This window comes from Schistosoma haematobium, chromosome 1 (genome assembly GCF_000699445.3).
Source record: "Schistosoma haematobium chromosome 1, whole genome shotgun sequence".
Taxonomy (NCBI): Eukaryota; Metazoa; Platyhelminthes; class Trematoda; order Strigeidida; family Schistosomatidae; genus Schistosoma; species Schistosoma haematobium.
In genome coordinates this window covers 10,290,524-10,412,865 of record NC_067196.1, presented here as the reverse complement: position 1 = coordinate 10,412,865, position 122,342 = coordinate 10,290,524, and the positions used below count along the sequence as shown (strand labels likewise).

Below are 122,342 nucleotides of genomic sequence, written 5' to 3'. Positions count from 1 at the left end.
AGTAGGAAAGACGCACGTCGGTTGGCAAGTAATCAGTCCTAGGCTCGCGAACTTGTTCAGGGAGACAAAGAAAAAAAGTTTCTCCGAGAATGGAATTATTAATAAACAATTCAAAGGTAGTTATTGAGTCACCTCTAATTTTTCTATATTAGAATAAGAATAGATTTAGTTTAGTTAGTGTCTCGTCATACGGCTGCACAGAGATTCTAGGAATTAAGCAAGTTGTTAAACCCCAAACCCTTTTCAACAGCTCACCGTCTTTTCGAAGGCAATACTCAAGGTTCACTCGGACGAATTCTTTATAAAAAGTCAACAGTGTCCTAACATATGTGTGGCGAAATGTTTTAAGTAACGGTCAGACGAAACTAAAATTCTCAACAGCATTCACACAACGTACTCTCAAGTCCTGACTAACACTGTGAGCAAAAACGACAATTGTCTATACACTGCTTACTTCAACACTATTCCCGTGTATTTACTCATGCCATGATTGGCAATTTAGATCATAATGCACTTGGAAGGATTAATAGGCAGTTGTCAACTTCGGAACCGCTTGTATAACTTCTATAAATTTTTCATATTCTCTAACCAAATGCCCTCACATTTTTTTACTCTTCATAACTTCGTATTGTTGCCAAATACCTATACACTTTGATAGAAAACGTCAGAGAGGTAGTTTTCTAATGAATTACGCGTCTTGGTCGTAGCAAACCCCTTTGGATAAGGAGGGATATTATTCACGTTCAGTTCCCTCTGACATTGGAAATCAGAAACAAACCAATTAACAGTGGTAGAGGTGGTAAAGAAGTATAATCAAGAATAAACTTCCACACTAATGACGAAGTTAATGTAAAAGTCAAGTCATCTGAAATATTCTGCTGATTATGTTGTAGCTACAGCTCTAGGTTGGGAATTTCACATATTACTGACTCTGGCCACTGAACTAAACTTAAAAACTTTAAAAATTAAGTTATTGTACTGTAATTCCATCATGTTATTAAGATTTACTCCATCAGCTTTGACCAGTACATTTGATCCACTTTCAATAGTTTTCTTTCACAGGTATTATATTGACTACTGGATATCCAACGTCAATCTCCAATCAATTACAACCAGACACGGTAGTTGACATCCATACAAGCTGTGAGTTTGTAAAGTGTCTTGACCAAAAACACCGGGTAGTAATATTTGATATTTTTATTTAGGTATTCCACGAATATTCTAGATCCAGGTGAAATTGTCATTATTCACTGTACTCACTATTTTGGCTTTCTTGAAGTATTATCTCCAGGGGCTCTCTGTGAACTTGATTGATTTTAGTTTAATCATACTTTAGAATGGGTCCGCTTCCATAGTGACTTTGTGAATTTGAATTTTCACTGCTTGAATCGAATCAACTGAACTATTGTATAATGGGGAATAATATTCCCTAATCTTTGGTGTTCCATTAGTCAGCAGGTAGCCAACTTGCGTGAGTATAAAAAACGCTCCGTTGAAATTCACTCACTCATTACAACTATTTTATTTCATTGTTTAGTGACGTGAATTCTGTCGATAATTATTTACACTGGGGTAGACGGCACCTATATTTTATTTACATCGTCACGCAACTAAATCGAATTCAGATCAACGAGTCACAAAAGCGTGATACATTCGCGTAATTTTCATGCTCCTATTTATTACATCCCGACAAGAATAATGAAAAGTGACTGTTCGGATCTATTTATGGACTAATATTATACGAATATTCTTACTGTATGACTATTATGTGACTATATTATATGCGTATTCATATTTCCTTCATTATAAGCTGTTATTTGGCCTGTTAGTTGTTACCACACGATTCAATATTCTTGAGCTATTCCTAATCTATTAGTAACAGTCCCTCACAATTACAGCCACTTTCTGCTTGATCTTGTACAAAAGTTATTTTCTATTTTATGATGTAAGTTGGCCTGATTTGCTTGTATATAAACTCAGTACGTTTGAAATGTATGATTCATATCGCGGGAGCTGGGGCTGCAGTTCTGGACTTAACAAACAGGGCTAGGTGTAAAAAGGACCAATAGGAACCCTAAGCCGCTCGTGGTGCTGTATGCGTCATAAACTTGGCCGTATAGGTCAGAATATCTAAATTGGTAATCGTATTTCGCGATAATCACATATCTAACGACATCACGAGATTTATATTGTTTGTGGTCATAACTGAACCCAATCCGACCATTATATTTGGGATTTATTTGTGCTAAAGGATTAATGTTTAATGCCTAGCTAGTGGTCATGGAGGATCCAAATTACATTAGTTTGAACGTAACACCCCTTCTCTACTCTTGCAATCTCTGATGCACTATGACTTATGAGGTGGTTCTGTTGTGTAACTGATCTGAATGCTGGGGTACAAAATAATCCTGGAAAGACTACTGATAATGTATCGGATTTAATTGGTCTTATTTATACGTAAATTGCCAAAAGGCACAAAATTCCACGTTATGTGAGCGAGGCAATGCTAAACTCTCTCAGTCCATATGATGCTATAAGGAGAAAATTATTGAGGTGACCTTACTGTTTGATCAGTAGATCATCAGTAAACTTCCGAAATTCGATCACATAAGCGATCAGACACTTATTACTAAAGAGTCACGCGAGACGTCTGACGGGAGACCAGAGTGTTATCATTTTTGGTTTAGCAGGTTGCCGTGAACAATCTGTAAACAACTTTCGTTTGACGAGGAATAATATATCTTGGGAGGATTATAGCCGGAACCGCCTACCATGTGTAAAACTTTACAGCCTATGGTAATAGGCACAGTCTTTTAGGAGGTTACAATGTGGGTTTCGTAGTGTTAAATGAAAACCTGTTAACAAACAAGCAAAATCAGTCAAAAACTATGATTGTTGATAACGTCAAACCAAATGGTCACAGCGTGCTCACTACTTTTGTGGCACGGGATCTGACTCCAGTTAGATTGAATGAATATTTGTTGTCCAAATATATATAACTTGTGTGTCAAATGTCACAATTTGTACTTTGCTTCAACAATATGTCAGCGGTTAGTGGTAATGTGACATTTATATGTATTGACGACTTTTTTTGTATATTATTCTGCGTTTATCAAAAATGCAAAATGCGATAGGTTCAGCTGTGCTCATCAAATTCTGTCCGAAACTGGACTCTTATGAGAATCACCAGTTAGTGTATCAATTTGAGTACTTCTAATTATCATAAACAGCTTTGTGTATTGCTATGTATTGCAGCACATACGCGATAAAACAAGTTCCGCCGAAAATAACTTGTGGCATATTTATGTCACATACTGTGCATATGTAATAAAAGATTTTGACGTCTACCGACAATAATCTGCTTACAAAGATGCTAGTAAAGAACCACGATAATTACAATCTGTTAGGCATCTGTCCCACTACCCTAAAGATATAATCCGAAGGCAAAAAACAACCACCTGCCATCATTTAAAGGCTAAGATGCGACTTAAGCCGTGTGACATGAAAATGTCACAGATACGCACTGTTCGACTCCTGTTCTTACTCAATGATACAAAAGATAATAGAACCAGACGTCGATAAGAATAGTCTATAAACGGGTATTTCGACTGAAGACAGATATATAACCTAAGCTGACGAGTCATCGTATGATATGGGTAGCACAGGGTGACAAAACGTGATGAGGGTGATTTACTAATGCCTTCAGCCAGAAGTGTGTAGAGCCATTGAAATGTCACCGAGCCCTAGCCAAACCATTCGGCATTCGAGTCACTGAATATCGGAAAGATAATCGATCCCTATCAAAATCGAGGACAGTCAACGTGAACGCGTTATCCGTTCGTCAAGCACTGGCCCGTACGGTGGTGGTCACACTTTTGCTTATACATACCTTAGCCAATATATTTCCGTAATAATGTCTTTTGGGTTATATTATCATCAAAGTATCCATAGTACCTTGGTAGGCCGAAAGGGTAATCCACATTAGGTGCTGGCTGCGAGGTTTGACTTCGACGTTAGCTGTTGGTCACAACATTCCCATAAAACACGAGTAGACCTACAATCATTCGACAGATATCATAAACTTTGATAATCTACAAGTGTATTCACAAAAACAAATAGGCTTAGCAATAACATCAAAGGCCTACAATGCTATTTGTCTCCGGGACGTATTCAACAGTACAACCACTGTAATAACCGTTAACAAACACTACTGACCTAGGTTATCAGATTAAAGGTTGGTTGATTTAGCTTCTGACAAGCCGTCACTAAGGATCAAAAAATTAAACAAACATAAATATATTTAACCATAGAATTAAGTGACCTAAACACATACAACTTTAAAGTCTATTGATGGTTCAGCTGTAGCAAGTTGTAGATAATAGTTTATCTAGTGAGTTAACGTCGTTTGATTTTGATAGTCTTTAGTGGCATTGGGCCCTAACTACACAATCCTCAAAGCTGGACACGAGACAATTGTGGAAGTAGATATTCAACATTTAACGCGGAGAAAAACCCAACTATGGAGAGGGTGGGAACAATGAACCGCATTAATGTAACGGTATTAAAAATCATTACATATGACGTTACTAATGTGAGTTTGTTTTCCTTATTGTAGAGCAACAAAGAGTGGGCGTACTAAAAAAGAGGATTAAGCCTTACGCAAGCTGAACCTGCAGAACAATTATTAAACTCATTTCCTAATAAGCTTCCCTTTTTTTACCCGAACCGCGTCTTTCAATTTTTAAATATATCTCTGTTGTGCCAGTACGCCGCGTTCTCACTTCAGAGGCAGTTACCGGTTCTGACTGTTGTGTTGTTGTTTCAGATCGTTCCTGCTTCCGAATAAACACTAATACAACGTGCTGCAGGTGGTGATGGAGGTGCCCATGGCAAAACGTGACGAAAATTACGATGAACCGCCGGCCATCCCAGTAAGATTAGCAGCCAGCACAATGCATCGTCAACCGCCACTGCTAGGAGTCTCATCAGATTATGATATCTGGAAATTCAGAGTAATGATATATCTACGTAGTGTCCCAACAACGGAACACTTTGACTACCTCTTGTCTTACTTAGATGATGAATCAGCGAAAAGAGCGACAGCCAACGGTTTTACCGCACCCAATTCATCCTCCCAAAATTGGAAAATTTTAGATGAATGTTTTTCTTGGACAGTAAACACTCAGCAGATGGCCATCCAGTTTTTGTCGCGTCACCAGAAGCCGAATAAAGGCCCCTTTGATTACCTCCACTCTTCGCAGCAGATAGCAACCCAAGCATTCCCTAGTCTGGACATCTTAGGACGAGAAGAAATTATGCGCCCTCGTTTTATCGAAGGACTGCTACCTGGCGCACTGAGAGAACACCTTCTACGAGTGCCACCGGCGGATGCAGCCGATTTGAAACGAACAGCTCTTCGGTTTTTGACTGCAGAAAAACTGTCACTTCCATCAGGGACCTATCGACCAACAGTGATGGCTGTTGAGGAAGCCACTGAATCTAACTGACAAGACAGTTTTCAAAGTGCTGCGGCGATTGCAGAGTACTCTGGCCGGAATAGCAGACGAGGGCAGACGACTACCACGTGGAACGGACGGTCATCAGGGAATAACTATCGGGGTCGTCAAGTAGAATGCTTCTACTGCAGACGTTTCTGCAAAAATGCCAAGATATGCGGGCATAATCGCGTACAGAACAGAGGTAAGCGGTGTCGTTATCACATATCTTCTTGTTATGTTAAACATGTATGCCCCGTTACTATTAGGGGTAGAGTGCAAAATACTGAGACTGATATACTATTAGATACGGGAGCTTCAGTATGCCTGATCAAGGAAGACCTCTTGCAGAAACTCAACTACAAGACGCAGCAGGAACAATGCTCCTCTGCATTAATCACAGAAAGCGAAGACCCCTTGAGAGCGTGTTCTAAGATAGGGTTAGAGTTAACGATAGACAAGAATACTTTTAACATGAATTCTTTGTTTGCCCCACACTGACTTGGGACATGATACTCGGGGTTGACTTCATGTTAAAATACCAGGTCTCCATACACATGGATAAGTCGGAAGCGAAAATTGGTGGGGTTGTCATGCACCTACAACACAATGAAATGCCAACTGAACCCGTAGCCCATGTGGGAATTTCGGAAATTGTACGTCAAGTACAGGATAATCAAATAATGAGCGAAAAGGACCGTCAAGCAACCATTGATGTACTCCAACAATTTAGTTCTGTTTTCTTCGAGAATATCCCTGGAAATCGGACGACCACTTTACAGCACTCCACCCTCACAGGTGACCACATGCCATTACGCCAACCACCTCGCAGTGTAACAGTACACTATCAGCCTCAGTTAGAATCAATGATAAAAGAGATGCTAGAGAAAAAGATTCTTGTACCATCTTCGTCACCATGGGCTTCACTCATTGTTCCAGCGAAGAAGAAAGACTCCTCTCTCCGATTGTGTATAGATTATCGTCGCCCTAATGCTATAACAAAGCGTGACTCCTTTCCACTTCCGCGGATTGATGCAACGTTAGACGCCATGGAATGTGCGTGTTGGTTCTCGATTTAGACATAGCATCCGGGTACCGGCAAGTGGAAGTATGACCCCAGGACAGAAAGAAGACTGAATTCGTCGTACCAAACGAACTTTATGGATTTCAAGTGATGCCTTTCGGGCTAACTAATTCCCCAGCCACTTTCTAGCGATAGGCGCAAACCGTCCTACATGGCCTCGTACCGCACAGGTGCTTAATTTACCTTGATGACATTATTGTGTATGGCGGCATGCCAGAACATGATGATGCCAATTTGAGGGCAGTCCTACAACGTATTAAGCAGCACAACTTAAAAGTGAAACTATCTAAATGTCGACTCTTGCAAAAAGAAGTGCTCTTTTTGGGACATCGCTTTACGGAAGATGGATTAGCAACAGATAAGGAAGAAAGGAGAGCCATTATTAACTAACCACAACCGAAATCTGCCGAAGATGTTCGCAGCTTCCTGGAACTGGCTTCTTACTACAGACGTTTCGTACGCCAGTTCGCATCCCTGGTAGCACCTTTATATCGTCTGATGCATAAAGGACGAAGATTTGTGTGGACCACAGAATGTCAACAGGCATTTAGCCCTTTGAAGTCACATCTTGCTGCCCCACCCATACCGGCGTTTCCGGACACTTCGGCTAAAGCGGGTGAGTTTGTACTTGATACATATGCTAGCTCATCGGATAATGGAGCAGTCCCGTCTCAAATAGCACAAGATGGACAGGAGCGGACCATAGCGTACGCTAGTCGGCGGTTAGATAAGCGAAAGACAAAGTATTCTATGAATCGCCGAGAGATGCTGGCTTTGGTAAAATTTTCGCAACATTTTCGCCACTACCTCCTAGGAAGACCCTTTCGTGTACGCACAGACCACCGTGCATTACAGTGGCTTCGTTTTTTCCGTGAACCAGAACGTCAGGTAGCGCACTGACCAGAGAAGTTGCAGGAGTTTGATTTTACTTGCGAACACCGACCCGGAAGCCGACACACAAACGCCGATTCTCCGTCTCGTATACCCTATTCCCCTAATACCATTAGCGCTGTCCTTAGCACAGCCCCCGAGATCGACTGGCTGTCTCTTCAAGCAGCAGACCCTGATCTGCGAATCATTTATCTAAGGCGACTACATGGAAATAATAAATCATCTCTAGCAGGGTTGAAGGATCATTCCTTGGCGATGCGCCGTCTCTGTGCCAAGTGGAGCAGTCTGAGATTGTATGAAGACATGTTATTTATAATCAGTGAGTCAAAACAGCCATTGTTGATAGTACCACATGTACAAGTTCAGAATATTATGAAGTAGGTGCATCGAGAACTTGGGCACTCAGGAAAACGGAAGACCGAACATGCGATCTGCCAAAGGTTTTGATGGCCATCCATCCATGAAGACGTAGCAGAATTCTGCAAATATTGTAGCACATGCTATGCCATTAAGTTACCATGACAAATACCCCGTGCACCCTTAGTTCCAATGAATGCAGATCCACATCAGCGAGTTTGTATCGATATTATGAGGCCACTCACAACGTCAAAGAACGGCAACCGCGATATACTGGAGTTAGTAGATTATTTTGTCAAATGGTGTGAAGCCGTTCCTATACCACAACAAGATGCCCTCACAGTCGCTCGGGCTTTTGTTGATCATTGGGTATCCCGGTACTGCGCCCTATTCTCCCTCCATTCTTACCAAAGTGCGGTTTTGAAAGTCATCTCATCGCCCAGGTATGTCGATTATTGGGAATCCGAAAAACACACACTACCGCACATCATCCAGAAGGTAACGGCTTAGTGGAAAGAAAAAAACAGGACTATCAAAATTCTCCTATAGTAGTTTATAAGTAAGTCGTCAACGGGATGTTGGGATGATGTGATACTCCGATGCCTTTCAACGTACCGCGCATCAGTGCACGGATCCACGGGATTTTCACCTGCGACCTTACTCTTTGGACATGAATTGTGCCTACCTATTGAGCTACAGATACCGTTGTTACCATGCTAGGCTCAAGATCATGTGTTATACATCCGTAAACTTCGCAGCCATCTAGCCGACGCATTATCGCCTAATCAAGATCAACCTACAAAATGCCAGCAAACACCAAGAGGACGTGTACGAACGCAAGGCGAATGGGCTTGTGTGTAAACCTGGAGATAGTGTTTGGCGGCACCGTCCTTTGGCCCTACCAGGGACATGCAGCAAGTTCCACCAACCTTGACAAGGACCTTATGAAGTTGTGTTCACTCGGTCTCCTACTACATTCGTCCTACCTAACCTCCAATGGCCCCAAGACGATGATATAACGGCACACTACAACCAATTGAAGTCAGACAGAACAACGGTGCACTCAGATGCCCCAGTTGTCGATCCACCGACTGCCGCCAGCCACCATGAAGTGCCACCAGAAGGAGGGGTAGTATACCCATGTCCAGCACCAGGCACTTGGGACAGTGCCTCATGGAGAGATGGGGTAGTGTAACGGTATTTAAAATCATTACATATGACGTTACTAATGTGAGTTTGTTTTCTTCATTGTAGGGCAACAAAGAGTGAGCATACTAGAAAAAGAGGATTAAGCCTTACGCAAGCTGAACCTGCAGAACAATTAATAAACTCATTTCCTAATAAGCTTCCTTTTTTTTACCCGAACCGCGTCTTTCAATTTTTAAATATATCTCTGTTGCGCCAGTGCACCGCGTTTTCACTTCAGAGGCAGTTACCAGGCCATTAATTGCTGAATGGTGGGCCGTCACTTTTGCATGGTGTGTTCCCAACGTTATAGTGAATCCTTAGAACAAAATTGACTAAGATTGGAGGTCACGCACAGTAGCGATAGTAAGTTGGGTGAAGAAATAGGAAATCCAACGATCAAGTAATACTAAAGCTATTTGTTTGGCTGAATTATTGTTTATTTGGCAAACTGTGGCCCATCGAGTGAATCTGCACAGGGCGTTAAATATATAAGTAAAACAATCGAATTGTGAGTGGCGACCGACGATTTCAAAGTGCACGCGTTGAAATAGCCTTTCTGATTTTGCAAACTTCGTAAGTCGACAGACGGTGTTGTTGGGATTTGCTGCATTGGCACTAAATGTACGTCATTTCCGCCTTCAGACACCTGGATTCATAAAGGGTACAACAAAGATTCCCTCTATATGTCTAGTGGTTACTAGAATTAGAGAAAGGGGGTGTTGACATACCAGTTTCAGATACGAAAGGGCGACTGGCACATGAGGTAACATCACAAACGATAGTAGAATCCGATAAACTAATTAGGATCGGTCTAATTAGTACCGTAGATTTTTCTTTGGGAACTTCTAAATAGGTATTATCTACCTTCGAATGCACCCTCACATAGATGGTGAGTCTGTTGACTTAATGAAGTCACAATGACTACTGATAAAGTAAAACTAACATTTTTATCGACGACAAAATTTTCTACAATTGTACCACTACAACCTTTGGTCTACATTTATCTTCACAATGGGCGACACACACCACATCGACAGCAAATAACTAATATACAGAACATTAGTACATTAACTGCTATCATCTCTACAGTCATATTCCTCTGATCTATTTTATTCTGCCCCATCTATCAAACATTCGTACACTTCCCTGTCACTCTGTACATGACATCATGCTAATGAATTGCCGACATCAGAAATGACGTGGTATTTCCCGGTCGACCTACAGTTTTAATTCAAGTGACTGATGTATATAGTTACACCGTATTTTATGAGTACAAGATGCTGTTTGTAATTTTGTCTTCCTTTTCGAACAGAGACATTACATATAATATTTATGTCCTGAGGTGAGTCCAAAGTATTAAACCATAGTGCTAGCCTTACCTTGTGTACACCTCGACATTAAACTTAACTCAGATCAAGCCGCTAGATCTCCTGACCAAGTAGAAAGCTGTGGAAACGCACCACCCCATTCAAAGCCAAGTCAGATACTGAATCGATGTTATTAACAAAATATCGATTACACTGTGAATTTGAAATAATATAATGTGAGAAGTCCAATCCCAATAAGTCCAGAACTTCAACAAGACACAACAAAGAACTCAAATTTGAAGCACGCAGTACGACATTACATTGTAATATTGTTATACGTTTAAACAAAACATGGAATGTTCAACTCCACAGTAAATGTATTGATTGCTCATAACACCCGACACGCGTTGTCCGTCCGTGTGTGTATAATGTCATCTGAATATCTTTTCAGTTCCGTTAGATCCCAATTGTTCAGTTATCTAATTTTTACTTTCTACCATGCCGTTGCGTGGTAGTTGCAATAAGTGAGGTTGACTTGAAAATATATACTATAACCATAGTTCATGAACAAAATACACTACACATTAAAGAAGCTAATGTTTGCCGACCTTACTTTAATGAACCATGTAAAATTCTGAGCACGTCTAACCTGACTGAATACGCACTAAAATAGTACATAGAATTTCTAAGGAAAAATGACCTCGATTGCTACTCATTATTGACCGAGTTATTATTTATCACGAAACTAAAGATGCCATAGGTATTTGGATTTTAACAACGACTTCACATGTAATACCTTTAAAATCGAAGTATAACAACCCAGCCAACTCAGGAGTCAGAAATGAAGAGGTTCGGAAATATGTTTGAAAGACTATCGATATATCGGGAGGCGTTTACTCTAAGCTGGTTGAAGGTTGTAAGAGATGTGTGGCACGACGTACCCACTCGTGATCTGGTGCGAATGAATAACCGAGCACTTTCAACCAGTGAAAATGATGAGGTCAGTATAAATGCCGTGGATTCACAGAACTACTCATTTTGGAGATTTATATACTGCTACAGAACACTAGGCAGTTGTAAGGCGGTGGTTAGACGTAGTCGACAGGAAACACTGAATATAACTTTTGTGCTATTAGGTACTCGCCAGTAAGGTGAACCTGCAACCTTGGGAGAACTGTGTTCCCTGGCAGAAGGACCTGACACATTATATGGGTCACTACCAACTGACCAAGCAATTTTAAGTATTAGACAGTTCTTTGCAGACACCGGTTACGTACAGTAAGGTGCCACAGTCACTTGTTCGTGAATAAATACGCCGACTAATTCTGCAAGTCATGGCTGTTAATATACATTCAACGCAAGGATGTATTCACTATGCTGATCCAAAAACATATTATTAATTTTACAATTTAAGTGAAATACAACAAACTTTGAAGACTAGAATTCAAAAGACTTGAGAACTAATTTTTTTCTTAATAAATCAATGTATATAAAAATTTTCCTTCTAAAAAATAAACCAAATGTTTTCAGAGAAAGCATTAGTGTTACAGAAAATAAAACAACCTGTCAACGGAGTAACTATGGTCACATATTTACAATATTCAGAATTTTAACGGAACTGTCTTGTGAAGAATGTCTAACTCGAAGTGAACTCTTTGAACATAAATTGGTTTGTTTGTTACAAAACTTCGTTAATCTTTTGCGTCACCTATACCATCGGCAAGAATAGCGTACATAGCTTCAGCTTCTGGTAAACAAGGACTGTCATAAATTTTACAGATTCTAGTTTCTCCACGACCTTTTCTGAGGTATAATCTGAAAGGAGGTTGGATTTTTTCGAAAGAAATAATGACACATAAATGTATAGGTATCAATGACAAGGTGGAAGTTGATAGTTTCAAATAAATTGAACATTGGGTAGAAAGTTAATAATAAATATATTTTTGTTATGTCTCGATCAGTAGGAAATTTATATTTCAGATGTTTCGTGAATTAATGTAAGCCACTTCATTTATTTACTCTGAAAAGTGACTTACATTAAGCCACGAAACGTCGGAAATACAATTTTTCTATTCATTGGTCTGTAAAAAAACTTTATTCATTACTTATACAACAGTAAAAAACTTTTAAACCGATTGGCGTTAAGACATCATAAATGACTGAGATAGATCAATGATAATTTACAAAACGGACGGACAACTGAACAACGCGGTTACTGAAAAAAAGGGAAATTAATGACTGAATATTATGTGGAGGTAAACACGATATTTATGTATAAAAATATAACAGTCGAGTTGTTTATCAGATGACAGACTACTGAGCAAAAGTGCAAATGACGATCATGCAATTAATCAATGAATCTACAACTTCATTCTGAATCATCAACAAACGACGTACCATACACAGATATTCATCAATTGAAGCATGTCATATTCAACGACAAAGCTCATTTATAAATCTTGTTGTTACGTAGCATGTGAGTCCATAAGTAAGCGACTAATGTTAGCCAGGTATATTAAATAAATCGATGCTAGAAAACCTGATAACAGGTTGTTTCGTCGATACTCATTAACATCACTTCTAAATGATTCGGTAAGAAAAATAGTATAATACAGATTTTAAGAAGACCACAAATTAAAAGAGACCAAAAGTAAAAACAGACTTATGAATAAGTTAAATAAGAAACCTTAGAGCACCTTCTGAAGTCGTCGATCCGCATTGATCGATCGGAAACAGTCCTATCAACACGTTCGAACTATTCTTGTACTGAACCTATATGTTAACGTGTACAAAAGCGATCCCCTTAAAACTAGTTATGAACTCTAACTAAGTAGTGTATTAAAGAAAACTTGTGTTCCGATACTCCCATACATATTTGAGCCTAATGTGATGATATGGAAAAGACATAATCTGAAGAGGTAACACCAGAGACAAACACTTGTTATTGATTTCCTTTAATGAAGCAGTTAGCATTAGAGTTCTAAAGATAACGAAGATATGGTGAAAACTCACTAGATTTATGGTCTGAATTTATTCAGATAAAAGTAAACTTCATAATTAAAATGATCGTAACTGGGGTGATCATTAAGAAATAGTCAGTCAGTATGACGAAACTGGATTGTGTTTGTTTTTACATGACAATTATACAACTGTGAAACTCTACACACTTCAATTACCGTACTGAAATAAGTACTAGGTTCGTGGCCCCTCTAAATGAAAGAATGATTTAAAAAAAACTGTTTATAAACTTTATCTTACGTATATGTAGCAAAGTTTTAAAGTATTATGTTATAAATGTCAAAATAATAGCCAAGCAATCTGAAATAAGTCAATCACTAGTAACTGTTTAGCAGAGTAGCTAACCATTTTAATCATTATAACATATATTTTAAAAAAAGTTTTCAGGAATTTCAATGACTAACCGGGTAGTTGAAGCATGACCCATTATATTTCCACCAATAGGTTTCTTAGGGTCAGCAGAGAACATAGCAGCACCGTCAACTTGAGCGACTACCTGATTAGTAATAACTACAGCCACACCAAATTCATCAGCCAGTCGTAATAATGTACGTAAAAACCTAGCCAAATGCATTTGTCGTGCTGATAATTCCCCACGACCAGAATAATCAGTACGATAAAGAGCTGTGGCGCTATCAACAATTAGTAATGCATATCTAAAATAGTTGAAAATAAAACGTACTGGAATGAAACAATGTTTGACACTTTTGACAGATTATTAAACATTAAGAAATCTTTCCAACTAAAAAACAAATTATCCGTCATGAGTACAACACAATAGGGAACTGATCACTGTGGTTTGTTAAAAAGTTACAAATATAAATTTACGGAGAAACAAGTGAATTTACATTTCGCTTTAGTCAAATTGATAATATGACCAATATGGGCACATACTGTGATTTCATAGATTGGTAAGAAAAAAAAATCGATTTGATTATCTACATAATCCAACTCATCTGTTCTCATGTATACACAGAAAATATTAATAAGTGTAAAGTTCCTGTTAAATGTTCACCACCAGTATTCATAACGACCCAGATACACAGATTTCTCGACCACTACTAACGGAATAACACAAAGAGTGAGTGTAAGCACAAACTTCTCCCAGTCTTGTAGGAGTAATGTGCATTCAAAAGGTAAAAAGTACATCCCATAATTACAGACACTAATTTCTAACTGGTTTAATGCAATTTAAATAGATTATGTATTACTGCATAGTAAGACAATGCCATTCGTGTAAAGTTGGAGGATGGTGAGACTAGACAACCCAAACCCTAACCAAACTGCTACAGGATAATTAGTGTAACTATTCCAAATCTCTGTAAGATATATGAGCTAAAACATATGCCCAGATAGAAGTAAGCAATACATAATAAAAACAATATGAAATCTAAGTACTGAAAGTTTTGGAACGAGTCAATATGTGTAACATGCAAATAAAGGAGAACGTAAACGATAAATATTCGTGAAAAGACAAATGAGATGCTACTTGGCTGTCCAAGCTGTTATATCTGAACGAAGAATAAACGAATGGTAACTGCTAGGAATTATTTATGGACCATTATTTAATATATATATTATATATTCATATTCCTCCTATAATAAGATTTCACCTAACTTATCGGCCATTTTTATACAATTTACCATTCTTAACTTATTCCCAATTTATCAGTTACATTATCCCACACTCAGCCACTTTTGGCTTGATTTTGTATAATTATTATTTCTCATTTTATTGTGTGATGCGGCCTGATCTACTTGCATATAAACTACGTCTGTTTGAAATATATTATTTCGTACAATAGGGGCGGATATTGTGTTCTGAACTGAAACGGGCTGGATTAGGCGAGAAGATACTATGCGAAGGGCTGACAAGGACTCAGAGTTGATTCAAGGTTGGTCGTGTTGGTTAACGAGTCACTGGCATAAGGTCAGATAAGTCGGTATTCTAGTTGTGATTTTGCCACGTGATATTTGACAGGACATAGGACACAACACAAGCCAAACTAGATGAACACTTATTCACTAATTCAAATTGGAGACATTTAAGATTCTAGTCTAGACTTGTTAGGTTTGTCTAACGACTCAAAAATGCAAAGCATGTAGAAATTTTTCGTAAGATGGATAATATGGTTCTCAGGAAGCAATATGAAAACCCGTTAAATTTAAAAGGAACACCAGTATCGAAAAGATGAAAATTGTCATTTTTAGAAACCTTTTTGATTTCAACTAATTTTCCTATAAACCCGTTAACATGAAGAAAAAAATACATGGAACGTGGGGGTAGGATATTATCATTGTACAAAATAACAATGTTTTGAATAACGAGAATAATAAGCAGAGATAGATGGTGCCTTGCAGTGGAATCCAAGACGCGCGTCTCGTCCTATCTGGGACTTGTCAGACGGATGTATCTACATCCAAGAGTTGTTCACTCCGACTCAAACCCAGTACCGTCCACTTCAAACGCTATCGCGAGTCCAGATAGCCACTAGCTTGTGTAATCGGGTAGTTTAATTTATTTTTGTATTGGCTGTTTGAATCTTCCTATTGACGTTTAGGACTGCAACTGATCGATCTTTTTTCAACATATGTTCATCCTGTGAGGATTGCCTTAATACTAATACTGCATTATAACCAAAGATGGATAGTGAATAATATCAACTCTGGGATCCAGGTACATCCAGCTGCCGAGTCCTGGATCCCACTGTTAGCTACCAACCATCTCTGTTTATAATGCTTGTATCTTGAGACAATATAAAGGCAATCCGCACATGATGCTCATATTATAGTAAGAGATTGATCTATTGCAGTCCTAAAAGTCAATGGGAAGATTAAAAAATACAAAAATAGTGAGAATAGTTTATATGCACCTGTAATATGATCCTGACTATCTTACGCAGAAAAGTTCAAGCTGCACGCTAGTAAAAACATTAAACAGTTAGGTAATAAAGAGACATTAAACTGAACTTTATTATGGTCATCATGTTGCTAGTTATCATCTTTACTCACTATACCATAAATGATGACTTTATCAACACTTTAAGCAAGAAAACATCTTACCTTGACTCACTCATCATAGCCGCTGCGTTAATAAGTAATTCCATTTGATGATCAGTATTATAGGCTCTGGCATAAGCCACATTGTCTAGGACATCGCTACCAGATAAACCATATCTTTCTGCAACTGCTAGCAAACGTTCAGGACGAAAAGTGCCTTCCGTATCAATATACAAACATTTCCCCTCACCACCACCCATATCAATGGGTAACTAGTAACAGAAATAGAAAAACACACCTGACTGAATACAAGTGCTATACAACCACTCCTCATCTCGAAGCAAGACATATACTGGAGTAGAAGCAAGTTAAAAGAAAGCTAGGGGCATTGATTCATAAGGTCTCTGATCATTAGTCTGAGCTATGTTGCATATATGTGCCTGGTCCTACGTTGTAGCTGACTGATGTTGCAGACTATTAGGTTGGGGTTCTGGTGATTTTGCAACTAATGGTTGCAGATGTTTGGTAGCGCGGTTCACAATTGGTTGCAATGCCTTAGATACATTTAAGCTGTCTCCTCTCAGATCCAGAGTTTAGAAATCTTTCCAGACCTTTTATTGTGCTAGTTATCGACTCTTATCCGCCATATCTAACCATTCTTAATAACACTGATACTACAACTATTTTTACCACTTCAGTACTTCCGTTGATAACTTGGTATCAATGTCCCAGTGTGGTATGTGGCAACTTGGGCCGATGCACATGTCGCAGACTCTATACTGTTTGTGAATGACTCACCGCATGGTATACTAGTTTCGATACGACGTAAGTGACAAGCAACTGGCAACTATGAGATCAATTCTGAGGTTTGTCGAGTGTTTTCTTAATACAAACTTCCTATTCGTAAATAATAATCCAACCACATTACATCTCATCATACAACTCAGAGGATCAGGCAGTCGTGGATCAATATCTGAGTTTTAGAACACTGATAATTCTAATTTTGTAAGTGGACTCTCTAATTATTTGTTTATTTGAGAACATGAGATGCTATACTAATGGAAACGATCAAATCCATAAATATTTTAGTTATGTAGCAAAAGATGCTATGTTATAGTACATCTCACAATAACTAATGAGAGGATGTACTTTGTACATAAGTTGATGAATGCTTATAAAACTTTGTGTTCCTGCTCAAATGTTATCTAGCATCACACTAGTGAAGTCAATCATACAAACCGATCATCTTAAATTGTCAAAATGAACACAGAGAAGTTGAGAAATAGTAGTTTGTATCCGAACAGAAAAAATATTTCCTTAACATCCTGAAATTCACAATATCCACGGTATTCGGAGCACACAATGTGTTTATTTTACTGCTATATAACTCATTTACCAAGCAAAGTCAGTGTTAGGTCTGTAAACAGATGGTTGAGACCTGAGGGTTTATCATTACTTTAGCTAAACACATAAGCGTCTCCGTCCGACTTTCATTTTTATAGTAGGTATTTGAACCGGACTTCCACATGAGTTTCCGGAAATCAATGTTCCACCGAAATAACAAGGCAATGAGCTTTTTAACAAGTAATGTATACGGCCGTGAGTTTGAATGGTAGCTTACTTGACGACACTGATTTCCACCTTGCTAACTTCAATTTAGCAGTCGATACTGTTGGCTCTGAAACTGTATAAATTTGAATGTGGAGAAAATACCGAATAAATTTATTATGTTATCAAGGGTATTATTCGACGAGAAGCAGCTTAGAGCTTACTCGGTAGTGATATTTGGAGGGATGACATTTGTTGTTCTCAAAGAATGAATGTTCTGAAACGAATATCCCTACAAATCTACTGCAATAACTGACCAGGTTTTCAGTTTGATCTCAGAGAATTGGTTCACGTTGAGAATCTCTGAGTAGAGTAACACATACGAAAAACAAAGCCTTGTTAGTTGAAGATAACTGAAAACATCTGTAATGAGTGTATCAACTATTTCAAAGACTATAGCTTAGGTCTAAATACTACATCGTATCTAACAATGTTAACAGAACTCTGAATCTATAATGCTAGCTTAGTTTAGCTTTGGTCAATCCAAAAACAAACAATCAAAATGGTAAAATATTTCTTAAACGGTTTCACTGAGGCTTATTCAGGGAACAACCAATGTATTACAACACAAAAATTTAGTGAAATCTGCCTTACCTGACAAGTTACGGCTAAAGTATGACATATCTGTGTTTTTCCAGTTCGAAACTCCCCAAACAACTCCGTAATTGATCCAGTTTCAATACCACCTACAGTGATAAGCAACTAATGGATCACCGGTACCTTGTAACAGTTTGTCTAACTCTTTTGAGCCAGTGGTTAACTGGATAATTTCTGACCGTTTTTGATGAAATTCAGTAGCAGTTGTAAATCCAAACGGGACTAACTTTTGAGCAGCTTCCTGCAATGTAGTAAACGCCTAAATTATTTTTACTATAATTTTGTCCGCTTTAGCTTCGCTAATCCCTTTTACTGCCAACAGAGTTTTCTTTGGAACAAACTGGATACTTTCAACAGTGTGAAAGCCTGCCTCTCGAAGCTTTTTAACGTCAGCAGCAGCAATCCCAGCGGACTGAAAAAATATGAAGTTCAAGAGAAAATAACTTGTTAAACAAAATAATCGTCAGTCAACTGCGTGTTAATCTTTCTAAGGAATTTGTGATAATCTCAATTGTCTGGACAATACATCTAGCCGACTGAAGGATGTCTAGACAAATCCTAATATTAAGGTCTCTTCACTGACTAAGCGTTTTGTAAAGACCCACGTACGGTCAAGTGGAACGGCAACCAATTTGGATGTGTGACACCTACAGTAATTTTTTCTGACGTTTATGTTGTAGAGCTGAATACTTGAATTTGCAACTTATGAACTTAGCTCTGAAATCTGCATTGGAATAAAAAATATACAAATGCGGGAATTCCTCAAATATTATATTGGTTAGTTCTTATGATAGGTATAAATATATAACCAGTCCTTTAATAACATATGTAAAGGAGCTACTGTGTTCAAAACATTTTGAGTTAACTGACTGCTTGCCACCAAGCACCCTTGAGAACTACAGCTTGCATATTTTAAAAGCAGGTGGATATTAGTATGATAGCATTTTACGCTTAGTATTACAGCTGTTTTGTTCTGTTTTCTTTTTCGTTAGAAAATCTTACTTCCAACTTTTGTATGAGCAGTGGACCACAATTTTCGTCATCTACTCGGTCATCTACGGCACAACTAGACTCCTGAACAGCCATAGAAATTATCGTTTGACCTTTGCTTGGTCAGTGTTTGACTTGAAGATGAATTGAGCCAAGAGTGTGATGTGCAGTGTACAGGAGAATCTAGAATAGAGAACAAAAGAAAATGAGTGAACGACTCTGTAAGCACAGATGACACACTAACATTTAGCAAAAAAGAAATGGATAACAGTTAGCAATAAAAAGTGGGGAGATTAAAGCAATCAGATAACCAAAACTAGTTTCCCTAAGCAACATTTTGACAGGACCTCGTATCAGGCGGTCAAACTAGAATCAATTGAAATCTGCTGCAATTTAACAACTTCAGTCCAGAATTAAATGGTTTCAAATAGGTTTGGACGCAACAGAAGAAGCTTTCGCTTAACAAGCTTCTATATCCAGTAGCATTGGATCATCAAAGCCTCCTGGTAAGAACCTAGGTATATTTGACGACAAAAGAGGAAAAATATTAGTAGATTATAGAGAGATACTGTCCTTAATCCTTACGAATGTTTCAAGTCCCTTTTTAAAAGATACCTGGGAAGCCTCTCAGACTAGCTCAGCCAGCAGCGAATTACAGCATTTGGCTACTCTTAAGGAATAGAAAAGATGCCCATAGTCCCTTCTGTTTTATTGTAGGGACATCATCGATCTACGTAAATTTCAAGAACAACAAATGCACATCAGCTAATTGTACGCCATAGACTGGCCCATGAGGTGGCGGTTTCGCTATCTTCTCTGTTCTCATTCTTACTAATATAGTTCCGTACTAACGTCCTTTGTGTTATACGGTCATCGAAGCATCAATAGTACCTTGATACGTCGAAGGGGCAATCCACGTTAGGTGCTGACCACGAGGTGTGACTTAGATGTTAGCTTTTTTTACACGATTCCCGTTTAACTCGAGTAGGCTCCCAATCATTCGACATAAATGATCTACGTTAGCGATATATATTGTGTCTCCGGGTTCTGGGTGTTGCCCCTGAGGTTTGACTTGTAACCTGTCTTAAGTAGGTATTTAAGGAGATGCTCAGATGTGTTTAGGATGTTTTAATTCGTTGGAAGGTCACATCTAAGACGCTTATACTATAGCGGGGAAAGGTTCACCGGTTTGAGGTGCTCTTCATAAAGATTGAATTTGAGTCCCCGGTAGAGGCAAGTAAATTCTCAGAATAAGTAGTTCTGTGAATCCTCGGCATTTATACTGACCTCATCATTTTCACTGGTTGAAAGTGCTCGGTTATTCATTCGCACCAGATCACGAGTGGGTACGTCGTGCCACACATCTCTTACAACCTTCAACCAGCTTAGAGTAAACGCCTCCCGATATATCGATAGTCTTTCAAACATATTTCCGAACCTCTTCATTTCTGACTCCTGAGTTGGCTGGGTTGTTATACTTCGATTTTAAAGGTATTACATGTGAAGGCGTTGTCAAACTCCAAATACCTGTGGCACCCTGAACCGAGCTGATTTCGTGGCTCGCCGTTGGATACGTTCCAATGTATCCTTCAGATCATAGGGTGCCAACGCTCCAACTTGGAATATCTTCAGAGAGGGACTACCCACTTAGTGTTCGTAGTCTACGACATATTCCAGATGAACTACTTTACATTTTGAGGTGTTAAGTGCAAGTCCGTTGTTGTCCGCCTGACTTCGAAGTCGAGTGAGATCCTTCCGAAATGTCAGCGTATCATATTGTTTGCAAACGTCGCTCCAGAGTTTCATATTATCAGTGAAAAGTAATAGATCGGATGATGCATGCTGAAGAAATCGTTTACATAAATTACTAGAAGAGGTTCTAATACTGAACCCTGTAGGACCACACTAAGATATTCCTTAGCCCGAGGAAAAGTGAAGTTTAACCTGGCCCTAAATAGCCGATTATTTATAATACGTAATGAGTCAATCAGTTAACAGTGTTTTGATATCTAACCGTCTAAACTTATTGATATGATTGACCTTACCAAAAACTTTTGAGAAGTCAAGATATATGAGGGCAACCTTCTCCTTGCAATCGAGGATGGTTGACCATCTGTCTACTACATTCACCAGGTTGGTTATACAAGGATGACCCTTCCTGAAACCGTGCTGTTAGGGTAAAATAATTTTATGAATAGCAGGTAGTCAAGCAGACCATCGCATATCAGGGATGGATTATTAATCAGCCTTCTGTATGATGGTAGGAATATTTTCGTTACAGTTAATCTGTAATAGTTGTATTACAATTTAATGAACTCGACTTTGGGTTTCGTATAATTGTACAGTACTTGGTTAGAATTATGGTCTAGTTCGTTATTAGTGCTACGATAACAATAGACCTAATCCTAAAAGCATAGACTTGTCATAATGTGATTTCTTAATCTACTGGATCTTACGTGGAATTCACATCATTGTTTACATTGACTCATCGTATCGTAACAATTAATACGATTCTTAGTACTTCTGAAGAACATATTTAGGCCGAAGATAGGACAGTATATTTAATATGAAGATAAGCTATACAGAATGACCGCGTCTATGAAGCTGAGCCATGCCTTCCGATTGAATGCATGAATATTTCTGCGATCACCACTGTTGTTCTTCTCTAAGTGTCAAAATTTGAATATCTATTTTCTCTTTTATCTCAGGTTCAGCTTTGGGAACTGTGTGGTTAGGACTAATATCACTACAAGTTCATTCGAAGAAGTCAGATACTGTAGTTAACTACTCTCAATAAATGTCTCGTGGTTTGAATACTTAGAGGCCTCAGTATTAAGGGTAGATACTGTTCTTCGAATTCTTCTGGCAGACCAGTCTACAGACGCGATGAGATATCACTGAACCCTAGACAAATCGTCAGGTAGTCAGGTCACTGCATGTCGAGCAGTTTATCGATTCCCATCAAGGTCAAGGGCAAACTCTGCGCATCAGTTAATTGCGCGCCATGGACTGGCTCACGCAACAGTGATCGCACTTTGTTCCCTATACCTGCATTTAACAACATATTCCTGTAACAACTTTTTTTGTTTTGTACGGTCATCAAAGCAGCCGAAGTACTTGAACATGCGAAACGTTAATCCACGTTAGGTACCAACCGTGAGGTGTGACTTCTACGATAGATGATTTTTGGAACCATTCCCGTTTAACCCGAGCACATCCTCAATCGTCTGACACAGATAATCTACGTCGATGACCTACAAATCTTTTCTAGACAGCAGTTGACCGCTGATGCAAAGCGATACAGTCTTTGTCAAAAGAATTCGACCTAGAATTTTGTGAATATGTTAAAATCTATGTAGCTAAAGAGGTTCGAAGTTATTTGACACAATGCATAGAAATGCCCAAATGTTAATAATCCCTCAATCATCTTGTACCTCAACAACTGGGATCCAAACGTTATTTATCAGGCATCCGTCTATACCTTGGTGTCCAATGTGTATCTTAATGCAACTGAAGCCATTATTATGCGATTCCTGAAGAAAAAGTCATTCCGTTAACTTCGGCGGACATTTTTGAACCATGAATGTTTTTCCCTTCGGTTTGTGTAATTATTTAAAGACTGTCAGCCAACACCGAGCCTGCTGAACTCAGATTTCAAACTGTCAAAGTTCAAGGGCCTTAAATGTTATAGAGAAGTGAGAGTGGGCAAAGATGTGTACTATTCCTGGAGAAAGACGAAATTAAGGTATGATAATGTGAATTAATAATAAATATTGTTGAGAGGCAGAATTGAATACGTCTTTAAGTACATTGTAGTGGTCAGTGTATGTCCATAATCAGTAGCTCAATAGACAATCAGCAGCAATGCTGTCCTAGTCTTCGAGCATTAGTGATCCACTTGTTTTCATGAGGCACATTTATAACCAAAATACGTGTTCCAGTTATCCCAAGCAGTCGGGCTGTGTCAACTCACTTATGCTGCTATTTGGACGACCTTTCTATCACTTGTATCGCAATGAGTCATCGTAGCTCTTCTATACGCATTTCTAATTTCCCTGAGCGAGTTAAATAGGTCATTTTGTTAGCTCTGGCTAATGTGTGTTAGCAAGGATTTTGGAGATTGTGTCGCTATCCTACTGCCCACCCGTCCTCTTTTATACAGCAGAAACCCAAAACGACTACGGGTGGAGATTCAAATATAGATAGCTTCAAATGATCAATTTTGAAAATTACACTATTATATGCAGCCCTTACATATTAAGTTTATGGAAAAATGCTAGATATCATACACCTATTGGGCACTGAGAAATGATTGTTCAAACACTTTATGCTGTCTGGTAGCTAAAATACAGGCTAACCTAAAATATATCAACAGATTCATGATTAAACAGGAATCGATAAATCAAGGAGTTTTGTCCTTCCAGACTTCTCATAACACTAGACAGCTGGACGACTTTCTGAGACCGAACGGCCTATGTAGAACTCGTTGACTTCGCTAAGGCTTTTGACAAAGAGTCGTACTCAGTTATAACAAGGGTTTTAAAGATGGATTCCACTGACATGGTCTTAGAGAAACTTACCAAACCGACCCTCATGCATACTGTGATGTCGAGGTCCTTTTACGACCGTCAAGGACCTTACAGCGACGATGGAATGTTTGAAAACATAACCCCTCAAAATTTCATGTCATTAACATTACGCTTCACTGTCAACAGACAACTTACGTCCTTCATGTGATTCTGCTCCTAACTGTCTCCCCAGCAGGTGATTTCGGGCTGCTAACAAGAGAGCTTAAATACTGGCCTAAAACACATTGGACATAGAGCTGAAACAAATATAACCCTTCATTTTGTAAGAAGACAAAATATTGCAACCACCCCAAAGCTGTTTTTGACACCGTCTAAGACGTACTCACGGTCTTACCACGAAGTCCACAACGTTACACACTCCCATCTTCTAAAGAGACATAAGTCTCTTAGGTCGAATATAGAGAAGGGCAGCAAAGTGGGTGGTAGAGGATACACTTTAACACAGGATTATTATCGCCGAACTATATGAGAATAAGAGATTTGTTAATGGCATACAACATATCATGTAAGTCTGTTCACCACAACACAAACATCATACCAGAGCTTCAACATTACTCTCCACGAATAAAACCTCAGAAATTTCACATCAAAAAGCGAAAGCTCATGTACCCTTTACCTTTTTAACTCGCTTAATTGATGGCTTCAACATTTACTCACTCACTCATGGGTTACCCTCTCTTGATTACAACAGTTGTGTCTGATACATGTCCCTTAACCTACACACTATTATTATTATCATCACACATCATCAGCTAGTTCCTACCCCGCTGATTATCATCTTTGCTGGTCTTCATATTCTTACACTTCAGTCTACTCACACTGTCTGCATTACCAGTTAATTAACTTATTAGTGAATTAATTAATTTTCTGAAAAAGTCGCCTTATCTTAGCATTTAAATTTTCCCCACATTATTTTTCATGACGTAACCAATCAGCAGCTTGTTAGTTAATGTGAAAGCTGACGGTTCCAGAAACTTAGTTGTTCTTAGACTAAGACATTAACTCTGATTACAAGATGCACATACCTGCAAGTAGTCCATTCAAGTGGCTAGAATACTACTCGTAAGACACCATCAAAGATCCGGAACCATACAGAAATGAAAGAAGACGAGCTCAATGAAATCAACCTATGTACATGAGCTTGTCACAAGGATATTGGATTCAAGTACACATTGCCCGCCGTCTTCTAGTCACTCAAGGTCGTGCCGACGAGAGGTAATACCAACCTGTGGCTGTTTGATTTACCTACCCTAGTTGGTGCCCATCAGGCTGCACTCGACGAGACTATAATTTGTGGACGAACCAATCAAATTTACGATAACAGGTCTCGAATTTCGGCTCTAAATTTACTCATCCATTTGGTTAAATATAGTTTTGACATTGTAGCTTATGCCAGTTCGTGATGAAAACCATATATCGGATTCCTAATACTAACCATAAACTGTAAATATTAATCCTTATTCCTCACGCTGGTTTATAATCCTCATTTAGCCGTAGTATGTAGGTGGACTCCATAGCGTCACTCAAAGGTCGTCTATAAACCAAGCTCCAAATTTCGGGGAAAATTTGACCCATTTTTGGGGAGCCGCTATAGTGAACTTTGGGGAAATGGCACAAAAACCCCGAAATTTACCCAAACCTAGGGAATTTCCTCAATATTTCCCCAAAGTTCCCCGTTAACCTTGGTCAAAGTCATTTGACTTTGGAGATTTCCCCAGAATCCCCCAAACATTGGTGAAGGTCATTTGACTTCGGGAGTTTTCCCAAAATTTATAAATCATTGTCATCGTGAATGCACCGACAATTCTCGATCTTCTAAATGAATTGAGTGTCGGCGTAAGTTTGTTGGGGGTATGTTTCAATGTAGAAACATATTTATAAATGTGTTTTCTGTAGAGCATTTTGCATGTGCAATGTTATTTAAGAGCTTATTTAGGTCAGTGCCTAGTTTGAGTATATGTAATCGACAAAGCCACCAGACCTGAGATGTCTTTCACTACATATGTACCTTTAAGTATGTTATCCGTCTACTCTTCTTTTGCTTTAGGTCGGATGGCTCCTGTAAGAAAAACTATCTCTTCTCGACATCCTTCTGATCGCTTTTCCAAGAAGCATATTCGTAACGAGGATGGGTCAGTATTGGTTGTAAGTAAGAAAATGAAGAACATAATAAAACAAGACCTTAAAGCACAATCCATAACTAATATGCTAACTGACGATCCTAATTCCGAAGTGAGTAATTTTGGTTTCACTCCACAAATATAAAGAGACTGAACGGCCATTATAACTTTAATATTTCAACATAAAATTTTGACTTACCTTATGCTCTTCAGTAACGTTCTCAGGTTGAGATCGCCACTAGCCTAATTTCCTTCTCAGGGCCTTCAGTGTTATTAATTGGTAAATATCAACCTCTCACATACCTCTAACCACAATCTAGTTCACCTGAACCCAATTACCTTAAGAATCTGGTTCCCCTGCTCTGAGTGTGAATCCTGTATTGTACAAATTATTACTATTCGTACAGTAAATGTAGTTCGTAATTAAAATGTTCGACGTTTCACCGACCGATCACGCATGTTTTATTTGCAGTATAGTCAAAATATCGCTTTAATCGTCCGACTATTTTAGCATTTGATGGTAGAAGAACTAGAGGTCAAATATGTATTTTTTTTGTGTCTCATTATTATTGACGACAAATAATATGTGCTGATTGTAAATATCCACTTCCAGCTTCTTTGTTATTTATTATCCTTTTTAAATAGGATCATTCGAACCCTTCTCACTCGTCTTTTAAACACGCCTTAGATCCATATATTGAATGTAGTGATAACAACAGTTTGAGTAAACCTTGCACTCGTTTATCACCTAATAATACTAATATGCATCGAATTGTCAAAAAAGTTCCTCGTAAAAAGCGTCTCAAATCTAAATTGCATTCTCATTTTAATCGCAATCAAAATTTAAAATCAACCTTATTTTCTATGGAAAAAGATATAAAAGGAGAATCTCGTGAAAATCAACAATCGATAGTGCACTTTTCTACCGATCAGTCAGCTTTCGTAAAGTCAAATGGAATGCGTATTCAAAAGTCAAAATTGAAATCCCCACAAAACCAACAATCAAACGTTGGCGATAATTATATTGAAGAAAAAAGGCCATCATCGTAAGTTATACAACTTGTTATTGAGTTCAAAATACCAAACACATTTCTTGCAAACGAATTGTTTAATGTTTAGAATTGATTGATCACAGATTAGTGACCAATATCGTACTTGTCTAGTCTCAGTACTGAGTAAGTTTTACTGAACGAGTCATAATGTGGCCACTAGTTTGTGTGACTGGACATCGCATGATCTACGTTGAAATGCAGGCCAGTAATTACCGGGTAAATAGTGGTATATATATGTATTTCTTTATCTATGCCACTGTATTTATTTTTCAGTATGTTATGAAGTTCAGATAGTAATTTTATTCGTAAACGTTTTGTTATTAACCTGTTGTCAATAAATAATAAACTTTAAACAATTTTAGTTGGGAATATGTACATTACAGGAAGAAATACATTTTTTGTAACAAAATTTTGAAAATGAACTCGTTAAAATGGTCAGTCTGTAACAACGTAGAACTTCGTACGTAAGTACATCAGTTCGAGTTGCCATACCACATTAGCATAGAGATGCAGTTGTCGATTCAAATCCCGTAGCGTTAAAATGGATTTCTATTAATAAATACATGGATATATCCAAATTAACTATTCACAAATTAGTTATGCCTAGTATTATCTTTCTATTCACCTCAAAGTGTTTAAAGCCGATAATAAATTTAATATCTATTAAGTTATTTATATGTCATATACATCATAACTATTTCTTCATTTGAGAATAGATTCTTATTTATCTTTTTTTATCCTATTTTTTTTGTAGAATAGATATTGTCAATTCCTTTCGCAGCTTACTACAACAATTTTAATGGATATCTCTTTTTGTTGTTGTTGATTGTTTTACGAAGTAGTTCTCGAAATAGATCAGATCGTTTGTAGATTATAACAGTAACTGTAAATTTGATGATTGATAGTGTCTTGGCATTGTTTTTGTAAATAAATAAGTTACATGAATAAAACTGTATATACTAATTGTATTTCAAGTTTTGTATTTTACAAGGGTAAACAATCTATCCTGTGAATTTTTCAAAAATTGAAATGTCAGATTTCTGACTTAATCAGTGTAGACATTTGATTTTCTGTTTGTTTAAAGATTCGTAAATCATTCTCCACTTTGATTTAAATGATATTGCTAGTTTGTATATAATACATGGTTCATGATTTTTGAGTTCTACTTCCAGTTAGTCATAAAAAACGTAGAACCTGACAATATTTACATCGGTCAAAGTTGCCATATCATATCCCCTCAGCGACATAAATGTCACAGTACTAGGAGTATTAACAGTGTCATTATTAATAGTAGGGTTTACACATAAACGATATGATTAGGGAAGAAAGGATGAATTCATGGAGTAAAAACATATGAGATAATTTTCAAATTCAGCATTTAAGAGAAAACAAAGAATGAGTGCCAGTCTATTCCACTGTGACCGATTGCGCTCAATGTTACCCATAAGTGAAAATATAATCAAAATAATATAATTTTGAAATGGTAAGATTATACAGATATTTGTGATAGGAAGGCGTTCATATGACATAGCTCCCTCCCAGTATTCGATGTTTCAAGAGTTGATAAAAATTGTCAATGAGTACATGCTTTATTCACATTACGATACTGGTTTTCGAACATTTTGGGTATCATTATACACAGCTCAGTCTCGTTCTCCTTATTTCAAGAGCCCACTTAAATGTGTTTCATGGGACTTATTAGCTCATATGTGTTAAAATTGAGAAGTAACTTCTCTATATTATTCATTCTTATAGTCTACTTATTTACGTTTCCTATATAGTGTTTCGTTTGTGTGTTATAATAACTCTTCACCTGATCACTATTCGTACAGTTATTCTGTTACGAAATGTGGTCCATTTCAGCCTAAATACATGCCCCCAACGCTTGAACGGCCTAACTCAATGGAGGAGAAATACGTGACTGTCCAAAACCAAATACTGAATGAATAATCCCGGTATTTACAGGTAAGTAAAGTGGCACTTAAATAAGTGGTGAGCATGCCTGAGAGATCAGTAGTCCCATTACGGTCTGAGATGATTACACTATTCGAAAACCTAACGAGTCATATTTTATGATGATTGAATTGCGAATTTGTGGTTTAAGTAAGCTCTGTTTTCCTCAATGCTTGATTTATTATCATTTGCGTATGTTGTCAGGACGATGGCATCAATGTTACATTAAAAGACCTGTTTTAGAATTTATTCACAAGCCACCTTTTGGAAATTTTTTGTGAGTAATAGTCAACCTAACTACATAAGTACAGTTCTAAAGTTTCCGTGTATCGTTCTTTTGTTGACGAAGGAACATAACATTTTTAAGAAGCTTAACCTTGTCACACTTTGATGAAACTAGTAATGTAACTTTACCGCTAGATATTGCATCAGAATATGAGTTGTAACAATATGACAGTACATTTTTGTCTTAATTGTTCCTCAGTCGATTCATACGACGGACTGCAATGCAAAGTTGTGTATGGAGGAAAGCTGACAGATGTATTCCATGTAAAGACAAGCCCGATTATTCTCGCCCCTTTACTTCTTTCTGATATTCAATCGGATTATGAAGGTCTTCACACATCAGAGAAGCATGGAAGACAATAGACAGCTTTGATACTGCTAGACGATTCGGACATTGCAGATGACCTAGCTTTTCTATCCCATACACACCAACAAATGCAGGTGAAGGTAGCCAGTATAGCACCAGCCTCTGCCGAAATACTCTTCAACATATACAAGGGAATGAGCAAGATCCTCAAATACAAAATAGAGAACGCCAACACAATCACATTTGATCGAGAAACTGGAACGAGTTGAAACGTTTACATACCTGGTTAGCATCATCGATGAACAAGGAGGATCTAATGCAGACGTAAAGGCGAGAAGTTGCAAAGCAAGTACAGCATTCCTACAGTTGAAGAACATATAAAACTCAGAACAACTGTCGGCCAACATCGAAACCAGAATCTTCTATGCGATAATTATGAAAGTCTTACTATACGGAGCTTAAACATGGAGAACTACTACAATCATCATCAAAACAGTACAAATATTTATAGACAATTATCTACGGAAAATACCCAATATCCGTTGATCGGATACCATCAACAGCAGCCTTCTATGGAAGAGAACAAACCAGCTTCCAGTTGAAGAGAAAACTAGGAAAAGACGCTGGTGGTTGATAGGACATATATTGAGGAAGTAATCAAACGGCATCACGAGGTAAGCGCTAACTTGGAATCCTGTATGGAAACGGAAAAGAGGAAGGCCAAAGAACACACTGGATTGGGAATCGGAAGTAGACATGGAAAGGATAAATTGCAACTGGAAAAGATTACCTAGGACAGGGTTGGATGGATAGAGCTGATGAGTGACCTATGCTCCTCGACGATGGGTAACAAGCGTAAGTAAGTAATCTATGGATGAAATAGTGCTTTTCCACAGCTTTCTACTTGGTCAGGAGATCTAGTGGCTTGATCTGAGTTAAGTTTAATGTCGAGGTGTACACAAGGTAAGGCTAACCCTATGGTTTAATACTTTGGACTCACCTCAGGACATAAATATTATATGTAATGTCTCTGTTCGAAAAGGAAGACAAAATTACAAGCAGCATCTTGTACTCATAAAATACGGTGTAACTATATAAATCAGTCACTTGAATTAAAACTGTAGGTCGATCGGGAAATACCGTTAGCATAATGTCATGTACAGAGTGACAGGGAAGTGTACGAATGTTTGATAGATGGGGCAGAATAAAATAGATCAGAGGAATATGACTGTAGAGATGATAGCAGTTAATGTACTAATGTTCTGTATATTAGTTATTTGCTGTCGATGTGGTGTGTGTCGCCCATTGTGAAGATAAATGTAGACCAAAGGTTGTAGTGGTACAATTGTAGAAAATTTTGTCGTTGATAAAAATGTTAGTGTTACTGTATCAATAATTATCGTTTCTTGTTATTTGTCTACATTGAATGTGACTCATTAACACAGTTTGTTAACTAATTCTTGTTGAAATCAGTATTGACATATCTTATAACATATACATGTTTGTTTGAACTATTGAGAAACTTAAAACTAATAAATATCATATTAGAACAACACATATAAGCGAACAATTGTTTTCAATTAGATCGTCATCAGGCTTTACTCTAATATACATGAATATTTATACGGAGTCCGTTCCCGTCTCCTACATATAGCTGAAGCCATTGGAATTCGTACATATAACCCCAATTTATGTGTACAGAAGAAATACGTGACCCCCCTATCCCTTCCATGGCCGGTTATAACTTAACTAACAATTATTTATTTATTTATTTTTTTAAATTTTATTATTATCATTATTTACTTTATTCTCTTTGTGTTATCGTTAACCTTATTTCCACATCCATTATTTGTTTGTAATTTTCCGCCTCTTCGTATTCTTCACTATCTAATTAATTACACACATCTTATTACGTAATGATTTTAATGTTTTGTGATTACTATTCCTAGTCTATTTACCCATGTTTGTTTGACCTTCTATTTCCAACGATTAACTATTGATAAGACTTTTGTTATCGTATTTTATTATTCTTACCACTATCAGTACACCTGTCTTCCTACTATCAACATGAATTATGTGTGGTGACTTATTCTATTTCATTGTGATTATTGACTCATAGTGCCTTGATTGGTTTAACAATTTCGTATAAATATTCATGTATATTAGAGTAAAGCCTGATGACGATCTAATTGAAAACAATTGTTCGCTTATATGTGTTGTTCTAATTTTCACAATGGGAATCTTTAATATTCTAAAATATCATATTCTCAAAAATCCCTTATCTTCAATGATAACCTCATATCAAAAATGTGAAGAATAATTTGGAATATTACTGAATTCCTGAAGACTTTAAAAAAAATATATTCCTTAGTAAATTGAGTAATAACCGAAAATAAAAATTCCCCCCCAGTAATTTTCTATCTAAATTTATCTTTATTAATAGAATAATAATGGTAATAATAAATTACATAGAAATGATTTAGACAACATCAATTAAATTAGATTCAAATATGGAAACAATAAAAGTTATTTAGTTCTTTTTCAAAACAATTAAGATAAATTATTCTAAATAGATACAAATCTAATGTTTCTGTATCGAGTTTTTTAACTACAAAATATAAGAGCAAATTTTTATTTAACTTTCATAATGTATTTCTATTGTTCGATTGAACCGAAAATTAACTTCCCAAAAACAAAAAGTTTCATGTTAACAATATTCTATAGTCATTAAGTATAAGTAGTTATATAGTTATAGAAATGGACAATCCTAATCACCTCCCATGATCATGTTTTTAAGTTGTTAGTCATTTAGCTACTGAACAACATTTAAGTAGTTTAACATTGAAGAATCAATGGTTGGTTCCGACACCAAATGGATTGGTTAAAACAAGATTAAATTGAAGAATTGATGATAAAATACACTGAAAGTCGAACTGAGGAGGCTTTTCAGTGTATTTTATTATCAATTCTTCAATTTAATCTTGTTTTAACCAATGCATTTGGTGTCGGAACCAACCATTGATTCTTCAATGTTAAACTACTTAAATGTTGTTCAGTAGCTAAATGACTAACAACTTAAGAACAGGATCATGGGATGTGATTAGGGTTGTCCATTTCTGTAACTATATAGAGACTAATTATTGATATCATTGTCAGTGACAGTTTCTAATCAACCATTATTTCAAAATTCAGTTCATCTTTATTGGCATTTTGAACATTGGAAATTGCACATTTAACCAAAATAGCGACGCTTTTTTTAGGTGCTTTAAATTCCACAGCAACTAATGGGCCAAGATAACCCGCTTGCCCAAGATATGGATAATAAGCACTACTGAATACCCCACTAAAGAACAGAGAAAAAAGACAACGAAAAAAATAAAAACAAAAATAATTTGGAGAAGTTATTTTTCGGTCAAAACATTTAATATACAAACTATAAACAGGCTAATATCACGATAATATAAGAGTATAGGAGTGAGAAGGTTAGAAAAAATTTTTCTAAAATTGATTATTCGATAATTTACTAGTGAATACTACTCCTAGTTTGTTTGTAAACACCATGGTGATTGTAAACCTATTGATTGGTTAAAGTTATTAAATCATTTGTGGACTTTTCTGACGGTTGTTTTTTTCCGCCTGTTGTATTTTTCATTATAACGAAAGTAAGAGGATTTTATTTTACTTTTTTATATTAAGAAAAGTAGAGTAGATGAATTGTAACCTGAAAATAAATAGTATAATGAAATGAGTGGTTTGAACCTTTAAAGACGAATATATTGAGTGATTGTGACCCATTTAATTTACTCGACTGTTGTCAAAAGTAAGTTACATAAAAACTGAATTGTTTGTAATGAAAATTATGGATATTTGGGTTTTCTAAAAAAAAGAAAAGATATGTATTGACTTATGGTGGGTCAAACGATATATTTTACTTTGGTGGCTAGTTTTTTTTCCTAAATTTCAATGACCAACTGGGATATTGAATAAAGTTGAAATAAACTGTTAAGTCAAGAATGAAACTGAAAATATTAACTTCCAGAAGAAATTCATAATCACATTACGATGTTCATAATAATAATACGTTACTATTGTGTATGCCCCGAAATGCCCTGGCACGGCCGAGAGTGCGGAGAGTCAGCTCTCCCTCTCGAAACGCTCTCACATGGCCACGCGTATATAGCCTCTGCCAGGGCAGTCCTACTCACTGCCTTCTCTTGGCTGGGGTGTTGTTTACGAAATTGAGAGGATGAAAAAAGAATGTCCGGTGGGGACATGAACCGTGTTGGTGGACATGGAGAGTCCACCTGGCGGAGTTGGAAAACCCTGATTCCAAACGAATGGTGCACATGGGCTCCAGTATCCTGAAGGAACAAATGGTGTATGAACCAATCGTTGGTCACTGGCTACCATGGAAATGCATCTCCTTATGATGCTCCACTGCCTTGTGGATCAGACCATCAGGCCGAAGGCTCCGGATGTGGCCCCCTAAGGTAACCACCTGCTTCGGTTTGGGCACCCGGGCAGTATCACAGCCCCGACACATATCAAACGAGATCTGTGTGGCACCTATATATTTGGTGCCTCCTTGTACCAATATCTGTGTCTTAAAATAAATAAATGCGGATATTATAAGAAGAAAGTATATTAGTTAACATTTCATTCATTATTTAATTAGTAACTGACGGAATCAAACAAAAAATCAGTGATAATTAAGTTTATTCTTTAAAATTCAGTTAATCAATTATTCACATTAGATATTATGTGACAACAATTGGGATATTGTCCAAGATATATTTTTAGTATAATTTACTAAATTCCCATACACTGATGATAGAAATTGATAGTAGTTATCAGGACTCAGTAGCTAAGTGGGTAACGCGGTGGTGTTTGAAGTGAACGGTACTGGGTTCGAGTCCCAGAGAGAACGTTACCTCTGAGATACAGGTACATCCAGCTGACGAGGACCAGATAGGACGAAACGCTCGTCCTAGATTCCACTGCTAACCACTATTCATCTTTGTTTAGAAATTGATATAATTCAGTATAAATTTTTCTTTAAATTATTGCTCAATGAGATACAATTTTCTATATTTAAAAATTTAATTCATGTTGCTTCTATATGAACAATTTATTTTTACTAGATTGATCTCTAAGAAGTATTTAATGTCATGTTCTACTAGTCCTTTGCTGTTAGTTTAATTCAATTGATTGAATCATGTTGTAGACACCAGTTTAAGGTGACTCAATATTAAGTGTACAATGTTTTAGTATTAAGTAGTTGAAAGTAGTCGGGAATTAACTTTAAATTTGGGTTTCATGTTGGAACGCGCAGGTACAGTTTATTGATACGTATCAACTAGCACAAAATCTAGGTTCAAATGTTCCTACTGACTTAATACTTCCAACTACTGAATATCCAAATTAATCTAAATTATGAATTGATTCTTTTATGGATTTGCAATGAAGATATTTATGCTAGTTTGATTACAATGAATTGGCATTATATAAAAATGGATCTTTATTCTCAAATAATATCTTATGTTTTTCTTTAACATTTAATTGGATTGAAATTGAATGATAACAGTAGTATATAAATATTGTGAAAGTATATCAGTGCATAAATTTTTTATTAGACCACATGTTCAAATTGTTCCAAGTTGAGTTAAAAAGGAACATAATACGACTATTTCATTATTTATTAATTCTTGTTAATAACTAATGTTAATCTACAACAAACAAAATGCTAAAATTCGAATTAATTATTGGTAAAATAAATCAAGAAATTACTTAGATTCAATGTGCCAAAACTTAAGGAAAGTATGCATTTCTTATTTATATGATTTCATGAAATGAATAATATATATATACACCCACACAACTACAAATATAGACAAATATATCCAGTCCTGCATTACATTCATCATTGAAATGAAAATCATATGAAAAATTTCAAAAAAAATAAAAACTGGTACTCTGAATACATACAGTATGTTAGAATGAACTAATGTCGGGTAGAAATACCATGGAAAACCAGAAGGCATAAGATAGTTGTCTCATTCTAGTAACAGCCTCTATATCAGTGCATAAATAAGATCTTATCAGGTATAAAATCGAGAAACTTCAAGTCTTATGGCGAGTACGCCTTCATTACTGAACCAGGATTCATTGATCCGTATTTTTGATTACAGTCACTTTGAGATATACAACGCAAACATCATTTACTATCTTGTAAGCAATGATGGATAGTGGTTAGCAGTGGAATCTAGGACGAGCGTTTTATCCTATTTGGGACTCGTCAGTTGGATGTACCTGCATCTCAGAGTTGATGTTCATTCTGGAACTCGAACCCAGTACCGTTCGCTTCAAACGCCATCGCGTTATCCACTCAGCTACTGAGTCCTGATAGCCACTTGCTTGTGCAATGGGGTGAATTTAAATTCTCTTGGTACTGCTTACAAAAAGGTTGTGAATTAAGGCAATATCGAGGCATACGCAAAGTATGCACATATGCCAATAACAGACTGATCAATTGCGGTCTTAAACCTCAATAGGAAGATACAAGCCAAAAAATACCAAGTGAATCATTTACTATCATATCTATTTCTGAGAGAAATGAACTACATCGATCACTGCATCTTACTTCGCAAAATCAGATATCAGCGAATGAGTTCATGATTGGGATAAAGATAGAAGCTTCATGAAAACCGTTTAATTTAAAGACAGTTCCTCATCACTGATTATTAATCAATTTCTAGAAAATATATAATATTTAACATTGTTTTTTATATAGAAGAAATGAAAATACTTCTTCAGGTACATCAACGTTTTAAATAGTCTGCTATGCAGTGCAACGCAAGCAAATTGTATAGTTCGATACTCCTTAAATTTCTACCTGTCTAATAAACTTGTAAAACAAATATATCTGTTTATATCGTATAAATTTTACATACCACATTGTGTGCTTAAACTCCGTTTAATCGATCTAAAAAATTTGACCTCGGAACAAATCGCAGGACCAAATACTACAACGGAAATTAGACTTCCGTAGTCTCTAGTTTTCAAATGTTCCTCGACTAATATAAAGCACTCGAAATTGATCCTAACTTTCTTAGTTTTAACAGACACTAGTGGATAAATGCTCTCAGTTATACATCATTATCAGATCTTTGCACAAACTGATGTAAACACCTATCTTATTCTATGTAACCAGTTCAAAATTTTTATGTTCCTCTACTACTGCATACGATAAAATATGCTTCTCCACTAAACCATCACTTCTGTTCGTCTTTAAGTTAGATCATTTTGTCTTCAGAGTGACTTGACAACTTCCACATACTAATGAATATACTTTTTGTTATATCACAATGAGTAGAAAAATTGTATTTCTGACGTTTCATGACTTAGTGTAGGCGACTTCTTCAGAGTAAATAAATAACTAAATTAAATTAACACAAGTTTAAATAATACAAAGAAATTTTGTGTTTTAATTCGTCTATTCATTTATTCCAAAGAAGTGGCTTAATTTAAGTCACGAAACATCAGAAATTACAATTTTTCTATTCCTTAAGATATAACAAAAAGTATATTTATTATTAATTTTGTATCCAATGCTCAATTTATTTGAAACTATCAAATCTAATCTTAACATTGATACCTACCTATAAATTTCTACATACCTTTGAAATTAATAAATGAATCAACAACTATGTCATCTAATCTTTACTTCAGTAAATATTCAATACAAGAAATGATAGTTTAACTCTGAAAAGAGAATTACGTAGAAATCATCGACTTCTTCATGTGAAAAGAAAGAAAAACTGTATAAATTATTTTCTGATAACATTCCAAGTCAATACATTTTGTCGTTATTTACATTATTAATATTGATGATATACAATTCAGTCTATATGATGAAAAAATCAGTTTATTATATTTTAACATTAATCATCTAGTTACAGGTATAATTAGAATGAAATGCCTAAATTTTACATGGTTTCATTTTCAACAAAATTAATTGATCTATTGTTCAGTAAAGGAAAATGTAACGAAATTACTGTTATATCCTGATGAGAATAATGAATGGTAACTTTTGGTACCCATTTATGGACCAATATTATACTTATATTTTTATCGTTTAGTTGTTAAGTCACTAAACTATTCATATTTTCGTTTCTCTTATTATAATCTTTATTTTAACTATGAACTATTATTATATGATTTGCCATTCTTGAATTATACTCACCCTATCAATTACTATCTCCCACATTCACAGCCACATTTGGTTAAGTCTTGTACAAATGTTGTTTCCTATTTTATGGTACGATGTGGTCTGTTTGGTTAGTATATAAATCCAGTAGGTTTGAAATAAATGATTCATATTGTAGGGGCTGAGACTGGTGTTCTGGACTAGGCGGGAAGCAGGACTGGTAAAGACTCTAAACTGTTAGTACGGGTTTTATGCGTCATTGGTCCAGTCGATAAATCACTGTTTACTAACTAGTGACATGATCACGTTATAAGGGTACAAAACCACAATAATACATTGAAAATTAGAACAAAACCGATTAGAGTGAAATGTTTCGTACGATCTTAATAATCATTATAAAGACTAAATACTGTTTGGATAAAAAAAATTGTTAACCGAAAGAAGAAAATTCTAAGTGTACACAAATGATCTGTTGGACATTTAAGAGAGTTGATAAAACCAGTTGATAATATATTATTGGTTCACTTGTATTCAGTAATAAATTTTTAACGAAAGTCATGATTCATTTGGATGCGTTGATGTTATTTGTGCTGAATGCTTACGAATACCCTTACTTATCTTTGTGTTATTATATAATAATGTGAAGTGTTGCTTTTTATGAATTTTTAAGAAAAACGGTAGGGAGATCTGACTTCTGGAGTTGAGCGATAATTAAGAATGAGATAGATAGCACAAATAACAACTGGATGGTAATCTTACTCTATAAAAACTAACTAAATACGTGAATATAAACCCATTTGATAACAGCTCAGTATTTTATAATGAAAATGCATCTGCCAAGGTACATGAATGTGCTGCGGTTTGACTGCTGATGGGATTGTCAGTGCATTCAGACATGGATTCACGTGTAAGGATGAAACAACTGTCTAGTAATCTCTGCTTTTCAAGCGTACTCCGGTTAAAGTCAATTGATGAGAAAATCTTTCTTTTAAATGAGCAATTTTCACAAACTTTTTATCTTTTTTAAACAAAAACTTTGTTTGATTTTCCACTGTATAGTCTTTTGATAATAATTTGTTTTCAGGGCAACGGGTGAGCTTGCTTAAATGATTCGACCTCGTATGGCATTATCATTTATCATGCTTTATCGATTAGTGTTTTATTTAATCGTTGTGAAACCAGTTGAATATTCCTTTTATAGAAAATTTAACCAAATATCTTACTGTACAACACATAAAATGAAGCGAAAACTGCCCATCAATAGACCGAGCTCGATCATTAAAAAAAGCAGTTTGAAACCGAAATGAAAGAATCAACACAATACAAAAACAAAAAAAAACTATAAAATTTACACTTACTATCGTTTTCCACCAACAGATTTAGAAGGATAATAAGTCAATGGACCAATATTTTCCTCGTCTGCAGAATTCTACAAAAAAAAAATCAAAAACACGTAAATGAAATTTCTGTCATTACAACAGTGGTAAGAATATATCATAGCGACGATTTCCAACAGCTGTCAGTAAACCAGAAACCAGTGTTTTGTCCTGAAGCGATTTATAATAAATAGTGATAAAACTATGATGCATAAATGGTTCTTAACACGAATGATAAATCGACAAAGGGTCGAATTAAGAGTGCAGGTAATGTCAGGAGTTAGAATTAGGCGCTAGAGTAAGGAGTATCATGAATAAAAGTAAGATTTATTATAATTATATAGAGTGGGCTAATACTTTTTATTTATTAAAACACCCTTGATTATGCCCTGAATTACATTAAGTATGCTCAGATGTAATCTTTATTCGAAAGCACGTATCTCAGGTGATTTGATATTCACAGCATGTCACATCCTCTCCATGGTTGTACAAAGATATTTTTTATAATCACTGAAAAATATTATCGTTGATATAGAGTTGTGAAGATAGCTGGATTCTATTGATATCAATAACCTATCTTGGTTAGACAATCAGTGAGAACCTGGAGGTACTTAACAACTATTTCGTTCTAATATGGGGCTCCCCAGGAGTGAGTATCCATGACACAACAATCGGTAGTCGGACCCAGGACCTTCGATCTCGCGCTCTAGCACTTAACTTCTAGACCATTGAACCAGCATTAGATGGTATGGATGTCTAACTTTAATCAATCCACGATATTAGGTGATCATTTTCTATTATCTTTGGCGGGTAACTTCATCAAACGCGACACGGTTGAACTTCGCTAGTTACGGCTTCTCACTAGAACTTCGGTGATTCTCTCTATAAACCAGTCATTGGTAAGTACATGATAGTTATCAGTATGGGTTTACTGGCATCACAAACTGATGCGGTTTCGAAGTGGTAGATGAACATTTCTGAGGAGTCTTGTACTAGGATGAAACGGCCGTTCAGTGTTTCCAGATCTTCGATGGTTATCTCAATTAGGTCGTTTCATTATCTCAATAAAACTATAATAGTTTACTCGCACCAGCAACTTGTTTCAAGGTTTATTTACACAGTCCCGCTTGAACATTGTAGTTGGTGAAAATTGAGTCATGTTGGAAATGAGACTGTTATCCTGAAAAGAATTCAATCATCGACGTGTTGTATTGTAAATTATTTATAACTGAAAGGTTCTAGCTGTACACTGTTGATGAGACGTTTAAATATTCCTGCCGTAATTTCCATCTAATTTTACTATTAAATCCCACACTAATCTACACTCCCACACAAATACACACAGAAGGACAATTGCACAGCTTACGCTCATTCGTATACTACAGTTTGTACTAAAAAAAGTTGAATAAATATTGGCGATTGGGTGGGGTTACATAATATTATGTTGTTTTAATTACGGTAACAAGATCAGAATGACTCAACCTAGTTTTTGGGAAAAATTTGAGAAGGCATTTTTCTTAAGAGGAAGAAAGTGTCATATATACCATGGATTCAGTTAGTTATGTACAATCAACACACACACACACACGTACTGAACGTTAGATGGATAGATAGACAAACATACAGTAAGAATTCTATTTAGGTTTAAAATTTTTTTATATAGGAAATTGCGGAAACAGAATAAACAGTGGAAAAATCAATAAACAATGTACATTTCAAAAAGATGATTGGTTCAAAATAATTTAGATGAGGAAATTGTAAATATCCTAGTGATGATGACTTTTAATTCATTTATTTGTGTAAATTTTTGTATAGTGAAATAGTTATTGTCATTAATGCTTTGTATTAAAATGTGTCTCAGAAGCAATGATTTCTGAGTATAAACTAATTGCTAAGCTCCTAAAACTAAGTTAATTTTTTGGTGTCTTAGATACACTTCCATCGTACCAAGTGAGTAATTTTAAAAAATAGGCTTATTGTACCAAATGAAGATGGAAGTCGATGAGCCTTATAGATATATGCTACGTATGCCTAACCAATGCCTACTTTGTTATGAAGTTCTGGTTAATGTGAGAATAGGTTGAAAAAATCTAAGTGTAGCATCAGTCTATAACACTACAGATCGTTCGCGAGTCGTGTTGATAGATACAAACTAAGTGGTTGGCGTCTGTGCAATTATCACGATCAGTAAATAGATACATTGAATGGTATGACTAGAAATAAGTTGCGATGGGCCAGAAGTAATCATTCTTTATTTTCTTCTAAATAATCAGTTTCAGCATTATCTCAATGGTTTTTAGTTAGTGAATTCATCTCGCCTTTTTTAACAATATTCTTCAATATAACGTTGGCAGAATCGGTTGTAAAATGATAGACTAGATTAACAGCTAAATTTCTACTTCACTTCGCTCTGAACAGCTGAGTTATATTGCCAGTATAGTGTTGTGCAGATTGTTGGTTTTCATTGAAATCATGAACTGATTAATGTGTTGGACTATAGGTTAAGGGTTTGTGAGAGAAAGCGATGGCACTGGGTCGTGGATGCTCACTGCTGAGGAGTTCTATAGCGGGATGAAACTGCCGCCTGCTGCTTCCAGGTTTTCAATGGGGGTCTAACACTGATCGGTTTATGACTTTAAAAAAATACACTACATGTACATTGAAAGGCAAAGTCTATTATTTAAGTGAGAAGAATTGATATTTAGGAAAAAAACACCCATTATACACATTTTGACTGAATATCAAATTAAAATCACAATGTGTTAAAGTCATTTATGCTGATTGATTTAGTAACAGAATAGATGGTCTGATAAGTTTGTTACGATCATGTAACAGCATAAATCCACTTACTAACCAATAATCTAAAATACTGATTTATACTTTATCCGCTTGCTATCAGTATATATTTGTATTTGTTTACTGAGTTGCGCGACAATAACATTGTTTGTTACTAAGTGAATAATGGCTTATACTCCAGCACATCCAACTTGTCTTACTTCGATGGCTTTCACAACATTATCAGCGACAATTCATCTCGTACTAAAACTATGTAGTGAATATATATACCAAGTGCAAATTGTTAGGAGATAGAAGATAATGAAGTTATCAACTTGCTATACATAAACTTACTTGTCCAGAACAACTAACCAAGATATCATTTGATTGAGATGGTTTTTCAATAGACGGCATCCATCCAAACACCTAGAATAATTTAGAAACTATATAATTAAATCCATTCAATGAAATATAATTACATTCATGCAGATGACTAATAATTATATATAGTAAATGTATTCTATAAGACTACATGTGATTATCAACTATTTTTACATGCACTGAGAAAAAATAACGCATATATATCAATTATCATTTGGAAATTGTACTGTTCATTACAGTAGTATTGACAGTAGTTGAAATCAAGCATAAAATGACAAGGTGTACGATTCGTTTATTATCATTAAAAGAAAACAGTGAGAAAGTATATTCAAGTGTCAATTCATACAGAGATATTGATGATGATTATTGTTGGTGTTTTTTCATTAATGAATCAACTATTCTAGCCAAAATGAAAAATCTATTTTATATTCTATATCAGACAAGTATTTAATCAATTTTTTAATCTCTTAAGAGTTCCGAAAATAATCCAGTTTATTATATATACAAGCAACTGAGCGGATTCTGTGACGTAAGTTAGTCAATTAATGACCATTTAGAACGTGGTACATAGGTACTTCGTTTCAAGTTGCCACACTTCCTTAGGACAGAAAGATGAAATTGTCATGTCAAATCCCAGAATAATAGAATTAGTGACAGTATTGATGGTAAAAGAAAAGATTAAGCATTGAAGATACAACTTAATGAAATATAAATATATACATCAGACAATCTCTAATGTAGATAAATCGATATTATTCTCAAATGTTCCCCTATTAACTCGCTCAAAAAGTATTAATAATTATAAGGAAAAAAACTGTTCAGTTGTAATTTCCATTAAACATGTGTAAATTACATAAAGTAAGTAAAAAAAGAACATTATTTGAAGTCAGTCTATCTAATCATCAGTAATTTAGGTCCTAGTATATATATGTAAATCAGTTTAAGTTACCCTACCATATTAACACAAATTGAATTATCATGAAAAATACCAGAAAACTAGAATTAGCAACATTGTCACTTCTCAATTCTTCAGACTTAATAAATGAAATGGTTTACATTAAGTTATGAAACGCCAGAAATACGATTTTTCTACTCATATAAGTATATTTAATATTAAATTTGTATCCAATGCTCAATCTATTTGAAACTATCAAGTCTAACCTTGATATTGATACTTAAAAATAATCAGTACTAGTAGAAAAGATTATATAGAAATAATATAATTCATAAAGAAAGAATGAATTTACAATATAGTAAAGTTGAATATGATTCTAAAATTTATAATCTTAAAGAAGTCAAAGCATGAATACATCTGAGCCGTTGTGACATTAGATGAAAAGATTATTTGAAATCAGCAGAAAAAAATAATTTTTTTTCTAGAACCACTTATTATAACAACAAAAATAATTTCACCGACTAAATTGAACAATGTGATCCACTTTGTCGGGTATACGCACATACACACACACACACAAACACATAAAAACACAACATACAAATTAAGCACATTTTTAATAATATTGTGACGTTATTCCAGTTGTCAAGAGAAAAATTTTAAATCAACCAATAATTAATGGTAGCAATTGAAATGAAATCTTTATACTAAAAAGAATTCTAAGTTGGTGATTTGTCTTTTCTTGCCAAATTTACATAATTACACGTACATGTATAGATAAACTGTGTTGATTTCATTCAATGAAAAAATAATCATTACTAATAATAGTAACAATAACAATCTATACATTTAAAAATAACCCGGAGAATTAACATATTTTCAACGATTTTGTTTCTCAGAAAAAAGGTAGGGTAACGAAGTGAAATCATCTAATTTCATAAATTTAATCGCCTGTTTTTTTCCTTCTTAATTCTGGGATATAAGATCATTAAATTTAAAAGAAATGGTAACATTTGAACTTGAATTTGAAAAAAAAATGTATAGGATTGGTTACTGTGATTATGAATCATGGTCTTAACTATTGAAATTCCTACAATCTCCACAAAACCCCTTCTGATATTTTTTTTATAATATTTAAAAGATTTTTCATTTGAAGTAATCCATGATCCATTACTGAATTATAAAATATTAATTTTAATGGTTGAGATCATGAGTCAATTGAAGCTAGACCACCATGGAAAAGCTGGAAGCACTGGACAGCCATTTCGTCCTATTGTGGGTCTCCTCAACAGTGTGCATTCACGAACCCGCCCCGCTAGATTCGAACCCAGGACTTATCAGTCTCACGCACGAGCACCTAACCCCTAGACCACTGAGTTGGTGTGGTTGTGGTAGCGCACTGCTAAGGAGTCCCACAATAAGACGAAATGGCTGTCCAGTGCTTCCAGGTTTTCCATGGTGGTCTAGCTTCAATTGACTCATGATCTCAACCATTGAAATGATTATAATATCCACAAAACCTTTCTGATATTTTTTATAATATTTAAGAGATTTTTCATTTGAAGTAATCCATGATTCATTACTGAATTATAAAAGATTAGTTAAGTAGATCTAGACAAATGGAATTGATTTCAATTCAAATGATCGTTGCCATAGTTGTTTTTTGGAGGGTTAAATTAAATCTGTTTGAATCATCAATTTTTGTCTTCTTTATTGTTTTATGTGAATTTCAGTGTTTCTTATAGTGAATATCAGTTTTGTCTTTGTAGTACCTAAAGGATGAGTATACTACTCGGCAGTTCGTTATGTTCTACAATGTAGCTGTAAACCGTGGCCTCCAAAAATTTAAGATACCCATAGATTACTAGTATTTGTCCATAGATTACTTCGGACGACTGCTTTCATTGGTGAGTGAGCAATCTTGTGGTTACGTACGAAACACTAGGTAAAGGTAGCAAATTGCTTGATAAGATTGTTGATTTTATCGACTGAGGTGGTTGATGCATATATCACGTTAACCCAGCTACCGCCTATCTCAGACTAGGGTGTTTTCAGAGAGAAAAGTAGGCTGCATGAATGCTAGGAACAGTTTAACCAAGACGTAGGACCTGTCTGTGAAGTTAATAACTGTTGAACTGAGTCACTTCGACAGGTGCAGACTACCTGGTAGAAGTCTGCCGGATTATCAAGACCAATGGTTGAAAACATTAAGTGGGTTGAATCAAAAATCGTCACAATGGCGCAGTTGCAATCACTATTCATTTTTCCTCAGATTTTAAATTTTAGAATTATCATACACATTCATTTTGTCTCCTTGAATCATATTGCTTGTTTCTGATATCTTTTACTAATATTGATAATATCACTACTTCTATTACTCTGTAATTTTTTTTACGATAATATAGTCTCGTTATGTTGATGTAAGGTGACAGCTTTGACTGATTCTTATACTTGCCAGGTCCTACGTATTTTACAACTAACTGGATTCAGTAAATATAAATACTTTTCAATGTTCTCAAAAATTACATAACATATAGTCTTTTTTTAAATCGATTTATAGTAAACTCTTTGCCAGCTAGATATTTAAAAGGAGTTGTTCGATATTTATTTTATTGGTAAAGAAAACAAGGGAGAGAGAGAAAAAAAATCATTACGGATTAAATGGCGAAAAGCAAGTCCATGTGAAGATTTTAGTTTTAGTCTTGAGGGGAAAATTTTTATTTCACTTGGCCAATGATTAGTTGTTTTTTTCTATCACTTTGATTAACTAACTTACAAAATAATACTGTTGTTGAATTAATCATTTATATCAGAGGATTCCTTGAGAAACCTGTTTTTTGCGTAAAATCTAAACATTTTACGTTCCATATAAGTTTAATTATAATTTTCCGACTAAAAATAATTTTAATATATAGTTTTACTATTTTCTACGTATTAAGTTGTATATCAATGGTTTTTCTTATTTTGAGTAAACTTTAGGTGTAATTTATAATCTATACAGTTAATACACAAACTTGACTACTCAATTGTTGCGGTAAAACTTTGAAAAATATCTCAGTAAAATCCTGAAATATTGAAGGTTATCTATGGAAATAACCTACTGAATAAAATATGTCATTTTGTGTAGATCAAGCATTTCAGTGAGTATCGCGAGGATTGTAAAGATATTTTAAGACCAAGGCAACTGTTGATCATCTGTGTTAATAAAAATGTTGAACCTATGGGATCTATTGTGTTCCCTGATATTCAACATCTTTTTCAGGTTATTACTAAGGAATCGAATTCAGGAAAATCATCTGAGCAGATGATCCTATCATTCAGAGGATGTGAAAGTTATAATAAGTGAGATGAAAAGACAGCTGGAGAGCCTATCTACTGAGGACCTTTACGTATGTTGTGTACATCAATCCTCAACCGTAAATTAGTGTGAAAATTTTGATAAAGAACGACATTCATAAAGAACATGTATAGGCTTCGAAAAAATGTCAAAATGAGAAGTAAACTATCACTAGCGCTTTTTAAATTAATTTGGATATGAATAAAAATCAGTTCCATAAAAATAATCATTTAAAATTAATCGCAGTCTGTCGTACAGTTCCAGTACTCTAAACAAAGTCTTAATCAGGTGGGGTAAAACCAGGTCACAAAGTAAAAATATTTTAGATAAACTACTTTATTTTACATAATATAGGAACGAATTGACTGATGACGTAGTAAATCTTTATCAACTGGGGTGGTTGTGACATGTGTTACATATGCCTAACCACCGCCTTCTTCGACAGGTGACGTTTTCTGGTGTAGTATTAGGCTGGAAAAAAGATAGGAGTAGTCTAGTCAAGACACGACATCGGTTCATGAATGGATAATTAGAACACAGATATATGAACGGAGAATATTCTTCTTAATAAGGTCTCTTCATTACCTTACGCCTGTTAACCCTCATGGAGAAGCATAGGTCACACATAAGCATTTTCCATGGTATTTTTTCCTAGACAATCCTCCCCAGTTCTTTCCAACTTCTATTCATCCTTTTCATGTCTGCTCCCAATTCCCGACCCAGTGTATTCTTTGGCCCTCCTCTTTTCCGTTTCCATTCAGGAGTTGAAGTTAGGAACTGCCTCGTGATGCCGTTCCATTACTTCCTCAAGATATGTCCTATCAACCACCAGCGTCTTTTCCTAGTTTTCTCTTCAACTGGAAGCTGGTTTGTTCTCTTCCATAGAAGGCTGCTGTTGATGGTATCCGATCAACGGATATTGGGTATTTTCCGTAGATAATTGTCTATAAATATTTGTACTGTTTTGATGATGATTGTAGTAGTTCTCCATGTTTAAGCTCCGTATAGTAAGACTTTCATAATTATCGCATAGAAGATTCTGGTTTCGATGTTGGCCGACAGTTGTTCTGAGTTTAATATGTTCTTCAACTGTAGGAATGCTGTACTTGCTTTGCAACTTCTCGCCTTTACGTCTGCATTAGATCCTCTCTGTTCATTGCTAATACTGCCTAGATACATGGATGTATCCACCTGTCCCAGAGCTTCCCCATCAAGTGTGACTGGGTTGTTGTTCTCTGTGTTGTACTTGAGTATGTTGCTTTTTTCCTTGAATAGTTTGAGGCCTATTAATGTAGAGGCTGCTGCTACACTTTTTATTTTGAACTGCATTTTTTAATATGTATGGTATAGAAGGGTCAAGTCATCTGCGAACTACAAATTGTCTAGTTGCATCCAACCTGTCCATTTTATTCCGTGCTTCTCATCAGATATTGAGGTCTTCATAATCCAGTCAACTACTAGAAGCAAGAGAGACGGTGAAAATAAGCAGCCTTGCTTGACTGTGGTCCTTAATTGGAACGCGTCTGTCAGCTGTTCTTTATGCACGACTTTGCACTGTAGTCGGTCGTATGAATTCCGTATGATGTTTGACGATTTTCTCAGGTAGTGTCGAAGAGGTTTCCATAATGTTATATAATATTGTATATATTATAAATTTAACTAGAAATTTATATAAGATTAGAGCTAAAAGGTTACCACACAGTTATTATCACACAAAAAATAAAAATAAGATCAAATTACTAGGATCTTTCAAGACAGTTAAACAACAACGCGACTAATGTTACGATCCCTGAAACAAATCCGCGTAATAAGAGCTTCATGAGTCTGGAAGAATTTAAAAACTTCCATGGTCGTAAAAACTTATCAAGTGTAACAGATGGATAATTCGATAAGCAACAGAACTTAATATAGTTCATTTACACTAAACAAGGGAAAATGCAAACAGCAATGCTGTCCAAAAATTAACAACAGCAATGAACAATAATAAGTTCATTGAAAAAATATTTTTTCAGTTGTTCATCAAACAAAATAACGGAGCACTACAACATTTATTCTTTACTTAAGTAAATAATTACAACTTATCAACTAGATCAAAACCGTTCGTACTTAAACTTATCTATCAAATTAACATTCCTCTAAACAGCCGAAACTTCTGAATCTATTTAGCTCGGACGAGCTTTTGACAAAGTTAGTCACAATTTGTGAACGCTTCACTTTAATTCATCGATAGAAACATTTTATCCATGACGTAAGTATTTTCATTAATTTAAGGTAAACCGACAAAGGAATCTGACATAACAAGTATTCGGATGTTAGTTAGCAGAAACATTGTTTAGTTAATAAACACTCAAATTGCACTTGTTACTTAATGACAAAAAACAAAGTATTAGGTGTACTATCGAAGTTTCAACTTTAATGTCACCGAAACCAGAATCAAAATAGATTTTTATAAGACAAGAGATTAAGTTAGTTTCCATCAGCTCTCATATTTGTTAACTGTGCAGGAATACTGTTGAAGACTGACGTGGAATATGGTGTTTACGACAAATTGGCCCCAAGTTCTAACTATTTAAAAAAGAGTTTAATGACTTGGAAACCATACTGAAGTTGGCCAATTAGGTAACACTAAAATCCAGTGATGACTGGATATCGAATGAGAAGATAAGCATGAACCTATAAAAAACAAATAGTGAATGTCATGAAATTTATTTCTCTCCAATTCACCCAGGCTTCCCTGAAAGGATTATTTCTTTTATGTAGGACACAGTAAAAGGATGAAATATACATGCTATCGTAAGTGAAAAGTTTTTAAGAATAATTTGATTGTGTTTTCTATTGTTTTAGCCACAATATGACATAGTGACAAATTGTAGGTTGGTGAACTTGTGATGCCCAATAATTCGGTTTGTTATCACATCACGATATTTAGTCTACCAAATTATACATGACAATTAAAAAACTAAGCAATTATGCAAACGATAACTGCAATATTACTGCCTTACACTTAATCATAATTAGACATTTTCCTATATGCAGAAAAATGAAACAAGTTGAACATCATTAAATACTTGACATAAAACCACTCGACGTTAAATAATACTGTAAGACTATCTAGAAGTGAAGTTAATTTAAGAATATATATATCAACTAGATTCCTATCTTATAAAACATTCTGTGGACAGACATTCAAATAAAGTTTTACTATAGTGTTGCACTCGTAGAATCAAGAAGCCAGGACAATGAGCTACGATAAGCAAACAATTTATTTAAACTAATAATTTAAACCAAATTAAGAAAATACATAGTAATAGCACCAAATCAGCAGGTGGTCATTATTACTTACCTTATTTACTTTAAGAAGAACGCAAGGTGTTCCACTATCGTAACCATAATTATTTGAAGTGTTACAAGGTCCCAAACTCTCAAGAGGGAATTTGCAAACTTTATCCACATCTTTTGTTTCTCCTTCCTTGCCTTTACAACTGGCAAATTGACTATCGGGCTTCGCGTTAACCTGGTTATACGTATCTAAATACGCGTCTATGTTCTGAGTGTATGGTAGATAGGTTTGGGAATCGCCAGAAGAATAATGGATGAGAGATTTTTGAACATTTAATAGTGGACGGAAACCAAGGCCTTTTAAGAAAAGATCAAAATTACATACTAACAAATACCTGGCTTGAAATCTAGTAAACTTTGAGCTCCAGTTCTAGCCGGCTGGTTCTCTGGGGCGTTGCAATACAATACCAACCACAATAAACAGGTGAAGAATGTTGCCAGGCAAGCATAATATATCAAGTAGAACAAAATACAGAGAGCTAAGGACGCTAGATACTGATATGTCAAACTCACTCCAGCTGCAGCATGTGCGGCCGAAAAGAGTTCTGTTCTTAGGATCATATACCCACGTTGGAATGCGACGTCGAGACATGTACGACAAAGTGGATAAATTATCCGAGAATTCCTGCATTGACATTTCCAAAACCTTTTATTTGATGCGCTACTGTGAAGACCTTGAAATGGCGTTCATTGAAGATGCTAGGAGAAACAATAAACATAACTTCGAATAAATCCGTAAACTCCACAGAGATTATTGAGTTTGTGTGAAAAAAGTTGTGATTGATCAACATGATAGAGGCAGTTGAAAATTTTTAGCCAGGTAAATGAGTTGTTATTCTTTTATTTTCTCTAATTAATATAAGCAAACCACTGAGTGACTTATATTGTTGTGTTGTATCTGAAACACTGCACCTGTTTGGTAATAGTTCGTCACCGCCTTCAAATAATGGTAGAGACAAACTGGGATCGTCATCTGGCCTTCAGTCAAACTAGGTTCATCAACTGGAGTTACATCTTCCCTATGGAGTACGTATTTTTGTAAACATAGTGGGGGCACATGCATCGTTTCCGATATCTCCGCAGGCTGCGATGGACACGGTTTGGTTTTGTGTTCCGTTCCATCCATCTTATGGTTTTGTTAGTGCTCCAATGCCCAGATATTTTATTAGATGTGTAAAATATGTATTGCTAGTATATGATTTTTGTCATTGGGGCTATTTGTTTTATGACTTCGATGTTAAGGTTAGTTTCCAATGGTAAAAATTAAAATTAAAACTTTTGTCAAAGGTTGTTCTTCACATTGATGCAAGAGTCTTCAGTGCTAATCATATTTTTTTTATTTGGGAACCTTAGTGTGTTTAGTTTGTATCCTGATTTAGAAACACACTCGTCCTCCTTTCCGGAATGACACATATAAATGGGCAAAACTGTTTCTATATTATTTCGGTCCACTTGAAAAGACATTTTAACTTATAATACTCCATCTTTCTGATTGTGACTGCATAAAAATAAGATGTAAGATTTAGGAAGTGTTTAGAATGGGGAATCCTTACGTTAACTTTATCGTCTTATCGATTTTAATTTGTTTGCTTAAGCAAACCTCAGAAGGTAGTATCAAAAAGTTAGTAGTATCCAAATATTAGTTTTCGCCAGGAGTTAATAGCAAAAAAGTGATCTCTTACTGTAAGATCCATTTTGAATGTTCTGTGTGTTGGTGAAAATCCCTCCATATATATACTTGTACTTTGTTCCTATTGATCCCCTTAGTTGTACACTGTTGTCCTTTGATAACATTTGAATTGTTAATACTTGTATTTTTTATCATAGTTTTTGTTTTTCTTACGCATTCACTAAGTTTGTGTTTCTTCCCGAACTGCATCTGTGTTGTTTTACTTGACACTTGTTCTTGGCGGTAGCCATATTGATTTGCTCCTCCTTTTGTGGGTGTTCCATCCAGTCAGGATAGAATAACGTTCATTTGTTGTGACTGGTAATTTTCCCTCATCTTCTATCAACTTCTTTATTTATTGTAATTTAGATTCGATTGATTGAACAATTATTGGTTGAATAGCCGGTTGGTAATATTTGTTTAGGTAACGATTTACATTTAAATTTATGATGAATTATAGAACCGCTATTTACCCGATTATTTGTTTTGATTTCGACGGGAAAGGGCGCGTGTCTAACGTACCCGGACGTCTATTCTTCTATCCAAACAGTAGTTTGGATTCTACACTTACAATGATAACTTAGAAAATTGAACTTTGGTTTAGTTTAACGCCCAAATTTTTGCAATAATTCTTGAGACATCCCTTCAATATGTATAACAAAATTACTCAAACAGCCAATATTTTTTATTTTGTCTGGTAAAATTGTATTTGAAACTTTACCAGTTTTCTTGCAAGTTTAAAACTTTGGAGTTTTGGAGTTTTCAGTTAAATTTTGAGTGCATCGAACTAGAGACTGGTGAAAGTTATCATCATTCATCACAACAGCATGGAGAAACATAATAGAAAAGATAGATGTTACTTGTAATTTACTATTATTAACTAATCTTCCAAATCGACTGGTGACCAGTATCCGTTGTTCCACTCTACTAGCAATTCGACTGAAGTCTTTTACCTTGCAAGAATATTTCACTCGAATTTTAACCATCAGTTGATTCATTCTTTGTGCGGGTTCGGAAATATATTTATTGATGAGTTTGTTGTGGCACTTGTTTCTAACCACACGATCATTGGGCTTGAACATATAATAGCTAAGAAGGCTTACGTTGAACGTTGAACACTTGTGTGAAGACAGTAAGGGTCTACGTTGGACAATAATCAGAGATGGAGTTTCCCAGCCCTGCAGGCGTGATCACTGTGTGTAACGTCTTGCTTTTTTATTGAATATACCACCCAATCTCCGGCACAATTGTGTTCCCTAAAGGTTAATGAAAACACTACCGGCCGTCGTGATAGTTTAATTCAGTTTATACAGTGATGTTACTTGGACGTATGATCTTATAGTAACATCATAACAAGTCCATAAAATTAGATAAGTTCTCTTGGTGGGATAAATGGTTGCAGATATATTGAGCTACACTGAAACCACAAAATGTTCACTAACAGTTCTTTCAAAATGTTTCACAAATATTTGTGTTCTTCAGCGTTTACAGTATATGATCCACTAAAAAGTCAATTATCTGATGGAGACAACGAAGACTTGGCACCCGTACAATAGCATAAGCCCCCTTCAAATAGTATGGTCGAATATATTAGAGGATACGATTAACAAAGAAGTCACCTTTAGTAACGTAAACAATGTGAAGCACAAAAACGCTAACAATTAATCTATAAGGAGATATTATTAGACTATTTGCTTTCATTATGATGTACTTAATTCATTGAGCCAGAATATACTGTAATTTTAATAATATAAGTTTCGGTCAGTTTGTAAAGGCTTAAGTTGAGTGGTTGAATATTATTCGGGAATCCCCTGCTAATGTCAAAAATTATAGCTCAAGTATTTGTTTACTTCCTTATTTTACGTAAGCATTATGTTTCCAACTAACCTAAACCGAATGTTAAAAGTTTTGTATGTTTAAATGAACATCGCACGCCATAACTGCTTTGGTACCGTCATCTGAATGAGGACTTGTGGTGGCATTGGGCACTAACTACACAAACCTCAAAGCTCAACATGGGACAGTTGGGGAAACAGATATTCAACACTTAACGCGGTGTAAAACCCAACGATGAAGAAGGCGGGAACAATAAGTTGAATTAATTCGAAATGGTCAAACGGCATGGCTCGGCCTTGTAAGCGTGGTCCCTGTTGAATGTTATCTTGTGTCTTTTGCTTGTATTCGTGATTTTACGATACGATGAGTCAGTGAAGACAATGATTAGGCAGTGACATCACGATAAATTTACAATTTTAGGATTAGGTCTATTATTAGAGCAGTACTAATATCATAGTAGACCATAAGTCCAGAGACCTACTGAAGCCACATTGCAGTTTTTTTCATTTTATAAAACGATGTATAAGTATAAGCACTAAACATTCTTTGTGTACCAAACTCTGAGGCACACTAGTAATGAGCAACCATAAAGGAAATCATCATGGTACAAAAGACAAAATCACAATGCGACGAAACAACGGCCCAGTATCGACACACTAACTTCTTCGATAAGTGGTGTAATATGCCAAGCTCCCACACAAGTCTGTACCACAATGGTTTCAAATGTAAAGCTTCCAAGAGAGCCGAGTAAGGTCATTTTTAAAAACCGATTAATGCTTGGAATACCCACTAGGTACGCTGACCAATAGTCCAATATTCCTCCTAAGGTGTGGGCTACAATGACTGGTTATTTCCGGATGAATTCTTAGTACCAAAGCTAGTTGAAATAATTCTGCAGTCAGAATGCCTAAAGGCCCAATAAATATCCAAAAACTTAGCGTGCAGTATCGGCTGCATGATTATAGTGAGAAAAAACACCTCAAGTATTTAGTAGGATGATACCCTAGTTTTTGTGATGAGGAGCGTGTCGTTTGAATTCCTCAAAATGAGACGGTGAATAGTACAGACAACATTTCTTCCTTGTTAGTCTGATGGTTCTTTGATTCCACGGATATTGTCTTGATTCCGTCTCGTCAACTGAAATGACGGTCGATTCTTTTCAATCCAATGGTAACTCACGGTCGTGAGGTGATATCGTGAATATGAATAAGTTAACTTATATTTTAAGTCTTATCGCGATTTCAATGTGTACCCCATAAAACCTCGTTAATTTTTCTCGCCTTAACTTATTTTTGATTTCTGTGCATCATCTTAGTTGACGTTCATAATGAGTAGCTAGCTTAGAGATATTAATTCTGGAGATAGTCTTGTATCAAGTGTTCGCTCCGATGGTAAACTTTGGTTGCTGGTATTTTGTTCCAGTCTTCATCCATCATTTGAGATGTGCTTCTTCCTGTAGTTGAAACATAAATTCATGAGTGCATTTTACTCTGTGACTAGTGAGTGAGAATATTTGCTGCAAGTACTTTACTGAAGTTTGTCCATGCAGATTTATTTATTTTCGCCAAGTGATGTAGATGTAGATGAAAATTATCTTGAACCAAACTGTTGGATCTCACTGTTTCCCTTGTAATAATACAGATGGGGATATTCCAAAATTTTGCCTTTCGTGACAGTTTGAAATGTATCCCACGATTCTCTAAAAGATAGCATTGGTTTCACTTTTTTGGAACTGTCCAGAGTATGGGCGACTAAGTGGCTTCATCATATTGCTTCTGGAGTGCCCCAGTGCCTTTTCAACTAGTGTTACTCAGTGGAGTTCCACTGAAGGACTTGAAGTTGTCTGCCCTCGTTTTTACTTTCTGAAAATTTGATCTGATGGGGGCGCCTCCTCGATAGGCCACAGGATCATTGAAACTCTTGATCGTTTATCCCTGCAGAAAGAAAGCAAGTGATTTCACAGACTCCATAACCGCTGGCGAGAACCAAGTTCGGGGTGGAAAAGTAATGAAGTACGTTATTTCTAGTAAGATCTATAATGATATAAAGAAATGTTAATGAGGTTTTGGCACCAAACCGTCATCTGCTAAATGGTTTCCGAACAGTCTTCAAGGTAGCCTAGTGTATTAGGTTTCCCTGGAGCCACTTACCAAAAGATTTTCGCGCCTGATTGTCCAGGACTACAAACTATCCGGCGAAAAATTATCGACCGCATATTCTAACCAAAAGCACAATATAACTAGTTTGATCTTTCACCCTGAATATTTCAGCCGGCACCATATTATTTCATGTATTCCTGAGTTGCGCGTTAATGTCTGTACACTTCATAACGTTGTTATAATTTTTGAGAGAAGCTTTACCTCCACCACTCATAAGGCGTATCATTATCATCGTGATTATTATTACCATTATTATTTACAACCAATTTATTAGAACGTAAGTGTATTGAAGAAGCCATCTGGAGTTTCTTCAGTAATACAGTTATATACATGTTCCAAAGATGTTGAAAAAGCATTTACCAAGAAGGTGTACATGAGAGGATCAAAGCATGTCCAACGTGTAGACAGGCTTACGAGGTTTTCGATAGTCACACCGATAACTGAAGTCGTGACGAAAACAGTAGCGAGAGCTTCCACTAATTATAAGGTAGTCATTTCCCGCAAGACAGTCACAACACTAGCTCGTAGGCGAGACTAACTTCAGTCGGAGAAACTCATAAGCATGTCGAGATTTCTTGGGGTTGACAGGATATGTTCTACGGTACATCACATTCTGGCTAATGGGTTCATAAGATGCTTCCATAATTACTAAAAACTTGCCGTAATTTCAAACTGAAACCTTACTCAGTAAACAATGTTTTAGCTACTGATATCTCTAGGAATAAGAACAGCTCTCAAATACGATTTACTGTCCTGCGACCAGACTTGTTCAGCTTTATTTTTGTCATTGTTCTCCCAACGCATTTAATCATGACATCTTTTTTTCTCTCACGCCTTTAGCTTTACTAATGTAGACAGCTGTGATGATTTGTGGCACACATATGGCACTATTTACTCTCTTAACTTGAAATATTAGTTGTAAAGAACCTTCATATCTGCTTTTTGACTTAATATCCTTGTGAATGTAAGAGCACTACCGATACGTTATGAATGTTATATAAATATTAATGAAAATGTAATTTATGATAACAGATGTGAGGAAACTCGAAATGTTATCTTTATAAAGCTTAGGCAAGAATAAGATATGTGAGTAGCATCGATATCAAATCTTTCATGAGAGTCTATCAATCTTTGAACTAACTGTAAGAGATCGACTTAATGAGTTAGGTTGATGAACTACGAAACCAAACCCTCATTTTCTCGCCCTGGGAAATAAGTTCAAGATATAAACTTGAGTGTTGCTATAGAGTGAAATAAAAGATATGATAGATCTATCGTGTTATGCAAATCTTGTCTCTCTTGCCTTGCTTAAACTTAGGAAGGAAATCAATTACCTGAGAAATACATATGTTTTAGAACTACACCTTGCGTTATCGATGCGATAGAAACCAACGGAAATAAGAAACCGTTAAATTGATCCATTTTCGTAGGTAATGTGGTGTGTGCTACTTATATTGATATAACTAGTATATGACGCGAGTCAGGAATGTTATGTCTGACAGCAGAAGATTGGGGAAGATCAAGAAAGCAAGATTGGGAATAAAATGCAATTTGTGTGGAAATATAAGGACAATGAAGTCTGGGGCATTTCGAGACAATTGGTGGACATTTTGCAAATTAACGATTTAATATATGGTTCTCAGATTTTATTGGGATGCTCTGTAATGTTGTGTTAAATACATTCGATTGTCTCCACCCGTGTTCTCTTCACTACACTAAGAGCCAAGGAACGACTACAAAATAGTGGGATTCATAATTTTTCTTTAAACTTTTACCGCTTTCAAACTAACGAAAATGATATTTAATATGAGAAAACTAAGCCTAGTTGATTATTGGTGTTGTACTCGTTTTTTAAGTATAATGCTTTTGGACGTGCTACGTCCTTGTTCGAAAAAAACTGTGATTGTAATAACGCAGTGGGGAAAAAGATGGTTAAAGTTGCCTCGAAACAAACACTTTTTGTCTAAGTAAAGCGTCCTAATTCTTTTGATAAATGCAGATATATAATATCTGCTACTAGCACTTTAAAAGTGTTGATTAAAAAACAGTGCTTAAGCTCATCTTATGAACTAATTTTACTAATCTTGATGATATTATGAAGTGCGTTCTATACCACAAAGCTGGAAACAGTAGAGCACTGCCGGATATCTTCAAATCGTCACATATTCCCCATTTTGGATGGTGTAATTGTGTTTAGGTATCCGGGAGAGTGAACTGAAAGAAATGTCAGTATTATAAGTAATCTAAAAAGCCTTTTCTTATATATTGATTTCGATCGACAACTTTGAATTTGGTCATTATGTAAAAACGTTTATCTGGCTCTACACATTTTCTGCAACACAGTGTTTTAACATACCATTTGGTTCAATTCGACTAAACGAGCAAACACAGTGATCGTATCTGATGTAACGAAATGACACTTCATAGTGGTTGCATATCCAACCTGACTCGAAATAGTTTTATTATTGCGTTTGGCATTTTGACTAAGTATGGAAGGAAAATATGTTTTCCCAGTAGTTTCGTAAATCAGAGTGTTTTAAAGCACTTGAAATTAATAAATCGGTTCAGGTTAGGCTTTAAAATGCATGAACTCAACAGTTGAGTAATAAATGTTCGAATAATTTTTGAAAATTACCATTGTTGAAAACTGCTCTTGCTGTTATGTAGATAAAATTGCTATAAACATCCCCGTTTCCGTTGCTACTATTTTAATTTTGAGGATCATTAATCAGTTTGCTTTTATTGTAAAATCACAAGACAAGACGTCAGCCTTATGAGCTTGGATATCATTGACCTCTTTTGAAATAAAAATGCCACAGGTATTCAGGATTTGACAGCACTTTTTTCCATAACCCCTTTATAATCGAATGATACCAACGCAGGCGAATCCGAAGTGGTGAATAAATGAGTTCAGAGATGTATTTGAGAGACTGACGATACGATAAGACGCATGTGATCTAATACGGCTAGTGGTTGTAAGGGGTGCTTAGCATCAGGTACCCGATTATGATCTTGTGTGGATGAATGATCGAAGGCCTTCAGCCGGGATGTATCCACTAAAACAAATGAGTTCAGCGCGAAACTTATAGAACTATATATTTTATGGGTTGATTTACCGCTGCAGTTCAATCCTCTCCGCTAGTGAAGACTACTTATGACTTTGTAATGATGACCTTGAGACACACAGACACAAGTTACACAGTACCGAGCTCGTTGTTTGGAAACACTCTTCTAATGGCTTGCTGTGTTCAGCAGCACCTGATCATCTTCCCCTAATAAAGATGACCGTGTGGTACAATATAGCAATAAAAAATGTGTAGTGAAAATTTGGATTCGTCAAGTTATTCGTTGTTTTTCCATCTGTCTCAGTCGTTCTACAAAAAAGATGAAAATGTGGAAGTGTACTCGTATTTCAGCAAGAAAACGAAATGTCAGGAAAAAATTTGGCGCATATGCGTGTATTTACTATGTAATAGCATGAAAAGTTTTATATAAAAAGGTTTGTTTACATTCTTTCAATATATTACTATATGTAGGTGTACTAGAAAAAGAGATTTTTTATTTTTGACACGGTAGAAAAATAAGTATACGACCAGTTAGTTTTTGGACTCGAAAATTGAAACAAAACGGAAACATACACAATTTTCTGTGTGGAGTAGTTGTACAAGTGTCCCGTGACCTTACCCTACTCTCGGATGGCTATGCTTTCAAGTGGTTGTTACATATCGGCGACGTTTCGAGGTGTTTAATTATTATCAGGGATAGTACCGTAATCTCGAAGCTCGCCTATATTTCGGAGAGTTAGTAACGAAAGAGAGCTACAATGTTATGAATAAAAAGCGCAATATATAATCGGGAGTGAACGATTCACGGTACTGATAGCAAATTTGGGTGAATTCCTTAACGGCAACAGACGGTGCAGACATTTGGCAGTCTGGAGTCACGTAGATTTTAGTAACATAATTATAATAGTGCTTGTTTAAGTTTTTTGAACGGTCGGTCAATAGATAATGCAGTCTAATAATGTAAAACTAAGACCTATACCAGTTCACATTTTTTGCTCAATCCATGCCACACTGTCTCTAATTGAATAGTCTTGACGATTTATATTGAAACAGTGTAGTGATACTAAACATTTGTTGTGTAAATGATTCAACAAGAGATCTTGAATTGTGATTACACCACGATTAAGATGCACATTCAGATTTAGTAGGAATCGAAGATAGACCACCCTTCCGACTATTGATCGACAGTTGAGATGTAGCAATCTGAGCATCAACATCAGATTAACATTCATTATTTTATCTCCATAATATCAGTCACTGAAATATTCTCGATTGTATGCTTTACAGGTTATTGTGCGATACGTAATGAACTTTTTATATACGTGCCAGGATAACTCATGCAGTTGAAAGACACAAGCGGTGTGTTGAAACAAACGAAAAACCTCTAAAATTACTTATGTGGTAGAAGTAGGTAGACTATTTATTCAAACTCGCAGCCTTGATGATGAACTTTCTATTCTGGATAGTCCTGTCTTATTTATAACACTGGACAGTTAACTGTTTTGCAGGTCATTCATGGTAGATAACTTGCTATCTTCCTTTTGAGATAGTCGCAATCATCTATCTTTCTACTGAAAGCACTAATAAACAATACAAAGCTACAAATCTCTTGGCATACCTTAAGAACCCATAGTGTCCAGGTAGTAAACCGATTGATATTAAAATTTTCAAGGCTGACGCATTAACTTCACAGTTCCATTGTTTGGAGATATATGAAGAAGTATGACTAAAATAAAATGACTACGACTGAGTTCTTCTTTTATCTGCAGGATATGCTCCAAAATCGCAATATGTAGCAACTCGATGCACGAGTAACTAGATTCTAAGATGTAATGCACCAGACATACTGCTGATTACAGAAAGATTGCGCCACACAACGGTAATACGAAACCTAAATCGAATTACGGAATTCAAGTGCTATAGATACCTCAACCACAGAGCGACACAGATTTATCATTCCGCGTTGCTATAAAAGAAGTAGTAATCAACATTTGGTGAATAGCTTGTCATAGATAACTTGCAACACAACACGTCGGTCCGGTTAGACACGGTCATCATCTTGTCAGATGATGTCTAAAACTTCTGTCTAGCCATGAAAATTCCTGAAAATAGCGGTGAAGGTCGCATAATAAATATAGGCCACTCTCTGTTGTGAGGGCGTCAAGTGCTACTAGAAAGTTTCCTATGCGAAATGTCAATTTTAGATTGCTTATGGATACTGACAGAAACCCTGATTTCTAGTGGAAACTTATCGACCGGATACTTCGTATATTTTCGGTCATCTTGTGACATTATTTTGTCAAATCCTTATCTGTCGACACAGCCAAGATGTCGATTTTGTGGGGTATGTGCAGTAAGATCCAAACTGAGGTTTGGACTGAAGGATAGCTGTCTAGGTGGGTTAGATAGACGCCTTTGCTTGGTTGAAGCCAAAACAAAGTGATTGTATAAAATGACGGTTTTGAAATTCATCATGAATTCAAATGTACATTGTTACCTAGACAAATATGACCACTTAGCTCACAACATTATACCATGAATTTGGCTTGGTTATGTAGACGATACATTTGTTGTTCTAAAAAAGACTCATCTAAGATCTTTTTCAAAACGAATAAATACACTTTCTTCGCATATCAAATTCACGAATGAAAATGAAAATGAACGTGGTGAGTTACCATTCCTGGATTGCTTAGTAAAAAAATACAAATGGAATTCTGGACCTATCCATTTACCGAAAACCGACGCACTCAAATCGTTATATTGACATCCATTCAGCACATCCTTTTAGTGCTAAGATCTCGCTAGCATTAAATCTTTTTAGAAGAGCTAACAAGATCTTTACATTAAAGGAAGACGAACAAACAGAACAAAAGAATGTAATTAGCATCTTACAATTTAATAATTTTCCTATGAAGATTATTAGCAGTATATTAAAACAAGACAGTTTAGTACGTTATAGTAATAATCCGAATGAAATGCTATGGATTGGTACTACAGTTCTACCATACCGTCATGGCAAAAAAGAAGGACTCCAAAGAATCTTGAAACATCACAGAATTAAAGTATACTACAGAACAACGAATACACTACGAAATGCTTTAGTTCGCCTAGAAGAAAAAATCCCGTTCATGTCCATACAGAACTGCGACTACAAATTAGGTTGTATCGTTTGTTATGCCTTCTATCTTGGAGAGTTATCGCGCGAAATCTTGACTAGAGCCAAAGAACATATTAGGTACACAAAGAAACCTCCTAATAATCATGTACAACGTGATCAACTTCAAATTAAATCGGCGATAGCAGTTCATGCCATTTTCAACAACCACAAAATTGATTTTAAAAACATCAAAATATTGCAAAAGGGCTTTTCCAACTACAAAGAAAGGAGGGTAGCTGAAGCGTTCCATAAAATGCTTAATCCTATTTCTCTCAATAGAAAGGAAGGCCTCACCATACATCCAACTTGGACTATCTATCCTAGCCATTCAGTCTGATCGTATTTACAATTCACACTACCATATTACAAATTGAACTCCATCCTTTCTCACCATAAAGGTCACACAATTTTTTATTCTTAAACAATGCACACATACAAACACAAATTTACATACATATCATTTATGAATCACCTCGACAGAAATGACATGACATTAACTTGTTCAGACCTGTTTTTGATTGACTAAATATTATTCTTATCGTTCCGTTGTACTATTTAAAATCGTATTAATTTTAATTTGGTTATTTATTCTCTGAAGAAGTGGCTTACACTAAGTCACGAAACGTCAGAAAATCTAATTTTCTACTCATTGGGATTTTACAAATATATTATTTATTTACAACCACTAATTGTTCAATTAATCAAATCTAAATCACAATAAATAAGGAAGTTGATAAGGGATGCGAGAAAATTACCAATCACAACAAATAAATGCTTTTTTATCCTATCTGGATAGACCACTCACAGATTCGTTCAAAAGGTAATATTTACTTGCTTCATAACACAGAGTGTTTCCATGTCTGGAAGAGTGTCACAATTCACAATCTAAAATGCCCAATTCTAGTCAATACAAGCAACGCAGCCAAAATGAGGAACAAATCAATATGGCTGCCGCCAAGATTAAGTATCAAGTAAAACAACACAAATGAAGTTCAGGAAGAAACATGGAAACTAGTGAAGGCGTAAGAAAAATGAGAACTATAATAAAATACAAATATTAGCATCTCATATCGAATCAAAAAGACCAACAAAATGTACAACTAAAAGAATCAATAGGAACAAACTGCAAGCGTTTATGTGGAGGGATTTTCACATACAAAACATTCAAAATGGATCTTACATGTGTCTCGTAAGTCTGAATTACTACCTTTGTTGTTTACCGAATTCGTGTCTGCAATTGGTTTGGACTGATTCCATGCCTTATTGACCTTTCAAACTGAAAGCTTTGGTGCACTTAGTGAGAGTACCATGTCACCCCGAGGCGCCTACGTATCTCAGAAAGCTGAGTCATGGTGTAAGTTTAACAAAGTCCTAATCTGATAATGGTCAGGCATTTGTGGCCTTTTTTCCATTATTACTTCCCAAATTGTGACTGATTAGCTTTGTGCATTTTGGTTTGTTTTAGTCTTCACTTCTGTATCAACAGGCACCATATTGTTCAAAACAGAGGTTACTGTGCAACTAGAATATTGTTATATTTTTAAGCTAGGTTGAAAATCACACAAACTGTATCACCCAACAAGCTCATGTCTTCTAAAGACATCGCGTTGCCATTAGAGGGTTTTGTTGTAAATTGAGACATCATCAGCACTATACTTGAATAAAGCAATTTTGGGGGAACATAGTTCACATATCCATAGTGACTTTGAATTGTTTTACCTATTTTAAGCAGTAGAGCCAAATCAGTTCATATTCTGACCTACTTTTTGTTGTAGCCATCACACTGCATGCTCCAGCAACTGGAAACGCGTTTACAAAGAGTACTCAAAACAACTTATGATTCTAAAAGTGCAATAAGGACAGATGAATAAAAAAAGGAAAACGGAACACTCTTCTCTTAGAAAATTTCGCGTCAGAACTTTAAGGTTTTTGTTATGACCAAACGTAGGCATAAAATTCCACTAGGTATAAACTTACATCTCAGAAAAAAGGGTTTTGCCTATGCATGATAGTTAGATGTAATCAAATTGGTATATGAACTAAGGATTCTTAGAATAAACCAATTTAATTCAGACAGAGAACGACAAACACAACTAAACCCATTGTATTGAGAATTCATAACAAGTACGGAGTTATGTATGAATGAATCGATATTGCATACAAACATTACATTATGGTGTTCGGAAGTGGTCATCTTGTAAGAGAATACTCAGCAAATTAACTACTGTATTCAAGCAGATAAGCTAACTTCAGTGGTAAGTGCCGTAAACTCATAGCTGTTTGCTAGCATCAAGTTGTCACTGTAGAGTTATGGTTGATTTATAATGACTTGTGACTAAAATATTTAGAGTATTGGAAACACTAGATGTAATTTATGGCCTTGACTAATAGCGCCACATACATAAGTCGTTACTTGAAGGTCGTATATTCCTGTGTTCAATAAGTCCCGATGTGTTGCAGTAATATTTAAAGATAAGTTGTTATGAATTTTCTTTTAAAATAAGACAATTAATCATGTTCGAGGCCAATACTGACAACTGAGGGTAAGTCAACCTATCGATTTGGCGCTAATAATAATTACTTCATTGCAATCGGTTGTTTGTTGTGTTGGAATTACATCACGATTTATTATGAAAGCGAAGACATTAATTTTATTTCTTATTCGTCTGTGATTCCGGAATATTAGCACCATTATATAAGTTGGGATATTTCTATAGAGCGTTTAGTTGTAAACATAATAATAATGTAAAAAGAAGTAAGGAGGAAAACAAAGATCAATGAGGGATAAGTTTTGGTAAAAAAAATTCAGTAGTCAGGCTACCAAAGACTAGAACTACTTCAGTCAGCTATAGAAACCACTATTTTTGAAAACGTCGTCGCATATTGATGCTACTAAACTCAATTGGCATACCTACTGCGGTATTTATACCTTACTACTGTACAGGACATGGACTCAGTGTAACCTATTTCTACCTTACATGTATATATTTCATGTCTATTGTACGCATGATATTCAATCACCTCGTATATCACAACGTTTTCCAAAACACGCATCACGTAAAGTGAATTATTAAAAATATAATCTGATAAAGCTGTTAAGGGATTGAATATAATCCCATCTCTATCCCATAAATCTTTATATAGTATGTTTCATCAATAGAAGGATGAACACTTGTTTAGCATCACGAAATTTTCCAACATTTTCCTCAGGAATTTCAATTCTGGCTTAATTCTTGATATTTGTTAACACACATCCAATTGTCTCGGTGATACAGTGGTAAGTGAAGGCGTGACATCTAGAGATATCACATCTCCTGCTCACATTGACATCTTATACTTCGGAAGTGAAATGGTGAATATCTCAGACGCTGCTGTTTACGATACTAACTTTAATAGGTGTTCCAAGATTTGAACCAGGATGTCAACACATTTCTTTAGCTTCATACTTGTTTCATAAAAAAACCTGATTATGTCCCTTATAAGCGAAGATAGAGAGACGTGTCCAAACCACATTAGAAACGAAGAACTAGACTTTATATATGATATATTGGTTGAAATAGGTTACCCATAAGCTTTCGAAAAGAATATAAATCCAGTAAACTGTAAACCAGATACTATGATTGTTCATAATAAATCCCTTTACCTGAGGCCACCATCCACTGGGAATACAACTGATGATTTCCTGCATGACAAACTCATTGGAGCTGTAAAGATGAATTTTTATACAGATATTCTTTGTTCACCACTTTCTAGTCAACTAAGAGTAGTTGCCTAAAGTAAGAGCTATCTGTTGTTTTTGTCATTTCTGTACATACTTGTTTATCGTAACGTCCTATGAGGAGCACAATATCATGCTTACTTTTTAAAAAAATCAACCAGAAAATCTGCCATCATTTTGTGTGTTTTAGAAAATTCTAAAGAAATTCCAAATGTAGCTTTCTCGTCACATATAGTCAACAGTATTCGTTTGATTTATAAATTTAAAACACTCAAAGTGAATGGACAAATGCTTCCTATGTTCCTCGATAAGGTTTGATTTCATCTTTTGCGTAAAATTATTTAGACCAACAATCATAACCTTTGTATCTGAAAGAAGCCTGTAGTGCTTGTCACTTCTTGGAGCTGGAAAAACTTGATAGATGATCTTACTAGTTCCTCATCTTTTTGTTTTTTTATTCGCTTCTTCAATAACTTCCTACTTAAATTTACTAGTTCCACACCCTATATTGTTTAATTTGATGGTTACTACGCTAAGTTTATGTTTTCAAGGTTTGACTTTATTCATATGTCAAAATATATTCGTCCATATCACGATGTTTATTAATCTTATATCTACTGTTATAGTTTGCGATTTATACATCTTGCTCGTGATTATCAGTTATGTAATAGTTCTTCATTTTTATCATTATCTCACAAATTTCCTCAGTTGGTTTAATGTCTTTTTTATATACATACACACATTGAGGTAAAACCTGGCAATCTTATTGAAAACAATAATCGTTGCTCACTTGTTATTTTTAAAAGACACTCCACAGAGCATTATTGCTTTAAACTGGTGGTAGCTTTTATTCAGATTTAGCACACATGAGGCTTAACTGCTTTCTTGATGTTTTCCTGTAGAAAAAGACGTTTAAATTGTCAGAACATTTTGTATATTGTATTTGATTAAAATATCAAATGCTTCTTCCAACTGTAGTATAACTTTTGTAGATTTTGTTCGCCATATTATAACCAAGATACTAGTTTTGGCAGTGAACAATTCATCTTATCTCTGTAGTCTAAAAGTGTTAAGAATTCAGTTTTGTAGCTTCTTCTGTTTTATTGATTCTTAAATTGCGTTATAAGTAACTTATTTGGAGTGACTCAAATGAGCCTGTTAGTAGATTGGAATGTAGTTTAAATGATCTGATAACTTTTTAATTGTCACAAAATGATCGTATGAAGCTTTAACGAAGAACATTACGAATGCAGTTGTCTAACTCAAATTGAATATAATTCATTTAGTGAAAATAAGTGCGAATCAGCATAATATATTGAAACAAGTTCTAAGAATTTTATATAAAATTTTATGTCTACATAAAGTAATTTCAAATTTTTCCCATTTATGGCCTTCAATAACTCATCTTTTAGATTATCTTGCGAACCATATATGACTTCCGAGAAAGGTCATTTTATCTCAAATCCGAATAAACTACCGAAATGAAGTTTTGTCATTAAGAGAATTCGATTAAGGCTCAAAAGCGAGTTACTAATTTTGTATAATTTCTGATGACTTATTTATACAATAAAGTGGATTTATTTTTTACGTCGTAGATTGATCTTAGTTATATAGTCACTAAAAAGCAGGAAGCACTGGACAACTATTTTGTAGTAGCATGGGGCTCTCCAGCAATACACATTAAACATCCCATCAGGGATTGAATCCAGGACTTCCAGATCTTGTGGTCAGTACTTAAACTGAAAACCACTGAACAGACAACTAGTGATTGACATGTCTAAATTTAGTCCATTTGCAATACTACTGCTACTTTTCAATGTCATTGGTAGGTAAACTGCTTAACATCAGACATTTTTAAACTCCGCTGGTTATGGCTTTTCACTGAAATTCCTGGAATTATCTCTAAATAATTTAACAGAACTTAGTTTCCTTTTCCTACACATACATATTTCACTAGTTATTGAAGATACAAATTTGTTTTATTATTTGCTTCATATTAATTATATAAATCCATTATAAATTGTTTCTTTTCTTATCTGATTTTTCACAATTACATCTATAGATGTTTAAACGATTAATTCGTTGTCATGTGAAATCATCTCGTACACCACCCAGTAAAGATGGTACAAATAATAATAAAATTCACTTACCAACCAAATGTACTGCGTGGTTATTTTCAACCTTCTCTTCTTCATCTAAGATCTCAACTACCAGTGATGTTGAAGCAAGTAAAAGTACAGAAACTTGTTTAGTAGATAACTCTTTTAAAACAAACAATTGTAATGAAACATGCAATTTAATTAATACTCAACATCCTAATGATAGTCAAAGAATCTCTTGCAATCCTTACTGCCCTGACCCAGAAATTATAAAACTACCTTTTGTACATTTTACTAAAGTTAGAAATCAATTTCTGGCTATTCGGTAAGTTATTTCTACATGTTCATATAGGTTTCCTTTTATGTGATTTTGTGTTTAAGTTGACTTTATGGTAAAATGTTATTCCTTTTTTTAAAAAAATTTATCTCCAATATGTACTTATAATCGATGTGTTTCAAAACATCCATCAGTAATTTAATAGTCTGAACTCTTAACTGTTAACCATTCAATCATCTGATAAACTTTTAAAAACTCGAATATCCTTCCTATCTATTATGTAATGTAAGAGATTTATAATTTATAATAATTCTAATTATTACACCTACAGTTTACTACTAGAATAGGGCTTACTTTTAATATATCCATAAAATACTGATTTAATATAAACTAATTATGAGGCTCAAACCTTAGATGATGTGTTTAATAATTATCCGTTAAGTGACGATTCTTAGTAGATATAATACAGTTGCCTAAACCACATACATCTCTTGTGTAACATATAGTTTAACGTTACATGCTTTGCTACATTTTTGTTTTTTAGTCGAAAATTTAAAAAGTTACTTTAGGGAACGATTTCCTGTACTTCGCGGATGGCTCTCACACATTAAGTTTTTCTCAAATCTGAGTACATGAATCTGTACTTGGTATATGAGTATACCATCGAACTACACAGAATATATAATAAAGTGACTGGAAAAGATTACTTAAGTTGGTGAATATAAATTATCCGATGGTTGTGAAATATCACGAGTTAAATGAAGTTATGTTTGTACACCATTGTATTATAGCGCAGTGGGTGGAAGGTTAATTGTTCCTAACTGAAAACTGCAGGTCCTAGGTTAGATCCTCGGCTGGGGAGTCGTGGATATTTACTGTAGAGCGATCTCATACTGGAACGAAAAAAGACGTTCCAGTTCCTCAAGGTTTGAAACTGCTGTCTAACTTAGGTCGGTTCATGATCTCCATTGTCTCGATTATTATTTGATAGTCGATCACAAAAGGTTCATAAATGCAAATCAATGTCGTTTTCCTTCTATCTGAAGGATTTTACCTTGGTGCGTTGTGGGATAATTAGTGAATAGAACTGTGGCTTTTCATAATAAAACGAAAATGTTATTTAGTAGTGCTCTTTGGATTCCATTGGTTCATGAGGTCATAGTAACCGATAATTAATATAGATATTTAACTTTTCAAATTGTTACGTAATAAAATCATTTCTTTTATCTTTCATCTTTTTTGAAACTATCATAACAGATCTCAATCAATATCTTTATCTATAAAAGAACAGTTAAAATCTCATTCATTTAACAATTGGTTATATTCAGACGCTGAATTAATTAATTTTGTTAAATTTATGTTTGTGGATTTAAATCTACCGGAATTATGTCATTTCTCTACTGATACACTTGAAAATTGGTTGTTTTCAACTTATTCACGATATAACAATGTACCATTTCATAATTTTAAACATGCATTTATGGTAACTCAAATGGTGAGCATTGTAAACCTATCAAATTATATTATTATTATTATTATTATGTCCAATTTAAAGTTTACAAAGAGCTTAGTTTCAATAGGTTTTGAGAGATTATGTCAGTGGAGTATTGTATTACGGATACGGATACCTATTTACATTCAAATATACACCTATCAACTGTTAGCATTTGTATGTATGGTTTATTTCAGTCTGAAAATGAACGACTCCGAAGTAATTTACGTATATATGCTTGTAGTGGACTTCAGTTTATCTCTTTATTCAAACCAGATATTATCCTCGATTGAACCAAACAAGTGTCTGAAGTAAATTGCGATTTTATAACTTTCTATTGCTATAATTGACTGTAAACACTAAAGAAAACCTGTAAATCGGAACAACACATTCAATTTTACACACTCGATAGGCGTAAAATCATTTAGTTTGGCTTTTAATGTCCAATATTTTGTGCTGCTCGATTGATTTTGTTAAGTTGGGATCTGAAAATACTGGTGTTTTATGTTGTGTAATTTAATGAGCTCACGTGAACATGACCAAGACTTTTTTCGTGTGGAGTAGTCAAGTCCAACATATGAATGAGCCAAACTTTGTTGACGCAGCTACAAGTCAGAATAGGACGTTTTATTAATCTTGCAATTAGTCATTTTTATACGTACATCAAAGATGCATACTCATCACACAAATTACTCGGAGTTAATCTGCTGGTTATTATCTGGCAGAATAACGATTCAATTTCGAATACAGTTAGAGGTATGTGAGGAGATATCACTTCCTGGTTGTACACACTGTGGAAGGGCACTCCGTTAGTTCTGAGGTTGACAACGTGGCAGTGTTGTAGTGTAAAGAGACTTGGTGGAAAAAACCAATTTATTATTTGATGCGAAATTACCCAGTGGCTCAGTAAAATATAAAAGTCATACAATAAGTATATAAATTGCGCATCTTCTTTTTGTTGTCTTTTACATTCTCCATTATTCTTCTGATTCTATTGTTATTTTGACTGCTCTTCGATTTCCTACTGTTCTCTTCATTTCAATCATCTGCTGCCAGGCATTCCACTTCCGACTGATGCTACATACTACTTATATCTGCCAGCATAAGTAGCATACACCACGGTGTGACCCTAGAGCCCAAGAGACAACTGCTTATGACCGGTCACTCACGGTCTTTTTATCAAAAGTCGTTGGTATATTGACTGCATGTATTTAAAACCTCACCATGTGCAACGAATATTCATGAAGGTGAGGTGTGCTATCTTCATAGTCAACCTTTACTAACCCTATCCTTCCATTGTGGGAAGGTATCTTATCTGGTGGTGTCGGCTACGTGAGCATGATACATTACTCCTATCATACCTCTTTACAGTCAACAGTATGATTTCGCCATCGAACCATGAGTTTACCACCCTTAGTTTTAGCGTTCTCCAACTGACCTGTCTGTATTGTAGGGCCTAGAGGAACGAATGTCTCAGACAATATGGCTCTATTTCAACCTCAAGTGGTGTACGTCCAGGCTGTCCACTTTTTCCGTTTTTCTTCAACTTCGTCATAGACCTACTGATGGGAATAAAGTTCTCGTCGACTGAATTCTCGGGTATTGGGCTCCTTCCAGGAGGTCCACTTATCGACTTAGAATACGCAGACGACATAGTCCTGTTTGATGAAGACGCTGACAAAATGCAGAGTCTTTTGGTAGCACTAAGCAACAATGCCAGAATGTTTGGAATGCGCTTCTCTCCCTCTAAATGCAAGTTTTTGCTTCAGGACTGGCCTGCGTCAACACCTGAACTAAGGATAGGGAGTTAAGTAGTCGAACGCGTCGACAACTTCACTTATCTTGGAAGTCTGATCAGCCCTAATGGGCTGGTATCGGACGAAATCTCAGCACGGATTCGAAAAGCTCGTTTGGCTTTTGCCAACTTACGTCACCTTTGGCGAAGGTGAGATATCCGTCTATCAATAAAAGGACGAGTATACTGCGCGGCAGTCCGTTCTGTTTTAATTTACGGCAGCGAAACATGGCCATTAAGAGTTGAAGATATTCGTAAGCTACTAGTATTTGACCACAGATGTCTTAGAAATATTGCTCGCATCTGCTGGGATCACCGGACAAGTAATAGTGAGGTTAAACGAAGGATATTACGAAATGATGATAAATTAGTTGATGAGGTTGTGAATCTTCATCGACTGAGATGGTTGGGCCACGTGTTACGTATGCCTGAACACCGATTACCACGTCGTGCAATGCTAACGGGTGTTAGAGATGGTTGGAAGAGAACTAGGGGCGGCCAAACCAAAACGTGGCATCAGTGCTTGAAGTCACTAACCTCTAGTCTGAGCCATGTTGGTAGATGCAGACTACTTGGTTAGGGTTCGCGTGACTGTCGTAGCCAATGGTTGGAAACTGTTGGTGACATGGCTCGGAATCGATCACAATGGCGTAGGAGTATAAACTCTCTGTCTTCCCTTAAACTATGAGATTAAAATCGCTTCATATCTTTCTTTCTACGAACTGATTCTTCCTTCCTGTACTATATCCTTATATGCAGTCTTTCCTTTATATATTACACCATTGAGTTGATTGCTTCTATGAATTAGGTGTTCATCTTGCTGTGCTAATGAAGTGTGGCAACTTGGACCGATGCACATATGTGCCTGGTCCTACGTTGTAACTGACTCTTAATGACAGCCATGCCTGACTATCACGTCAGGGTAGCAGCTACGGTCGATGACAATTGAGTTGGCTTATTGTATATCACTGTATTTCAAGGTACTGAGCGATGCAGCCCCAAGGGAAAACATACTGTCAGCATCTTGGTAATACAAGATAAAATTAAGTAGTGTAGGTAAATTCTCATTAAGTCAGACCTTACATACCATACAGATGAAAATGTAGAAATATAAAAATTACTAGCTAACTGAATTCGTAATAATGAAGCACTTTCCTATAATGATAAAAAACTACAATTTAGATAATTGCAAGCTATTTTTCACATCGTTGCCAAACAGTGATACTTTCATTGAATCGTACAACAAGAGAGGTGGTTGCATGAAACTGTCTATTCCCTTTTATTTCAATATTTCCAATGTAGTTAAGATAACTAACCAGATGTATCCTCAGTGATCATGTTTTACGATTGTATCTTATTAAAAAAGAGTAATATTGAATCTGTTTTATTACGTGTATAGTAGGTTACCTTGGTGCCTTTGGAAATAGTGTCTTTTGATTAAAACTTACTTAATTCCATACATGTATTGTTTGCGATTCATTTGACATTGAAATGACTATCAATAGCTTGGTAATAAGTCAGTTCGCGTTATATGAATACATTCGCTGTCTTATCTTGTTTACCTACTTCATAATTTATTATTCATTTATTTTGTCACTCAACCCGCCTTAATTATTCTCCATGATTTATTTTGTTAATTTTCATCCCAAACCAGTTGATATTCATGTAACTCATTAACCAAGTTTATACTAATACACCCAAATTTAAGCCATACTGTTTGTTTGTTGGCTAGTGATAATACTCAACCGCCTAGAGTGAGATTCAAAATTGTCATTTATTGGTTGAAAAATGTACACTTTAATCACTAAACCAAAGCTCTTAACTTTCTATCTGTTTAATTTCTATCTTGATATATTATTCCAAACTGTACTAAGTTGAACTGCTTCTACACTGGTAAGAAAAGTATTGTCTCCCAATAGATGTTACTTAACTTCATCAATCTAATCAGTCAACGCTAGATAGTTACGTTTTATTAAACAGTTCAAAACTCATTCCTCTATATGATAAGTATATTATACTTTCATTATTCTTGTCATAAGATACACTTGAATCAATTGAAAGACTAACATTGAAGAACTTCACTGGTTTAGAAACCTACGAGAGTATGAGTCAACTCATAGTTATATATATATATATCCCTACGTGTCAGATATTCCTGTTTATTTGTTCTTGAAATACTATCCTTTTAGTTATGGGAATAATAGTAATAATAAAGTTATTAGTTATAGAACAGCAGATGTTTGACGGAAATCCTATAAAGAATATTATAATAATACCGAAATATTTTTTTGGAACAAGATACATAGTATGTCATGGTTGGGTGTGTCATTTTGTGAGTTAAGTTAATCTATGATTCTTCAGCTGTCTAATTAGTTAAGTTTTAACTTGCTAAAATTCACCTGTTCGGTGGTTGAAGGTCACCATACGGAAGCTTTACCCTACCCAGGTTTCGTGCTAGTTGACACTGGTCAGGAAGACATACATTTAATCTTAAAGAGACTGGTGTCTACTGGAACGCGTGCCACCTAGTTTTATTATTTAAGATGTTGCCACTAAGATATTCAAGTCGTAACTAAAATATTTACAATTGATTGATCGCTTAATGGTGGTCAATCCCGGGAGGTTTCCTTCCTACTACTTCAAACCATCTAACACTGAGGCGTAGTGAATGCGTTATTGAGTTACGTAGACTGGTGACCATATTGTAACTTGTTCGACGGAATCCGGTCATCAATAAGGACTAGATAAATACAACATTCACCTATTCCGAAAATGATGCTAGTTTTTAGTCAGGAGGTACTGAATATCTATCTGATTCTAATGTAGGACTTTTCAGAAAAACAAATCCACTCTCCCCTTAACGAGGAATTGAATATTCCAATCTTGTGTCGATCTTATTGCTTTTTGACCATTAATTTAGCGTTTAGCGTAACCTACTTTCCTAACTTTAACCGACTCGCGATATTATCACCATGAAATTTTATTAGTTTGTATATTTGCTTCACTTCTGTATTAATCTCGCAGTTAATTAGTCGCAACTCACTAAAACTTTAGGAAGTCATATCGAAATTAGTCGCTAGTGAATAAATCAAATGTTCCAAAACGAATTAAGTAAACCCTGTTGTTAGCATATATATATATATATATATATATATATATATATATATATATATATATATATATATATAACATAGGACCCATTATACAATCATTCCATTTTCAATACTTGTCTTGGATCGCATCTTTTATATTATCGTGAAAATGTGCTATTCCAGTGCCTTGGTATTTGACAAAGCATCTGTTGATTGTTGTAATCACTTTTAAAATGATTGTTGTGTCTTCTTGAACGTTTTACTATGTATGTTGACGTAGTGGCTAACTTTTAATCACTAAACTACGTGTTCTAACCCTTTTTCACCAATCTCAGTTTTGTCAGCCAACCTGATAGTATTACTAACCCTTCACTTATACAATACAATTCAATGCTGTATACATGAACATATGTTTGGTTGCTAAGTTATAATCACTATCTCATTTGTGTTAGTCTTGATTCCTACTCTTTCCCTCTTTTTTTTACTTAGTAAATGTATAAAATTTTACTGATAACAAATCTTCATTATTACTGGACATAGCATTTTTACGAAGAATGATGAATTTGTCTAAAGTTAAATTTTCATTATTTATACAAATCTTATATTCTGGAAATTTTAATTTAATATGAACTCATTACATTAGACTGTTACACAAGAGGTTTATAGTTATAAAAAAGTGACTTTTTTGTGATTCTAATGATTTCCCAGTCTACTAGTTGTATTTTTTTTCCCTGGAAATGTATAAATCACAGAATTTTCCCATCTTCCTAATGAACATTTATCGGTATACAGGTGTTCGTGTAATGTTAATTACATCACAAGTCTAATACTAGACTATCTAAGCAAAATACTACTATAACCATTTTATTTTATGATTCAGAGAAAGAATTAAATTAATTCAATTCATGGCCCTATTTTATAAAAAAAAAGGTTTTCATTCCATAATCATAGTCATGTAGTTACCATTTAACTTATCGTATCTTTCTAACAGTATTCTAACTAGCTTATCTTGAAAATATCTATCAATGGAGAGAGGTGATAGGATATTGTGTACAGATCTGTCGTGTGTTACTTTTCAAGCGTGAAATATTCTCGTTTTTGCTGATTTTTTACAGATAATGTGATGTATACAAACATTTGAATTGATCCATTTTTTGTGATTTCAATTGTCTTTTTTCAAATAGAATTTCTCGTTTTTCTCTAATTTCGCTCTTTTTAAAATCACTTTTGTTAGCTTTTTGAAGCTGTACTGTTTAGTTGCCTTTCTATTATTACTTTGTTTTTTGGTTAGGACTTCAGATATTTATGTTGTATTTGGCGGTTGTCCGAGTCTGATAGTTATATTAAAGCCCAGTTAATTATTTGAGTGTGAAAATCAACAGTTAGTAGAAAGCTCTTATTGACTAACCCGATAGAAATATATACACGAACTCGTTCATTAATATAAATACATATCCTTCAGAAAATAGAGTCACATTTTCAACCAATACCACATGTTCCCCTCCCTCGGGAACTTAAGCTAACTGTTGATTGATAACATACACCAGTCAATACCTCTCACTTATCGTTTGGTTTTGAATGGATCTGTTTGATTAACCCAGCTTATCAACTTAATATACTTCTTTTCCCGAAAAAAAGTTATTAATTTGATAGATCAAAGTATTGGTTCTTGGGACTTTAACTAAGCGCTGTATTTCAACTCGTATCCTTATTAGATTTGAATTATCCTGTTGTTTAATATTCAGGACTGGATTTCGATTAATTTTTGTTGGTATATTTTCATCTTGTAAAGATTGACTAAATATTGGCCATTTCATCATGTTTTTTTAGAACAGATGGAATTTAGCCAGTTGTGAAAACCAGTACGTTCTTCTCGTTCTATTTAAGACACAGAATGTACATATGCCAACAGTGACTGATCGAAATTTAATCCTGAATGTCAACAAAAGATTAATTTAAATTCTTACCAATAAGCACCATATTTTTCGAACAAGTTGATGGCTATCTGAACTCAGTAGCCAAGTGAATAACACGTTATACATTTGAAGCAAAAAGTGCTGTATTCAGTTGTCCATATGCGCATCAGTGCCAGAATGTAAGTATATCCAGCTGATGAGTTTAAAACCTGACGAAACGCACGTTCTTGTTCTTTACTGTCGAACACAACCCATGTATTCTGGCAAAAATCTATTTCAACGTGTTAAAAATATTCGTTTGCAGCTATAAATAATATGACGTATTTGAAATGATCATCATGCTATTAATCTTCGTACTTTCTCTAGTATGAACCATTTCACTTATCAATCAGTTAATTAGTCATAAGCAACTTGGAACCTGACAAACCACACAGTCTATATTCCTTTGACACGGTTCAGACCAGACGGTCTACTTCTCTATTTTTTGTCCTGGTAGTTTCATATTTTTGTGCTGATGTGATATATGTTCAACTTAAATCAATTAACATTTATCCCATATTCTACGTTATTTATAGCTGACTGACGTCATGTCTTCCTCCGGTCAACCATCCCTAAGTCTTTTTTTATTCACGTATATTATTTTTTTTATTTTTTTAAAAAGTATAATATTATCTCATCTATAGAACTTTTTAAGTTAAATATTCCCTTGAGTCTTCAGCTTGTACAATTGTATGATTAAGTGGTCAAAGGATCCAGAGTTTGAACTGGTAGACCACACATGCATACTACACTTTATCTACATAGGTTTGAGCGATTAGGCAGTAGATACGAAAATGTATAATTCAGATGTGAGTACATAAGTATGTGTGTGATAAATGAATTACTACTCTTAGAATCACGCTTATTGTGTAGAGGCTGGTAATCCTATTTAGATACTTAAACTAGGAGCGATGAAACAGGATTCCTACCTGTGACCCAATAGTTTAAACATAAATTCTCCAACTAGTGATCCATCGGTCCACAAGAAATTAAGCATATATTATTCAGTGATTGTGTTATATTACAAACAAAACAAATTCATTATTCAATGACTATTAATAAATGACGTTTATATTCTGTTCTAGGCCGTGACTATGTTGTTTGGATATAAAAAAAGAGATATTAAGAGAGATTGTTGTTTCTCAAAGAAAAGTTTTGATAAAATTAATTTATCATGAAACAACTTGAGAAATTATCATTTATTATCAATCATATAAGTGTAAATAAATGGAATTGATGTATATAAATGCTTTCAATTAACGCCACTATGACAACGTGAGATAGCTAATTGAGATATGTATGGATATTTTTCAAACTATCTATTAAAGTAGAAACTGCTAAGTATATTTATTTATTTGAATTATATAGTAACGATGTTAAGAACTGCAAATGATCAGTCTCTTTTAGTATATGTGCATTGTGAGTGGACTACCTCATTATTGCCATTAATTCAGAGTTGAATAGTGGATAGCATTGCAATCTAGAATGTGTGTTAAATCTTATTAGTGACTCATCAGTTTGATGTATCCATATCCCACTCTTGATCTTCATTCCTGAACTCAAAACCAATACCTCTCTCTTTAAACTCCAGACTCATTATCAATTGGCGAGACTATAATTTATGAACGAATCAATCAGATTTAACATAGCAGGCTTTGGATTTTCGCTAAATAACGTTTTAGCTGGTGTTAGTTCATGATAAAAACCTTAAATCCTAACCATCAACTGTAAATCATATTTCTAACTTCTCACACTGGTTTGTAACCTTAATTTAACCTTCATAATATGTAGGTGAACATTCTCAAGGTCACTTTAACGTCTCTCAAAGGTCGTTCGCAAATTACGGTCTCAAATATCAATTGATTTGCTACGTCTGGATAGCCACTAGTATGTACATTCAGCTGAATTAGTCCTAGATGAGATTAAATGTACATCATGGACATCAATGTTAAGTACTATCAAACTCTGCTTAGTGTTTAGTAATGTTTCAGTACTTTCTATATATGGAGTTTACATTTGTCTGTACATCTTGTTATTGAAATCAATTGGTTTAAATTTTAATTAGAGAAATGAATGGAGATTTTTTCACAATATATCATATCATAGGATTACAATCTAATTTGTTTTTCTTTCTATTAGCTATAAAGAGAATGATAAGAGGAAGGCGTGTCTTTTGTTTGACATAAATTATAAAAAATATCTAATAATGACTTGATTAACTTTTATAGTAGGCGAAAGTTTGGCATTGGCTATCTATTACACATCATATAATTCAGTTGAGGCGAAATCAATATTTATCATTTTTACAGGAAATAAACTATCCATTTCAAGTGTTCCTTACTTTTCTTTTTTTTTAGTTTGTTTTATAATCATTATTTTAATGGTATCTTTTTATTGTTCGACTATCTTCTACAGTTTCTTTATTGCCAACTTCATTGGGGTTTAATGATCTTTTGATTTAATTTCATTGCATCTATTTCAATTTGGGAAACTTAATGATGTATATCATCATTAGTAAAGAGAAAATAAAAAAAATCTGACTGAAAGCTGATTAACATAAAAGTGTATTTGGTGTATAAATGAGTTACTATGCCGATTTTAAACAAGCCTAGAAAATGTATTAGTTTCAAATTAGAATTGTAAGAATATGACACATTTAAATTATATTTTATATAATATATTTCTACATTTTATTTGACATTTAATCTTCTTTAATAAAAACTATTATGCTCTTTGCTTGTTCAGTATTTCCTAATCATAATACTTCACTAAACTCTTCCGAAATTAAAACAAGAATTGAAAATAAACAATATAAATTCTAATAAAGCCAAAAATACAACCAAGATACAGTAGTTGAAATATTGAAGATTATATTAGAATTTACACAATAATCTTGTGACATCTTCTTGAATCATCCACTAGTTCTGTTTAGTTGAAAAAATAGACTCATCAGTGTTAGTTAGTTAGTCAGTCAGCAACAACGTAGAACTTCGTACATATGTGCATCAGTCCAAGCTGACATACCATATTTACACAGAGATTCAATTGTCGACTCAAATCCCGTAGTGGTAGACGTAGTAAAAGTATAAGCAGTAATCGGAAACATTAGGCTTTGAACATGTTACTCAAGGAGTAGAATCCAGTGAAATAAATTTGGGAAGAGAAAAAAGGAGACAAGGAGGAATCAGGAGATTAGAATTTGGCAGAACACAAAGAGTGCATGCACCTGCGCCATTGCAAACTATTTTCAGCCATGTTATTCAAGGTCTCTAACCATCGTTCGCTACCATTTCGTGGTCCCCAATCAGATAGTCTACATCTACCAACATGGCTCAGTCCACTTGTCAGTGACTTCATGGATTTGTGCCATGTTTTGATCTGGCCGCCACCAGCTTTCTTCAAACCTACTTCTACACCATAAAACATCACTCGTTGACTCATCAATCAATTCCGTGATTTAAGCCTATTAATCAGTTAGGACTTTATCCTGCTTACAAAAACGATTATGTAATTTCAATCTGTTGTCGTTCAATATAAGATAATATTTCTTTCTATTATAGCATGATATATTTTAATGTGTTTTAATCAAAGTATCCTTTGTTTCCCGATATATTTCATTTTTTAATTCTATCATTTTTCTAATAAAATAACAAATGTGATCTATCGTATTTCATGCAAATATATTGATACATAATGGAAATGATTCGATTTTATCATTTAAAAGTCCCTAACATTTCATAATATCTACTTTTTTTGTTTGTTTGTTTGTTTTGTTTCTATGTTCACCGCCTATTCGAAATTATCCTCTACACACGTCATCATTTAGTTAAAATTAAATAATAATAGTAATAATACACTAATTAATTCTATACGTGCTTACCATTTTACAATAAAGATTAACACGGCAACATATAATGTGTTAAGAATTGAGAGAGGGAGAGAGAGAGAAATGTAATTCTTTTGATAGGTTGATGATCATTTTATTGGCCAAACAATTTAATATTCACTTATTATGTCTGTGTTCATGTTGTTATGGAACGACAAGTGAATTATTTTGTTTTGTCAACACTTTGTAGTTATTTTATGAACTAACTATAAATAACTTATTCATGCATAATTGTTCAGAATTATTGTATATGCCAAATTTAATCTATTGTTTGTTTCTTATGTCTCATAATAAGTAATATAACATAAAAAGCAGTGCGTGTGATGATTGTATAATTAATAAAATATTACAGTGACTGAAGTAATCCAATTTGTAATTTGTTCATGATTATGATTCTCAAGATCTCAACTGATAAATTAATTAAAGTTAGACATTAACACCGTTGGATACCGGCCGGCCCAGTGGTCTAATGGTTAGGCGCTCGTGCGCGAGACTGATAGGTCCTAAGTTCGAATCTCTCAGGGGGCGAGATCGTGGGTTCACGCTACTGAGGAGTCCCACAATAGGACGATACGGCCGTCCAGTTCTTCCAGATTTTCCATGGTGGTCTAGCTTCAACTGACTCATGATCTCAACCAATGATAAATAATTCTCAGAAGATTGTTGTGTTCAGTAGTGTGATTCAGTTACTATATACCTACAGTACAAATGACAAGAGTGAAATGAGTGGGAAGGCTTAATTGCTAAACCGAACCATAATATACACAAATCATAGGTGTATATACGATTATCATTCTGACACAAACAGGGACATTTAGGCTAATGGGGTCTTCACTAAGTGCTTAACCGAATTCGTCTAACAGCTTACTTCAGTTATAATTTCTGGCGTAAATTTTGACCTTGAAATGTCGTATGTGCACAGATAGCAGTTAGTTTTCAGTATCACACTAGATGATTACTCTATAAAATGCCACATATACTCACACTGTAGTGAATGAGAACTCATTGTTTATTGCAAAATTATAGAATGTCTTGATAAAATAAGAAAATCATACATTAAATACGTCATTTGCACATTTTCTATAAATTGTTTCTCAAATGCTTCATCGTTCCTCCATTTCTGTTGTTACCACAGTTATTATTTGTTTATATTTCTGTTCTCTTCAATTTAATCTTCTCAACCTTCTGTTGTCAGGCCCTCCACTTCTGATATGTGTTACATACTACTTATGTCGACAGACATAAGTAGCATACACCACAACTCACACACATGCTTTCACCATATTATCGTCACTGGTTAGCCAAAATATTCTGTTTTTCTTTTCATTCTTCCTCTGTAAGATAATGAATCATTTTTAAATAGCCTGAATTCATGTTGTGAATTTTTCTCTTAATTTGTAATCTTGTAGCAGTATTTAATATAGCAAATAACAGTACATATGCATAATATCAACTACATAGCTTTCGAAAAAAAGTTGGATAAACCAGAGTTTTTAAATAGCTTGCTAAAAGAAATCCACTTATCACATTGAGCAACAGATGTTTTTAGTTACCGAAATGCTTATATTTATTTCATTTCTTCGATGAAACTAACATTTACTTACACCGATCTTCAGTGTTTACACTATCAGTTTGTCTATGAGATTAGTACAAATATGCATATTTTCTCACTGTAGGTCTGCATGTGTTATACTGAATGTGAGTTATGTTTTTGAGATTTGAATTGATACATGAAAAATGCCTTCTTACAAGATGTAAGTTGAGCATGGAATACGAACACTTTATATGGAAATATTTTCAGACTGTAAAACTGTTAGGTCCCAATAATCCTAATGAATGGTAACTTTGGGATCCTTTCATGGACCAATACTAAACGTATATTTTTATCATATAATTGTTAAATAACTAAACTAGTCATATTTATGTTCCCCTTATTATAAGCTTTATTTTGACCTATGAACCATTATTATAAGTTTTACCATTCTTGAATTATGTCCTGTCTGTTAATCATTGCCTCCCACATTCACAGCCACATTTGGCCAAATTTTGTACAATGTGTTATTTTTTATTTTATGCTACGTTGTGATCTGTTTGATTGATATATAAACTGAGTATGTTTGAAATATAGTGATTCATATTGCAGAGGCTGAGACTGGTGTTCTGAACTTAACTGGCTGGGCTAGACAGGAAGCGAGACCAATCAGGACTCTAGGCTGCTCGCACGTGTTTTACGCGTCCTTGGTCCGATCGATAATTCGCTGCTTCTGATTGGCGGCTTTGGGCCACAACAAATCTTCTGTCAATTAGCAAATAAAATTCAGTCAATCCTGGATATTTTAAAGCGTTCATCCAGGCTGTTATCAGATTGGTATCTATCGGAATACCATGTTTAGGTACCTGAATATCAATTAACAGGAATAAATTACAACTAATATTTTAAGCAGAGTTAGATAATGGCTAGCGCTGAAACCCAGGATGCACGTTTCATCCCATCAAACAATCCATATATATATATATATATATATATATATATATATATATATATATATATATATATATATATATATATATATATAGTTCAAATGCTCTAAAACACTCATGACCTCGTAAAAAATGTATTTATAAACACTGAAGTCTGACGACCAGATTCTAGTCAGATGTTTTGTGTCTGTATAGTAAATAAATGAGTTTTGTAAAGTTTCTCAATTTTGTTTTAGTCAACAAATTTTATTTAATTTGAAGCATCATTTTCTAAGAGCATAGTTTAAAATATCATGTTTCTCCGTAAAATAATTTCGAAACAGTTGCAGTTTACTTTCATTCAACTCAACTTTCTTACAATATCAGTCAATCAGTTAATCAAGAGCAACATAGTACCTGTCAATTATGTACGTTAGCTTAATTTGTCACATTAAATCAATAGAGCCAAATAAAAATTATCAAGACAAATGTTAGAGTAACAGAACTAATATTTACAATATTACTGGTATGATAAGAGATTAGATATATACAATATGATTCAACAATAGAAAAGTATAATATGATTCGTAAACTCAAAATCTAAGAGAAGACAAATATTGAATTCATCTACTCTATGTGCATTTATGTATTCGTATATATACATAGATAGATAGTGGTTTATTTTTCGCTAATTACTAACCTCTACTGTATACTCGTAATGAATAACTATTTTAATTATTGTATAATCAAGTATACTATTTAATCAGTATTATCGATGAATACTAATACAACACTACAATCTTCATTAAAACACACGAACACTTGGAGAGAATTGAATTAACTTCAAATTCAAAGTCACAACCATTAGATAGTTTGACAGAAATTGGGTGCCGAGTACAGAAAAGTCATTATATGTATGAATTATATTTGAAATAATCTCAGCAATTGAAAGTTAAATCATTTCAACGTTTCGTCCGGCTAAATTGTCTGGACTTCTTCAAGGTAATACCCTAAAGAAAATAGTTATGGAATATATATGAAGTGATTATACAATAAATTGAAATAACTATTCACCACGATTTTTTTTTCATATTTTTTTCGTCTGTCTACCTATACAAATATTATTGATTGAGATCGAAATGATAAAACGAGAGATACACAAATAAGTGAATATTATAAACAGCGACTATGAAAAAAACATTATAACCATTGTATTTTATCTGTTCTCTTTTTACTTCCTGTTTTTTTCTCTTTTCTGTCAGATGTATTGTATCATTAAAATGGTAAATTTACCATTGTATTTATCCTCAGTGGATTTACTGATTCTATTGTTCTCCGCTTTGTCACATGATCTTGATCATCCGGGTTTTACAAACTCTTACCAGGTAAATAAATTATTATCATTTGATTAATTTTTTTTCTAAAATTTTGATTCAAATAAACCTATTTGATATAGTATATTTGTCTAATCAAGATCAGTTCGTAAATGTAAACTATGAAATCAAGTTATTTCTACAGACACCTCCCTTTTTCAGATAGGGTTTCAATAAGAAATCGTGATGAGTGGAGTTCAACGATATGGAATGTAAGGCAGTTACTTGTCAATAATATAGGATGATTTAAAAATTTCACGACTTGATTGAATTTAAACTTGTTAACCATTAGATGCCAGATCAGTGATCTAAAGATCAAACACTAACCATGAGGCCTGAAGGTCTTGGGTTCGATTCCCAATGGAGTCGCACATGGACATTGCTGTAGAATAGTCCCATACTAGGATAAAATATTTACTCATAACGAAAATCATGTAAAATACAAGTATTTGCAGTAGTGGTTTTACTACTATTATTAGTAGTTGTACGATTAAGTTATATGTATAAATGTTTCATTAAAATATTTTTTTTTAAATGGAAGTCAAACTTTCTACAAATCCTCATCTGATCTTCTATAATTCAGTGTTTAAAATTTCAATTAACTTGGTGAAAATGTATGCAACGAGTGAACATTGCATAATCATTTACTATCATCCATGTCGTATAGAAATGTCAGAGAACAGTATCTTATATATTGTTTAAACATTGAAGATCTATTTATTACCTTCCTTTGTTTGGTTAGTTTGTACAACGTATTGAATTCCCCACTAAATGAACAAGTTAATGAGCATTGTTACTCTAGTATCTGTATGAGTCTGATTGCAACTGGTAAGGATATAACGAAATATAGCACAATAACATACAACCCAACATTACTAAACTCGTTACATAACGCTATATGGAACCAATACGCTCAGGATGTATATTTATCAACAAAGATTAATCGATTACAGTCCCAAATACCAACAATAAGAATTTACAAGTCACCACTAATACTTCCATACACATTGAAAATTCAGTAGCTTAGTGGATAATGCGTCGGACGTATAGAGCGAAAAGTACCACGTTCAAGTCCCGATATGGACCCCAACACTAAGATGCGGATGCATCTTGCTGATGAGTTCCAAATTGGATGATACACTTGCCCTGGATTCTACTGCTAACCTCACATCAAATATACTAAACACACACGATTTTAATAAAATTTATGTAATAAACCTATTGTATGTCTTGTTATTTTTAAATATCCATTATATATGACCTTTTTCCTATGCTTCTCAAGGAACATTTACAACTATAATGAGTTGTAGTACATAATAAAATTATCATTAATTTGAATATGTTTTGCAGAAGTTCCCAAAACTTTTAAACTGTTAATAACCATTTCAAAATAAAACCCTTGACTTCTGTAATTTAACTGACCATAGAAGTGAACCATCAATTCTATTTTTATGCTGTACAATTTTTCTCGATTTTAAAATTTCTAGGGAGTAGTTGTAAGTGTTCTGTAGAGTACCAAACATAATTTGAATGTGAATTAGTCTTATTTTTATTAACAATTTAGTGGATAGGTAATAGTTTAAAAAGCAAGCATTAAGCTTTATAATTTACTTACACTATTACCTAGCAAACTATTAAAACGACTGATGTACATAAAGACATTTATTTTCATTGGTTTCATTTAAAGAAGTAAACAATGGTGAATATGTATCTTTTTTGAAGATATTTCTTGATATGGCCGAGAGTGGGGAAATACTCATTGTACTCTAGAAATGCTCTCATTTGGCCACTCATTTATACTTTTTGTGCCCGCTTGATCTGACTCCTATTTAGAGCGTATGGATGTTTGTTATCGCCTTTTCTCGTATATCATCGTCGACTTAAATCGCGTTGTCCAATAACGGAATTAAATAAGTCGAATAACGAGAATTGACTTGAGAATACATATATTCCGTACATGAAGCGAATGAAGCATAGCAAAGCAAAAATGACACGTATGGAAGATGGCTGGGAAGCCAACTCCATTTTAGTCAAGCGTTACTCAATATTTATAGTCAGACGAAATTAAGCTACAGACATGTGATTGATAGGATAGGAAGGGCACACATATATACGCTCATATAAAAACAGTCTAGATTGATAAGCGAATAAATAACAAGGTCAAAGTTATGGCTCAAGTAGAATGAATAAAATGGGATATCCGAAAGCTAGAATAAGGTATATGGGCTTGGCATGATAACTGACACTACATACTCACTGCCATTCAGATCCTACTCACTGTTTTATGCTGATGGTGTTGTTTACCTAGCGAATCTCCGGGGTTTAAGCCGGATTAATGACTACAGAGGAACCCGTCAGAGGAGTTAGAAAGCCCTAATTCCAAACTAATGGTTAGCATGAGCTTCTGGGTACTTTGGGAGCAAAAAGCTTATAGACCTATCGTGAGATTTTATTTCCTCAATTACTCACTGGCTTATAAATTAGACCGTTAAGCTAAAAGTGAAGATAGTACCCTCTTAAGTTAACCACCTGCTCCAACCTGGGCGCTTGATATCGCCAACTATTGTTCATAATAATTGACTGGACCCTAACCGAGATGGTCTCCATCTACGAATATAGCCCAATCCAACAGTTAATGACTTCATAGTCCATGATTTGTCTGCCCCTAACTTCCTGACAATGTACTACTATTCTAACAAACTAACTGATTTTGAAAAGAGAAGGGATAAGTTGTGATCAATGGTGGAGTCTAGCCGAATAAGCAGCAAGACAAATCTTACTGATGACTTTGAATGTCGGTTGCTCTATAGTACCGTAAACAAAATGAAGCTCGAAAAACATACCACTGTAGTTTTCATTTCACTGGTGTTAAATTGTCATTATCTTTATAAAATGTAAAGGTTCTAGGCTCCTATGTCCTGTATGTAATCACCAGTTTTCACTTTTGAGGAGCCTTCAACAAAACGTGATATGACAAAAAAACCAACTCCTTGAGTTATTTGGTGCCTGTGTAGTCGAATTTTGATACAAGAGAGCAGATATGTTGGTTTTTTCCGAGTACAGATTGATTCGTTTAGATTGTGTATCTAGTATCAACTTCCTTCTGCTAACCGATAACGTAATAATAGTGGGAAACAGCCTATATCAATACTAAACGATTATGTTGTTTTCTCACACTCACTCTCCAGATAGCCAGAACAAAACACAAAATACATCAGATAGAAAACTTCTGATCATACAGTTTGAATTTATAAATCATTCATTCATGGGAAGATTCCGGAAGTTCAATTTTTTCCTCATTTATCCCGTTGTAGCACAATGACACGATTGGTTTCCTCCAATTAATATCGATTCATAACAGTAATACTAGTAATAATATTAGTGATAGTGATAATAATCGTAAAGATTATCATTGCCTTGTGGCAAATAAATTTTATCAAATCTATAATTATGGAATGTAAGCTAAAGACAAACAATGAAAGAAAAATCTTTTATTTGAATTCAATCAGTTTAACAACTGATAACCAATAGTGGCATATGGAGTCCAAGTGTTGTTGTTATTACTCTTATCCCTTGTCTCTCCTCTTCTTTTCTGTTTCGATTCTTTCTTTTTTTTCCCCGATCATTCTGTTCATCTAAACCTCTCTATACAAAATCACTGGGTTTTTTTTTATTGTACTAACTAAAAACTATGCCAATTAATCTAATAATCAGTATGAAACAAGTATAGTGTATCAGCAGTGGCTAATTGTATAGTATCATATGAATTTATAATAATAATAATAATAATAATAATAATATAGATAAGTGAGTATCCTATTTATAAACTTCTTTTGATGATAGTTTCAGATTTATTTAACTGTTTTTTTCTCTTTAAAGAAAACGAATCTTCTATAACTGATATTATCAAAAATCGATCTGATGATAAACTATCCTATAGAATGATGCACGTATATTTTTGTATGTTTGCATATGTGTGTGTGTGTGTGTCTACATACACTGTTATAAGTTTCATCTTTTTTTCGTAAAGTCGATATGCTTCTTCATTAACCCAAAACTGATTATTAGCTCATCAAACGAATAATGTTATTGTTAATAATAATAGTTTTTATGGGAGTCAGTTGGTTAGTGAACTGTTTCTTTTTCCAATTACCTTAAACCTGTAATTTACTTTAGTTAGTTTTTATTAGAGAATTGGTTGAAGAAGTAATCAAATTGTCTTATCACTGCTTACGTTAGGCGTAGAATATTAGGTGAGAATGATAAACTGTTGGGGATGAAATTGTAAACTGCCATTGAATAATTTTTTTGATTGAGATCATGAATCAATCAATGTTAAACCACTGTTGAAAACCTGGAAGCACTGGACGACCGTTTCGTCCTAGTATAGGATTCCTCATCAGTGCTCGTCCACTATCTCGCGCGCGGTAACTGTTACACATTTATAGTTTGCATACATTTCTAGTTTTAGGCGATTAGTTTGGACAAAAAGGATGTATGTGACTAACTCAAGACATACATATAGCATCAGTCTGTGAAGTCTTTTCCTATTGATCTGTGCAAACCTTATAATTATTGACTTTGGCGAGATAACTGTGATCAGTATTTGCAAACTCTAGGCAACATAGTTCAAAAATATGGTGTGCATACATTTGTTCCTTATCTTCCCTTGTATTATTTTCTTGTTACTATGATGTGAAGCGTATCCGATTTCATTTAGCATATGTATATATCGTGTCCTACATTGAATGATATCTGTGCCCATCATCTATCTAATGTTCTCATGTTTTCTCTATCAGTATAATACTTCATAATAGTTAATTCAATTGTATGTTATTCCATAGATCAATATCCATTCATCGCAATAAATATTTATCATATATGATTTAGTTTTTATTTCCAAAAGTGTATTATCAAGTACTCTAAAATATAGAATTGATCGATAGAACTCGATCACAGCGCAGATAAAGGACTAGATAAGCATGAAATTGCTCACTACTTAGTGATCAATCAATTGTAAATATATCTCAGTCCTGTATGAGGTCAGTTGTGACTTGAATAGATCAGTAGTAACGTCTAAAGCTGTGAAACCTAATGACGCGGATTTTAATCTCACATGCAGCATCAGTTCTGTCAAAATTATGGATATCTCTTTATAACGAGTACCAAATAGCACAAAAACTTAAATCCATGGTTTCATACTGGCTACTTTTAACCACCTAACATATTCACTTTGTCCTTATCAACTCCTTTAACTTGTGGAATCAAATCAAATAACATTTTTTATTCTATTTCGAATCATTTATACAATGTGTAGTTTATTATATTCCGTCGTTAAATATAACTTACGGACGTGAATAACTTTTAAAAAAGACCGTTGAATTGTTAACACCAGCATAAAACTAAGATTTGTGAAACTTCACTATTGTACATCGTTGTTTTCGAAACTGACTAATTTTCGAAGGAACATTCTGTCAATTGACTGAAATGTTATCAAGGTGATTATGTTTGTAGGTGTAGACTGTAGATCCTGTATCACAACCTCTGAACATTTCGAGCCTTCAATTAATGCATAATCGTTTCATATTATATACGTATAACATTAATTCTGATGAACTTTCGACTCATGTATGTACTTTACAAATTGCGTTTGAAACCTACTTTTAAGACTGATTTGTATTGGTAGGCGTGTTTTTTTGTTGCAGTTATTATCTTTTTTATAATTCTAAGAATATAATAAATATTAAGTAACAGTCTGATTTGTATTAATCAACTGTAAAACACCAGTGTAATGACGTCGAATCTTATTTAATCTATTTACTTAAGAGTTCAGTTAATTTTAAGTACTAAAAAGTGGTTATATAAACTTGTTTGTATTTTGCTTTTAACCAACGTTTATTTCTCATACTCTCTACGTATGTGTTTTCTCGTACTAATTGCTACAACCTCCACCCTTTTTTTTTAATTTCAACATTTGAACATGGTTCTTTTTTAGAAAAAAAAATCAAGAAGCAGAACATGATAAAAACTAAAGTTGATTGTGTTTTTTTTGTCCTCATTTAGGGACTTATTGCATCATTTCAGCGCAATTAATATGCATATATATATATATATATATACTTTCCACTCTCTTTCTTCTCTCTCTCTCTCTCTCTCGCATATATCGTAATAGCTTTTCTATCTTACCAACCCAAAATGATGTGTCTGAACTTTTTTTAATTTATATTATGATATCAGGCAAATTGTGTTTTTTTTTATTTTGTTAAAATCTCTGATCTGGATCATTCTATCAGTCATTCAATTTTTTTTTTTTCTTTCTTTTTATTCCATAATAAGAGAGAGAGAGAGAAAAAGATTAGTTTAGGTAGCCTAAAATAATTATTGATTTTTGAGTTGATAAATATTCTTCTAGGTAAACTAGTTAGTTGATACATTCAATTTGATCGTGTCTCAGTTAAATTTTACACGCGTCACCATTTAGTCTTTAGTTCATTCAACAATATTTGTATTGACGTAAGCAAATCAAGATAGATTTTGATAGTGGTGGTGATCGTAGCGATGATGATGATGATATTGGTTGTATTATTATTAGCAATTATAATGATAGACATGCCCTTCAGGCCTGTCAGTTTAAATTCAAGGTCGAATTTTGATTGGCTATGTGTTTCTCTCTCATTCAGCCTTCTTTTTTTTCTCACTTTGACGTCATAACATTTGATTTTACACATTTACATTAATAATCACCGTAATACTAATATTAATATTACCCCACTACTAGTAATATAATAAGGAATGATTTATTTACTCTTGTAGGTAGATGAAAATTGCAAATATGTTATCAATTATTATTTATTTTTTTCAAGTAGTCGATAATCATTAGCATTACATGTTTGAATGTATGTGATTTTCTTGCTTCTTGATGTAGGTGACTAAATCTTTCTTGTTTAAATCAACAGTAACAATACTACTACTACTATTACTACTACTACTACTACTACTACTACTACTACTACTAATAATAATAATAATAATAATAATAATAATAATAATAGTAATATTCAACGGTAATTAAGTTGATGAAAATATTCAAATCATACATATAGATAGATTATAACCAAGTGGTAAATAACAAATAAATAAAACGAAATAAATTCATGTAAACAAATAATTATGATCCATTAACGGTGATGAAATGGAAAATTTCCGGTAAAATCAACTATTTGTCCCAAAATTTGAACAAACAAATAACCTTGAGCGGCTAACTACTAATCAATAATTTGTTTTTATCTTTTTAAATAGTAGCCTAGTTGATTGAGAATCTATAATTCATATTATATCATAATTCTTATGTACTATAATTTAGTTTTGGAGAGTGAATGAATGAATGAATGAATAACTGTTTCTTAAATGTATCGACTACTGGTCTATGCGAGAATGACGATGAAACATATAAAACTAACAACCTTACTGTTTTGCTTTTTTATCGACACTAATTCGTATAGTTTGACTAATTAGATTGTTCAAGATTATGCAATTGTTTATTTTTAACTTAAGTATAGAATAAATTATTATTTTTTAATATTTGGAAAGATTAAACTTTACAGACCTTATGCTGGTTACAAAAATTAATGAAATAATATGAGGTGTAATATTTTTATGGTCAATTATTTTTAACCCATTCTTGTTGTGGTGATAGAAGCATTGTTGTATGTGCTGGTTATCTGAAGGAAATACATTAATAACGTTAAACACATGTACATTCGACAGCACAATTTCACTTTCTGACCACATAATTCGCTTCTTTTAATTTTCTGTCCAACCGACCTGGGTTGTATGGTGTCAGACCTAAAGGATGAATATTCAAGCCAATGTAGATTGATTAGGTCGTCATGTTATATAAGCCCAACCATCATGTCAAATAAGGCATTATTAATAAAGTTTTATAATTTGTTGTTGGTGATATTCAGGACTATAGTTGACCAGTCTCTGTTGATATATGTGTATCCTAAGTGAATTACCTAGTAATAGCCTTCTAATTGTAAGTTTTATAATATTTAGAATGATTAAATTGAGGAAATCCGTTTAGGATGTACATTTATCAACAGAGATTAATCAATTATAATATTGAAATATTAACAGCCAGAAATTATAAGTCTGGACTAGATACGTACATGATAGTAGTGTGGATTTATAGTGATAATGATAATGTGAAGTTAATTGCAAACAAATGTTTCTTCATTCATTTTGCTTTATTTTCTAAGTATCTGAATGTTAAATATGTAAATCAAATCAATTAATAATTATACTGTTTTCCATTATTGCTACTATTATTATTACAACTGAGTAGTATATGATAATGAAACGAAAGGCTTGGTAATTCCATTGAATATCTTCGTATGATATAATTTGTAATACTATGGAGAAATATCTGTTTGTTTGATTTTTTTCTTCATTGAATTATCCTTCCACAATAACTCACTATAAATCACTCAATTAAACATATTTAATTAACTTTTTACGCAACACATACCAGCGTTTATATTCTCATCACATTCATAATTAAGTGAAAGAATTTGATGAAGTAACAAAGATTATTATTATTATTATCTAAATAGATTAATGCTGGCACTTGGCTTGCTCTACGTTACAATGATATATCACCATTGGAGAATCATCATTGTATGACAGCATTCGATCTTATCAACAACAATCCAACGGCAAATATTATCAGTGGATTAACACCAAATGAATCACGTCATTTTCGTAGATCTGTGATAAGGTTTGTCGATTTGTATATACATATATGCAACTATTATCTTTTTGTTAAGTACATTTTTTCTATCTTAAACATAACATCCATATCTTAGGACTTTGTTTATGCGTGTGAGATAATGGAGCCATTTGTATTTTATTGTAACGATAATTTGTTTTTTTTTACTCTCATTATTCCATTTTACATTTAAGGTCAACTTTGTCTGTATCTATTTTCTTTAACGTCTTTATCCATATCTGTAAGGCTTTTATTTAGTGAAACATTTCTTTCTCATCAATATTTTAACATAAAAGATATTGAAGGTAAATCCAGCTGGCGAGTACCCAAATAGGACGAAACGCACATCCTGGATTTCATTGCTAACCACCACCTATCTCTGCTTATAATGCTTGTGACTTACGGCAATATCGAGTCAATCCGTACAGGATGCGCATATGCTAATAAGATCAATTGCAGTCCTAAACATCAATAGGAAGATTCAAGCAACCAATGCAAAAATGAATAAAAGATATTAAATTTTTTAAGGTCAGGTAAAATGGACAAACAATTTAGAAATGTATATACTCTATTGATTTTTGTTTGTTGTTACCAAACTAATCAGAATGTGACTCGTATATACTTATTAGTTATGATATATATATATATATATATATATATATATATATATATACCACTTATTGTTTCTCATTGTAATTTGGAGATATTGAAGTTGGATAGTGGTGGATGTAGGGCGACTAGTAGTCAAATACAGTACGTTCTTTTCATCCTATTTGAAACTGGGTATAACTACATCCCCGTGTTGCATGTTCATCACATTAATACTGAAACGCAATACCTTTCACTTTTAACATTCAACGCATTATCTACTAAGCTGACTGATTGTACACGGTAGTCAGATTCAAATTCACTTAGCTGACTAGTTTCAAATACGATGTAACACATATCCTATATTCCATTGCTAGTTACTATCCAATTTTAATATAAACTTGTGACTAAATAGCTATACTTAAAACAAACAAAAAAAATCTGCTGACAACAGCATCGAACAACTTTCCAGTATTTTTCTTTTAGATTTTCAACAGTTGTTTAACTTTAATGGATTTATCATCTTAGTAAAAGAGTAAGGTTTTCACTTCAACATTGCTTACTTATTATTATCCTCGTCATATGTTCACAGTATTCTTGAAATATCTATTCTAAAGAGTAGAGTGTGTGTTTTTATTCAAGTGTCTATTGATTTTAATTTATTTTCTATCTCACCAAATAATGAATAATGTGACGTATTTATCATGATATATTCTCTTCTCTTAGCAAAAAAAAAAGGTGTTTCACATAGAGAGAGCGAGAGAGAGAGCGAAAAAATTGAGTTGAAATTTATGTTTTTGGTCTCTTTTCATATAATTGACAAAAGACAAAACAATTCATTCTAATGTTACGTCGTTTTTTTTTCTATCTCTCAATTATTTTCTTTTTCTTTTGCATATTTCATACCTCTTAAAATGAAACAATCAAAACATTGGAAATCTATTTCTTTTTTGGATTGGGTTCCGGGGGGTTGATGGTGACGCAATTACCTTTTTCTCAAATTTTATATATATATATGTATATATAAATATATTCACATAGATGTATTTTAAGCACAGATATGGCCATCCATTCAGAATGTCTGTCACAATTTCAAGTTTTACGAAAACAGGTCTATTTGAATTGCCAGTCATTATCTATGGATATGAGTAGTAGTAGTATTAGTATAAAACATAATCACCAAAATATTGATCATTCTTGTTGTGATAATAGTCAACAAGGGGAGTTGAAAAATCCTGATTCAATATTTCCTTCTCTTCAATTATTATCATCATATATTGATCCTTCATCACCGTCGCCTACACAACAACAGCCTACACTAACAACTTCCCATGATCATTATCATCAGCATCATCGTCATCAATCTAACCATAATGACAATGATGAGACAGGGGTGGACAGACAAAATCGAACAGAAAAATATGACCAATATAATTCATGTATCAATCAGCATGTTGATAATAATAATAATAATAATAATAATAATAATAATAATAATAATAATAATAATAACGTTGTTAATTTTGGTGGTGATAATGACAGTGATCACAATAATGGCGATTATATTAATAATAATGATTATGGTCATATTAATGCATCACTAATCCAGTCTTCATTAATTTCATTAATTAATCAACAACCTGAATATTTATTAAGACTTTTAATGATACTGTTGAAAGTATGCGATATATCAAATGAGATTCGTTCACCATTAGTTGCTGATGTCTGGGTGGATTGTTTATTCAAAGAATTTTTTCTACAGGTTTGTGTAATAATTTTTTTGTTTAATTTTTCCATAGATAAATAATAATGATATTTATAGGTGTTTATTTCATGTTACTACTCACTACTAGAAATATTAAAAATCTGTTGAGTAATTTTTTTTTCAATCTTGTAACTTCTCAGCTTTACTTATGATGAGGTACGAAACGATTTGAACTCTTCGACGGTTCATACCTTGAAAAGATATTTCTTCTTAAAGAATGTTAATTGAATTTGAATTGTTATTGATATGATCTTATCGAAATGAAAGTGTAATCATCAATGGCTAAATGATACCGATCATGTGTGAACATTTTCCAGTGTATAAACTTTGTATGTTTTTAAAAATGTTATCACTGGAAACTCCTAAGACGTTAAAGGTGTGTTTGTGTGTTTTTTCTAGGACCGAATTTTCTCCAATCTCTTTTACTATTTGCCAGGAGGTAGCATCCTTGAAGATGTTAGCTATTCACGATCAACATTTCCGTTCTGCCACACGTTTGCATGATTGGAAGTAATTTCTGACCTTTGCAATCGGAGACTTTCTCCTTTAATCTTACGACTTTCCAACTGATACCTCTGAAATGTTAGGACCTTTCAAGAAACGACTGCTCTGGTGAGTAATAACTTGACTAGGTCACCACAATAAGAAATTCATACATGACATCACATATCTCTGTCACGGTCATCAGTTCAGCGATGACCTAAATAGCTCCTGGATTATATCCGACCGGTGGATGACCTACAGTTTTGTTTTGGGAATATGTAAAAACAAAACACTTCAATTATCACGGTCATATTCATGTATTAGGTGTTTTTTATACAATCATTGTAATTCATGATTAGTGATTTTACACAAACTATATTTTTCTATATAATACCTTATCATTACCACTTCGATTACTGAACCTAAGAAATCTACACCACTAGAATTGACTAGTGTTCGACCAGTATCATTTTTGCCTTGTACTGATCGAATTCTATCGATCAAGTTACAATGTAGTCATTATTCTGAATGATTCGACATCGTGTGCACTATGTTCTGATGTTACTTAGCAGTTGCCTAATGTAAATATTTCAGTCTTACAGCAAATCAGTCATCACTTGAATAGCTTAGTTTATTGAGTGAGTTTAAACTCTATAAATAGTATTAGTTGCTGAGAAAAATCCCAGCTATGTCTTACTAACCAGCACCAGCTAGCATACAGCTTAGACTCAAGTCTTTTCAATAAATTCCTCGAACCCGTTAACAGTTTACACTACTTCATACAGATAATTTAAACACTATTTTCTTGTTAAAATTAACAAGTCACTCATAACTTATGAAATACTGTATCACCTCAATATTTGATTGACCCATCATATTGAGGGGGGGAGGGGTCAAAGACAAAGAGTAACATTTTTCTTCTTCTTAGATTTGCAATTTTCTCATTCAACTAAAAATGAACAATAAAATTAGTTAATTATATTTATTATAAAGTTGAAATTTAAATTGTTTCATTATCAACTTTAACTCATAAGTTTATCTTTATTAGGGTTATAATTTGTATGCCAAGTTATAATTTATTTTTCTTGCCAATTATGTCTATCTATCTTCATTTGACCTGAAATTGTTTATTTTTACCACTTTTTTCCCCTCTAAAATGATTTCGTTTCCTATTAACTATTGTTTTCTTTTATGAAAGGAAGGAAAACTGTAAAATCAATACTAATTCATAATATTAATATAAAACTGTTCAGATTGTAGGTTAGTTGAAAAACTTCATTTCTTCTTATTTACATAATTGAATAATGATAGTTATTCAATGGTGAATTATGAATAAGAATGATAGATTAATAATTTATTCACTTAGTTTTCAACTATTCAGATTGTGGATTTGAATCCTGTAGTTTAAATCGTTTGATGATATATCACTAAGCTTTCATACGATATGAGTATGACTTGAAGCTGCTGTATAAACCAGATATTCACACTACGTCAAGTCCTAGAACATAGACACACATTCAAACGCCTCACAATCGTAGTATTTCTCGACCTTAAGGTGGTATTTGACTCTGTTGATCGTGAGGTTCTATGGCAGTGTTTGTCACTGAAAGGAGTACCAAAGAAGTACATTAACCTTATAAAGGCTCTCTACTCGAACACAACTGGTCGAGTGAGAGCTTATGGCGAACTGTCATCAGAATTGATTACCTCAAGTGGTGTTCGTCAGGGCTGTCCACTCTCCTCATTCTTGTTCAACTTTGTGGTCGACGTACTTTTAGAGATAACACTTTCCTCATCTAAATTTCCAGGGGTTGAACTTGTACCGGGAGGTTCACTTGTTGACTTAGAATATGCTGATGACATAGTTTTATTTGGTGAAGACGCTGACAAAATACAGTCTTCTGATCACTCTAAGCAACAATGCAAGCATGTTCGGCATATGATTCTCCCCTTCGAAATGCAAAATGTTGCTTAAGGATTGGGTTGCATCGACACCCGAACTAATGATAGGGAGTGAAGTAGTTGAGCGTGTCAACCGCTTCACTTATCTTGGGAGTCTCATTGGCCCTCGTGGTCTGGTGTCTGACAAAATCTCAGCATGGATACAGAAGGCTCGACTAGGTTTTGCCAACTTGCGTCATTTATGGTGTAGGCGAGATATTCGTCTATCAACTAAAAGACATGTTTACTGTGCAGCAGTTCGTTCCGTCCTACTTTATGGCAGTGAAACATGGCCGGTAAGTGCAGAGGATATTCGTAGGTTACTAGTATTTGATCATAGGTGTCTTCGAAACATTGCTCGTACATCCTGGGACCATCGAGTAAGTAACGCAGTTGTTAGGAAACGGGTACTAGGTAAGGATGGCAAATCAATTGATGAAGTAATGAAACTTCATCAGTTGAGATGGCTGGGACATATGTTACGTATGCCCGACCACCGACTGCCTCGACGTGCGATGTTTAATGGTATAAGAGTAGGCTGGAAGAAAGCTAGGGGCGGCCAGACCAAAACATGGCACAAGTCCATGAAGTCACTGACAGGTGGAGTGAGCCATGTTGGTAGATGTAGACTACCTTGTTGAGGACCGCGAGACGATAGCAACCGATGGTTAGAGACCTTGAATAACATGGCTCAAAATCGTTTGCAATGGCGCAGGTGCATCCACTGTTTGTGTTCTGCCAAATTCTAATCTTCTGAATTCTTCATGTCCCTTTGTTTTTTTCTCTTTTCAAATTTATTTTACTGGATTATACTCCTTGAATAACATGTTCAAAGCCTAATGTTTCCGATTACTGCTTATACTTTTACTACGTCTACCACTATGGGATTTGAGTCGACAATTGAATCTCGGTATTAATGTTGTATGTCAACTTGGACTGATGCACGTATGCACGAAGTTCTACGTTGTTGCTGACTGACTGAAATGTGATTTATTGGTGATACTAGTCAGTTATTCAGCCATTGTAGAACCTGACAAATACATGTATCACTTCATGTTGCCACACTATATCAGTACTGCAAGATGAAATTAGTAAGATGATTACCAAAGTAGTGGGAGTAGCAATAGTAAAAACAAGCTTAAACATAGATGACATAAGTCAAGAGGAAAGAATTCGTTCATGGAATAAAAAGTATAAAATACGTTTAGAACTCAAGATCTAGGACTAGATAAATTGTGAATGTATCTGCTTCACTGCTACTCATTCGTAACCGTATCATCCACCATCTCTGAACATTGGTTACGATAAACACGTGGATCCAAACCAGGTAGTGGGTGTCTAATAGCTGGCATCTCACTTCACAAATTGATGTTACGTTTTGGTTTGGGCGCCTTTAGCTTTCTACCAACTTAACCCTTCACCAGCGAACGTTCCACATCAAGGTGGGTAGTGTTTTAGTATATGTAATACACTTCTTAACCATCTAAGTCGATGAACATTCACAATCTTATCAACCAATTTACTGTCTTTCATTATGTCTAGTTATTATTGAGATGATTAGGCTTCGTGTACATCCAACTTATCGCTAAATTATTGAGTTTCAATAAAGGTTTTATCTAATCGAAATCCTAACTACCATTTTGTAAACCCCGAATCGGCTAAAAACATATGATCTCATGAAATACATCACACCATATCAATCAGTTCATTGATAACTTGTTAGTTGATCAATACAGCATAACATAGTATATCATCAAATTCACCATTTCTTAGTTTATTCTGTAGCTTAAAATTCCTTCATTTTAACTAATGGCAAAAATAGGAACTAATCTTTGAGATAGCTATGAAAGAATTTATTGCTTAATCGTAGCTTCAATCCATGACCGATTGGTGTTAGTCATTTAGACAGGTGGAGACTATCTACGTGGTTGAGGTCCACGCAATAACCTCTTTCAGTAGTTGTAGTTAGCGAGGTTGGTTGACATTAATCAAAATCTGTTACAAAGGCACAGATCAATTCATTCCTTACTTTCACCTTCCTCCTTGGAAACCTTAGATGACTGTTTCGTCCTAGTGTGGTGTGTGCTACTTATATCGACATAAGTAGTATATAACGCTAGTCAGGAATGAAATGTCTGACGGGAGAAGCTCAAGAAGATCGAGGGGAAAGAACGGGAACAGAAAGCAATTGGTATGAGAATGCAGGAACATTGAAGTCTGAGACGATTGACTGATATGTGCAAAAGGAGCAGTGAAGTTTGAGACAATTGATTGACATTTTGCAAATTAAGTATTCACTGTATCAGAAGGGGTTTTGTGGAGATTTTAGTAATTTCAATAGTTGAAATCATGAGTCAATTGAAGCTGAGGAGTCCCATATTAGGACGAAACGGCCGTTCAGTGCTTCCAGGTTTTCAATGGTGGTCTAGCTTCAATTGACTAATGATTTCAACTATTGAAATCACTAAAATAATCATCTGTTTACTAGTGACTGACTTCAAGAGGCATTTCCTGGAGTTCTGGTGAGAAGCCGTGACCAATAGTGTTCAACCAGGTCTGCTGTGGGTTATCACCTCACTGAAGACAATGGTGTAAGGTGGCGCAATTTCGTGGATCGGTTGAAGTTAAACATTAACACCGTTGGATGCCGGCCCAGTGGTCTAATGGTTAAGCGCTTGCTCGCGAGACTGATAGGTCCTTGGTTTGAGTCTCATGAGGGCATGATCATAGATGTGCACTGCTGAGGCGTCCCATACTAGGACGGAACGGCCGTTCAGTGCTTCCAGGTTTTCCATGGTGGTCTAGCGTCAATTAACTCATGGTTTCAACTATTCATTGTATGGTCCTCAGATTTTAGTAAGATGTTCTGTAATTTTGTGCTCAAATACATTCAACTGTCCACACCTGTGTTCTCGTTCACTGCACTAGTGTGGGATTTTTTAATAGTGAGCATCCACAACTCCCACTGGTCATTGAACTACGAACCTCTGGTCTCAAACACGAACGCTTAAACTATATTCCACTGAGCTAGCATCTAACGGTGCTTACAGTTTTTCAATAATCGTCTAACTTAAATTGTTTCGGGATGTCCATCTAATCGTTTTTGCATTATAGAATGGTTGATGCAGTGATGTAATCGCTGATATTTGTTGTTCATAAAACAAACAATGTTTCATCTATTTAGTTTTTAAAAACTCTACCCAACATAGAAAGATAATTGAAATGAAGTTAGTCGTAACTGAATAATTATACTCTACGTATCCCAAGTGCTGTCAGGAAAAGATGAGTGCGAAAGCAGAAGTTACTATAATGAAGTTTATTAAACTAAAGCTGATGTAACTCAATTATCAAGTCCAAGTTTATGTACTTGGCTTTGAGCCATGATTTATACGTAATAAGAAGGCTAGTAACACTACCATCTGATTGCCCAAACTGAAGTAGATAGAATAAGACTCGAACCTGCGACTTAGCTGTTTAAAGTTAAATGCCTAAAATCATTAAAAACCCTACGCCTCACTGTTTAACGACTTATTTCAGTTTAATTGTAAATTTGTTTTGCGATTGGATTATGAAACGTTATTATCACACATAACATGTGTGTTTGTATGTTGGAACTGCACCAATATGTCTCAAAGTTGTTGTTTTCTAACCTTCTGTTCTTTCAACCTGTTTTTCTGTTTGATCCTTTTTTCTTTAGGCTGCAGCTGAAAAACAAGCTGGTCTTCCTGTTGCCCCTTATATGGATCCAGATCTTGTAGTGAAATCCAGTAGTCAGTTGAACTTTTTACATAGTATTTTAATACCATTAGTAAAGGAACTGACCTATATCTTTCGTGAATTACACGTAAGTAATGCGTAGTTCCTTTTCATTTTACTGTTTTCATTTAACAACATGTTTCTACTCCACATTTTTCTGTATGTGTGTGTGCCCATATTGAGATGCTTGCTTGATATTTTACTATTCTGATTTTTTTATGAATGATCTTAGTTATTATTTTCAAGGCTATTTAGTCACAACCAATCCATTGTCACTAAGATATCAGGCGGTTGGAAGTGGCAGTCGGATGTGAGACTGTGTGCATCCAAGTTTCTCAACTGCTACCTACCACAAAATAGAATGTTTGGAGTCGAATCAGCCTAGAGGAAAACTAGGGGTGTACTAAAATGAGCCAATCAAAAGTCCCCAAATAAAAATGCCACGAAGTTGTACCAGCCGAAAATCTAATGGTCGATCTACCTGATTGGTGAAGAAACGATTTCATATTTTAAGGAGTGGACATAAATGTATGGTAAATGAGAACTTATGCATGTGAATTGGTTTATTCCAATAAGCTTTCTTCTTTACTCGTAGTTTTCTCACTCATTAGCCGATTGGGAGCTTGCATGTAGGAACCTTTTGCATCAGTATCGATTTTGGACACCGTGTGTCATAACTAGGTAGATAAACCGAAATGTGATGTCAGCCCATCAACTTGTTGACTCTTCATCTGAGTTATGTTAGTACACGTGTAGATTATCTTCTGGTTGATTAGTCAGTGCTTGTAAACAAGGCGTATCTGTAATCTCGATGAAACTGATATTCTGTGTGTTATATTCCAACTTGAATAACTTTTGATCAGCATTAAATACTAGTCAATATAACATTAATTATGCCACTCAGTGATCGAAAAGTCCAGATGTTTATTAACCTACCTATCTGGTTTGATTATAACAAATAAAATAAGCTTGAAATTATCGATAGAATTGTTGAGTTTAATTTTACATGATAATCTATGTACTCGCTATAATTTAATCACAGTTTTCGACTGAAATGCAACTACAAGATTTAAATGTTTTCAACCACTGATTAGAAGTATAGGTCTAGGTCTTAACCCTAGAAAACTTATTGTTTTAAGTAGTATATACGTATATGTATACATTGTAAATTCTTAGTACTAATTATCAAACTACAGAAATGTTTGTCTAGTGAATTATAGTATTATTAGTTTGTTTTATCCGTATAAATTTAATAGTTCTGTTTTAACTCAATCCCTTTTTTCATTTCGCTTTTCAGGTACTTTTGGAATCTGCGCATAGACGATCAGAGCATTTCTCTAAGATTAGACAATATGAATTAGCTCAACAAGAGATGGATAGTATCTGTTGTTCAACATCAGTAACCACAACATCATCGTCAACAGTACCAATAACAACAATCACTAGTACTTCTGTATGTCATGTCATGAAGTCTAATGTACGGGTCAGTTTATTATCATTATTATTATTATTATTATTATTATTCAATTGATATAAATTAAATGTAACTTATTTATCAAGTGATATTGATCTCACTTGTGTATACCTATTTAATAGGTCCATTATTTTATTAACTTCACTAGTGATGAGTCTGTTTGGGTTAATTATATCAATGATCAACTTATTCCTGTTTCTAGTTTGCTCAGTCAGAGCATGAAAAAAGTCATTGGATTTATTCTGTTTATTTTATTACTCGAATTGCACACGGCCATAAATATCAACTTCACGATTTCATAACTCACTGTAAATAAGTTTTCACAATCTGTACATTGTTATGTGATCTATGTTATAAAACTAAATAACAAGCATATAATTATGAACGGTAAGAGAAGTATCATCAATCAATGATTCAATTAGAAGCTTACAATAAAGATAATACAAAAATACTGTAAATCAAATACTTTTTCTATTTATTCACTCCTGTCTAACACCGAGTACAGGTTCTTATTTACTCGGCTTTGAAGCATCTTTTTACGCGTGGAAAACTAGTCATACTACCAGCTTGCTCATTGTGACAATAACTAGATGTGGAGTTCGAACAGTAGCAGTACAGTTAAATATCAATTGACTTAGCTGCTAATCGATCATTATTTCTGTTTGTGTCAGACTACAGAATATTATTCATAATATTAATCATAGTAGCATCATCTCTTAGGTAGAGGTCATTACACTTCATGAATTTATCTGTCTCTCTCCGGTTTTCAGTATGAGATTGTGGAGACTGTTGAATTTCGCTGGACTAATGAACCGATCAAATTTGGACCGCCATTGAGAACCTGGAAGCTCTGGATGGCCGTTTCGTCCTAGAATGGAACTCTTCAGCAGTGCGCATTCACGATCCCACCTACGGGAATCGAACTGAGGGCTTTTGGTCTCGCGTGCGAACGCTTAACTTCTAGACCACTGAGATGGCATCCAGTGATGTTGATGTCTAACTTTAATCAATCCAAGACGTTGCGCTACCACCTTCAACTGTCTTTCGTAGGTTTCTGTTTCACATCCGACACGAATTATCTCCACTGGTCATGACTTCTCACTAGAACTTTCTTCGATTTACAGATTAACACTGACACTGCTTATGTATATATAGTCAGTTTTCATCAGTAACTGATATCGCATAACCATAATTGTAAGTCGATAAGCACTCAAAATGTTTGGTCGTATTTCGGTGCTCCTCAGAGATGCACATCCACGACGCAACATTAGATCGAACATGGTATTAACTTCGTGAAAGTGCGAATGTATAGTCAATATAAAGTCTATCAGTAATGCTCATTAGCTCAGGTTTTCAGACGACATCAACTTAATGACATGAAGTTCGCAAGGTGAGTAACAAAAAAAGTAGAAATAATTTAGTCGTGACGATGGTGAGAAAGATTAAACATTAAGAATACGGTTGGAGAAGACATAGCGAACGGCGTATATAAAGGAATACTGGAAGTGAAGATGTAGAGGAAGATGAAAGTAAAGAATGAAATAATCTGTGCCTTTGTAACAGATTTTGATTAATGTCAACCAACCTTGCTAACCATAACTACTGAAAAAGTTTATTGCGCGGACCTCAACCAGGTAGGTAGTTTGCATCTGCTCAACTGACTCAAGTCAATCGCTGACTTCGTGAAATGAAACCACTCTTTCGTTTGGTTACTTCTAGCCTTCTCTCAACTCACCACTACACCAACTAGAACAACACATCAAGTTATGTTGTGGTTTGACATACGTAGCATATATCCTGACCATCTCACTCGGTGAAGATTTAGTACTCTATCAACCGATTTCCAATTTTTTCATAAACTAAATTTGAACTTGATAGTTCACTCATTCAACTTATTTAAGCGTAAGGTATTGCATGATCTTCATCCAATGTGATTGATGAACCAAAGCCTCATTCCTAATATGTATGTCCATAGATTATGACTTCTTGTTGGAATTCAATAAAACTGATTAACCCCCTATATATATGGTATGATTTAAAAGTGTCATATGGATAGATCAATCCGAATCAACAAAAGTACTTTCGAGTTGTTGCGCGAAATTAAAAAATTGATAACTTTCATCAATAAAAGTATATGATAAGAATAAGTCAATCAGAATCTGGCTTTTGCACGAAACTCATTTATCACTTACTACAAGCAGTAGAAATACCTTTGTATGGTGCTCCAAAAGTTTAAAATGATTGCGTAGAATCACTTTCCATTAAGATACTGTAGAAATGATGGTGCTAAACGTAACAAATGTTCAATTATATCTCTGTTAGTTGAATATAAACACCCAATTGAAAATATAAGGATGTGTATACCTCTATATTCCCTGAAGCAAACCGTAACTTAGTGGTACTATATCTTATGAACAAACCAGTCAAATAGATCATCCTGCATTTTTACATGAAGTTGACTCATCTATATTGCTTCAACTCACTTTTTAAATTGTATATGACAGGGAAATCCACTAAACCCCTCGTTCTGAAGCAAACCTAAACCTGTTAAAGCCTTGTTTCATGGAGGAGCTAATCAAATATTGTACCTTGTAGGTTTTCACGAAATTCATTTATCGATATAAGTACAGAACATTTCTAAATTATAACTGATCCCATTTCTTGATGAAAACCTTAACCCTGTGATCCTCAGTCCTAACTAAAAAATTCTCTGTGGATTCTTCGAAAACAGTTTAGATTGTCATAAACGTTCAGTATGACAGATAATCTATATCCATAAAGATCAATATATATGCAGTTTTTGTTTATTTACTAACAGAATAAGTTGTAAGAGAGAATTTTGACAGATGTATTAACTATGTAAATACTGCTTACGTTTTGTAATATTTGTTTTCTCTCCATAAACAGTTCATTTACAAAAGTTGCTTTCTAATTGATTGAGTTCACCATTTTGTTTTATCTGTTTTACCAATTCTATCTTTGATCATATAAAATAATTTACAATAGAAATATCTTTGTGTAGTATTTGTAATTTTTTAAAATTGTTAGAACATAATTCTTTTTGTTATCTCAGAGTAGAAACGATAATGTTAAAAGCATCAAGTGCTCACTTTTGAGTACATATATATGTACATTACGTAACACGTGAATCAACCAATTTTTGCTGGTTTACTTTAATTCTAATAAATGCGCTAAAAAGATATCTTATTAAAGGTTTATTGAATAATAATTAAGCTAGTGAAGTAAAGGTATTAAAATAGATAACGATGATACCTCTATGATTTCATCTGTATAAGTTTTCAGTAAATTTATTATCAAAGATTTTTTAGGTGATGATTAATTTTTATGAAGCTATTTATGTCTACAAGAAAGATTGTGCAAGAAGTCTTTAGCGTGAATATGTTAACCTTTACATTATTGAGATTATGCAATGATACTTCTACAATACTAAAATCGGGAAATTGGTAATAATCTTTAAAAAGCTAATCAACTTCTTAAGACTACTAAATCTTAATAGTTTCTGTTACTTCTGTTGAGAAATATTTCTATTTATCGCACATCTCTTCTTATTAGCTGTGAAGTTGTTTCATAACCAATCAAGCTGTCATTTTAAGAGAATTATTCAAACTCATCTCATGTCGGCGGAAGTTATTTATTAGGTTTTTAGTGTTTAATAGGCATACGGCACCTAGGAATCAGTGAATGATACGGTAAACCAGCCAGAAGCAGCCAAATGAGAAGGCTGATCGATGACCTGAAGAACAAGTGCATCTCATTGGCTATAAAATGGAGTTATTTTTTAAGGGGTAAAGTGTTGTATATATATGAGTATTTGTCCATTTTATTCCTCAGTTCAATATGCTTTCTCGTTCACTCCTGTGTTCTCGCTCAAGTAGTCAGTTGAAGAGTTAGTGTGTAGCACGTCCTGTATCAGATTTCGGACACCCCTCGTTATGACAGTGAGTGCTGTGTGTAATAGTTTGGGCTTCATTATAGATTTCATCTCAAACATTTGGAATTACCCACAATCGTTTTCCATGTCGGATGAGAAACGTCATAAACCGTGATTCCAGAAACGGATACTGATACACAAACTTCTTATAATCGAGCTCCCAGCCGACTACTGAGTAAGAAGACTAGGAGTGAAGAATGAAGTTTACTGGACAAAGATGATTCGCATCCATAAGTACTTATATATATATGTAAACGTTAGAAAATGAAACCATTTCTTGACCAATCACATGAACTCATCATCAGGAGATTTTCGATTGGCACCACTTCGTGACCTCATTTGGCGACTTCCGAGTGGCCCATTGCATCAAGAAACTCAAGTTTATTGTAAGTCAGGGTTTGTAATAAAATATTTGAGGAAAATTAATATCGCCAATCATGCAGTACATACTCACTTAATTCAGGTAAAAGTACCGGGAAGCGTTCGACACCGCACACTGCAAATGTGTTACATAACTTCAGCTTTCATCCCTAATAAACCAACTTTCACCAGAATAATTATATTTTTGTACTAGCTTACCTAGTGATAAATAAACTTGTCTATCAATAAAAAGAAATGTCATAATCGAGTTTTTTGATGTATACTTAATTTGACTGTTAGAGAACATTGCGTGTGATTTACTAAATTGGTCAACTTGATGCATACATTGTGTGTATGTGTGTCATCTATTTTCTCCTCTGTTGTCAAGGTATCGCGTTCAACATAGATTCATAGATATATTTCTCTCTCTATCTCTTTCACTCTCATTCTCTCGTTATCTCACTCAGTCAAATATCTGCCATAATGTGTAATTACATTAATTACACTTATGAGACTTTCATTTTACGTCATTTGACTGATAGTTATTTTTGTTATATAAGTAAACTAGTTTCTTTTTATGGAAATAAATGTATACCAACAGCACATTGTTCTTGTTAATTTATGGCGTATTTTCGTCATCATTTTGGATAAGTTTATTAAATTTACACGTTAAAATTAAGAATGACAAAAATTACATCTGTTTACATATATATATATATACATACACATAAGTAGAATGCCCTTCAAAAATACCCTCAATTTTAATCTTTTTATTAATATCTTAAGCTAAATTATGTTTGATGGAGTAAGGCGAACTTTAGCTGTATTGCTATAGTGAATACTCATTTCGTCCAATTCGGGACTCGTCATCTCGATTTACCTACATCCTAGTGTTGCTGTTCATACCGTGACTCCAATCCCTCCCCCGAGTACCTTTTACTTTAAATATTCAACGCACTATCCACTAACCTATTAAGTCGAAATGACGACTAACTTGTACAATAGGTCTGCAAAGGTTTAGATTACCGCGTTGTTGATGTTCAGGGCACTCTGTTCTGCACTGCTAGCCACTATCCAAATATGCTAAGACTTATGATGAAAAAAATACCTAATATAAAGACAATTCACACAGGATGCACACATATTGCAACAAAGACCAATCAATTACAGTTTTCAATATCAATAATAAGAAATTACAAACTCTTACTAATGAGTGAAATATTGTTACGGTTTATATTTTAAGTCATGCCTTATTCTCATTATCATTTCATAGCTTTGACGTGCTCAACTTTTAATTTCACTGAGCTAATCACCAGTATCGTAAAACCTACCACATATGTGGATTAGTTCATGTAGTAGAAGAAGTACCAGTATCTGTGGTAGTAAGAAATGATAGTCATGGTTATGACAGTCATTTTTTTCTTTTTATCCCTTCCTTCCTCTCCACAACCAATCGTAAACTACGTTCAGTCTCTATATTCATGTGTATGATTGGAGAAGAGAGAATGAATTCGTGAAATGAAAAGTATAAGGCAAATACAGAATTTACGTGTGCCATCGCGATCAAGTCAGCTATGTTACCCAACTTCTCTAACCATAGGTTATAATAATCACACGGACCAAAATAAGGTAGTCTAAACCTATGAAGACAAGAATTCATGTCATCACAAACTAAAATCTTTGCTATAGAATTGATAGAAACCCAATGAGAACTGAAGAGATATTTGGTTTCTGGGTACAAAGTTTATGTAACCTTCATACAAAGATCAAATGCACTGCCTTCAAGTTTCAAGGTCTTTCCAACACTTTTAGACCAATGAGTTGAAACTCAATACTCTATATATATGGTAGGACTATCATCCAACAGCAGAATGTGGAACTTGGTGATATGGATTCGAACCCACAAGGGAGCATCAGTTCTCCCAAGATTACAGGAACACCTTACTGACGAATGGAAACTAGCGGTGAAACCTATGTTAATACAGGGTATCCTACTGAGTACTTTCAACCACCTAACTAGAAATTAGCAACATACTAGATTTTTCAAAATGACCCCTTATTTTCAGTATTATCAGTAGTCATATTAGGGATGAAGATAATAGTAAATGGAGATCAGCTTTTACTCGATTGATTTTTCTCTCCCATAAAATATTTCCGCATTATTTTCCCATGGTTATATGATTGTGTTGTTTTTTCCTCTCTTTATTCTTTCCTTCTCACAACTAATGGAAAACCGCATTCGGTAGCTATATTCACGTATATGTGATCTAGAAATTAGACAAGTTCACTCGGTGAACAAGTTATGACTACTACTAGTAGTAGTGGTTGTTGTTATTTTATTAACAGTCAGCATAGATAATCATAGTCATTATCATGCTATCTGCATTATTGGTGAGTTGTGTTTTCTCTTCTCCCTCTTCTCCTCCTCTTTAATTATAAAAAAAACGAGTAATTCCTTCATGTTCTTCTTCTCTTCCGCTTATTCTGAACGATGTATATTATTATTACTACCAATACTGCTACTAGCATGATTATTACTAATATATGTGAGCGTGTCTTGATTGTTTTGTTTAGTCGTCGGAGTTGTGATCATATTTCTTTCAAAACTTAGCCATATGTCCTATCTCTTTTATCCTACATTCGCCTCGCCTCACTTTGCCTTTCCCATATCCAAACATGTCCTCTTCATTATAGTTGTTGACTGGCTGACTATGTTTAAATATATATCTAATCAACGTGAAATCGTTACATAATGCTTACTTTGTTCTCTTTTTTTTTGGTTGAAAAACAAGATAACCCATTCTATGACTATCCTATATATATATATTTCTAAATTATTTTTAATTCAAATCAATCTTGTATAATTTATTTAGTCATCATTAGATGTATAACAACGTCAATATAAAGTATACTCAATTTATTGATTGCCTGCTGACTACTCATGAGATTCATTGTACATTCAAGTATAAATAGATAGATACCGTTTCGATTATGTTATCTTCTTTTTTTTTTTAATTATGATCAAAAACAATATGACTCATTCGTGAAAAAACATAATATTTTTTACGATGTTACTAGAATATGATATATTGATGATATGTTAGATGCTAGAAACAATCGGTAGAAGTACCCTATACTTATATCTTATACTTCACTGAACACTTATTATGATTAGCAAATTAATTTAGATGGGAGTATTAATACTCTTTGTTGAATTTGAACTTATCAGTAATCAGTATAGTTTTACTCCTCCTATATAATAATTTCATTAAACTTAAATATTTTAAAACTTTGTGTTTATTCTATTGTTTGATTTCATATCGTAAATTATTTCTAATATTATTTCCAAGAGTATTTGGAATATTAAGAATATTACTGGTTATTCACATAATTGAGATTTAGATTTTTTCAGTTCAACTAATATTTAAACTGATCATTCAATTGTATTTATTTGATTTGTAGGCGGTTGTAACTACCTGTTTAAAAGTTTCAATGTTGAAAAAAATTCATTAAATAACTAAACATGACATCTTATTTCTAATGTGTGTATACAAATGATGGTTTGACAGATAATTCTCATTTAAACACGAAGTTCAGCGAAGGGATCTCTTTTCAACGAATTTATTATCAAGCTGTACAATCGTATATATATGAAAAAAGTACTAATTCCGTGAGGAAATGTGAATAAAATTAACTAAGATGACATAATAGAAAGATTACAATACTAGATTACGTAATACGAATGATAACAATAGATTTAGTGAATATAAGCGCCGTAGCCAGTGCTCACTTTCAACTCGGATACGAGAACATATCCCAGCTTGGTTCTATAAATGTGAAAGGAAAGCAGTTAGGAGTTCTATACTTGAATACCTAATCGACTGTAACTATTCTACAGATCCACAATCTGATTTTAAGGTTGTTTATATGATTCGTTCAAATCTACCCAGATTTCTTCGTATCCAACCCTTAAAAATAGCCGAAGCTCTTACCATTTAGGATCTTAAACCAGAACTATGCGTACAAAAGAAGTACGTCTTATCGTTATCGTTACCTTGGTCTTAATTATTATTATTATTATTATTATTGCATTCCTCCTTTACTTATGTCTTATATTCTCATTATTTTATTCGTAAATGCTCATCATATCACCTTATTTATTTCTACACCCCTATGATCCTTAATTATTATAACAAAAATATTTTAATCATCTTATTATATCCACTAAATCTATTGTTATCATTCGTATTACGTAATCTAAGTATTATAATCTTCCTATTATGTCATCTTGGTTAATTGTGTTCCCATTTCCTCACGGAATTAGTACTTTTTTCATATATATACGATTGTACAGCTTGATAATAAATTCGTTGAAAAGAGATCCCTTCGCTGAACTTCGTGTTTTAAATGATGGTTCCTCGTTTTTTTTTTGTTTTTTCCAATTAATTCAGAATGAATTTTATTTTGCACTGATTAATCACTTCTGTTATAAGAATCTTGGTCACTAAAAATTAGAAAAAAAAATCTAAATTAATAGCCATTGTTAATTGACCTAACATGATCATTTTCATCAAACTATTGAATTCTGTATTCAGCTATTATTATTATTATTATTATTATTATTATTATTATTATTATGTTTTGGGATAACCCCTATAGCAATATCGAATTACAATCGATTGTAAGATTCTTCTCCTATTTCACTAGATATATACAGATTAGTGAAATTGAATGATGACTATTATACTGCCATACTTCAACAATAAACACTTGTACAATGTATGAAAAGGGAAGTCAGGATCTCAAATGAGTCAAATTTTTCAGTAGGATAGCTTTATTTATATAATGACAAATATGATCATCTTTAAGCATATGGCCGGTAAGATTTGAGGATACTTGCAGTTTGCTAGTATTCGATCACAGGTGTCTTCGAAACATTGCTCGTATATTCTGGGACCACCGAGTAAGTAATGCACTTGTTGGGAAATGGGTACTAAGTAAGTATTGCAAATCAATTGATGAAGTAGTGAAACTTCATCAGTTGAGATGGCTGGGACATATGTTACGTATGCCCGACCACCGACTGCCCCGACGTGTGACGTTTTATGGTGTAGGAGTAGGTTGGAAGAAAGCTGGGAGTGGTCAGATCAAAACATGGCAAAAATCCATGAAGTCACTGACAGGTGGAGTGAGCCATGTTGGTAGGTGTAGACTACCTTGTTGGGGACCGCGAGGCAAGAGCAACTGATGGTTAGAGACCTTGAATGACATGGCTGAAGGTTGTTTGCAATGGCGCAGGTGCATCCACTGTTTGTATTCTGCCAAATTCTAATCTTCTGAATTCTTCATGTCCCTTTCTCTTTTTCTCTTTCCAAATTTATTTCACTGTATTCTACTCCTTGAATAACATGTTCAAAGCCTAATGTTTCCGATTACTGCTTATACTTTTACTACGTCCACCATTATGGGATTTGAATCGACGATTGTATCTCTGTGTTAATGTTGTATGTCAACTTGGACTGATGTATGTACGTACGAAGTTCTACGTTACTGACTGACTGAAACACACAAAATAAAAAGTAATAACCTGAAAAGTGAGTGTAACCAGTCAGTTAATACCATGGGTCAGTCTGCTAGTATGAATTCGAATTACAGAATCAGGAATTTAGATTTGAGGTAATCAAAATTTAGAATGAAAGTCTTAATCTTTTGTGTGAAATTCAAATATCATGTATAACGAGCAGTAGAAACACATTTAAAATCATAATGTAGAAATATTTTTTGGAACCTTAGAATAAAAATGATAGCGTTAAACGTATCAGATGTCTAATTATTTCTCTTTAGATTGTATATAACAGGGAAATCAACATTATTTCTAAACTATAAGCTTAAACTCTTCATTCTGAAGCATACCTAAACCTGGTGAGATTATATTTTATGTAGGAGCTAATCAAGTAGTGTACCTTGTAGGTTTGAAAGAAATCCATCTTTTCCATATGAGTACAGAACAGTTTTAAATTATAGCCGATGTCAGTTTATGATGAAAACCCTAAGAACACTGTGGGACTGAATTATTTTGATTAGTTCTGAGTTATGTCACCATAAACTTATTCAACCACTCATCTAAGTTGTAACGCTCGAATCTCGACCAAATGTGTAGTTTGTTACTTCCAACATGTGATTAGACATTATTTAAGTGTAGTACCTAGTTCTAACACCAAATCGAGACTCATGTGATCATTACATTGTTTTACAATAATTTCGCTTCCAGAAGTTGAAACGAGGAACGCACTGTTACTGAGATCACGAATTGATCTACGTTATACAACCATTGAATATCATGAAGGAATAGACAGTTAATCCGTCCCACTATAAAACCACTCAGCAATGCACATCCACTACTTTACAGCAGATGGTCGAACTCAGGACCTCCGGCCTCGGACGTGAACCCTTAACCCTTAGACCATTGAGTCAGAACTCGAATTTTTACACGTTTAGGTTCAATCACTTCTCAAACAAAGTAGTTAACATTTCTGAGAATCGTGTTTTCTGTGTTCTCTATGTTTTCTTTCTAATAAAGATATATATCACCAGAAATAGAGAGAAAATTTCTACTTTTGTTATTTATTTCTTACAATCTCACAAACTCTTAAGGTCACCTCGTCTTCACTTGTAACTTCTACCTCATATATAAATGTATGTGTTTATGCGTGTGTGAAATATGTAGTAATATCTACGTGTAAATACCCATATCCTAATAATATTGAGTTTATATGTTTATCTCTATAAATTTCTATGGGAATTAATAATTGGATATGTTTAGTTTAATTAATGCAGTCATGTAGCATATGTAATAAGATATCATATTCTAGTGTGGGAGTAGAGTATGTGAGTTCTGCAATGACCAGAATTTTGTTATTGGTCACTATATTTTTTTAAGCCATTGTATTGTTCAATTAAATCTGGTACACTTGACCTGACTAGCCAGTAACTTTCTTAGGTGGTATTCATCAAAGTTTGAACTCAGTTGACGGTAATATATGGTAAGGTGGTTGTTGGGCACACTTGTTGAGAAGTTTCATGCTAGGATGAAATTAACGATCGGACGATCTTTAACGTTTAATTGTTTCTCCACTACTATTAATTCATGTCGATAATCAATTACAAATTGGAATAATCTATACAAAACCCAGTTCAACTGCTACTTGTTTAATGCCTCTGATTACCTCGCAGTAAGATGGTATATAGGCTAGAAATAACGAAATATTGAATGAACCACGCTATCAAGTTCACACATACTCAGTAGGACTTAGGAATTATCCGGCAATTATCTTACTACTTAATTTGAAAAAGCAATATGTCTATTTCACATTTAAATTTAATTGCTAGCAGCTTTTTACTTCCTTTTGTCTAAATGATGTGTCACTCTTAGTTTAATACTTTCGAGGTACAATTAATGCAAAATTACACTTGAAATAACTTGATACTTAATCTGTTATAAGTAGTACTGGAATCGGTAATAATTATTCTCATTTAACAACATAAATTACGATATCTACACACGTACCTAATGATAATGGGCGATGCAACCAATGTATAAACTATTACTATAACTAACAACTATGTATGTTAAAAGATTATGACGTCAGATGGAGACAGACCACACTACAAGGTCATATTGAATCAGTGTATGTAGTGGGCGTTAAAATTATGCAATTTGGTTGGCCACTTATCCAATAACCATCGTTGACATGACTAATATATTTCTCGTGGGCTTATTCAAATGACCCAGCAGTAATTGAAACAACTTTTGTGTTTTTCGCCTACGTTGATATTTCATATACTCAATAATTGTTTATTTTCATTCAGCATGTTCTCATAATTATAGGTAATTATAACGAGACCAATTTATGGTTTATACCAATGACAGATTGTGATGGTATAAGAAGTGATAGTTAGGTGGATAGGTGGATGGATAATTAATGGTTGGAAAGAGGAATAGAAGAAGGTTCTTAATAATATTGAATTTGAATTGATTCTAATGTCCAATACAAATCTACTACATTTCTATTTTGATTATAGTTTCGTAAAAATTAGGCGCACAAAGGATTTGTAGTCGGCATTGAGTATATTTGTAAAAAAATCTCATTGTTGGAGATTAGCTGGTTTCAATCTTTTACCTGACGCTGGTTCAGTCAGTGTACTTCATAACCTACTAGTTTCACAAATATAATGTATATCTAGTGTCTAGTTCTACTTTATTAATAATTTATTGAGTGCTCAATCTAGTTATTAATCAGTTTCGTGTTTTTATTCTTCAACTGCGAATAGCTTCTCAATATTGAGAGGTACACGATGAGTTCTACCGCCAAAATATGGCTTTGACATATTTTATCCATCTCTATCAAAATTAAGGTATTATGACCTTGAACTATTATAATTGAACAAGTAATATCAATAACCTAATCCTAACGCTTACTGAGCTACATAGAAATTCTCTATCCTTAAGCTCAAGAGCTAAGCAACGTGCCTTCTAGTTTAAAAATTCACTTGATTATACATGTGAATTCAGGGACCACAATTCATCTTAAATAAGAAATTACAACCTATCCCTAATAATACAATATTTGAACAACAGGTTTATAATTGTGATGAAAGAATGAATTTTCTGGGATAGAAAAGTATAAGATAATTTCAAAGCTTAATATCTAATGTCTCTACTTACTGATCACGATAATCATGTGGATCCCCATTCAGTTAGTCTGCATCTATCAAAACAGCTCATACCAACAGTTCATGACGTCACAAAATGATCCTATATATATAATAAACTACTGTGATTTTATTGTGCTTTTATGTTTTGTTGTTATATTTTTTACAGACTACTGGAGAAAATATTAATTGTGTTCAATCAGCACTTTGTTCCGATGGAATAACTTTGGATTCAAATGAAAACTTAAGACAAAAGCAACATCAACCACATAGTCGACATGAATCTCCAACTATACAAACACATACTGGCTATTTATCTTCTTCAATATCACCATCATCATCATCATCATCATCATCTACCTTGTGTTGTAAATCATCTCCTATCAAAGTCCAACAATCTCAAGTACCACTTTGTGTAACTGTTCAATCTCCTAATCGTACAAAACAAGAATATTCTTCATTTACGTATGATGTATACAATGATACAACACACTGAAATAAAAGTGGTGAAACAAAAAAAGAAAGCTATTCTTCAGTAATATTTCTTTTCACTCTGGTTACTCATACTATCACTACCGTCCTTTTCCCCGTTCTCATCCATCCTCCTTTAGTATGTAGTGGTACCCTATATGATTTTTGAATTTTTAATGTACAGTGAAAGCATTTCTGATTGAGTTTCTATTTCTTCGTTTATTGTTTTAATTCTGTGTTTTTAAACTATTCGTTGTTTTCTTTCTCTGGTTATTTGAGTGTGTATAGGCGTTCTGGATTCATTCGTCTTAACAATTTTACCTCATTATTTAATGGAACATTTTATAGCATTATTTGTACGAGCTACGTTTAATCTGATAACATAATGGTAAGGAAGAAAACAAGGCAGGAGCGAACGAGTGAAACCTTGTTAGCAACTTGGTTTATTTATCTGTTTTCATCATTCCTGTCAGTTTATTTATATAGATTATTGAAACAGTTATCATCATATGATATTATACAACACAGAGAAATTTCGTCGATCTGTTTGATGAACAATCCTCTCAGTTTTTGCCGTAACTGTGTGTGCTTTATCTCTTTTTATCCTGCCTATTTCAATAATATGATACTCGTCTATGTTGATGTCATCTTCATAGAACTGGTTTTATCATGGGATGCATATTTCTTTTTTATCAGATTGAAATAAAAGTGGAACAACGAGAGAACAGACCTATCTATTATTTACTGTACATTTGTTTATTTAACAACTTGAGTAATCCATTTACAGGTTGTACATTTGTTCTTTGTGTTGTATACCTTCACATAATTTCAAACTTTGTTTTATATGTACTCAAAATTAACCGGCACGTACTACTAAATATAGATGTATATGCATATATGTAATTTTAAACAACCAATGGGCTTTCAGATTTTTCTCAACACAATACAGCTGGTATAAGACAAATGTGATTGGTCGAAAGTTAGTAATTCTGTTAATTTGTGATTAGTTATATATAATATTTGTTATTTTGTATTGGTTATTTATTCTTCTCTAATGTGCATTCCAGTATAGTTTTGGTATTGCACTCATTCTCTTTATCTATCCATCTATTGCTGCTTTATTGCATTTGTGTTCTACACACAAAGTAAAATGTTATATGTACATGTATTTTGCATATTCATTTTCAATCACTTTTTATTCTGTACAGTTTTTCTCAATTATCTAATAATATTATTGATTGATTTTGTTGCTACAGTAACAGTACACCATACTTCACCGTACTATACTATACTATACTACACTACACTAATCTTACCTAATTTAATGTCCATTACTTTTGTCTATGCTTCTTTGTTTGTGCGTGCTCGTATCTCTTCTTAATTTCAGTAGATTCTTCTCAGTTTTGTGTATCTGTTTGCTTGTGTGTATGTGCGCACGTGTGTTTTTTGTTTGTCTGTTTGTGGTACGACAGGACAAACGAATTAAGTTTCCTTAAAATTTACACTTTAGCACATAAATCTTTTTCTACCAAAACGACTAGAAAAAAAGTATGTAAACATTATAATATTTTATTTGATATTGTTCATTATTTTCTCTATTCAATCTGTGAATTTGTTGACTGTTCTTTGTTTGTTGGTGTCTGTCTACTTTTATTGTGTGCTTTTGTTCAATTGTTGTCTGTTGTTTTGTTTTCTCTACAGTAAATCGACAGTTGTTTCCTTCCTTAATAGTTATCTTGTTTTGTAACTGTTATTACAATATTTTTATTGTTTTTTATTGTTATTCTTGTAAATATGTTATAAATTATTTTGCATATAGAAAAAAAATAAATTATTTGCATACAAATGACATATATACATACATTGCTGAAGCAAGTATTGTATTGGTTGATGACGTCATGTCCTATTCAAGTTGATCTTTGTTACTGAGTCACTTACCGTTTTTTTTGTATATATGTTGGAATAAATTCCTGATTAGAAGTAGGGGGGGGTGGAAAGCCATTATTTTGTGAAGTTAAACTGAATACCATAAGAAGAGATGTAAAACTCTTGATTGTGTTTCATAGGTTTTATCATAATATATATATAATTGAAGATGTTAAGTTGCAATTTCCCAAAACCTTCAGCTTTATTTTATTCTTTAATTCTGATCATTGTTTTATAAACAATATTGATGTGGGTAGACAAGCCGAATTCTGGTTGGCTAACTAAAGGTTAATTTCTGTCACCAGATCATTTTCATCCTACCGGACGATTGAATCATCACACACTCATATTAATGAATCGTATAAAAATGAATAATGTTATTTTCGTACTACAAACCTCCTATGATTTCAAACTTCAGTATGGCCACTTAATTAGATCACTAGTTCATTTTGTCCACTAATGATGAGTACTTTTACATCAACAATGCCGACAACTTTTGCTTTGTCGGTTGTACTAACACTGATTGTCTCATGTCACTTCTTTCTCCCTCTGGTATTCTCAGTCAGAACATGAGAAGAGTCAGTCGATTTATTTTGTTTATTTTATGACTTGATATTCACGTGGTCACAAGCGTCAACTTCATGATCACAACTCACTCCAAATAGGAAATCACAATCTGTACACAAATTGAGTAACAAGTACATAATTATGAACGGTAGAAGACGTATCATCAGTCAACTACATATAATTAGGGCAATATAAAAATATAATAAAACAATTATTTAGCAAATTAGGACTAAATGTAGTATAAGATAGTTCTAAAAATTCTTCCCTTTCCATTTACCTACATGTATTAACTTTTCTTTACCCTTCCACCTTCCTCGCCAGTTGGTAATCACGTTATATATATAGTATATTATGTTAACCAGACAACATATTATATATGTCATTCTTAGTCGCTCAGTTTAATCAAGTTCTGTTAAGCTGTAATAAGAACCACCATATAGTGATTGATAAAACCATTATTTTTATTGGCGTTACCGGTTGGCCTCTCAAATTAAGGAATAACTTTTTTTAGTTCGAACGGTTCTATTGCGGACACGATAAAGCCTTTTGAGATGCAACACGTTTCAATAATCACCCGCTAACACGAGTAGATCACTTGAAATGGTATGATTCAATATATATAGTAACGAAAGCTTGATTTTCAAGTGCACGGGAGAGTAGCAAATTAAAATTGATGGCAACCAACTAGTAAAGGGGAAAGATCATGAGAAAAACTAGAGTGAAAATGCATTCATGGCCATCATTCCTTGTAGGACTGTAGTATTATTCAACAAAACTGAGTAATTTGATTACACGATAATCAATATTGTATCATAGTTTTTTCATGTGTAGTGCCTTTTTCGCTTTTACTGCTACTGTTATTGTTTTGCGTTTCTTGGTTAGTTTCGTCTTGATACTCTTCTATCACTATGATTTAGTAAAAATTAACTAATTGAACTGATTGACATTAGTTTCAGATGGGTAATATGTTGTTTATCACTGACAACAGTTGTTTAGATTGAATGACCCCACTGTATATTAGAAATGGCGAAAAGTATGAAATTGTGACATGCTGACATTTTTAGGATTGAACTATGTCACTTTGTATACATATATATATATAACTGACTTTAAACAAATGTCATGAATGTTACTTTGAACCCCACTTTTATATTTTATGATAACGGTCTGAGAAAGGGAATCTAATCTGTGTGTCTCATAGTATTTTTGTACCTGTTTATTGTTTACATTAAAGTGTTACAAAGCACGTTGAGGTTTGAATCCAATACTCTTAGCTTTTTTCTAAAGTTAGAATGAAACATAAATCCTGAAGTTTCCCATATTAGTGGTTACTCTGACTAATACCGATAGCGGTTCTAATACAACTGGGACCAGTAAAGTGATTCTGCTAGGTACGTGAACTGGATAAATAATGAAAAACAAACTGTTTGAATGGCCTAGAATATATTTGACAAAATTACAGATTAACTTATTATGAAATCTGTAAGTTTTTTATAGGCAAAACAATTAGTTACTTTAATAAAATTCGTAAATAACACTCTACTAGATTCGTTGTGATCCATTGAATTACGTTACGAAATAGATATAGATCATTAGTTGACTCCTAATGGTACTTTATCTTATGTTTAATTCAGGAACAAAACTTGGGTGGAATTTATAAAATATCTTCTACCTGTTTAATAATAATAATAAACTTTAAAATAATTCATTCTGATTTCACTGAAGAATTGTAGTATTTTCTTCGTCCACCTGACTGCAGTGTGGAAGTAGTAACATGTTAAATGGTTGGAGATGGTTAATAGGAAACCTTGGATTTAGTTTGCTACTAGTTGGAACCCGTCAATTTGGTGCACCTACAGTTTTCAGTAGACTAATACTTCCTATAGGATTCGAACATTCGTCATCCAGCTTAATAGTCTGAGACGTTACTACTGAGCTAATCTGGGGGAGATTGATCTCCTCCAGGATTGAGATGGTTAATGATCACTGAGTAGCATCAAAACATATAGCATGCTATATACAGTAACTTATATATATATATATATATATATATATATATATATATATATATATATATATATATATATATCATTTGAAAACAGGTAGAAATAAGGTAAAAAAAAGTTGATTTAGGTTTTTAGACTTCTAATCCCTAATAGGGCATAGGCCGCCGACCGGTGATCTCCGATCAACTCTGTCGTGGGCTCTACTTTACAGTTGTTACTGAATGCTATTAATTCTTTTGATGTATGCCTCCAGGTTGCATTATTTATTCGCCACAAATGTATATATTTATTGTATAAGACAAATTTTTCCGTGTAATATTTGTACACTATGGAATTGTAATAATTGTAAATAAGTGAAATCCAGTAAAGTTTACTTTGATTGGCAAATGAACAGTGATCAATCTCATGTATATCTAGTACTTTAGTACTAACTGAACTTTATCAAGATTGTAGAATTTTCATGGTTAAATTACGAACTGATCTTAGCTAGACCTTCGCTGAAAACCTAAGACGTTTTGAATAGCTGTTTCATCCTGATGTTGGCTTCTTATTAGTGAGTGTACATGACTCCAACATTAAGAATTGAACCAAAGATCCCTGAATTTCAAGCTCAAACATTTAATTTCTCAGCGATTGGGTCGATAAATGTGACTAGAAGCGAAAAGTGTAAAGTTTTAAAATCGGTTACATTGAATATAATTGAATTCTTTCTTTGGATAACTTACTATTTCGATTTTGAAAAACACTTATGCGATAATCGTCTTTCAACTGAAACTAATCACTGGTATTAATATTCTTTCTTGACTATACACTTCTACTTTATTACGTCACATGTTATTCTGTATATATTGTCCGTACACTTTTGTATGTCTGTTTATCTATTTATTACCGTTTGTTTATGTAGCCTATAACTTGACTGATGTACGTCAACCATTTTTACGGTATTAACAATTTCACAGATATGTACAAACATAAAGATTCTAATTTTAAATAGGAAAGAAATCAATATGTGACGTAAGTTTATCTATCATTTCATTTTATTGATAGTTATAGTGATTGTTTCATTCTTGTATTCATGACATCATCGTTGTATTTCTTTTATGTATATCACTAATGACAGTAAAATATCTTGGTTAGAAAATGATAACCAATTAGTTACAGTTCAGTTGATTAGTTGATCCATGAAACTTATATAATAAATCTATTACTTATAATACTATTTATGTTTGTTTCATAACCAGATCCCAGCGGAGGAAGAAATTATGAAGAAGCGCTGGAAGTGGATAGGACACACATTGAGGAAAGCACCTAACTGCGTCACAAGACAAGCCCTCACATGGAATCCTTAAGGCCAAAGGAAAAGAGGAAAAACAAAGAACACATTACGA

The 122,342-nt window shown here is 34.2% G+C and overlaps 4 protein-coding genes across 6 annotated transcripts; 2 read left to right on the top strand and 2 right to left on the bottom strand.

Annotated features, from left to right (window-relative positions):
- Positions 1-11,786: 11,786 nt before the first annotated feature.
- Positions 11,787-19,933, bottom strand: RAD51_1 (recombinase rad51). Of its 2 annotated transcripts, XM_012939720.3 has the most exons (8): positions 19,883-19,933; positions 19,548-19,718; positions 18,820-18,957; positions 18,669-18,786; positions 18,543-18,634; positions 16,404-16,612; positions 13,745-13,996; positions 11,787-12,137 (listed from the first exon to the last, which is right to left on the bottom strand). In XM_012939720.3, the coding sequence occupies exons 2-8, from the start codon at positions 19,629-19,631 to the stop codon at positions 12,014-12,016; spliced, it is 1,017 nt and encodes a 338-aa protein (XP_012795174.2). In that variant the 5' UTR covers positions 19,632-19,718; positions 19,883-19,933; the 3' UTR covers positions 11,787-12,013. The 2 variants fall into 2 exon arrangements, with proteins under 2 accessions (XP_012795174.2, XP_051073118.1); XM_051209864.1 differs by lacking the exon at positions 19,883-19,933 and adding an exon at positions 17,962-18,024 and having other exon boundaries at positions 11,787-12,902; positions 18,669-19,631.
- A 5,350-nt stretch (positions 19,934-25,283) lies between these two features.
- On the top strand, positions 25,284-28,259 carry MS3_00002281 (uncharacterized protein; the record flags this gene model as incomplete). 2 transcript variants are annotated; one of them, XM_051209854.1, is made up of 4 exons in its annotated part: positions 25,284-25,339; positions 26,172-26,356; positions 26,890-27,290; positions 28,051-28,259. In XM_051209854.1, the coding sequence occupies exons 2-4, from the start codon at positions 26,177-26,179 to the stop codon at positions 28,094-28,096; spliced, it is 627 nt and encodes a 208-aa protein (XP_051073117.1). In that variant the 5' UTR covers positions 25,284-25,339; positions 26,172-26,176. The 2 variants fall into 2 exon arrangements, with proteins under 2 accessions (XP_051073117.1, XP_012795173.2); XM_012939719.2 differs by lacking the exon at positions 25,284-25,339 and having other exon boundaries at positions 25,449-26,356; positions 28,051-28,096.
- Positions 28,260-32,254: 3,995 nt separating this feature from the next.
- Positions 32,255-50,835, bottom strand: NRV2 (Sodium/potassium-transporting ATPase subunit beta-2). The gene is made up of 6 exons (XM_051209841.1): positions 50,664-50,835; positions 50,486-50,629; positions 50,155-50,447; positions 42,553-42,624; positions 39,406-39,476; positions 32,255-33,184 (listed from the first exon to the last, which is right to left on the bottom strand). Exons 1-6 carry the CDS (start codon positions 50,785-50,787, stop codon positions 33,007-33,009), a joined length of 882 nt encoding a protein of 293 aa, XP_051073116.1. The 5' UTR covers positions 50,788-50,835; the 3' UTR covers positions 32,255-33,006.
- A 13,591-nt stretch (positions 50,836-64,426) lies between these two features.
- Positions 64,427-118,327, top strand: PDE3 (cGMP-specific 3',5'-cGMP phosphodiesterase 3). Its single transcript, XM_051209832.1, has 9 exons — positions 64,427-64,579; positions 67,817-68,178; positions 69,388-69,625; positions 84,073-84,195; positions 92,799-92,962; positions 94,583-95,303; positions 101,428-101,574; positions 102,784-102,969; positions 116,154-118,327. Exons 2-9 carry the CDS (start codon positions 67,817-67,819, stop codon positions 116,478-116,480), a joined length of 2,268 nt encoding a protein of 755 aa, XP_051073115.1. The 5' UTR covers positions 64,427-64,579; the 3' UTR covers positions 116,481-118,327.
- The last annotated feature ends 4,015 nt before the right edge of the window (positions 118,328-122,342 follow it).

Bases quoted from the DNA above. Each gene is read 5' to 3' on its own strand.
- NRV2 (XM_051209841.1), bottom strand. From the start codon at position 50,787: ATGTCAATGCAGGAATTCTCGGATAATTTATCCACTTTGTCGTACATG. The intron at 50,630-50,663 runs GTGAGTTTGACA...TAGCGTCCTTAG, and splicing joins CCGCACATGCTGCAGCTGGA to CTCTCTGTATTTTGTTCTAC. The intron at 42,625-50,154 runs GTAAGTAATAAT...AAATTATTCTAG, and splicing joins TTCTTCTTAAAGTAAATAAG to GTGTTTGGATGGATGCCGTC.
- PDE3 (XM_051209832.1), top strand. From the start codon at position 67,817: ATGTTTAAACGATTAATTCGTTGTCATGTGAAATCATCTCGTACACCA. The intron at 68,179-69,387 runs GTAAGTTATTTC...CTATCATAACAG, and splicing joins AATCAATTTCTGGCTATTCG to ATCTCAATCAATATCTTTAT. The intron at 101,575-102,783 runs GTAAGTAATGCG...TTCGCTTTTCAG, and splicing joins ATATCTTTCGTGAATTACAC to GTACTTTTGGAATCTGCGCA.
- RAD51_1 (XM_012939720.3), bottom strand. From the start codon at position 19,631: ATGGCTGTTCAGGAGTCTAGTTGTGCCGTAGATGACCGAGTAGATGAC. The intron at 18,958-19,547 runs GTAAGATTTTCT...ATATTTTTTCAG, and splicing joins TGCTCATACAAAAGTTGGAA to TCCGCTGGGATTGCTGCTGC. The intron at 13,997-16,403 runs GTAAGATGTTTT...CAACTATTTTAG, and splicing joins GCTATGATGAGTGAGTCAAG to ATATGCATTACTAATTGTTG.